We start from the raw sequence: 122,918 nt of genomic DNA, 5'->3' as shown, positions 1-122,918 counted from the left end.
AGCTCCCACCAAAATGAAAAAAAAAATACAGTGCAGCTTCTTACACGCTAAAAACGTTCGTCGAAACTTAAGCCTTGTAGAGCTCACCAGACCAACTATACGCGAAATGCGCTGCTATTTCGCGAGGAATAGGTGGGGGTAGGGGAGGGGGACGCTGTGTACAAATTATGAGCGGAACCAAGCAATGAACGTTTTAGTAATCACACACACAAATCTCGCGTTCACTGTCGTTTTGTTTTTCGACTTCAATGAACAGTTCACAAGCGATGAAAGGTGTCGTTGGAAGAGTGTGGTATGTTATAGGGCCACTGATTTCAGTTTCTCCTTTATTCTGCAGGCTCCCTGTGCCATATGACGATGTTGTTTACTCGCGGACTCGAATTATATTCTAAGCACGTCTCCGCGGTGCTCGCGGAGGATATATGTAGCAGTTGAATGTTTACGGGCGCTCACCTCACGACAAGACGACCGTTTGTCGTGTGCTGATCCCCAAATATATTTCTGCATTATCCATCGTATTTTTGTTGAATATTCCCGAAGTTAACACAGAGTGGCTTGTAAATGGTGGTGATCAATGTCTGAGGTATATTATTGACAACTGGCGTCCTCTCAGGTATGAGTGTTCCGCTATATATCTAAGCGCACAAAACTGATTTACATCGTAGTGTATACCCGTAGCATGAACATCTGAGGAACCGGTGGTCACGGAGACACTGTTAGTAAATTGAGGGCAGTGTAACTACAATTAGGTCCATGCAACGCCGGTTCCGCGACGCTGGCCTGTGACACACAGCTGGCGCTTATACAGACCGAATATACCCCACTAAGATCGCGTCAGAAACATTTACACTCTCGTAAACACACCCCATTTGCGAACAGAGGGACTGCTACACTTATGCATGGATTTCCAACGCCCGCAAACGCTAAATCTCAGTCGTGAACATGCCGCAAAAGCAACGGCGGCAGTGGGGAGCGGGACGGAAACTCCCGCACCTGCTTTCGAAAAGGGCCGCTAGGGGGATTTCAGTGGCGCCCCTACAGGCCGCGCTCGAGGCGTATAAACCATAGAGTTTCATACAAATAACTAGAGGGGAAACTGGCGCTGCGATCGTACGCCTCAATGGGCGTGATGGGTAGTTGTGGATTCGGATTGGCGCTCAATGGCTTGCGGAAGTTACTATGGATTGCAGGCAGTTTCGTTTTCGTTTTGGATTTACATGAACGCATTTGCCTATGCGGTGTGTTGGAAGAAGCTATCAAAAATACGTTTCTCCTTGAACTGCATGCCGCGCGCGCACTGACGCCACCCTGAGTAGAAAGTTTTATAACTAGAGTTGCGAATTGGGTGGGTTATCAATTCGTTGCCGGCACAGCGAGCACGAAAACACAAATGACGGCGGTCTGTGCGGCGAAGTTGACTGCGAATAAGGAGTTGCGGCGCTGCTTATTTGGCAGAGCAATGTATTGTCAAAGCTAACGACGGTTGTGAATCGCTTTGAACAGCCTCACCTTCCGTGCGAACACCGGCTCCTACGGCGTAGACCAGCAGTATCGGCGGTTAATTGGCGGTGAGCGCGAACACAGGCGGCGCTGCGAAGCGCGCCTCCGTGACGTCAGCTTAGGGATTCTCGCATTTGTCGTCTGCTTCACTCAGGATCGCTCTCCCTGCTGTTTCTTTGCGTCGGTCAACGTCTGATGCTTGTCCGCACCAGAATTGGCGTGTGGGTAACTTTTTATCATAATAATAGGCTTAAAATCGCATACACTAGCTCATGGTGTCAATTAAAGTATAATTTTGGATACCGCTACGGGAGAAACATTGCCGGCGCCACCCCATTCCTTGCGAAGCCGGTCCTGTGCGGAGCGCGAAGAGTCGGAGCTAGGCGTCAGCTTCTAATGTAAGCATTCGAACGAAAGGAACAGTCAGCTGCTAATAACCGACAACAGCGAAAATGGAAGACCGACCAAAACAAATTCCAGGCCTTCAGGGCTGTCGGCTTTGGCAGAAGGCATCACGATTCCCGGTAATCATATGTAAGGTAAAACAGTTTTTGCAACCTTGCCGAACGCTCGAACGCGTTTTGTCACATCACTTTACGTTGTCAAGGCATGAAAGTTTGCCGACATGCACTATAGACTGCAAAAACTGTAGGTTGAGTTCCAAATAACCCAGTGTGTATATATACGCGCGTGCTGATTTTATACCAGGCATCTAACCAGTATGGAGGTTTATTGAGCAAAACGAGTCACGTCTTCGTTAAATTTATAGTAACACATATATGTTTGTTAAGACCTGGAGGGATATTTCGGAACATTTTGCACAGCCATATCTTCCCGATATTCGGATATGCGTTATAGGAAAACAGCACTCAAGAGAAGGAGGAGGAGTACGGGGAGGAGGGGAAAACTTTGTTTAACAATTAAATCGATCTGGTTAGTGGGCCGGTTCCTCAGTCCAGGACAAGAGAGTAAAAGTAATTTTCTTCAAATCATAGAAAGCCATCCCGAGTAGAATAGGATTTGTTCTTCGCGCCTGGAAGGGTTGAAAAGCCTCGCTACTTGGAATTCTTCTTCGGTTTCGAGTCTTGTAATATATGCAGGTATACTATTTATTACGTTAGTTAGCGAGTATATCATGCCTTCAACACCGTAATCATGTCATCATTGTTCGAGTTGAGAGTGAGTTCGTTATGATAACGATATAATTACGATAGAAATTCGGAGCACAAAAGCCGCCTTCGAGTACTGTGGACCACGTTGTTTAGGGCGCGATCGCGGTGGCGTAGCACAAACCTTCTCATTGTATTTGCATGTGAATAAACAAAGCACGCTGCGGATATGCGCCTTCTTGCACGCAGCCGTAATGAAAGCCAATTTGTGAAGAAGGAAATGTATGCCGTACAAAATGAAGGAAATATCCACACGACCTTTGTGAGGCTCCCAAACGTCCCGAAACCTCCTAATAAGAAGTTGGTGACGGCGCAGAAAAATTAATGCGTTGGGCACAAAAAAAAAGCAAGAAACATTAATCCGATACAAGACAACAACGAAAGAAACAGAAGAAAGCCGCTTTATTTCCTGCTGTGCGATGAGCGTGTAGAGGCCGCTGCTTGGTACGTAGTATTAGACGTTGAGTCTTCATAGGAGCATCTCAAAAATACTGCAGGGAAGCCTACGCATTTTGAATTCTTATCGAGAAGCTCTGATCGCTGATCCTCGCGAATAAGGAAGAAAGGACGAGTTACACACGATCTTCTGACCGATACTCTCAAGAAAGTTGTTCTCTATCTCTTCGTGTGTTGCAAACTTGTGGGGGATACAGCTTCAAATTATTCAGATGCGTCAGAACCTGGCAAAATAACTGAGTCGCTAGAAATACGCTTTTTAACGCACTACAGCAACGAAGCGGGCGATTTCTAGCCCAGGCACTGTTGCCCCTCACAAGCGGAGTGTAGCAGACGACAGCGGCGCGAATCCCTAAGCCGACGTCAGAGCCAGGGGGCGCCACTCAAAGATCTCACCGCCAATAGGAACGCAGCTTGATGAATGTCACTAATTCTGGCAAGAATAACTTCTCCAAAGGTAATCGGTTTCTTTTTTTTTTTTATGAGCACAAAACTTTTCGCTTCCTATTACAAACCACCAGCGCCGAACTTTTTACAAGTAGTTTTTAAAGAAGTCCGCGTCCTGCTGTAGTTGGCGGCAAATGGCAAACCTGCTCCGCAAACCTCCTCGACTCCGCGTCTGCTTTTTATTTAACGCTGCGTTTTATTTCGTACAAAACCAATTTTTTGTCACTAATTTTTTGTTTGCCATGTAATTTGTAAACGGAGAACCGGACAATAAGAGATTTTTTGTCAAAAAACACAATTTGCTCAGCCAGAAGCTTGTTTCGATCCTACGCAATCCGGTTCCCCAACTACCCATCATTCCCATTGAAGCGTAAGCGTCGCTGCCCTGTTCGCGTTGACACTAGCGCCAGTTTCCCCTCTAGTTATTATTGTATGAAACTCTATGGTATAAACCATTTCCCTTCCTAGTGGTGGGCGCCGCCATTTGCTTTTCTGACCGGGCGCTAGCGCCGTCTATGAAGCGAACGCCGAAACAGCCGCCCTGGGCGGTTAAGTGCTCGGTTCTATCGGTGCGTGTATTCCGTGTCCGTGCATTACCGAGTGAACCGTAGTGGTTTGGCGTTACGTTAGCGGTTGCGGTGCTAGTGCGTGCGTGCGTGTGCGTGTGCGTGTGCGTGTGCGTGTGCGTGTGCGTGTGCGTGTGCGCGTGTGCATGTGCATGTGCGTGTGCGCGTGCGTGCGCGTGTGTGTGAGTGTGCGTACACGCGCGCGCGTGTGCGTTTGCGTGTGTGTGTGTGCGTTTGCGTGTGTGTGCGTGTGTGCGTATGTGCGCGCGCGCGCGCGTGTGTGTGTGTGTGTGTGTGTGTGTGTGTGTGTGTGTGTGTGTGTGTGTGTGTGTGCGTGTGTTGTTTTGTTTTGTTTTCTCCACCTGTGGACGGACTTTAGGTCCTAATTCGCTACCAGAGCGCCAGATGCCGACCCCGGCTGTTGCGAGCAGCAGTACCACTGGTGGTAGTGGTGCCGGTGGTGCTCCGCAGTTCCGCGATGCAAACGCTACCCGTGTGGCACCGACTGACAAAAAAAATTAAAGCCCTCCCACTCAATGTGACCGCTGTCGGAAGTGCAGAGCAGTGATTCGCCATAATGGGCTGTACCGCGTTGTCCGGTTACTCCTACCACCCCATGCAATTCAAATTTGGCGCCATCGCAGTGCTCGCGCGCCCCCTGCCTGAAACTGCGCCAGCGGGAGTTCTGTACTCTTTGTGCCTTTCTGCCACACGTGCCGGCGTTGTACTGCCACATTTTGCGTTTACTATCGTTAAAACCAAATCACCGGGCGTCCTAAGCTTAACTAACGGAACGCGGGCGCTGCGGGTTAATTACGTATATTTTCCCTCAAATGTACCCATAGTTTTCTTTGCGCTAAACAAAGGGAAGATGTATGACAAGCACCATCTTTTCACGAGTTTCGAACGCTTATGACTATATAAACCGCTTGGCTTTAGAAGCCTCTGGGGTACGCCAGGAACAACAGCGTTGGCCCGGGACGCCGCTTTGGTGCGGTATACTTGGGTCGAGCGAGCGAGCTAGGACGACAAGGCGAGCGCCTAAAGTGCTCTGCACTTAAAATCGACATCGTCAGTAAATACGTGTTTTCAATGCCACCATGCTTGTCATGTTCACGGATCAGTCATGTCTGCAGAAGCGCGGGCGTCGAATGCGCGGGTCATGCTGGCCCGCGCCTGCGATGGACTTTCGACGAGCCGATTGCCACGCGGTTGACATTGCAGTACAATGTATCTCTCTGAACTATAGACTTGCGACGGTTACTGACGAAACTAAATTACCCGGATGGAAAAATAACACGACCGCAAAACCAGTCAAATTACTATTCGAAGGCTGTAAAGAAGGGTCGACGTTTGGGCGAGTTGGTATTGGTTGATCGTGATGGTGATCATGGTTGGCCTCACTCTGTTCAGCGCATGTGCCCTGTAGCTAGGAGCCCATTTTTGTGGACCCTCTGCTTTCACCACAAATGCTTGACGCGATCAACAGTATCTTTTTTTGTAATTGTAGTGTAGTTTAGATTCCGTGACAACGCAAAAGGATAAGAAACTTTTCCTTTGACCGCGTTGTGAACATGGTTGAGCTATTTTCCAAATGAAGCGTTCGCGTACCTCGAGCAGAGTTTCCACATTGTGCTGCCTGCTTATCCTTCTATCGACCAGCAGTGTAAGATGGAGAAAGTTATCCTTTCATATCGCTTGGTAGTGTAATGCGCTCGCTTAAAAATAACTAAACAAAACACCGTGAATTTAAAGGTTAGATTTGATTGAAAGAATATTATTTAATGTCAGCCGGCTATAATGACCGAACAATATACGTTATTTTAATTTGATTGCAAGGAACCAGAAGTTATTGTAATGTTGTATTGGCGGACGTCAAACATCCCCAACTGGTCAAAATTAATCCGGAGCCCTCCACTACGGCGCGCCCCACCGCCTGTGGAGCACCGGAGAGTTAAACCCCATAATCAATCAATTAAGCAATCAATCAATTAGTGTTTTATTATAAGGATAAAGTTACTTCTAACATTTCAGCGAGTTCTCTTTTGTCGCTCCTGTGGCAGCTTTGCGTGTAATAAATGGATTTTAATCCGCCTGCTTGCCGTCCAAGAAGTGCACCGAACAAACCCTAGAGTTGGTCGTTGGTACAAAGTCTTCACGGTTTATCAACGGCATCCACCGATGTTTCAGCTCGGTGTCCGTTAGGAAGCGATGCAGCAAATATATGTCGCAACCGCACTGAATTTTCTCCATGGCAGTGTCGTGCAATGTGTGCTGTCGGCGGCCTATTCTCGCTTTCTCTGGTTGTTCCCTAACCAACCTTCGCACAGTGCTGACCAAGCGACGTTTGTGCCTTGAACGGCATCGCAGCATTGGCTAAAATACTTTAAAGTTCCGCAAAAACTAAGCATGCTGAGAAACACTACGCAGCGTAGCACACCGCACCGGGCGAAGTTAACAGCTCAGCGCCCCCAGGCAACGCTAGTCTGCCGAAAGCGGAAGGCCCGCGAGCCGCCGAGAGAACTGGTTTGCGAGTACTTCTAGCTTCTTTCCTGACTGCTTATGGAAAATGGTGTATAGAAACGCACGCCCATCGTGTAACGTGCATCGATACCAGCACCACCGCCTCCACTTTCAGGTTGGAGACACCCTGGACCCTGTTCGGGCCACTTCTCTGCGCCAAGGCGTTGACATGAAACGGATGATCAGAAACTATAGACTACACGATGACACCATAATGGCGAATCGTTTTCCAGAAATAGGCGTGAATTTATAGCAGATGAGGGCCCGAAATATGGGTAGAACGTGTTGAATCTTCCGTAGCTGGTCCGGAGAGCGGGCATCTTCGATGGTCGTTATAAGCTGCACAGAAGTGGAATCGGGGAAGCCGTAACTTTGGGGCATGCCCAACCACACGTTCCTTATACGCTGCGCTCGTGATAGTGGCCCAGCCTAGAGTATTTTTCTTTACTCGCAGTATTGGGGCGATCGCCGCAACAGGCGGGTTTTGCGTCGTCATAAGTATTTCGTGCGATTGTTGTTGTGTATGCACATGTTACCTTTCGTGGACGTGTCCTACAGGTAGGTGAGTGTATGAAATATAGCGTGCTTAAACCTGGGCACGTAAGATGTATTAGCAACGCCTAGAGCTCAGGCCCGTCACGGATTAGAGGAAGGAGTATCGTTAGTGCTGAATTTCCGACCGAAAACCACGCTAGGTTTCGGTGAAAGGTGCTACATCCAGTTTCTTCCCGACAATCCCCTTCGGAGGTATGTCCCACAAAACTATTCTGTTTTCAAAAGGGATTCCCTCAATTCCACGGAAAGTACATCCCACAGATGGCTCTAAGGTAGGAAGAAAATAGCGTGCGCTGATACTGAGCGCTGCCTGAGTTTTGCAAAAACTGCCTTTCTGGCTTCTCGGCTTTTGTACTTGATGATCGCAACGGGGACAATGACGAATTCCGCGTATAACGACGTTTTCACAGAAAAACGTACATTCAGCTACTTCTGCAATGAATCATCATCATCATCACCACCATCATCACCATTTTCATCACCGTCATCATCAACCTGTCTACGCCCACAGAAGGGCAAAGGCCTCTCTCAGAGATCTCCAATTATCCCGATCGTGTGCTAGCAGCGCCCAATTTATCACCGCAATCTTCTTGATCTCATCTGTCCACCTAACTTTCTGCCGCCCCCTGCCACGCTTGCCTTCTCTAGGGATCCACTCTGTTACACTTAATGACCACCCGCCGCGGTAGCTCAGTGGCTAAGGCGTTGCGCTGCTGAGCACGAGGCCGCGGCTTCGTTTCCCAGCCGCGGCGGCCGCTTTTCTGATGGAGGCGAAAAGCAAAAACGCTCGTGTGTACTAGACTTCCGCGCACGTTAAAGATCCACAGGTGGTCGAAATTAATCCGGAGCTATCCACTACGGCGCGCCTTATCGCCTGCGTTGCGTCGGCGTGTTAAACCCTACAATCAATCAATCAATCAATCAATCAATCAATCAATCAATCAATCAATCAATCAATCAATCAATCATCATCATCATCACCACCATCATCACCACCACCACCACCAGCCTATCTACGCCCACTACAGGGCAAAGGCACCTCCCATTATTCTCCAATTACCCCGGTCTTGTGCCAAGTGTGACCAATTTATCCCCGCAAACTTCCTGATCTCATCTGCCCAATTAACTTCCCGCCGTCCCCTGCCATGCTTGCCTTCTCCAGGGATCCACTCTCTTACCCTTAATGACCAACGGCTATCTAGCCTTCGCCTTACATGCCCTGCCCACGTCCATTTCTTCTTCTTAATCTCTACTAATATGTCCGTAATACGCGTTTGTTTCCTGAACCACTCCGCTCTTTTCTTGTCCCTTAATGTTACACCTATCATTTTCCGCTCCATTGCCCGCTGAGTCGTTCTCAATTTAAGTTGAACCCGCTTACTGAGCCTCCAAGTTTCTGCCCCGTAGGTGAGTACCGGTAAGATGCAGCTGTCATACACTTTCTTCTTCAGCGACAATGGTAGGCTGCTGTTCATTATCTGAGAATGTCTTCCGTATGCACTCCACCCCATTCTGATACTTCTAATTATCTCTGCCTCATTGTTGGGATCCGGGGTCACAACTTGGCCTAAATAGACATATTCGCTTACCACTTCCACTACCTCGCCCCCTATCCCAAACTGCTGTGCTTTCCCCAGGTTATTGATCGTTACTTTGGTTTTCTGCATATGAATTTTCAGGCCCACGGTTCTACTCTGTTCGTTTAGTGTGGAAAGCATGCTTTACAATTCGTTCCCCGAGTTACTTAGCAAGGCAACGTCATCAGCAAATCTGAGGTTACTGAGGTATTCTCCATTGACCCTTACTCCCACCTGTTTCCAATCCAACGTTCTGAATATTTCTTGTAAACATGCTGTGAATAACATTGGATACATTGTGTTCCTTGTCTGACGCCCTTCCTTATAGGTATTTTACTGCTCTCCTTATGGAGGATGATGGTAGCTGTGGACGCATTGTAGATATCCTCTAGTATTCTTACATACTGCTCATCTACCCCTGGTTCCGTAATGCCTGAATGACTGCTAGGGTTTCGACCGAGTCGAATGCTTTCTCATAACCTATAAAGGCTATATATATAAAGGCTATATATAGATTATAGATTAAAGTCTATATAGATTATAAAGGCTGAACCCTTATATAGTCTTGCAGCGGTGGCGTAGAGGTAGAGCATCCGCCTCGCGTGCAGAAGGACCGTGGTTCGAATCCCGGTGCCGGACAATTCCCACCGGATTTTTAAGAAAATCCGCGTATTGATGGAATTGCAGAATGGGGCTTGGGGTACGGCCTGACCCCGGCGACCATTGATAGTAATGCACTCCCTCACGAGAGCAGGATTGGCCACCCTGGTGTAGCAACCTCCCATGAATACACCAATTATAATCAATCAATCAACCCCTATTGACCAATGGTTATCTTGCCTTCGGATTACGTGCCCTGCCCACACCTATTTCTTCATATGTCCTTAACATACGTTTGTTCCCTGACCCACAGCGCTCTCTTCTTGTCTCTTAACCTTACACCTATCATGTTCTGTTGCATTGCTCGCTGAATTGTTGACGATTTCCATAATGAACATTTCATTGTAAACTTTGTATAGGCCGGTCTCCCCCTTTAACTTTGCGCTAGGCAGTCACAAAATGCTTCGGTCAGTTTTGGTGTAATGCCAGAATTCGCCATTCCCAATCGCTTTTCCTTTTTGGTTGTCTTATTTGTCGTTGCTTTGTTTGATTTGTTCTCAATTTAATGTTTCTTTTCTTCTGATGGACCACGTATGCTCCTGCTCCCTAAAAGCGGTAATTTTTGCCGTGGGTGTGCTGGAACTGCGGTATTCATAATGATAATGAACCCTAATGAACTCCACAAAACTTGTATACAAGTTTTGGGGCATTGTAGCTCATTTAATAACAAATATGCGTTGTAGATTGTTCTTTTTAGTGGACTAGACGATACACTAGACGATACACGTGCACTAGACGATACACTTCTACAACACAAACCGTTTATGACTAGAGCTCTTCTTCCACCTGCCATGACAGCTTCTTCTGAGATTTGCGTTGTATACTGGCTCACTCCAGGAGATTCAACAACTGAAACGCGTGACTGGGTCTTCCCACTGTAGTCCACGCACATGCTTCACACGAGTATGAGGCGAACGTTTCAGTGAGGGGGCCCGGGCCACTCCTCAAATCAACTTAAGGACAAGCAACAATTGTTTCCCCAACCCGCAACCCGCACCAACAGGACCCCTATCGCGGAATACCCTGAACTGCTGAGCGACTATTACATATCATGTGGCAGACTGCCATGAAGAAACAGCAACGGAACACGCGCCAATGTAGCTTGTGTCAGAGCCCCTCGCCAGCATATTCGTCGACACGCCTAAGTCGTCGTTAAGCTGATGTGCAGATACCAGCCCCAAAAGGACACACAGAAGCGTAACGACAAGCTTGTCTATAGCGGTAGAGAAGAGTGCTATGAATGCAGATATACCACCAGCATCGGCAGTTCATTAGCTCATAAATGTTAAAAAAGCGAGTACGGACGCAGGCACCCCATGCATTTTTTACGGTGAAAGCTTCCTTAGTGGGGCCGATAACGCCCCATCAAAAACTGATGAATTCCCTCATAGACCGGTTTTTCGACCGGAAAGCTCTGATGCTTCGGACACACGGCGCGTGCGCCAAAACGGTTTCTTGAAAATCGCGAAAAAGGAGTGGTTCCAGATAAGACAATACACGCATCGATCATGAAGAAGGGGTGCAATAGTATAACCTTTGCCGCATAAACATCGTATCGATATTGACGCGTACAGCAAATGCGCGTTTGAGGGTGATCGTAAGGTTTACTAAGAAGACGATAATAGAAGAAGCGGCGGACAAGAACGCTCTTGACCGAGAAGCGCTCGGTCTGCAAGAGCAAACCACTAATGCTTATGCGTTCCGGATAGCACTCGTTCATCGTCGTCGTCTCGGCTGCGATGCGTCAAATTAAAAGTTCATTCACATGAAGGTGGATACGTGCCAATATGCATTTAGATCGTTCGTAGATGCGTTTTCTCAGTGCGCGAAAAATCGTCGCATTGTTTCGTTCTTCCTTTGAGATTGAGTTCTCGGAAGGTATGACGATCGATTGGACGCACTTTCCTTGGATCAGATGAAGCTTTTGCGCTTCTCTGAGCTTTCGTTAAGAAGGGGTAGTTGTTTTTGTTTTCCCGCAGTCATAAGAGAAACGGGATTGAGGCAATTTGCGTAAGGATTTTTCGAGATAGAAAACAGTAAGGCAAGGGCATGTAAGCGTAAAATGAATTAATCCGAATATTTGTTGCACACATCTTTAAGAAGATGAAAAAAAAATTTACACCATCTTACCGGAGGGGAACCCTGTGTAGTATGCGAAACAGCCATGGGGTCGACTGAAGTTCCCGTTAGTTTTCAGTTCGTCGTTTCCGTTGACGTTCAGCTTCGCGTGCCTTCGTTGTATCAGTAGCTTCTTGACGAAGTTTGAATGAGTGAAGGACATAAGGCGCGTTCGTAGCACATGCTCCTGTCTCGGTTTGTAGCGCAGTGGGAAGCGCGCCACGTTCCTCCCGTTGCGGCCAGAGAGTCGTGTGATCGAAACCGGGCGCCGCCTAACTATTTGTTTTTATAGTGGACTGCGCTGACGTCAGCCCAAACGCTGACGGGGCTGAAGAGACGCGCATGCGCAGTAGAGTGCGGACGGTGGGCAAGGGCGGGAGGGACACAGCCCCGAGCATGAGATGCTCCGCATCTAAAACTCCGAAATTTTAACATCACATTTTCTTTAATGCATCGGTATTCTATCTTCAATGCATCCGCATTCTCTTCGCTTCAGACCCACGGTGCGGTACAGCCCGAGACTGAGCAGCCTCTTCATCTCCCCCGGGGCATTGTTCGAGCCGTTCTTGTTCGCCACCGTCTTAGAGGGAAGCGCGGCCCAGAGCGGTGGCAACGACAGCGCACCGCCGGCGTCAGGCCCAGAGGCTGCACTCGCCCTGGCAAGCCTGGGACATCTGGTGGCGCATGAGCTGTGGCACGCTGCTCTGGGAGACCGCCCGCTGGGCTCTTCGCCCCAGCAGGACCTAACCCTCAACGGGACACCTGTCCGCAGGTACTTTCTCCTTTCGGCTTTTGTTGACGGGCGACTCGGTATGGCGTTTTCCGGAAGTGTGACTGTGGCATAGAATATGTAAGAGTTAGGATTGGGCCTGTCGTCATGGTTTAACACGTCATGCCCTGTATTTCTGCGTTCATATATACGGAGTACGCTACCTTGTCCTGCTTTAGCAGCGAAGCTGTTTAGCAAATTGTAATTTTTCGTGTCCGCAGTTAAAAATACCAAGAAAGATGCCTAGCTCGGCATATCAGCGCGGGCCTCTCGTTGGCCACCTGACGGTTAAAAAAAATGAATGCCGACCGCTGGTGGGTGGATGCCTCGCGACGACCTCCCAATGTCCTCGGTGTACGTTTGTCAAGCCAAGCAAATCAGGTTACGGAGATTCGCCAAGATTGGCGAAAAAACTCCAGCGTTCGCCGTAATCGTGGCAACACTTGCTGCGAAGGAGCCGACGCTGCTGCGTTCAGGGCTCCTTCCCCGCGAATCCCAGGTATACTGGCACTAGCAGAGTCTCCGGTTTCATTCTTTGGAGAGCCGCGTGTGTGAATTCAAGTGACACCGCAGGGGCAATCGTTGTGGGGGTCGTTTGGTGCTTCACATTCCAACCACCTTCACAGCGTCAATTGGAGCCGATTTTTTGTTTATCTTTTGAATAATCAGATAAGTACCGTCGTTGTTCCCGGTATTAAGCAACATACACCATAGAATGCGACCTTGTATGAGTTTGAGCGCGACCGGAGCAGCGGTTCGCACGGCAAAAAAAAAAAAAAAACATGTTCCTTTTATCGATGTAACACCTTACATTCACAGTGCCTACTCTAACGTCAACATGCAGGCACGCTTGTCTCACCAAGGTGTACAGAGCTGCTGCCGGCACCGCAAGTGATGCCACAGCGGCCGGCGGCTCGCCCTTCGCCAAGGCAGCGTCCGAAAACCTGGCGGACGTGGCCGGACTGCAAGTGGCGTACGCCCTGTACAAGGCGGCCTCCTCGGGCTTGCGTCCTTCGACAGGCAACGACTCCGACGCAGCAGCCCAATCGTCGTGGGTGTCCCGCGTCACGGGATTCGCGGAGCGGGAGTTGTTCTTCATCGGCTCCTGCTTCAAGTGGTGCGCGGCCGTGGCCGATGACGTGGTGCCCGGCTCGCTAGGATTCACGCCGGCCCGCCTTCGCTGCAACGTGCCGGTGGCGCTCACGGACGGCTTCGGCGAGACGTTCGGCTGCAAGAAGGAACACCGCATGTCCCAGATCGCGGCCAACTATTCGTGCAACGCTCCGGGGGACGTCATAGTGCCAGTGACGCTGGATGATAGCACGAACTCCACAACCACCGAAACAACTGGGCACACATAGCCTTGAGGAAATAATGGGAACATTAGGGCACATTGAGCTCCGTGCGCAAGGGTGTCTGACCCTTGAAAGTAATTTTTCGATTAATGTGATATGAGACTGTATGTTTCGTGTATGATCCTGTATGTTTCCTGTATGATAAACATATTTAACAGCAACGAAACAGCTCTTGGTGCATGGAAAAGCGTGGCGAAGCAGCGTGCAGAAAAGTATGCGTTCGGCTTACCAAGACGTGCAGCAGCAAGTTCACTAAAAGTACCCAATCTAGATAACTACGAGCAATGCTCCCAACAAGAAAAAAGCTCCGCGAGGCAGCCGCTGTGCAAGGCGATAAGGACGTAATGATGTTGCAGTTGTGGTTGGAACCGTGGCCCAACCCAATGCCATCGCAGCTGTCTTCGGACCTACTTTGTACAAAAAAAACTCCCACCTCCCCTCGCGGGAATCCCTGTGTAGATGCGACGCATAGGCGGTTCACGTTGCAGCGTTGGACAGCGGAGGAACGGCGCTGGAACGATGGAGCGGAGCGGCGCAGGCAACGCGTTTTATAGCGCGCATAACGGTAAGGGGACGCGCCGGCGCCAGTGCGCCTGCCGCGGCTATAACACAACACAATCGAACACAATCCACTTTAATCCAATCCAATCCAATCCAATCCAAATCCAAATCCAATCCAATCCAAGCTAAGCTAAGCCAAGCCAAGCCTATCCAATCCAAGCCAATCCAATCGAATCCAATCCAATGCCCCTCGCGAGAGAGTCCTCTGTTTTGGCATGCATGGACCGTGCCACTAGTTTATTGTAATCTGGAAGTTCATCTTGCCTGCTACACAGCTAGCGCCATTTAGTGAAATCTGGATGATGCAAAACGCGTTTTGTGCTTATTTTTTATTTCAGTAAAGAAAATGTATATTTGTAAAAGTTGTTAACTATGCCGTTGGGAACATTTCAATATACTTCTAAAACAAATTTCGTAACTCTGCACGATACTCTTTAAGCCCGTGGGTCATGACGTAGTGAGTCCCATAGGAATGTCATCAGGTGAGTCTCCATTAAACCGCCGTGATGCTCTTGAAGGTTGCGTACAGCTTCGCTGCCCTCAATTCTTAGGTGTTAGTGCGAGCTTCCTTCATTTTTTTTTTCAATGGGGATTTTTTATACGGATTTTTTTAATGCGGATAATTTTATTTATTTTTATATCAAGCGCACGTCAAAAGAACACTGCCTAGTACCACTTATGTATTGATCTTTTGTCTCAAATATGTTGGCAATCTTGGCAAGTGCAAGTGTGTTAGCAGTTCTCGTGGTGTGGAAAAGTTTTGCTTGTATAAATTTCTCATTTCCGAATTTCTTTAGCTTTTGGCCGGGTGGCTGAATCGAGGGGCATACATACAGGCAGACAGACCCAAAGCACGTGTGCGATCTGGTGGGATTAGCACTGGGGCTCCGCAGCAGCAGCCAGATGCTGTACCGACTGTGCTGTCACATCTCATTTTCGTTTCGAAGAATAACTTTATTTACATGGATATATATGAGTACAGGGGACATTGAAATATGAAGGTACAAGAGCACAGCCGAGGGTGGCTGCATGTTCACACATAGATATATACGAAAACAGATCTCGCTTACAGGCGTGAAGAAGTTGATACAAAGCTTGTAGCATGAAAAAGACCTCGCTGTAGCTTTTAAAAAAAACGCTGCGAGCGGCAGAACAAAATTTCTTCTCGCCCTTGTTGGAAGTTCGCTGGGTGAAGTCCAAGCCCCCCGCTTCATAACCCCTCAGCTACGTGTCTCAGCTACGAAGCCCCCCGCTTCATAACTACGTGGTTATGAAGCGGGGAGCTTGGACTTCACCCAGCGAACTTCCAAATTCCCAAAGAATTTTACTGATCTGGGTTTGGTAGAGCATGCACTATGATGCAGGTGGCGCATACCCTGCGATCGACGATGGACGTACAGCCAAGCACACACAGTGACAGGCACATGCCGAGAAAACTTACCCCTATAAATGCACCCCAGATAATAACCTATTGACAGCTACAGCTGTAAATGAGGCTGTTTGTGGCCCAACGTTGATTCGGCGATTTGAGGAAGGAGAACAAGGCGGAAGGCACATGAATCAAACAGCGGCAGCGGGGAAACGCTGAAACGTGGAGTAGGTTTATCGCCACAGTTTCGTGCCGAATTCGGTTTACAACATTACGTACCGAATGAATGCCTGTAAGTGAAGGCCCTGCGTGGAGAATATTCTGTGCGAAAAGCGGTATCGTGTAGAAGAAGACCGAAGAAATACTTTTATTGGGAGGAAAGGCTCTCGGTCTATTTGTAGGGAGGGGTGCTGGGGTGCGAGTGGGTCTCCGTAGTGGTTAAATAAAAGCTGGTTATGTGTCTCCGAAGATGTAGGCATACGCATTCGTCTTTAAATCTAAGCTAGACGCTGTTCGAATGGAGTGGTTCTCGTCGTAGAAAATTTTCCTGCGTTGGGAGACGACTCACAGCTCCAGACTACCGGGTGTTGCGACGATAATTGGAACACTTTCAAAAAAAAAAATTCCCGAGTGAAACGCCGCTCTGTTCGCGCTCAAACCTCGCAAGAAGGTCTCATTTTGTGGTACATTTTGTTTGGCACCCACAACAACGACGGTATTTACCTGTTTATTCTACCCGCCGCGGTGGCTCAGTGGCTAAGGCGTTGCGCTGCTGAGCACGAGGTCGCGGGTTCGATTTCTGGCCACGGCGGCTGCTTTTCTGATGGAGGCGAAAAGCAAGAACGCCCGTGTGTACGAGATTTCGGCGCACGTTAAAGATCCCCAGGTGGTCAAAATTAATCCGGAGCCCTCCACTACGGCGCGCCTCATCGCCTGCGTTGCGTCGGCGCGTTAAACCCTACAATCAATCAATCAAATCAATTACCTGTGTATTCTGAAAAAAAAAAATAAAAACAATTTTCGCCTATGGGAAAATGGCGGCCGATTCGGACATGCGAGCCAGCGCAAGTTGATCTTGGAACGCGGCGCCACCAGGGGTATGCAGAGCGAAACGCGCGTTTGGGATTCATGGTATACGAACGAGCCAAATGGTGTAGCAGATGATCAGAAAATCTCTTCCGTCCCTAGTTTACGATAACCACATATACCTGCATAACAGCTGATACCAATCATAATAACATGTTCCCACGGTTCATCAACATCACTCTTCATTCTCAACGTGTATAGCCCACCTACCCACCAACTCAACGATGTCAACGCCCTTATGCAAAAAGCTCTTACAATAGCGAGAGACGCCCCCTTCGTAGTACTTGGAGACTTCAACGCACCACAGATGGCATGGGGATACCATCAGAACTCCAAGAAAGGCACGCGCCTACTGAGAGCCATCCACGGTCATAGACTTTGTCTCCAAAAGGACCTCACTCAGCCCACCCGCATCGGAAATAGCGTAACGCGTGACACTATTCCAGACCTCACCCTTACGAAGAACCGCCTGCTAATACAGTCGATGTGCCAAGCCAATTGCTTAGGCAGTGATCATTCTATTATCTCCATCAAACTAAGTTCCCAAAGTAAACCAATACGAATCGGGCAAGCTCGAATCACCGAGTGGCAAAAATTCCGCGAAGATAACGCACCTCTCCCTTCCCCGCAAGACAATCTCGCCGCATGGATCGATGCACTCGAACAACGACTGCGGAAGCACACGACAACGATATCATTGACGACGGAACACCCGGTAGCAGACCCGCATCTCTTCCACATTTGGGAAGCCAGACAGTCTTACTAGGAGGTGGCGTAAACAAAAGAACAATAAACGATTTAAGCAACGTATTGATTTCCTAAACCAACAAGCGCAAGACTACTCCAATAACTTGCAGAAACAGAACTGGCAATTTTTCTGCAACCAGCTTCAATGTACGCTAAGCACAAAGAAAACATGGCACATACTGCGCTCTCTTATCGACAAAGAACAGACGCGCACCGTTCCTTCCAACCAAATTCACGGACTGATACAAACCTAAGACTTATCACCTGAGTTCGACAATCAGTTCGACGAAAGATCTTTGGCCACGAATCCCAATACCCACCATCAAATGATTCTAAGCAGTATACTGGGAATGACAATACAGAGCTAGACTCCCCGTTCACCATCAAGGAACTCCATCAGGTACTACGAATGTTAAAATGCAACAGCGCCTCTGGACACGATCGAATAAATAACCGACTACTCCGCAATCTCGACGATTAAACCATACAAGCCCTTCTTGACCTCTTCAATCAACACTGGGAAGCCGGAACTCTGCCTGAACAATGGAAAAGATCGAATATCATCCTCACACCAAAACCCCACAAACCCCTAGGACAGCATTATCCGACCTATCTCTCTTACGTCTTGTGTAGGCAAAAATTTTGAGCAGTTGGTTCATAGACGTCTCACCACGCACCTCGAAACAACCGGACAGTATCCCAACACCATGTTTGGCTTTCGTTCCGGACTATGCACTCAAGACGTGCTTCTACAACTCAAAGAGCAAGTAATTCAGACCCTTAGCCGCAGCCATCCAAAAATGATCATGACTCTCGACATGCAGGGAGCATTTGATGACGTTTACCATTCGGCAATTCTGTACAATCTTGCAACTACACACTGCGGCCATCGAACGTTCAACTATGCCAAGGCTTTCCTCCACAACCGAACAGCTACACTTCGACTCGACCGGCACTCGACCCCCCTTTTTGACATGCCTGCGCGCGGCACACCTCAAGGCGCCGTAATTTCACCCTTCCTCTTTAATATTACTTTACTTCATGTACCCGTAGAGCTCGACCATATCCCAGACCTTCACCGCGCCTTCTATGCCGACGACATCACGCTGTGGACAACTCAAGGGTCCGTCGGAGCCCAGCAAGACATCCTACAGCAAGCCATAAACACTGTCATCAAGTATCTCATACCACGAGGGCTTCGCTGTCAAGCCGAGAAGTCTGCAGTACTGATTCTTCGCTCGCACACACGAGGTACACCTCCTGAATCCCCAATGAATCCTAATCTGAAAATCCAAAACACTTCTATCCACCAAGTACCTACTTTACGCATTCTCGGCGTTCCTTTCAATCACGATGGCTCTGATGCCACCCTTATCCCTCAACTCAACAAAACATGCGCCCAGCTTACTCATCTAATACAACGAGTAAGCCACCAACATGCAGGGCTAAAAGAGAATGAAACTTGCAAGCTCATACAAGCTCTGCTACTAAGTCGCATTACTATGGAACGCCGTATGTTGCACTCAAACCCGCTGAACTGAGAAAACTTAACATATTAGTACGGAAAGCCTACAAAACGGCCCTTCATGTGCCTACGCCAACACAAAAACTCGAATTGGGTACTCACAATACCGTTGCGGAGCTTCTTAAAGCACAACGCACGACTCAAATTCATCGCCTTCAACTTACTCCAACAGGGCGACACGTGCTCGGTCTTCTGGGACATGACACCCAAAAAGCTCAGGACACACCCCACCCAATCCCCATTTCTGTGCGTCAATGAATTCACATCGCCCCAATCCCGAGGCATATGCACCCAAGTCACAACAGGGGCAGAAGACTAGCTCGGGTCCGAACGCTACAAAGAAGACTTCACAGGGATCCACACGTCCGATATACAGATATTGCGTGTACTCACTATGACCGGCCTACTACAACTGTGGTTCTCGACTCTACGGGTACCACGATGACTGCTGCCACGTATCGCGGAATCTCCTCGACTACCGCTAAATCCATCGCCATAGCTCATGCCGCTACCACGCACCGCAGTGAACAACCCCTCACGATTGTTATGGACTCTCTCCAGGCATGCCTACACTACCGTCGTGTTCAATCTCCTCTCGAAGCTATTCTCCTTCTGCAAAAGCTTCAACCTCAATTATTCATAACAATAATATGGACCCCTGCTCACACAGGCCTGCTGGGGAATGAAGCAGCCCATGCTGCAGCCCGCGAGATGCACAACCGGCTATCCTCAGCATCCGAATGGTAAGCCATGGAAGACATCACCACCGACCCCCTGACCACCACCAGAGGTCGGCGCAATCACTCATAAATCCACTCACTCGGACTCATTAGGACTCACGTGAGTTTGAGTGTGCACGAGGCTAGTGCGGCATGGTGAGTTTGAGCCCGACTGAGTTTGAGTACGCCTACGACCGAGTGAGTTCTAAGTCCATATTGAGTTTTGAGTACATTTTCAATTTGAGTACAATTTGAATTTTCAGTACATTTTGAGTTTGAGTACATTTTGAGTTTTGAGTACATTTGGAGTTTGAGTACATTTTCAGTTTGAGTGCATTTTGAGTTTGCGTACATTTTGAGTTTTAAACACATTTTGAGTTTGAGTACATTTTGAGTACTGAATACATTTTGAGTTTGAGTACATTTTGAGTTTTGAGTAGATTTTGCGTTTGAGTACATTTTGGAGTACTGAGTAAATTTTGAGTTTGAGTACATTTTGAGTTTGAGTGCATTTTGAGAACTGAGTACATTTTGAGTCTGGCTACATTTTGAGTACTGAGTACATTTTGAGTTTGAGTACATTTTGAGTGTTGAGTACACTTTGAGTTTGAGTACATTTCGAGTTCTGAATACATATGAGCAGCCTAGGAGCCAGCTATGGTTGGCGGTAAAGTTTTATGTGTCGCTTTGGGCTCGCATTTAGCTGCGGGTACGGCAGCATTCGCGATGGGCATGATCGGTTGGTGGGGAGGTGGGGGTAGGGGGTGTCTGATTTAGCGGCTGGGCGTGTGAATAATCGACTGGAAATTCATAAAAAGCGTTATCGCACCTTTTCCTCTTGATTATCCTCTAAAAAGGTTAGAGAGGGTGGTGGGAAAGCACACTGCGGGGCTTTCTTGCTGGTTCTTCACCTGATTCTGTTAACGGTTTGATTCGCTAGGGTCAAAAAAGAAGAGGCGAGCGCCGGGGGGTAGTGGTGGCGGCTGTCCCCTCCGCTGTTCACTCATTTGTCCCACGTGGATCACGTGGGACAAATGAGTTGTCAACTCAACTGACTTGGCGACGCCCATTTAGATAAGATAATTACCGCATTATGAGCTACATTGTGTAAAAATTTAAGAGATGTCGCTTAGTCGTGTAAGGTATTATGTTAAAGGTCCCGATTAAGGAATCTCGCGAGGTAAATTTAAAAAAATGCTTCCTGTGTATAGTCATCAGACGGTCATAATAAGACATAGATTGGGCTAATATTCAAAATGATGCCACGGGAACGTGTGGAGAATGATATTCAAGGTATAAATGAGAGGAATCACGTGGGAGGAGAAAGGAGGAGGAGGAAGTGGTTGTTGGGGGGGGGGGGAGGGGGAAAGAGGCCGGTAACTGTCTGGCGTTTCGCCGACACCTCAACCGGCCAAAAATGCGTTATGGTTATATTATGACCTAGTCATGGCTAGTCATAGATTGGGTTAAAATTCAAATTCATAGCGCTAGGGCGTGTGGCGTAAGAAATTAAAGGAATGAGGGGAATCACGTGGTACAAATGCAGAAATGCTTTCTCAATATTATCATATGATATAATCATGATGGGTAATAAATTCCGTTAAAATTCAAAATGATGCCACTAGGGTGCGCGGGGCATCATATTGAAGGTTGCGATGGGGGAAATCACATGGGACAAATATGCGGTATGGCTATATCATGAGATAGTCATGGTTAGTCGTTGTTTGGGTTAACATTCAAATTGATGCCACTCCGATGTGCTGGGTATCAAATGAATGATCTCAATGAGGGGAATCGCGTAGGACAAATACAAAAATGCTTCCTGGTTATAGTCATGAGATAGTCATGGCGAGTCTTATATTGGGTTAAAATTCGAAGTGACCCCGCTTGGGCGTGTAGCGTATCAAATTTGGGATCTTGATGAGGGGGATCACGTGGGACAAATAAAAAAAGGCTTCGTGGTTCTAATCATGAGATAGTCATGGTGAGTCATAGATTTGGTTTAAATTCAAGGTTAGGCCGCTAAAGCAAATGGGGTGTCAAATTCAAAGTCTGAATTAAGGGAACCACGTGTGCATATAAACAATGCGTCCTGCTTACAGTCGTGAGAGTCATTGTTAGCCAGATTTGATTAAAATTCTAAATGATCCTGCTAGGGATGTAGCTGAGGAGAAGTTCTTGCTGGGCTAATTGGTGAATAGATCCCATGATTTGAAGCGCAACAAAAACACACGGGCGAAGAACAGAGTAGACGAGACAGGCGCTATCTCGTCACGTGGGACAAATATAAGAAATGCTTTCTGGTTATTGTTATGAGGTAGTCATGGTGAGTCATAGATTGAGTGAAAATTTAAAGTGGCGCCAATAGGGCTGGTTGGGTATCATGAGGGAAATTCGTTGGAATAAATAAAGAAATGCGTCCTCCTTATCATAATGATTGAGTCATGGCTAGTCCCTGATTGGGTTAAAATTCGAAGTGATGCCCATAGGGCGTGTACGGTGCCAAAATAATATTTGTCTCGGTGAATGAAGGTGGATCGGATGCAGCCATCAGAAATTATGGCTCTGAATAATGACCAGTTAAGTAAAAAAGTCTTACTCAGTGCCCCATAGATATTTTTGTGCTCATTAATTGTTGGCACGCCATCTTGAAAGCGTGGTTGGTTCGACACATTGCAGCACTCAACATCCGTCAACAAGCCTGTGTTCCCATGATACAGCTCAGGAACTATTGGGCTGATATGCCTCCTACGTATACGCTAAGAAGTAAGTGGGTTAGCGCAATAAGCGAATGCCTCCGATCGCGCGCGCGATGGTGCAAATTTCCAAGCATGGCTTGCTGCTGTCGGTGCGCGAACGTGTTAACATTTAAAGGAGCCATGAAGAGAAAACACAAGTTTGGTTCATTCGAAAGATTGCCTCTTTAGAACCATACTGACACCACTTTTAACGCAAACTTCGCTCAAATAAGCTACATAATTTGGAAAAAAGGGAATGACCATGCGTCCCACCAGCTCATTTCCAGCAACAGAACCTATGATGTCACACGAGAATGCTCTGCGATTGGCGGAGGCCGGCAAAAGCAAACGCAAGTTAGGCAGGGCTTACCAGTTTGCATAATGAGCTATATGCCCGTTAAACATACTGCAAATTCCTTTTATGACCCTAAGAACGGTGGAGTAAACGGTTCAAGTTCCGAGCAAACACGCAAATGTGTACGCCAATGCGTACGAAACTACCGCCGGCCGAGCTCGACATCTCGCCGTCGCGCAGACGAATTTTCTGGTTCGAGGCTCTTCGGGGCCAACGAACCGTTCCAGCACGTACAGCCGCGACCTTGCTCGTTATCTTAATCCCTTGACAGGAGGTTGGCCGTCATATCGCCAACCAGCAAAGGTAAAAATAGAAACGAGGGGAGTAAGGAACAGGAAGCAGCGACGAGATAGTGCCAGTCGTCGGAGAAGTTTCGGAATGGTGTTCGCTTGCTGCTGTCGTTACGAGCTCGTTTCCAGTTTACAACCACTGAAAACTTCCGTTTGTTCGAGTACTTTACAATGAAATTTAGTTGCTGCGTTTTGAAATGCCCATGTAGTACGAGAAAATCGTCGAGGGAGCGCGACATCCCCGCCGGTGAGATCTCCTTTCATCTGCTGCCCAAGGACGAACCTCGGCGAAGCAAGTGGCTACGTTTTGTGAACTTTGCAAACGGAGGAGAAAGGAAGCTTAAGGAAGTACGAGTGTGCTCGCTTCATTTCCGAAGTGATTACGGCAGGGACCCTTACGTTAGCTCACTCCTGGGACATGCTGGCGCTCGTCGCCGACTTTGTCAAATCGCCGTCAAAGCGCTCTGAGCTTGGAAAAAAAAATTCCCCCGCATTTCCCCGAAGGGGAGTATGAGGAAGTGCGAAGCACGGGGTGATGCTATGAGGGGGAGTTTGTTGAAGTTTGGTGGCATTTTGCCCGTTACTTACATTAACACCCCCTCGTGATCACGTTCGGCTTAACACGCCTCGTTTGTCCCTCTGCGGAAATCTTGGTGAATTAACGTGTATGTTCGAGAGGAGGAGCGCACCGCACTGCAGCGCACCGCAGCTGCGAAGCGCCGACCGGAGTGAAGGGAGAGGAGGCGCAGTCACGTGAGAGAATGCAGAACTAGCGGGTTTGTAGTATCACGTGTACACCACGCAGTTATCAAGCCGCTATAACGCCGCTGAGTCGCCAACGCACGCCGCTGACGACGTAGTTTGAATGCGTTAAAGATATAAGGCGCGTTACTAACACTGCTTTCAACGTCGCGTCCGTGGCTTAGTCGGTAGAGCGTCGCGCTGCGGCCGCAAAGTCCGCAGATCGAAACCTGGCGCCGGATGCTGTTTGTTTTTTTATATAGTGTAGTGGCCTGGCTGGCGCGCCGAGAGAGGGTGTTGCGAGCTGGAGAGTAGTAAAGGAGCTTTAGGAGAGTAGGCGAGGGGGGAGCGGAGGCGCTATGCCAGCGCGACGATTCAGGCTCGCTTAAGAAGTGCATTCGCACTTATTCCTGGCCAATCTCCCACGTGGGTATGTGCCATGTCAGCGGCCAGGCAGCGCGCGCCCATCTCCCCCCGTTCCTAAGGAAGACGAAAAGCGCGCGCACCCGCAGCTGTTGCTATGCGGACCTAGACCAAATTCTTTCTTCTGCTCCATTATTTTGCCTTGATTGATTGTAATGAAAACATAACTCTTCTTGGCCAATCCCCCTAAGTGGGTATGCGCCATTTTTCGGGCCACCACCACCACCACCTGTTGCTATGCGGACGGCGGAAGGTTCGGGGTCGCTTATATTCGCACTTAAAAAATACCGTACACACCGCGCACTGACGCTCGTATCTTTCAGGTCGGAGCACAGAGCTCGCGCGAACGGCTTTCCATACACGACACCAGCCAACTGGCATAAGCGATACTGCTACTGAAATTGAACTATTATTAACCGTAATAAAAATACGGCACATGCGTACCAGTCTGTATTCGTCCGTCGCGACGTAACTGACGAGGCAGCGGTGCCGACGGCTGGGCGTTCGTCTGTTGTGGCTATGGCGGAATTGTCGCTTTTCGGTCCATCCGCGTATCCCACAACTCCTGCCGCTCGTGCACTTGAAGCATTGAACGTTTAAGTGGTGTGAGGTTGTTAAATGCAAGCCCGAGCTCCTCGGCGAGAGTTTTGTTCTCCGGATCAGGCGATTCCATGACTAGGGCTGCGGTAGGTTTTACTAGTATTTTTTAAATGGCCGCCGTCTCGGTTTCGGCACGAGTTCCGGTTCCTGTCTGACTCCCGCGTGTGGGTTCTATATGGAGTCGACATACTAAGTATCTGTTTCATGGACCGGCTCGTATGACGCCATTGTTCACGTCACGAAATGTGCAATTTAGCGGGAGATTTGAACTTTTGGCTTAAGTTGCCGTATTTCTCAGTGAATAAAACATAATTTGCTTCCGGGAAAGCGCTTGGGGTACTATGAAACACCTATTCTTCCGAATAAAACAAACTTTTGTTTTCTCTTCATGGTTCATGGTTCCTTTAATACGTGCTCCCATACCTCATACTGAGTGCGTTGTTAAACAAGGCCCTGAAATATTCCTTTACCTGTGCACGTCGTAGATGTATACATGCTCATAAAAGCAAAATATTTGCCGCCTCATGACAGTATTTCCTGCTGCTAAACAGGGGCAACTCATTTGATACACCAAGATTTCATGGCCGTTTGCTTGCCCAAAAGAACTTTAGCGTTTCAGCAGTGGGTGGGAACCGTGAACAGCTATTTCCTGACACGACCTGGCGTTCTCCGCCACCGCGACACTTTTAAATGCAGAGCATTTCAGTAACTCACGATGTCACCCGCGTTGGCGTCCGTAGTCCGCACGCTCACTGCGCATGCGCGTCGAGTCGAGGCGATAGCGAACACTTTCTCGCGAGGGGCATTGGATTGGATTCGAACACTCTCTCACGAGGGGCATTGGATTGGATTCGATTGGATTGGCTTGGATTGGCTTGGCTTGGCTTGGCTTGGCTTGGCTTGGATTTGGATTGGATTGGATTGGATTGAAGTGGATTGTGTTGGATTGTGTTGCGTCATAGCCGCGGCACGTTGCGTCATAAGCGCAGGAGACGCGCTGGGGCCGGCGCATGTGCAGTACTCTCTCTTCCGCGGTTTCCTCTCCTTCGGGAGCGCTGCGCATATAACCGGTGTGCCGTTTTCCGGCGAAGCAACATCCGCGCTTGGCTCAAACACCTAGAGTCCATGGCGCTTTACAAGTACGCCAACGTCGTCAACTGGGACCGGCTTACGCAGTCCCCTCAACGTATATAAGCGGCGGAGCGCGCGTTCGGAATTCAGTCAAGGGCGTCTTTGCTTGGCTTTCGCTTGGCGTGACGCTTTGCTTGACTCGAGTAGATGCAACGCATTTACTCGAGTTCCCCCCGTGGGAAGATGCGGGCGGCTTTTTATTTCGCTTTAAGCTCCGCTTTTTCACTCACCCAAGCTCCATAGGTGTCTGGATGATTTTTGTCGGCTCCCTGTCGATGAAATGAACAGAATATACCTCTAGACAACAAAAACGTGCGATGGGGATTGAACACGAGGGTGAATAAACAGTGCTTCCAGAAGCAGCGTACGACCGTAAGTATTCTGGCAAATTTTGCTTGGTTCGAAGTCTTTCCGATTCATCACTAAGACCAATTCGCAGCGGCACTCAAGGGGCGAAAGACATTTGTGCAGCGAATAGACTCCGCACATGCAGACACTCCTTTTGACTAGGTGCACTTCACACGTTTCTCGCATGAGCACTTATAGCGCTAACGCTGATGGCGCAGCCAGCAACGGCGTATAGTCACGCCCAGATGAGTAGCTTCTGTACATCGCCAAGTAAAGGCAATGACGGCAACCTGCCCACAATTAAGAAAATAAACATCAATTGGGGATGAAAAGTCGGGCGTTCTGCTTGCACGGTTAAACGTAGCTTCACAGGCAACCCCCGTCAGGACAAAGCGTTTGTGAGGTGACCCGCGACCTTAGCGGGTTGGGGACGGAATTTATGGGCAGATCTGACAGCTCTCAGACGCTTTGGACGTTCTCTTTAAAGCCCTGTTGAACTATTCGCTGCTGACGTACCGAGTAAATGACACTGATTTTCGATGCCGCTGGACGTCTGATATCCACTCGCGGCACGGAGCAACAGCGTGGGACTGCGACGTCGTCTGCTCGCCCCGCGGTCCCCAAAAAATACCCGCCAGGTGGTGCTTCGATCGTTAGAAAATGGCCGACCCGGCAAAATTCTGGTCTATACAAGTTATAGAAGCGCGGTTCAGTGAGAAGTGGGTGGCTGCAGATGTTGACCCTTCTTGACATTAAAAAACGTTTCCCCGATTTACATTTCTACCTTGCCCCTGTGGCTGTTCACCGGCGTTGTTTTGGTGGCTACGCGGGCTTCTTTCCAGACATTGCGATCCGTAGGGTGTCGACCAAGCCACGTTTTAAAGATGGACTGGTCAAATGCCGCAAGCACGGTTGATCCCTCTGAAGCACCAGATGAGGGTTTTTGAATATTGCCGCGAACCATACATTGGGTTTGTTTATTTGTGTTTTGCTTTTACCGCCCGGCTGCGCCGGTCTGCGTTATCTCTGCGCCAAGGGAAGCGCGTGTTCCATTCTTTCTTTCTGTGCCGCATGTGTTATCTGTTGTGATAGGGAGAGCATTCCGATCTAACGTGAACAGCCCAGAATAATCTTCTTGGATCTACTATGTTCTCGATGCGAATCGACGTTTCGAGAACCACGCGCGCCGAAAGATAAAAAGCCTGCAGTGCGGACGCCGGGGCATTCGATTCTGCGACGCTCGCCGACGCACGTAACGTCACTTTGTTGACCACTGCTTCGCCGCCTCTGTATTCTTTTCAGTTGTTAGGGGAGCACAAGTTCGCTCCAATAAACTTGTTTCTTTTCCAAACAACTGCTTCGTCCTTGGCTACGTGACATCTGGTGGAGGTGCGGGGTACGCACCCTTCATGCCCACTACAACCTCTGGAAGCCGCCAAGCCAGTCCAACAAGAGCCAGCCTTCGCGTGCAAGATTTACCACCCGAGTTCGGTCTACTACCGGAGAAGACGAAGAAGAAAAACGTCGCAACCAGCACCATGCTCAACCAAGCCAATCCTCCTGTCGTTCTTCAGCAGCCACGGGAACCGCCATCATTCCGAGGAGCCCCCGCAGAAGACCCAGAAGAATGGTTGGAGAAACTGGAGCGCGTCCGGAAATTCAACAGGTGGGACGACGCAGAAACGTTCCGGCACGTTTTCTTTTACTTGGAAGATTCGGCTCGCACTTGGTTCGAGAACCACGAGAGCTCCTTGACAAACTGGGCTCAGTTCAAAAGCGAGTTCACTAAGACCTTCACTACCGTCGTGCGGAAAGAAAGAGCCGCCCTTTTGTTGGAAACGCGCACACAACACCCCAATGAAGGCGTCTTGATCTTCGTTGAGGAGATGAAGCAGCTATTTCGCCGCGCGAATCCCGAAATGACGGAAGAAAAGAAGTTGCGCTTCTTAATGCGCGGAGTGAAGGAGGAACTGTTTGCTGGACTTGTCCGAAATCCGCCCAAAACCGTCGCCGAATTCGTGACCGAAGCCAGCACCATTGAGAAAGCCCTCGAAATGCGTGCTAAGCAGTATGACCGCAACTTTGTTGGCGCGGCCAATGCGAACGACTTTGGCAGCACGCGGATCCCGGCCGACAGCCTACGCGAGACTATCCGCGAAATAGTGAGAGAGGAGCTGCGGAAACTTCTCCCAACGCCGCCGCAGGCCCAAGTCGCTTCTCTCACCGACGTCATTAGAGAAGAAGTGCAACAAGCGTTGGGAACTTCTACGCCATCCGAGGTACCCCGAGAGCTACAAGCTATGACATACTCCGCGGCTGTTCGTCGACCCCGCCCTGCTCCAACACGCCGTCAAGAGGCCCCGCCGTACCGCCGCCCACTGTCACCCGCCCGACCCCCGGTAGCCCGAAACCAGACGCCGAGGAAGACGGACGTATGGCGAACTCCCGATAACCGTCCTCTGTGCTACCACTGCGGAGAGGCTGACCACATTTACCGTCGCTGCCCATACAAGAGACTCGGACTGCGTGGTTTCTCCGTCGACGCACCTCGCCCTCTCCCTGGCCAACGACCACGTGAGATCGACGAGTATCTATCTGAAACCAGCCGTGGCCCAGCGCGTTTCAACCGTTCGCCGTCGCCCTACCCACACCAATCGCCGAACCGCCGTAGCAACGCTGACTTCGCCCGTGGAAGGTCCCCCAGCCCACGCGGGGGAAACTAAAAGCAGCAACTTCTGGAGGTGAAGTTGCTCTATGGCGAAAAACCGGAAACCCTCCAACGACGCAAGGACTCGCCGAAGACAGTGATTCACGACATGCCCTCATCCCGACGACCCGACCTAACCCTGACGAGACTCCCGAACACGACGACAGCTACACGGCGCGACGCGTACCCGACCTGACCGAGACGTCCGTTGAGAAGACGACGACAACGACGATGCACAGTGCCCGACCGTCAACACGTACAAGCAGAGATACGACTCCCCGACGAACCCGGAACTCGAGGAAGACTGCATCTGACGTCAAGGTGTCCATCGACGGCTTTGACGTAGTCGCCCTCGTAGACACGGGAGCTGACTATTCGGTAATGAGCGGACCATTTGCGTCTAAACTGAAGAAAGTTATGACCAGATGGGACGGTCCGCATATACGCACAGCAGGAGGCCACCTCGTGACGCCAAGTGGAACGTGCACATCGCGCGTCACCATAGACGGCACGACGTACCCTGCCGCGTTCGTCATCTTGCCTAACTGCTCCCGCGACGTAATTCTCGGAATGGACTTTTTGACGGACAACGGCGCAATAATTGATCTGCAGACCAAGTCGATAACTTTTTCCTCCGATCACTCCGTGACGCCGGAACCGAACCCCGAACACCGTGCAGCTGTAAGGATAGCCGATGATCATGTCACCCTGCCACCCCGCGCAAGTTTGATGATCACCGTCTACTGTGAAGGTGCTGCTCCTGACGTTGACGCTATCGTGGAGAGTGACCAAAGGTTGCTTCTCGACCGCGGTGTGTCTGTCGCAAGAGGCATTGCGCGCTTCAAGGAACACCAATCCCACATTTTGGTTACTAATTTCACCGAGGAGTACCAGCATTTAAACAAGGGCGCGGCAATTGCATTCCTCGAAGAAACGCAAGAAGCAAGTGACGTGATCGCGGTCGCCGACTTTGAACGCACCCCCGTAGAAACCTTCAAGCTCCCGCAGCCCTTCGACGTGAATCCGGCGATACCGCAAGAACAACGGAACAAATTATTGGCTTTGCTGCGTCGCTATAGCGAATGTTTTTCGTCGAGCGCAAAACTACGTCAGACCCCTCTAGCGAAGCACCGAATAATAACCGAAGATGGAGCCCGACCTACCCGACAGTCACCGTACCGCGTCTCTTCACACGAACGGGTAGCCATCCGGACTCAAGTCGACGACATGCTCAGCGACGACATTATACAGCCATCGAAAAGCCCCTGGGCTGCGCCCGTCGTACTCGTAAAGAAAAAAGACGGCACATTAAGGTTTTGTGTTGACTACCGACGACTGAACAAAATCACGAAAAAGGACGTGTACCCCCTCCCCCGAATCGACGACGCCCTCGACCACCTCTGCCACGCCAAGTACTTCTCATCGATGGACCTGAAGACCGGCTACTGGCAAATTGAAGTGGACGAGAGAGACCGAGAGAAGACTGCATTTATAACCCCAGACGGCCTATACGAGTTCAAGGTGATGCCGTTTGGGCTGTGCACAGCACCAGCGACGTTTCAAAGAGTCATGGACACTGTGCTAGCTGGCCTTAAGTGGCACACCTGCCTCGTATACCTCGACGACGTAGTGGTATTCGCTCGGACTTTCGACGAACACCTTGCAAGGTTGGAGTCTGTACTCGAGGCCATTCGAACGTCGGGGTTGACGCTGAAGCCTGAAAAGTGCCGTTTCGCATACGAGGAACTCAAGTTCTTGGGCCACGTCGTCAACGCCGCGGGAGTCCTACCTGACCCGGCAAAAACTTCAGCTATCGCGAACTTCCCTAGGCCGAAAGACAAGAAGGGCGTGCGCAGATTTCTCGGGCTGTGCGCATACTACCGGCGCTTCGTCGCAAACTTCGCACGAATTGCAGAGCCACTCACGCGCTTGACGAAAGACAGCACCCCTTTCAGCTGGGAAAACGACCAAGAAAAAGCATTCTGCGAGCTGCAAAAACGCCTGCAAAGCCCGCCCGTGCTCGCTCATTTCGACGAAAACGCCGAAACGGAAATGCACACGGACGCCAGTGATATAGGCTTGGGTGCCGTCCTTGTCCAAAAGCAAAGCGGCTGCGAAAGGGTAATCGCCTATGCCAGCCGTGGTCTGTCGAAGGAGGAGAAAAACTATTCTGCCTCTGAGAAAGAGTGCCTGGCTATTATATGGGCGATTTCAAAATTTCGCCCATACGTGTATGGAAGGCCATTCAAGGTTGTAACAGACCACCATGCGCTGTGTTGGCTCGCCAATTTGAAGGACCCCTCTGGCCGTCTTGGGCGGTGGAGCTTGCGCCTGCAGGAGTTCGACGTTACAGTCGTTTATAAATCCGGCAGGAAACACTCCGACGCCGACTGCCTGTCCCGCGCCCCCGTCGACCCACCACCACAAGACTCTGATGAAGACAGCGCGTTCTTCGGGATCGTGACGGAGAGCGACCTAGCCGCTCAGCAGCGTGCCGACCCCGACTTACGCGTCATAATCGAGTACCTCGAGGGATGCAACGTTGCCGTTCCTAGGACCTTCAAACGCAGCTTACCAGCATTCAGCCTGAGAAACTCCGTCCTCGTGAAGAAGAATTTCAGCCCCGGAACAAGAGCGAATTACCTTCTCGTCATCCCCGCGGACCTTCGTGACGAAATTTTGGAAGCGTGCCACGACGACCCGTCTTCCGGACATCTCGGCACAGCCCGCACTATTGGAAAAATCAAGGCGAGGTACTACTGGCCCGGCCTTACCTCTGACGTCACCCACTACGTCCGGAGCTGCCGTGACTGCCAGCGACGAAAAACGCCGCCGACAAGACCCGCCGGACTTCTACAACCGATCGCCGTCCCATCGAGACCATTTCAACAGATTGGAATGGACCTTTTAGGCCCGTTCCCTACGTCACGATCACAGAACAAGTGGATTGTCGTAGCGACAGACTACATGACGCGCTACGCAGAGACCGCCGCTCTTCCGAGGGGGACTGCACAAGAAGTGGCAAAGTTCTTTATAAGCCAAGTTGTGCTGCGACATGGAGCCCCGGAAGTCCTAATCACAGACCGCGGAACGGCATTTACTGCGGAGCTGATGCAAGGAGTATTACGCTACAGCAACACGGATCACCGAAGAACGACGGCGTACCACCCCCAAACGAACGGACTAACAGAACGTCTGAACAAGACAATCGCAGATATGCTGTCAATGTACGTTGACGTTGAACATAAGACTTGGGACGAAGTGCTCCCGTATGTCACGTTTGCGTACAACACGGCTATCCAGGAGACGACGCAGCTGACGCCGTTCGAGCTTGTCTACGGTAGAAGGCCGACTACGATGCTCGACGCCATGCTTCCGCACGTAGAAGACGACGACCTCAACGCCGACGTCCACGGATATCTTCAACGTGCGGAGGAGGCCCGCCAGCTCGCTCGAGTTCGTATAACGGACCAGCAGCTGGTGGATGCGGGCCGCTACAACCTCCGACGCCGAGACGCCGAGTACCAACCAGGGGATCGTGTGTGGGTTTGGACTCCCATCCGACGACGCGGACTCAGTGAGAAGCTCCTGCGACGCTATTTCGGACCCTACCAGATTCTACGACGTGTTGGCGAACTTACCTACGAAGTGATCCCTGATGGTGACTCCGGCACATCACGACAACGCAGGCGGCCTGATGTCGTCCACGTGGTTCGCCTAAAACCTTTCTACGGACGATGACGAACTTTTATTTTCATTTGTTCGGACTGTCGCTTATGTTAGCATCGGGTCGATGCACTCTTAGAGGGGGGGTAATGCCGCGAACCATACATTGGGTTTGTTTATTTGTGTTTTGCTTTTACCGCCCGGCTGCGCCGGTCTGCGTTATCTCTGCGCCAAGGGAAGCGCGTGTTCCATTCTTTCTTTCTGTGCCGCATGTGTTATCTGTTGTGATAGGGAGAGCATTCCGATCTAACGTGAACAGCCCAGAATAATCTTCTTGGATCTACTATGTTCTCGATGCGAATCGACGTTTCGAGAACCACGCGCGCCGAAAGATAAAAAGCCTGCAGTGCGGACGCCGGGGCATTCGATTCTGCGACGCTCGCCGACGCACGTAACGTCACTTTGTTGACCACTGCTTCGCCGCCTCTGTATTCTTTTCAGTTGTTAGGGGAGCACAAGTTCGCTCCAATAAACTTGTTTCTTTTCCAAACAACTGCTTCGTCCTTGGCTACGTGACAATATTGTAAGGGCCTTGGGTACTTGCTGAAGTAGGACGGTTATTCTACGACACAGCCGTCTCCGAACACCGGTCTTTATTTCTTTTTTTCTAGTTTGTTCTTTAATTTCGTTTGATCTATCATGTACATTTACGCTTTTATAATTATTACAGGTTCAACTTCCGTGATATCTGCATTTTTGTGGAAATGCAGGCCGTTACACGATCCCGGCCGAGGAGGCGGAGGGGGGTACTCGGCAAAGAATGCTACGCATTAAAATAGCAGAGGCATATCCATGAACGTCTCGCACTTCAGAGATTCGCGGGGACAGTTGGCTTTGACACAAGGCGTTTTTTCAGGATGCAGAGCAAGAATGCACGGAACCGTAACCCTAAACAGCTTCGACATAAATGAACGGAGCAGCGAGTGCACGTCACCTCGCCCAATATTGTTTGTTTCGCACCAGGGCCCCAGCACACCATCGAGTCTGGACCGCCTCTGTCATGAACACAAACATGGAGCCTAGATCAAGAGTTCGGTATCCAATATATACGTGCAATTGCTAGCAAGCAGCGCTAATCATCATTACCAGCAGGTATAGCTGTATTTGACACGAAAATTGTTTCCGACCTCACAGGATTTACGGTATCATGTCGTACCGAATGCAAGAGATTGAGCTCATGAATTTTCACCCGTAATATTTTTACCCCGCGTGAATTTTACAACTCTGAATGTTAATGAAATCAGAGTCCATCTGAGCCCGAGTAAATTCCTAGCACGAGAGAGTTGTGAGTCCATTTGAGTTCTGAATTCATTTTGAGTTTTCAGTCCACTTTGAGCTGTGAGTTCATTTTGATGTTTGAGTACATTTTGAGTTTGAGTACATTTTGAGTACTGTGTACATTTTGAGTTTGAGTACATTTTGAGTTTTGAGTACATTTTGAGTTTTAGTACATTTTGAATACTGAGCACATTTTGAGTTTGAGTACATTTTGAATACTTAGTACATTTTGAGTTCGAGTACCTTTTGAGTACTGAGTACATTTTTAGTTTGAGTACCGTAATTACCCGATTCTAACGCGCACCTGATTTTCCAAGCAAAAAACCGAAAAAACTTGCACCTCCGACTGTAAAGCGCAAGGAACTTTGTGAGCAAGAAGAACGAATGCGAGAGAAACGGGCGATTTATTTCCCGAATAATCTCACTCATCTCACTCCTCGTCGCTCTCCGAGAGCTTCTTGTCGCCTTCCAATGACCGCAACATCTCGTCATCGGTGCCGTCAAGCGCGTTCGCGATGCCACACTTCTGAATGATCGTTCAACCATGTTCAATGGGATCGTGGCCCACGCCTCGCACGCCCGTCCCGCGAGCTTCTCCAGAGGCATACGCTTCAGCCAACCGCTCGTTGTGAACGCGTAGGAGCCGCTCGTAAGCCGCGGAAGCGGTGCACCTTCGTTGCCGCTGCTGCCATTGCTGTTATCAAGCACGCAAGTGGAATAATTTGACGATTTGTGTGAACGCTAAAGAAAAGCCTAGGCGCCTAGATCCGCAAAATTGTTGCTGAAAGCTTTGCCGCCATCTTGAGATGGCGATGGCGATGGGTGGAACGAAATTTCAGCTGTTTCAGCAGTTTCGGTTTTGTATCCGATTCTAACGCGCATGCGATTTTTCGGCCTTTTTTTGCGGAAAAAAGGTGCGCGTTATAATCTGGTAAGTACGGTACATTTTGAGTTCTGAGTACATTTTGAGTTTGAGTACATTTTGAGTTGTGAGTACATTTTGAGTTTTAGTACATTTTGAGTTTGAGTACATTTTGAGTACTGAGTACATTTTGAGTACTGAGTACATTTTGAGTTTTGAGTCCGGGTGAGTTCTGAGTTTTGCGCTCACTGTGAGTTTAGTTTGAGTGAGCGTAGATGTGCTGCTAAGCATTGAGTCTGAGTTTAAGTGAGTGGTGATTCGAAAAAAAAATTGAGTTTGAATGAGCCCTGCCAACTTTGCCGAGGTATGACCACCAGTGAAGCGATTCTCATCCACTACAGGCACCTCCGCTACAAATATCCTCCGCCACATTCCTACCTCACGCACACCCAAGCATGCACCTGGCGACACCTACAAACAGATGCTTACTACAACTGTACACGACTTCACCACATTGCTCGAACGCTCTACCCGGAAACCTGTCAACCATGTAATACCCCACTAGACACTTTCCATCTTGTCAGTGAATGCCCGCACTCTCCACCCCTACCTCCCCGACTGACCCCCACCCCTTCCCGTGAGCAGTGGGAGAGGTTGCTGACGAGCTCCGACGCTGAAGATCAAGCTATGCTGGTCGAACGGGCGGTGACAGCGGCGTCCTCTCGCGGCCTCCTGGGCATAGGAAGCTGATGACACCCTCTTCTCTTACCTCTTCGCTCTATAAATAAACGTTTGTTCATCCTCATCATCCAACTGGTCATCATTGTCAATAAACGCTAAATTTGTTTTCTCACCTGCTCTCACGTTTTCTGATCGTCTGGTACGTCGTTTGGCTCCTTCCGTGGAAGAAGCCAAATGACATAGCAGACGATCAGAAAACCTGCTCTAACATTTTCTGATCCCTGCTACCCCATTTGGCTCCTTCCTGTCGTGGAAGCAGAGTGAATCCGCATCGTCCGTTTCGCTCTGCATACCCCAGGTGGTGTCGTCACTCCAATATCAGCTTGCGCTTGCTCGCACGCCAAAATCGGCCGCCATTTTCCCATAGGCGAAAATCATTTTTATTTATTTTCAGAATTAACAGGTAAGTATTGTTCCTGGTGTCAAACAAAAAAGACCACAAAATGCGACCTTCCTGTGAAGTCTGAGCGCGAACACAGCGGCGGTTCGCCGAGAAAAATACTTTAGTGTTCCACTTATCGTACCACCACCCTGTATTTGTGCAAGACAGCTGTTCATCTAGAGTTGTGCTACGAGTATGAGTGTAGGGGTATTACAGTGTGGGGGCTTATGTAATTGAGGGGTCATTATCAAGGGGTGCGAATGTGCGCTTGTGAAATTGGGACAGAGCCAGATGAGGTGGTGGAGACTGGCTTTGGTGGCATGGAAACAGGGCATTTAGGCGTCGGTAGAAGGGCATACCATCGCCTGAGCTTGACGGGTATAGCTGGCGTTGGCGATGTATTTATAGACAAAGACCGTCGCATATCGGAGAGTTCAGGAAGAGACATAGGAAAGCCGGGTAGGATAAAATTTTTGAGGTGACTTTTTTGTCTTTTTTGTATCTAATAATCTGAATCACTGGCATTGAAGAGGCCGCAGGGTGCGTGGCCGACGAGGGGTGAACTTTTTCGTAACATTTAACTCTACTGCGCAGCCGTGTGAGCTGCCTGATTTCCCGGTGAGGACTCCTCTTGGACGGGCGACCAGTTGATTCGAATGCCAGTATTGTTGCGACTTAGCGCGGCTATGTGATCAAATGCTTTCTGTGCGTGCGGTTCTGTGGAAGCTGGGTTTTTGACAGTTGGGAGAGCTTCTGAACAATCGGGATCATTGCGAATTCTAAGAAATACGATGGAGAGATGGCGACGCAGTCACGTTATTGCGTCTTCTCTCTTTCCTCTTCTTTCTCATTCAGTGGAATTTTGAAAATTCGAATAACGTGGGTGCTCGGACCCTTGCAACAGTATGAATGACCGTTGATGATGTTATTTTAGAAGTGTACAAAGCAATTTAAAAAAACAACTAAAAATGCCGCATATAGGTTGATTCTCGCACAATATACAGTGCAATCCACTTATGACGGTATTAGAACAATCCAAAAATCCGATAAAAAGAACATGCGTAAAAAAGAACATGCACATATCCTTGTGCGTGTTCTTATTTACGCGTCCGCAATGCCTCGAACAACTGACAATATGGTCGAACACCGCGAGCCGTGGTAAAGAACACTTTATTAGGGGGTACATAAATAGCCAGAACATTATTTAGGTATGCTTACGACGGTCTGAAATTTGCGCTTGTTTGAGCGGTTGCTTGACAATCGCTATGTGCATCGCTTCTAATTGTTGCGCGTAGGCGTGCGGCAGTCCTTTCGCGTGCACGAAACCTATCGGCGAATGTATGGACTGAGAGGCACTTTGAGATCATCGCCATTATCTTCATCACTATTTTTACGCCCAAACGGGCGGAAAGTCGCTCGTATAAACGTTGCCAGGCGTTGCGCCGCGGCGGCGACCAATTGCAAGCTCTTCCCCTCCTTCTTCCTGCGAATGGGACCTTTACCTATTGTAACGTCTAAAAAAAATAGCCGGAGGCTCATGACCGTAACTTCTAACGCAGATATTTCGCGCGAACAGAAATTTATACTCGCGTTTCACCTGCCCCCCTTCCCCCTGCCTACCCTTGGCATAGGTTCGTATTTATGGCCTGTGGCCCATGTGAAGAATATAAGATGCGATGGGAAAATGTTATCAGTGAGAATGGGTATGAAGACTGGAGAGTAACATTCTCTGGAGCCTATGGGCGGATGCGTTCGTCCTGCAGAGACATCAACAAGCCGATGATGATTAGGGCGTACGAAAAACCCGCAGAAAATTTGTGCTGACAACCATTCGATAGCCTCTGATGACGTTCAATATTTTCGAGTCGTTTTTCGCTCAAGTTATTGTTGCTTAAAACTTCCCCCCACCGCCGCAATAAAACACGTTTTGAAGTTCGCTGAACTCTGCCTTGAACAGGCGGACGCACACACGGGGGTAGTCGCAATGTGGACGTGATGAAACGAGAATGCAGTTTTTCAACATTGAGGTCGCCTGCATCTTGAGCTGACATATATTATGAATTATTGATCATAACCTATTTTAAACTACTGATCTGCTTGAGCTTGTTGATGACCGATGGCACGCGTTGAGGTAGCCCTGGAGCATCAAAGGGGCAAAGGGTCGTTCCAATTCGTATGGTTCGTGCTGCCAGTTGCCTCCTGCAGCCACTTGGGAGCCACCTTCCAATCGAAAATGAAGTACCCCACTGTGTTCACCAGAAGCAGCACAATGCTGACGGACGCCAGCTTCGTCATCAGGCCAGCCGCCATCTGCAACATGGGATTGGCAGCAGAATTTTAAGCACCCTTCGTGCCCAATAATCGACAAGCAGTCACGTTTAGTGAAGAAACATACATTACACAGGCAGTAAGAAATACAAGAACAGGATGGTTTTCTGCCTAGCAACACTAGGTACCTTCCTGCACGCTGCCACTGTCTGAATGGAAGGCTGATGGACTGTAGTTTTTTTTTTTTTAATCACGTATTCCGTGATGCGTGACCTAACGATTTTCGCTGAGACCATGGGTGAAATTGGAATTCTGGCAATTTTGGCTGGACACAGCAGTTTGAAAGCATGAACTATTTGGGCACTCATCAAAGCCTGACAGAAATGATGCGCGAAGTGGCCACGGTGGTGGTAGAACATGATGGGAGAGAGGGCAGAGAACATGTGCATGCAAGTGTTGACTGGTTGGTACTTTGACATTGTTCAGGCCCAGCTCACCGGAACATGACGCAAAAAATGACGCGGACACAACGGCATTGTGATACTTATGCTGTTCTAGGGTTGTCCTTAATGTTCCCTACCGCTTTTAATTGGTATCTTCCGTACCCAACTGTTCACTTGTACACAATTCGGACCTTACCTAGAGAGGACTACCCTAATAATGTTGTGAGCTGAGGTGGGTAAACTACCCCACAATATTTTCTCCTCACCCGAAAATACCAGTTTTTCGACCTCACCCTAGCCTCATCCCCACCGTTCAGGTTCGGGTTTCTTCGGAAATCTTGCAGTTTTAGGCCAACGAAAATTCAGAATAGAAGCCCAGTTGGAAGGGGAGGCGGTTCCTGTCTTCCATACGATGGTCCGTCCTGATTTTGTGTTCCCAGCCCCTGATTTAATGCCAGAAGAATGGTTTCTCTGATTTCTTTGAAGGCGTTATATAGAACCAATTTGAGTGCTTATTCATCGTCATCATCAACAACAGCAGCCTATTTAGGTCCACTGCAGGATGAAGGGCTGTCGCATTGACCTTCTCCCGTTCCTGACGCGCGCTTCCCGAGTCCATTCTTTGCCTACAAATATTCTTATTTCGTCTCTCCGTTTAGGTAATGGCCTTCGCCTTCTCCTAGACGCGTCTCCGGTAATATATTTTGTTACACCTGGGGTCCATGGGTTGTCAGGTCGGGCCACTGTAAAAATTGCGAGGTTGAGGGCCACTTTAGATGCTCTCCAAATGATGGTGTTTAATGGTTTTATTCGGTGCGGGTAAATTTGTAGTACAGTATTGGCACTGAGATTTCCGGCTCATAATCAGGGGCTGCATGAATCGTCGTTTCTTTCTCATTCCTGCTCTTCTCTTGATCGACTTTGATTTTTGGATTCAACGCGCTGAAGCAGCACGTAGCTATGAGGCGTGCCGTACTGAAGTATCCGTATTAATTTTGACCACCTGGGAATCTTTAACGTGCGACGAAATCTCGTACACACGGGCGTTTTTTGCTTTTCGCCTCCATCAGAAAAGCGGCCGCCGCGGCCGGGAATCGAACCCGCGGCATCGTGTTCAGCAGCGCAAGCGCCGTAGTGGAGGGCTCCGGATTAATGTTGATCACCTGGGGATTTTTACGTGCACCGAAATCTCGATCACACGGACGTTTTTGCTTTTCGGCTCCATTAGAAAAGCGGCCGCCTGGGCCGGCAACATATTCCAGATTCATGTGAGCCCCCGCATCTGGCTGCCTTAGTCGTCGCTTCCGGGTGTCATTGATGACGTATTTCAGCGGACGCTTGAAGAGCGCGACTGATAGCGGATGGCTGAAGAACGACCACGTAGAAAACTACGATGATGATGATGGTGATTAGCAGTGCTATCCTTTTTGTAGAGGGGTAATGGCGTGTTATCTTACCAAAAAAACTACTGGATGTATGTTTTATACTCTTCGTTTATTACTAGCGCTACTCTTGGGGCAAGCACAAAATGCTTATTTTTTCTGTTACAAGTGGTAACTGTTCTAGGAAATATTCCGCTCTCTGCTGTTCGTCAACGAGCATATTAATCTTCTTTTCGACGCCTTGACAGCCCCGAAGTTGACAATGCGAGATATGGGAGGCTTGCGAGCCGAGTTAAGGGTGCGCGTGTCGAGTGCACGGGACGACGTTATGGTAGTTCCGGTTTTGTGGCTCGCTCAGACACGTTTTTTTTTCACCAGATGAGTTTAACACCGTCCCGACATGGAGAGACTAATAGAAGCATGTTCAGCATCATTAGACGAATGGAATTGCTTGATCACACAGCGTGGAACATTTCTAGTTGTCATAAGTGAAAAAACGCTCTCTCAATGTAAACAAAATCACCTATCCATGGGAATATACTACGGCTCTTGTGGGTTTGTCGCTGAACAGAAAAATGCTATACAAAAGTGTACAAAATTGATTGATTGTAGGGTTTAACGCGCCGACGCAACGCAGGCGATGAGGCACGCCGTAGTGGAGGGCTTTGGATTAATTTTTACCACCTGGAGTTCTTTAACGAAGTGTACAAAATGAACGATAGAATTGGGGTGCAGTGAGAATCGTGCCCGCTTCGAAACTCGTATGCCGTCGGTTCGAATCCCACTACTGACAGCAGTTGCACTTTTTTTATGAAGTCTGCGGCAAAAACTTCAACGCGCGTTCGCGCGCAGCTGAGCTGAGTGTGGCTGAAGGCATTACGTGCTTAACACGAAAAGGTAACGCAGTAAAAGGTGGCTGATTTGAACTGCCCGGGGACGCCAGCTCATTTTGAATGAATGAAATTTCGAACTAACGAAAGTGGAGTACAAAAGACGTACTATCGTGATAAATCGAAATACGAACAACGGAGTGCGTGGCTTTCTGTAGATCCTGGCGACGGGTGGCGTATGCGCAGTAGAAACAAGTTACGAGAGTTCGTGACCAAGTTTGATATGAAAAGACCCGCGTATTTCCATCCGCCTTTGGGCACTCAGCAAGAAATAAAAAATAAAGGAATACAGTCAAACCCGGCTATAACGAACCCCGATAGAGCGAATTATGCTATATATCAAACAAAAATATTTCAGTTACGGAAATACATGGGAAACATATTCCTTATAACGAAGTTCACATTGGGTATATCGAACTCTGTGCGCCTAGAATGGACGCCGAAATGCATGGTCCCGAAGCGGCGATTGAGATGTGGATTGGCCGCGACCACGGAGCAAGAGCCGCGACTGAGACATCGCGCGTCGCACGGAGCGACGTGACGCCCGACACTTTCCGTAACTGTTTCCGACGAGTGGGACTCACGACGGAACCCGCCCAGTCAGCGAGTCCGGGCCAGGACAGCAGCATTGGTGAACTGTGGGAAGAGCTCGCCAATGTTCCCGATGATGTCGCGAGTGAGAGCCGTCCGACGCTTATAATGAAGCGCTTTCGGCAGTCGATGTGCTCCGCCAATCCTTCTTCGATTTTGGAGGACGTGGACTCGAACTGGTGCAAACAATGTTTCGTGTAGAGAATGCTATGCTAGTTGAAGCAGCCAAAACGAAAGAGTGAAAACAAAAATAACCGCTTTTTTTACAAAGTAGGAAATTGGGGCAGAAAGTAGCTTTATTAATTGCAATAGATGAACTACTTTGGGTGTGGTAATGGCTACTTTACTGTGTTCTTTTCTGAATGCGGGGATGGTGGAGTTGTGGAGGGGGGAGGGCTCCCGCGGATTGCGAACTCGTAACAATCAGCTAGTTATAGGCGGGTTCGGCTATATCGAACTATTAGATATATCGAACTAATTGAAGTGCATATTGCAGTTCGCTATAAACGGGTTTGACTGTATAGCGGAATGCGCTGTTTTCACTCCTCGCAGCAACAAAGTTAGATAACGCTTGCGTGAGCGTCCGCCGAACGCGGTGGGAAGAAAAAACAAAACACTCACTCACCGAACGATGGTCTTGTCATATGAAGGTTGGACACACACTCTCGTAACTTGCTCGTACTGCGTACACGCGGCCCGTCACGTGGCATGTACTGAAAGCCAAGCGCTCCGTTGTTCGTATTTAGATTTATCACAATAGTATACAATGCAATTGTGTAGCAGTAGTGCACATGTCAGCACTGAATGCTTGAAAAATGCACCGACTGAAGCGTGCCTTATATTCTTGAAGGCGAAAGCCAGCACTTTTTGCTGTAACGAAGGAATGTATAGCGGAAGGTCATTTTTTCGCGTGCTCCAAAACTTTAGAAGAGACTGGCGGTATTCCATCCGGTCCTTACTTCCGAGCACTTCCGCACTTGTGCTTCGTCGGCCGTCCTGGAAGCGACGGGTTCAACGCCTCTGACCTCAGAAATGATGCCATCTGTCAGCACGCCCCAAACCCTGAACTCGTGTCCACACCGGCGTAGTCCGCAAAGAAACTTCTTCCAAACTTCTGTCAAGGGGTTTTAGATTTCTTTTACCCGATTCAACTGCTCTCTCCCTTGTCCTCTCCTTTCCTGAGGCAATACAACCGTGTGTGTAGGGAGCGGGGCTATTTCTCAGCCCGTGCGCCAGGCCCCAAGCTGGTGGTGCGGTGGCGCGTAGTTCGGATTACCCGTGGCGGAACCTACCCAGGTTCTAATTAACCAGCTTGTCAATACATACGCTTCTATGGAACCCTGGCCGGACCAAATCTTAGAGTTTAAATTATCCATTCATTGGAATTTTTGAAGTTTGAATTAACGAACTTTCACTGTATAGATTTTGCGCGGACCTTGAACATAGCTGTTTGAGCGATGAAATCATGCTGTAGCACCACACATGAGCCACGCAGCGTATTTTGCGAACGGAGTCCTGTTGAAGAATTTGGTTATCAGTAATACTAGTGAATTTATTGTGTCTTTGATGCTTTCTTTGCCCATTTGAGAAGCACGTTTTCCAAATTAGTTCCCACGAAACCGAACGCAAGCAACTGTTTTCCGAGTGCAACAGGGGAAGAAATTCTTTCAACAGTTGTCGAGTTGTTACACGCACAGTGCACAAGTGGCAACATTTTCAAATGTTCATTTCTGGCTCCTGTGCAAGAACCTGTGTATATTTCTGCAAATAAAACAGTACCTCGAAGACAATTTCTAACGCTGATTTTGTTGCGGGATTAAAAAAAATGGATGACTGTCGTGCACACCTTTAGTCTTGTATCAAGAACCTATATAATCTGCGCAAAGCTTGAGCTTCCCCTTTAAAATCTGCGAAGTGGTTATCTTAATGCGGAAATCAAGCTTGTTGATTTTTGAGTGAGATCGGAGTGAAATAAATACCAAACTTTGTCTACTAGCCCCGCTCTTCTTTTGCACGAACTTCTTCCTTTGTTGTGGTTTGTAGCCTGAACCAGAGACAAGATCCTTCTTAATTCATAGAGTCGCTGTGAGGCGTACCATGTCCCTCGCTCCCACGTTGGTGACACTGTTCATCAGCGCCAGTGCCATGGAGCCCATTGGGAAGATGACCGACGTCGAGGCGCCCACCAGGACCGGAAGCGCGAAGAACAGCGGGTGACAGCCATTACTGATTGCCTGCGACAAAAGCACGAAGTTCACTGTGTGCTCGTACTTTAAGCTTCGCGACCCCAGAGCAACGTTCCGGGGGGCGCGGCAGTAGTTATGTTCGAACGACTTTGCTTCAATCAAACGGTTGTCTTGAAGGATGAACAAATATGTCAAGTTAACGTAAGCTGCACTAAAACTAGATGTTAAGAAGAAGGTAGTTAGGGATGCGACGCCAGGCTTTTCCGGCACTCGCTGTCCGAAGACACCAGGCGGCGTCCCCTACTGGCCTGTGTGAATAATATGAACCTGTTAAAAGCAAACGCGAGATTGACGAGGACAGGGCGTCATCTTTGTGGGCAACAGACAAGTGCCGCTTACTCTATATACTGTGACCGTGCGCAGTCAAAATTGAAAGACGCATCTGCAAAGTTTCGGTGCGCTCTACTGGTACGTACAATTCTAGTTAACAAAAACCTAAGCGTTATGTTGATTATCTGAAGCAAACACAGTGCCCACGGCTAGGCCGCTATACGCGCTAAGCAGAAATAAGTTCGAATGCAAGTTTTCTGCTGCTCCACTGCCGTCCTTATACTAATTCAAACGGGTGTACCTCAAACTCCCGAACGTAGTAGGAAACTTTTTTTACGTCTGAGGAGAGTTCTTCATCAATTTAATGAGCACATGTTTGATGGCATAAACTTTTCAAGGAGCTTTAAGAATTTTCGTACTTGTAATAGGCCGTTTTTATCAAAAAAATTGTGTTATGGGATGGAGTGTGGTGGGTGTTATTTCACTAAATTCAGAGAAATCTACCGAATTCTCTGATTCGGTAGGATTTATGATTAAGAGCATTTTTTCGAGAATCATCGCTTTTTTGTTGGAGGTGTATCAGGTACACCAGGAGTTGTTTTTGTACCAGAGGGCTTTTGCGGTAAGCCATTGGAATTTTCGCTGCGTGGCAGCGGTGAGTTTTCTGGTGTTTTGTTCTGCTCCAATGGAAAATAAAAACTTACTAGTGTCGTTTAAGTCTGCCTATGTGCATTGGGGGCTAAACAAATGTTTTTCCATTGACCATACTCATTAATGACCCCTTTACTGCTACATCGTTTTAACGCACCTTCGCTTTTAATTGTCTGTCTTTTGGGGTGAAATGCTTTGACGGGCAGACTAGCGGCACTTCACGACACACCTTCCACAGAGGTAGAGCTCTCCGTGGCTGGACAAGCGGGTGTTCTACTTCTCTGTCGTCACGTTCACCTGTAGCGGAGCACGCACTAGGAAAGCTCTTGTTCCACCGCTGAGAACATACTGAGGTAGCGCGGTGGTAACGGACTCTGCTCCTACTCCAGGGACTTGCGCTCAATTCCCATGTGAACTCAAGCTTGTTTTTATTACCTCCAAACAGCAGCGTTCGTTTCCCCCATAGAACAACAAATATGCCACCAACAACGCCGGTTTCTCGCACAATGGAACACTCAGGGCTTTCGCATTATAAGGTATCGCTTTCCCAGGGGCCCTACAGCGGGGTTCATAAACACTTCCTCTGCTTTCCAGTGCTTTGAAGCGCGGTGAAAGCTGCAATTATTTCAGCATTGAGGGGCAATCCGTCATTGGCGCACTGAAGAAGTTACATGTTAACAGCAGAGGTGTTTAAGCTTTTAGTAAAAAAAAAGAAAAGAAAATACCAAGAAAAAATACCGAGTGCACGTGAAACATGCGCATCGTGAGGAGCGCTCGGCGTCGGCCGGGCTTACGCGTGGGCTTGCGCCTCGGGAGGAGCGCCCGGCGTTGGCAAGCTCGAACTTCAGGAGCACTCTGCCCAGCGTTCATGGCATGATCTCCTGCGTGCTGTTCTCCTCGCCAGGTCACGTGTGTTCGCGGCTGAAATGGGGTGCACAGACTCCGAGTTCACTCTACAGACACTCTATAGTTCGCCGCGAAGCGTGTTGCCGCGGGTTCTAGTGCGTGCTAGCGCGGTCTACTTTGGGGGAGACTTGAAAACCTACGGGCCTGACGATCCGCGCCTGCAAGACCTGGAGAACTTTCAGCGGCAAGTTCGGAAAGTCATGTCAGCTGCAACACCCGTGTCGCCAAAGCAGGAAGAGAAGCCTCCAGCTCTGCTGTTTCTTCGCGCTTGCACCACTAGTGCAAGCTGAGCTTTTTTTGGTCTCTGCTTTGTTTTTTGCTGTGATTTCGTGTAAAGTGGCTGTCGCATGCTTGCAGAGCGTATCATATTTAGCTCGTTGAAGCATTTATTGGCGCCTGGCGGGCTGGCTACCACATTAGCCTTTCCCGTCAGGCCATCTATAATAGACATTCTGATAAAGGGTGCAACATGACACATGAGGTGTTATGGTGGTGAAGCAAAAGTTAGCATATCCTGCTATTAGACGTCCTCTCCCTCAAGGCCATCTGTCCCCGCCTTCCATGTAAAGGATGCACACTGGCACATAGGTGTCTTGGTGGTGAAGAAACGTTAGAATGTCTGGCTGTGAGACTAGCAATTGCCGCCATGCCATCATCACTGACATGGCTGCAAAGGGTGCACCACGGCACATAGGGTGTTATGATGGTGAAGCCAACATTAGCATGTATGGCAATGAGACCACCCTCTCCCTATATGCCATCACCGACTTGCCTGTAAAGGGTGCACCATGGCACATAGGGTGTTATGGTGGTGAATCCAACATTAGCATGTCTGGCTATGAGGCTAGCGCTTCCTGCCAGGCCGTCATCACTGACTTGCCTGTAAAGAGTGCACCATGGCACAAGAGGTGTTATGGTGGTGAAGCCAACGTTAGTATGTAAAGCTATGAGACCAGTCTCTCCCTACATGCCGTCACCGACTTGCCTATAAAGGGTGCACCACGTCACGTAGGGTGTTATGGTGGTGAAGCCAACGTTAGCATGTCTGGCTATGAGGCTAGCGCTTCGTGCCAGGCCATCATCACTGACTTCCCTGTAAAGGGTACACCACAGCACACGGGATGTTATGGTGGTGAGGCAAATATTAAGCCATAATGCAACGCCACCCCACTACTGGCACTGCTGAAGTTCGCAGTGCTCACTTAAGTATTTCTTTTTCGATAGCGATCCAGGGATACTCATCTGTGGGTGTCTGTGAAGTAATAGTAAGCAATTCCCTAGGGCCAAAGAATGCTCCAGGGGCGGAACCCCAGTTCCACCACTGGCAACGGGGAACTAGGGTTAGATAGCGCGGAGATGAAGCATTTGGTTCTTACTGTGTAGTTCCGGGTTCAATTCGCATGCGAATTAGGTGCGTTTTATTTAATTTTTACAGCGGCAGCCATTTTCTGTACCAGGCAGGAACAAGGACGTTTTTCGCACACTGGACAGCTTAGGCTAAATCCTAAAATAACGCACATATTTGGCGCAGCAAATAATTTATTTCTATTCGTCATGCTTACCATCTACTACAACAATACTTCAATTTGCCTAGTATTATAACACATAGAATAAATACATATTACGTCCTTTTTTAAGCTGAAGAATCACTCCCTGGCGATCTCCCCTAACGTGGAACCTGGGGAGGGGCGAAGCATGCAGTGTATATGTGTACTCTTAACGCCTCGGCGTTTTTTCCAACGGAGATGAAACCGTTGGTCGGTAGACAGCTTTGCTGTAAAAGTGTCGTCTTTGAAGCACGAAGCATCTCTTGCTCGAGGCGTAAACGACTGTCCTGGTGTTTTTAGTACGCGTTACGAAGCGTTCCAGCGCGAGGCGTAAACGAGTGTCCCGGTGTTTTAGTACCGTGACTACATGAGGCGACGATTACGACGACGACAGGATACGCCAACAGCCGCAGCCCTTAACTGCCTCCGCCCCTAAAAATTATTCATTGCGTTGCTTGTTCGTTTGTTGTTGTCGTCTGCCTATCTGCATGGACATGCTGCCCTATAGTTTTTCCCACTCACAAACCGTAAAAACAGCGGCTGCGTTTATGTGCCTCTATACCTCTCCAAAGTAGACCCGCTATCATGCCACCCAAAAGAGATTTGACATCAAGTTAAAAAAAAAGGTTCAAGCCGTAGCAGAAACGGGGCTGTGTGCTTCCGCACAGCCGTAGCAGAAACATGTCTCTACAAAAATTAGCCGCAAACGAGCAGGCAATTGTCAGGAACATTAAAAATACAATAAGAACAGAAATTGTTTCGTATTGCCACATGGTTCCTTACAGCAGCGCGCTGCAGCACGGTGCGCGTTTAATTTGCCTATTATACCAGACATTGATCATTATTGTCAGCCACTTTATTCCTCAACAAAACGAAGGCTTCTTTTATAGACTCCAAACTAACAGCTTTCCGCGGCACCTGGTTAATTTTCCCTAAACCGAACATGTGATTGCGTTTTTTTAATCCGGTATCACAGTATCGCGGTATCTATCCTGTTATTCGGGTAGTTCATCCGCTTCCGTTCTTACCATCACATGTTCCTCGCAACTTCAACTCTTTCCTTTATCGGAACTAGGATGTCTTTTACGTGTAATTTAAATCCCTCAGCAATGAAGCTCACTTTCCCTTCGTAGGCATTACACCCATAATCGTTCTTTATATTGCTGCTGAGGCTGGTCATAAATTTCTTTCAAGGTGTTGAAGAATAGGCAGCGTTTTTGCAAGCCTAGTTAGCACCATATTGGTTATATTCCCCTCTTTTTAGTGGCAGCGGTGGCCTATTAGTAACAACTCAAGAGCGATTCCCAACGCACCCCATCGCGGGTCATTCTAAATCTGATTTATTTCTGACAGTTTGGTTGATGACATGAATTTTGTCTATTTCCGAGTAAGGTTTTTCATACCTTGTCTGTTCGTTCTCCCGGTTTGTGGAAAGCCACAGTCACTTATGCGGTTAACTATTACCTTCGTAAATAGCTTGTGGAACGGGGAACAGACCGGTGAGGCTAATTAATAAGAAATTCTTTGAGGATTAAAGTTTTGTCGGCGTTGTACAGCTAAGCTGTATATAGCTACCCTCCGGCGTTTGTCGATGTTCGCTCGTCTACGCGTCGTGTCAACACACACATAAAATTTTCTCTCTAGTTTCTCGCGAACGCTTTGTAGCTCAAAATCTAATGCAGGTACCTTGAAAAAATTATACTGACATTACAACTCTATCGTTACGCATAGTTTCATTTACTTGTAATAATTATTTTGTTCACAGTGAAGTGAGAAACGTTACAGAATTCCTGTCTACGGAAGGAGTATGGTTACAAAAAACGCCTGTAGACCATTTTGAAACAAATTACACGAAAAATAGCGGCTAAGACGGCTTTAAAATTACGCCGAGTTTTATCTACTTCCGTTATTACGTATATCACAGCGAAGTCCTAAGTATTGTGAAATTCCCATCTACTGTCAATCCACGTGCTTCTTCTACATGAGTAACCCGCAGCCGTGGCTCAGTGGCTATGGCGTGGCGGTGCTGAGCCCGAGGTCGCGGGTTCAATTCACGGCCGCGGCGGCCGCTTTTCTGGTGGAGGCGAAAAGCAAAAACACCCGTGTGTACGAGATTTGGGCGCACGTTAAAGATCCCCAGGTGGTCAAAAATAATCCGGAGCCCTCCACTACGGCACGCCTCGTCGCCTGCGTTGCGTCGGCGCGTTTAACCCTACGATCAAACAGCTTATACATGAGGAAAACGGGTAGCCCCATGTTTGTCCGTAAGAATAAATTTCCTTCCTAGTCCTTCCAAGTTTTATTCATGTAAGTAACGGGGAAGTATTCTTAATCACAAATTACTTAAAAACGTGTTTTCCAAGTTTCATTCATCTAATTAACTAAGAAGTATGCTCAATTGCAAATCACTAACAAACGTGTTTTCTTTCGTGCAGTTCGTGGACTGCGATCCGGCCAACGCATATCGGCGCTCGAGCTTCGCTGCTGGTCCTCCTTTACAGAAGGGAAAGGCTGATGAGTTTTTTTTTTCTTGGCGAGAGACAGCATGAATTAATTGCGGCATTGTAGACTAACTTTGCAAGCTTTTCTGGAATATATCTGAGTTTTGCAGCACCGCAATAATTACGTCGTCTCCTGACACTTCTCTTTATTTGCTATTGGGTTCTTGCGCACCTAGTTCGTCCTGTGAGTAATGCCGTAATGTTGCTGGTGTACAGGCGCGCGCATATTTCCTCGGGGATAATGACTTGGGATACGTTAACCAGTTCTGATCGCTTTGCTAATTCTCTTTGCCACCTAGGCGAGGGCATTTCCGTTTTATTGTTTTTTAATGCGTCCTTGGTTTTATGAGAGAGGTTGCCAGTGTCTTCTACACATTCTATTCCTCCGTCATGCAGTACTGATTCTTGTAGTTATGTCGTCATTCGGTAGTCTATCGTATCCATGGTGTAAGCCCATAGGTTACTACTTTTGGCCTTGGTGCTTACATTCTGTCTTTGCCAATCGATTTCTTCTTCTTTATTGCTGTGAATTTTGTCTCACTTTAATTTTTCCGCCATCGTTGTCATGTTGTTGAAGGTACGAAGATCACGAATTTGTGTTAGTTTTGGCATTTGTGTCACTCTTTTTTGTTTCCTGCTGCTTGACGCTTTCATGATTCTGCATTTCATAATGATGGCCCTCACCAGTTTTCTTTCCAGGTTCCCTTCCTCATACAGGTTCTACTGGCTCCGAGACAGCTACAGCTATATTTCGTCATGAAGTTTACCGGAGAAATGCTTACCTGCTTTTCTTTAAGCACAAATTGATTATCGAGCCCTAGTTAAAACTCCTGCACATTGCCTACTACTGAGCGAAAGTTTTGGGTTTCTTTCTGGTCATTAGCATCGCCATTTAGTTTCTTAAGTACAGCCTAATCGTGCTCCCAACATAATAAGACCACTGCCTTTAATCTTGCTTATAGCCTTAAAGGTGCCCTAAATAGGCTTCCGTAGGCTTCTATTTCAATCGCGGAATCGCTACGGTACCCCTCCACGACAACGTATACGAAATATTACACCTCTGCGTAAAGCAGGGGCCGCACAAACACGCAAAAAAATTGGGCCCATCTCTCCGCGAGGGGGACTCGAGTAAATGCGTCGCATAGGGGGTGGGTGTATTGCGTTAACGTTTAGTGTTTGGGGAGTTGGTGGTAGTGAATGCGTTGTATCAGCAGCTTCTTGGCGTAGTTTGAATGAGTCAAGGATATAAGGTGCGTTCGTAGCCTCCCATTCTGTGTCGGCTTTGTGGCGCAGTGGGTAGAGCACCATGTACATTGCGTTCCGCTCGCAGGGTCGAGGGATCGAAACCAGGCGCCGGATAGTATTTTTTTTATATAGTGTAGGGGGAGGGGTGCGGACAACGACGGTGCGGACTACGACAGACGTCAACGCGGGTGACATCGTGAGTTACTGAAATGCTCTGCATTTAAAAAAGATCGCTTCTTTCTTTCATTGTTTACCTACCGCTTCCTCGCCGCCATACTGCCTCGCTCTGGCGTGCGGCAGAATGCTCTCACGCAGCCTCTATGACGCACGAACCACTGAACAGTACGGCGCCGCTATTGATGGGCCCCTTTAAATACTGTAGCCGATCGGCGGTGTATGCCCGATACGGCATACACCGCAGCAGCTAAAACTTGTCACCGCCCTCCAGAGCGGGACTATCGCTGAAAATCAGTTTATAAATGCATGAGAGGGGTGATGGTGCAGTGAAAGATTGCGCTGATGATCGTCGTCGGCGTGGCTTTGTCTATATAACTCTATAACCCCGGCGATGCTTGTTCGCCGCGACAGCGCTGCATGAGGAAATGCTAGCTTGTGGATAGTCGTCGGTATCCTTGTTCTATTACTGCCATGAGCGAGCATGTTGTGTTTGGGATCCTTCTACCTGGCCTTCAAACACTCGTTTCCCCTATTCTAAAACTGACGTGCCCACGCGACCACAGCCGACGCGAGAAGCACGGCCGCCAGGCAGTTCGAGCGGACCGACCGGCCCCGCTCGGCAGTTGTGGGAGGAGCCTGTGCGTCAGTTGCTAAAAGAAAAGTGTGACGTACCGCCGAGCGGAGCCAATGGCTGCGCGCATCTCAAACCTTGCCCTGTTTCTCTAGGTGTTCTTGCGCCTGGTCGGTGACGTCACAGCTTCCACAGTGGTTTGGAGGCGTGATGGGAGGGAAAGAGCTCCAGGCCTTATTACTGGCCCTTTTTAACGAACGATAACTCGGCTAATACTCAACGTTTTTAAACGATTTTGTGCGGCAGGACGTTCCTTGCATAGTACTCCAGTGATTGCGCACGTAAATTCGCAACCTTTAGAACCCTTTTTAGGCCTTTAACATGCTGAAAATTTGCGTGGGCTGGCAGTTGACGAAATCGGTTTTGTTTTTAGGTCTCCTGGTTAGGGCTTTACTCTGTCCTTTTCTGACTGTTCTGCTTGCAAAAGATACGACTTATTATGAGGTTATTTCTCTCCGAACGATTATTGTGTGTTTCACGTCGGCGATTGCACATTCCGAAGATATTCATTGCCCGCTCTCCAGCCTGCTCTATTCTACCTTTCTCTCCTCCTAAGTACCAGAATAAAATCTCCTACTGAATGTTCAGGTTATGCAGTGGCAATTTTATATCGGCGTAGAACCTCAACTCACAGAAACTTCTTTGTCAACCTCATCATCATCGCTAGAAGTTAGTGCAAAGGTATGTAGTACTTTTAACCTGCACTACCCTCTCGGAAATGCTGTAAACCTATTCTGCATTCCCTGGTACTCCCTTCCGGACCAAGTATTCTGGCCCAAGCTCCCTCGTTTCAGGAAGTCAAAATTCTGCATTACTGAAGCCTTCCTTTGCAGGGAGGCGTAAATGAGTGTGACCAAGTTTCAGCACTATAAAAGCACTACCAGTCTTTAACCCAACTACCCACGTTTACACAAATGAGGCAGTAGTGCAGCTCCTTGGTTTTCCGGCGAGTAGCATCCATGTAAAGGGCACTAAAGTGCTAGGAATATGCATGAAACTAATGTGCCAGACGCGGTAGATAAGGATGGCCGGCCCATCCCAAAGGAAGCAGCTTGCAAAAACTGGTCTTGCCCGGAGCGGGAACCTATGATACTCTTATAGACAGAGAGAGGGCTTGCGCACTGCATGTAAATTATAGCAATCTGAAAAAGCTTGGTGCGTTCGGAAATAATACACGCTATTATAACATTCATGTAAGCTGATCGACTGGGTGCTGTGATATCCCGTTTATTGCGGGATAGCTCATAGAAATGGACAGCTGTCTTCTCTCGAAATGTTTTTGTTACACGGTGACCGGTTGGTAACCTGCCCTGTCGAGACAGCCCATAGTGCATTGCTAACTGATTGCCGCCTCGGTGCGCAGCTGCTGAGGGCACAGAGGCGTGAATATCGCCGTTCGTTTATGGGGAGGTAGTGTTTAAACAAGAGTATACCCAAGCCGCATGCTTGCGCGCCACGGTTAATTAATGTGGCAGTTGGAGTCTTCCGTATTGTGATTGCGTCTGTATAATTCAGCCTCATCTGGACATCTTATTTTTTAACCAGACCAGGTCACAATTCAAACATGGCCATCTGCCCTCGGGGTTCGCAGGAGATCTCCCTCCCATATCTCACTCACTGCTCATATCTCATATCTCTCATATCTCATATCTCACAGATCACTGCAGGAGGTCTCACTCACCACGCTCACTGCTATTTATCCTGTAAAAGCAAACGGAGCCATACTGTAAATGCCAATGGTACGTTGTTGTTCACCTTTACAGAATAACCGTTTCTATTCGTTTTCTTTAACTGCTTCCACGAAGCATTTGACGCACCATATTTTAAGTGGACGACGTAGCCATAGTTATTCATTTGGGGCGTTTTCGGCGAGCTAACCCTGAATAACCGCACGTGGTGCGCGTTCAACACCAACCCCTCCTCCCTGCCTTGCACTGTTTGCCCGGAAAATGCCCGATTGTGGGTTACACGGCTCCATTTAATGCGGCCACCATGGCAGAATGGTAGCCTAAAGGAGAGGAAATACGGTGCGGAAGGAGGAATGGCCACAACAAGGTCGCTTACGAATTGCACAGTTACTGGCATGAGCAAGGAAGTAGTGGGGCCGTCGCTGATCATTTCGGTGAGGAGCGCCGAGGAACCAGTCAGCACCAGTTGGGCTACGTGCATGTTGGGAGAAGAAATGGAGCCCACGCGACTCGAAAGCCACGATGCCAGTCCGAATTCCTGCGTGCGCGCGGGCCCGTACGAGCTAAGTCGAAAAAATTGCCCCGATTGAAGTGAGCAAATTAAAATTCAAAATGCCAAAAGTTGCTTGTGCCTGTAGAGTGAGCCCAGTATGCCACTTTTATTGTAATGAGGTTGGTTTTGCTGGATATTTCGCGATAATATCTCAGAAAGCGTTCTTTTACTGTGAAGCGGTAAAAGAACGCTTTCAGTGTGCATGCCCACCTCTCTACCGGGCACATTGACCAGGAAAGCCTTGTGTGTGTTGCGCCACTCGCTTACTGAGTTTCGTATGTTTACTGCGTACTATACTCGGTGACAACTTAAGAACGGCACCGGAAGTTGCCGCTGTCCCTTATCACCGTAGCCGGATATTTCACCGCGCGGCGCAAGTAGGGCGTTACTGGGAATATTTTGAACATGGCGTGAGCCGTTCCCGTGATTTTTCGGACTTAATGTGCTTATAAACGACTCCAGTGACGACAAACAAACTGCGTGAGACAAGGCAGACGATATCACGCATTCATAGCAAACCCCTTTCAAAACGCGCGCGCGCTGACGTCATGGGTCCGGCGCTTTGGCGGAGTGATACACTACATGAGGTGGTGCCGTTCTTGAGTTGTAACCGAGTATAGACTGCTGCGTGACTAGTTTTTTAACTTTATTTTCCAACATTTTGTGCTGCCCTCATCCTACCGAAACCGTAAAAATATGGTCACGTGAGAGTATATCGCTAGGAAAAAGTACTTTTACGACACGCAGGTAGCTGTTGCTTGTTGCCTGAAAGGTCTTGATTCTTAATATGCACTGAACGTGTTGTAATGCGTTAATAGACATTTAAAAAAAATCATGTGCCATTCCACCCTTTGGAGGTGGACGACGAGCGAAGCCTTAGTCCTTGCTATGCGCGGCCTCCCCGTTACGACTACCAGTAGCGAACAAGTGAAATTCAAAATGGAGAATGGTAACTTGTCTGGGCGACCAGACCACCGCCCCGAAAAGCGGGAAGAAACTAGACACGTAAGCGCTTGAAACGCGGACAAAGAGGGGATTGTGTGAACGTAAACATGGCCGATGCGGGTCTTGCAGCAGCAAACCTATGAGAAATCTTATAATTAAGGAGAGAGCTTTAAAGGGACATTGAAGTGAATTTTCAAGCTCCTGTTTTCGCTCGCACTGCGTAGACTGGCTCAAATAAACACACTAAGAAAAACAGCGCAAACGACGGGATGAAGAAAGGTAAGACTAAACCACAGGCGCTTAGTCTTACCTTTCTTCGTCCCGTTGTTTGCGCTGTTTTTCTTAGTCTAACAATGTTCCAACTGGCCTGTCAGCATACCCTTCTGGAATAAACACACTTTTCATCTTTTATCCGGTCGATAAGGCGGTATTTATTTTATAAAGCCCGAAATAAAAAAAAACTAACATGCGTTGTCTGCGGCGGCGGCACCAACCAAAGCAGTGACGTCCATGCAAGGTGCTACGTGATTGGACGATGTTCAAGATTTGAATTAATTCACACCAGTTTCGGTTTTAGTTCTGTGAAACAACATGCTCAGCGTCCGACGTTAAGCATCCGAGGCCAAGGGTCGGTTTATTCGGGACTATGCCCGCAAGCAGTCGGTGCTTATGACAACACCATGCCAACGAGAACTCGCCAGTGCGTAGTGTAAGTCTGCACGTGTTCTTCTAACTCGCTCGTGGAGCAATGAAGGTTACAGCGCAAAAATCGGGAATTCAGTATAGAAAGCGTTGCCCACTTGAAAGAAAAAAAGCATGCGCTACTGGGATTCGAACTTGCGAATTGCAAAACCGTCCTTAGTGCTCCATACCACTCGGCCATAAGTCAGCGATGGCAGGGGTGGAAATATAAAGTGTATAATATGTAGCCAGTTTATATATTTATTTATTTATTGCATTACAAGCATCGTATTTGAATATTTCTTGAATTGCGCTCGTGCAATAAGCCCCAGATTTCCACAAATACCTCACTTGTAACGACTGCATTCCTTAGGCAGAAAAGCGATCGCTGCTGTGTGGTCGTGCTGCTGACCGCTGTGGTTGTTCACCCAGCGCGAAAAAGTGCTTCCTGCACCCTGGTTTCACGCTGCAGAATAAAAGTTCTGGTGGATTTTCATTCCTTAGTTCTATATTAACTTCGCTGACTCTTCTCCCGCCTTCAGTTGGCCTTACATTTTTCTACTCGCGTACCAGTCAGCGAAGCGTAGCATGTGCTCGTGAGTGGAGCGACTTGGACCTACAGCTTGCTACAGTTTACCAACTAACAAACTAAAGGCGCATTCTTCCAGGCACAAACGTGTCGTGGCTTAGTTTCAACTGAGCGAAACAGTTGTGACGACCCGCCGAAGGCCGGCCGGCTAAACGCTGGGCCGACTGATTCTGTCGGAGTGTTGGCGAGCTGTGCAGTCGCGCAGTCAAACCAAGCCATCTCGCTTTGACGTCATACGAACGTCATAGGAAATCGGCAAGGAGGATGCAGAGAGGAGGAAAGCATTTTCGGATTTATTTTTCTACTGAATAAAGTGGCGTAGACGCAGCGAGAGTGGTCGAAACGTGGCCGAGATACTCCAGACTACAATTTGCGCTAGTAATCCCGCAATGTTTACAAATCACTTCAGTGTCCCTTTAAGTAGACCACGGGGCGAAAAAGTGTCGTTGTCCAGCCAAGAAAAGGGCCGCCGCTGTACGGAGTAAATAAAAAAAGACAACATAGTTTTCGTGGTATTCGAACACGCGACTGGGCAGTTTGTGCCCAGTGCTTTTACTGCGCACTGGGCTCAACCCGAATGCGGCCGGGGTATATCTCCGCACGCCACCAGGAGTGGAACAAAAGTTGTTGTCCTTGTTCATTTTTTCGTGGCATATGCCCATTTCGAAATTGACCAGGGATTGGAAATCACGAGCTTTAAGGAGCTAATATGCTTGCTTCACAAAACTGAATTGGAAACTTAAAAGTTATAGAATAGTGCGTGCCGCGTTACAATTGAACGTGATGGCGTCGGAATAAAACAGGGGCACACCATCCCCGCAGAAGTCTGTTTTCTAAGGAAGCTGCGGCGTGGGCCAGTCTGCTTGCTAGAGTAATACGTGCCATAAGACTAAGACACGGTTGCTATGTGCTTCCGTACCTTCTTTCGCCGTGAGAAGCGCTGCCTGAGCTGCCGGGCCGGGAAACAATTGTGGAGATGTGCGATTGTTAGTGCAGCCGTGGCTGCGTTTAATTACGTGCAACGCTGAATTTTCGCGGAGCCATGCGCAATTTAAACAGGGTTTTTTTTTTTTTTTTTGCATGCGAGAAAACGAACAACAATAGCGGAAAACGCATCTCTGCCGGTGTTCTAGAGTGACTAGATATCGGTCCGTGATCGCTTGCACAGTGCATTAGGTATTGTGGCGTTAGCCCATCAGCAGTGAGGTGCCTAGCGCAGAAACCGGATAGTGGTGCACGCGCTACTCATGCAGCGTATTGGCAGAACGATGACACAATGAACAGCTGGGCGTCAAAGCCAATGCAGACGAAAAACTGGCACAGCGCGCGCCAAGGCGGGTAATCTCCGCCATTGTTTCCCGGCCCGGCAGCGCAGGCATGCAGCGCTTCTCACTGCGAAAGAAGGCGTGAAAGCCAAGGCGACGGGCACAGTGAGAAGGGACACACCCATCGCGCTGATACGGGCCGCGCATGCTCACATTGTACCCGTCTCAAACCAGGCGTTATCACTAGGTGGCTCCCGCGCAGTCCGGAGCACGTCGCTCGCGCGTTATAGACAAGCCTTTTGCCGACTGTACTCAAAGTGCATATCCAAGTGATACGTATAAGTTTTAGGCTGAAATAATTTTTATGTTGAAAATGGTGCGTATTATTAACTAATCCTCTCAAAATTTCTATCCGAGAGATGATATAAATAAGCTTGAGGTTGAAATCCTTTTCTGTCTTGAAAAAGCTGTAATAACCAATCCCCACAAAAGGCCTGTCTAAATGCTGAGTCGTGTATACTTAAGGTAGAAGTCAATGTTTCATCGGCGTCGAATTCAATGGGGACGGCGTGCTAATAGCACACACGGGGACGTTCGTATTCCGACACCTCGCGATATAACACGCGTCACCCTTGTAAGGCACGTTACTTTTTGTTCGCAGACATGAAAATACGTGGAACACTATAGCCACATAAGCTTCGGTGAATATTCATTAATTCTGAGCCCTTTACTCGATCGAGTACAAATCTGGCCTGAAGCTCACATTTTATGGCCTATTTTGTTATGGTTCGGTGACCTCTACTTTCAAATCAAACGTATGCACATTTCACCTAATGGCGATGGCCCACACAGACCATCATGTTTGACACGTAGCGGAACATCGGTGCCATCAATCGGGGCCAAAAAAAAAAATTCGGGTGCCAGTTCACGAAATATACCGTATGATGCTTGCAAATTTTGAGCTGCAAATAGTGAGTGATTTGGACATAATCGATTTTTAAAGGGCACCTAAAAGCGCTATAGCACATACATCTAACTAGGTCCGCGGAAGGTGTAACACGTATATGGGTGCACAGAAAAAAGTGTGCTATACGTGCCTTGATGATGAATCCCAGGTGCAAGCTGCCGAAATATATAAGGAAGGCACCCCAGGGCAGGCGCCTGACCATATGGCGGAAATCGAGCACCTGGTCATTGTACCAGCGCCGCCAAGGAATGATGAACGTGAGAATCACCACCAGGTAGTCGAAGTCCACGAGTTCGCGGTAGCTGCGCATGCGCAGTGCATGACGGCGATAAGTAATCATACGAGGATGAAATAAACAAAGGCATGCCTGAAATAGGCAGGAGTGGAATACGCAAAAGCTGCAGGCGCCACTGCAGGCGCCGCTGCTTGCTGGAGTGCTTGAAAAAAAAAAAAAACATTCGCGTATTATGCCGGGCACGCATAAACCCGAAAGAAAAACCCTCGAAATTGTCGTATTTGACGTGTTGGTGGTTTTTACCGAATACAAGTGGCATATGAAGGTACCGGGACATCTGCTGCGAGCACGCGCTGCACTGGCGGCCGTGCAGGGACGCGCATGCGCGTGCACCTGCGTCACAATATTTACCCTGCCCACTGGAACTCACCGCCCTTAAAGGAGCACTGATACGAAAATTTTATGTTACACTTTTATGGCCTTTATCGATGCTTAATGGTCTGGCGAACCTGAAACAGCACTTCAAATACTTCAGTTCGCGATAGTTAATTACATTGAACGGCTTGAAAATCGTTTGTTTCAAATTCCCGCGCTTTCCTCCCGAACGGCGCATATGACAGCCTCCCGGTTTGACGTCACCGCTTTGTGCGGACGTCACCGGTGCCCGCTTGAGAGGGTGTTGCGCCCGCTCGCCGCTCGTGGGGTCGCGCGCGTGAAGTGATGTCACGAGTTTTTGGCGAGCCCTGCGCGTCACTTCTTTTTGCTCTCCTGAAGTGATGTCACGCTGATGTCCATTTGCTGAGTGCCGCTCCGCGCGCTGCTCCGTCGGCGCGATAAATGCGATCCAATTGAACTATGTTCTTCGCGTCGCAGGCCGCTCATATTTCAGCCAGGGTGTTCTGTTGAGTGAAGGAAGCGAACTGTGCAATAATATTAACGCCAAAAATTGGCGTCAGTGCTCCTTTAAGAGACGCCAACGCGGCGCGGACGGGAAGCAGCAGCGCAGTGGTCCGCAAGGCGACGAAGTCCATTTTGTTTTAACAGCAAAGTTGTTTAGTAGATCGTTAGAGCATGGTGTTTGCAGTTAAAAATACCAAGAAAAAAACTCCCACCTCCCATCGCGGGAACCCCTGTGTAGATGCGACGCATAGGAGGTTCCCGTTGCAGCGTTGGACAGCGGAGGAACGGCGCTGGAACGATGGAGCGGAGCGGCGCAGGCACCGCGTTTTATAGCGCGCATAACGGTGAGGGGACGCGCCGGCGCCAGTGCGTCTGCCGCGGCTATGACGCAACACAATCCAACACAATCCACTTTAATCCAATCCAAACCAAATCCACTTTAATCCAATCCAAACCAAATCCAATCCAATCCAATCCAATCCAAGCCAAGCCAAGCCAAGCCAATCCAGCCAAGCCAAGCCAATCCAATCCAATCGAATCCAATCCAATGCCCCTCGCGAGAGAGTGTTCGCTATCGGAGAGGAGAGGGGGTGAGCGGCGGAGAGCGAAGCTGGCGCGGCGAGGAGAATGGGGGAGGGGTGGACGCCGACGACAACGATGCCGACGCCGGATGCAGAGACAAGACGGATGAATGAGATGCGTGGCATCTAAAATGCCGAGCTCACGTGATCGCGTTCTTCGCGGCGACCACCCCGCAGTTAAAAAAACCATGACAATAGATAGTTTTAGCCTAGGGGCTAGCGTCAGCTAACGCTACGGCGGCGGGTTACCGGAAAACGACTACGCAGGGCGGGGAGGGCGAGAAGGTCGCCCCTCACTCGAACGAATGCGCGGGCTCCGCGAGGCGGGCGACCGTCCCTGCGGAACGAATCCGTACCTGCCCAGTCGGGCCCCGCCACCCGCCGCAGTAGCGTTAGCGGACGCTGGCCGCTGTGCTAAAACTCTCTATTGCTGAGCGCTCGTGTGTGCGTGGCTAGGGCGACCGCCCAGCGTCCCTGGAGCACGCACTTAGGGAGATTGGCCAAGATTGAAAAAAAAAAAAACAACTCCAGCGTTCATCGTAATTGTGGTAACACTTGCTCAGAGCAAGAAAGTCTCCAGCGTTCGCCGCTATCGTGGCCACACTTTCTCGGAACGAGAAAGACGCGTCATAGCTTACGATTCTCCAAGGTGATGTCCAATGATTATCGCTTCCCAAATATGAAGGGAGCTCACACTTATAGCAACAATGATGGAGTATAGGTCGTTGAGGCAGCGCAGAAGAAGCAAATCAACTGCAATCATGGACTTGAACCATCGTGATGCTCATAAAGGTTGCGTACAGCTTCGCTACGTTCAAGTCTTGCGCGTTAGTGTGAGCTTCCTTCATTTTTTTCTTTCCCGCTTTTAGTGCCTTTAAAAAGTTAAAAATTATTGCAGCCTAATTTATTTACGTCTGGATTACTATCCTCCTAAGGAACCCTTTGAGGCCGTGCCAAGCATTTAACGAAAATTCGTAGGGTTGTGAATACGACAGCACTGTAGTGCTTCTTTATCCGACTGGGTGCGTTGGCGTAGCGGCTAATCGAAACTGGAGAGTCGGCCGAGGGCCTCGGATGGCACCTAGCTGTCATCGTCACTGGCCACTGCGACAAAGCAAGTACATTGTTGAACCTATATTTAGCCTTCACATGTGTGGTTACGTTAACGTTGAGAATAATGACGTGCCAAACAACGTGAGCCTCGTACGTCGACTCGACCGGCGTGTACCGACTGCAAACGCTTTCTAAGTCGAAGGCCACAACACATTAGTCAGCATTATTCCATCTTTACTCAGCCACAGCTGCTGAGCCGTGGTGGCGTCGGGGAATTCCCGAGGGACTCGCGTTCCGGAGGCCGTCCGTTTGATTTCCATCCAGTCACAAATTTTAAATGCAGAGCATTTCAGGAACTCACGATGTCACCCGCGTTGACGTCCGTAGTCGTAGTCCGCACCCCTCCCCCTACACTATATAAAAAAAAATACTATCCGGCGCGTGGTTTCGATCCCTCGACCCTGCGGGCGGAACGCAATGTACATGGTGCTCTACCCACTGCGCCACAAAGCCAACACGGAATGGGAGGCTACGAACGCGCCTTATATCCTTGACTCATTCAAACTACGTCAAGAAGCTGCTGATACAACGCATTCACTACCACCAACTCCCCAAACACTAAACGTTAACGCAATACACCCACCCCCTATGCGACGCATTTACTCGAGTCCCCCTCGCGGGGAGATGGGCCCAATTTTTCCTAATGTTCTTTTCAACTCAATCTGCAGGTCCGCGCAGAAGTAAACGGAGCGTGGGAGCGGTGGCCGAACTGCATCGCTGCGCCGCGTGTGGGCGCCGACGGGAACCAAGCAGCGCTGGTCTAAGAGCGTGTTCGCACTCGCCCCGCCGTCCTATCAGATATGTTTATTCGCCGCTCTGCTGGCGTGTCATACTGGGCGTAACGGTTTTCGATAGGCAGCGCTGGGTTATAGAGGGGCGCTGGTTGCACCACGGGGCGGCCTCTCTTGCATCCACCGTGGTCCCACGTAATTCGCGCCATCAGCGCCAAATCCTCCCCTAGTAGTACGTGGCCTCTGAGAAACGTTGCATTAATCGCCATGGCAACGAGTGGCGAGGGGGGAAAGGGCGTTTGCTGACGTCGCGGACGCTGCTGACGTCATTTATCCCGCGGCAGCCAGGCCGTGCCGCCGTGCGCCGGCCCCTGAAACCGACGCGCGTCCAACTTTCGCGTCTGCAGCCGGTCGCTGCCTCATGGGCCGCTCGGCAATGGCACCAGGCGCGAAAGTTGGACGAGCGGCGCCGATGACTCGAAATGGCCGCCGCCCGTCGTTTGTTATGTGTGCAGTAATGTGTTTAATAATTGAACGAAGAAAACATGTAAGTAATAGTACGTTTTCTGGTATCGAATTGTTGTCTTTGTGGCGATAATAATTGGAGTGTTACACAAACATTATTTTTGCTATGCATTTATTCAAAATTCATATGAGGGCGTCTTTGATTCGAAGTCATGAAAACACATGTACTACACCAATATATTGCACATACATTTTATATACACAGTATTGGACTAAGCAAAAATATGACATATGCAAATTTAGGCATACAATATTGTACAATAGGGAAAAAACGTGCTACATACACATTTACAGTAACACGGTTAGGCGGGCTAGTTGGTATTCTGAATTCATGGCTGTAACTTTTGCGCAACTTTACACGGTGACAGGTACAGGTCCTCGAGTCCCTTTTTGTATCGGTCTCCGTCTAAAGTTGCGCAAAAGTTACAGCCATGAATACACATTTAGGTACACAATACTTGATTACGAAAGAAGAACTTCGAAAGTTCTAGTCCCTACACAGATTTTTTTTCGCGCACACCTCGGCGGGAGAAGAAAAGAACTGGAAAGTTCCACTCAATGTATACTTATTTCTTGGGCTCACCTCGAGACAGGAATGTTCTATGGACATTAAAAAAATTCGTTTCGGTTCAGAGACACAATAATTGGGAATCTATATGTTAAAAGAAAGCACGCACACGTATGCTTCAAGCCCTGCCTTTCGGGCGAGTTAACGCAAACTCTGAAAGAAAGCGTTGACCCGCCCATTAACCTGCATACACTTCCGAGAAATCATGTTCACACCAACAAAATGCAGCCATAAAAAACTGTTGCAACACAATGACCGCACTGTAGACACTCTTTGCTGGATTATATCTACGTACAAAAACAATGCCCAACCATGTGCACGTCGTAGAACACAGAACACAAATCGAACGCACCCGTCTTTTCTTTTAATGGCGCGTGAATTAACAGTCTGCTTACCGGGGGCGGGGGAGAAGGCGGGGGGGGGAGAAGACACCCAGAAAAAAAAGAAGCTTTCCTGTATTTTAAGCCGCAGATATCGGCCAGCTTGTTACAAGCTACCCTCTAACTCGTGTCTGGGCAGCGCCTCTTATCTCATCCTGTCCGGCATGACCATTCTAACTTGAGAACTATGGAACACCAAACCCATTCGCGATAAGATGACAAGGCGCGGGCGCGCAGTTTAGATTGAACAGCATAGCCGGCAATGCTACTTGGTTTTATTTATTTTTTAATGAGCGAAACGCTTGCAATGGCGGCTGCAGACAACGCATGTATTTCGGTTTGGCCTTCCACTGCTTCATGTGAAAATCGACTTGCATTGAACACCGCGAAGTTACGTCAGATTTTTCGGAGCTCTGAAGCAACGCTTGGCAGTAGTTTCGCCGCAAATATACGTTTTGGAGCAAGACGGGGGAGGAAAAAATGCTTAGGGCGCAGCACCTCCACGCCATCAATCGATGTGGTAGTAGGTACGCCGTGAAAGGCAAGAAGCGCGTACAGTTGAGCTTGCCTTCTTTGTGAGCAGGTGCGTCGTGATGACATTGGATGGATTGAGGAGAGTCACCGGAGGAAACGTCCAATGAAGTCGCAAACCATCCTCGACTTGGGGCCCAAACCTAGACTCATACCTGCTGCACGAAACAACAAAAAATACCTTGATAAGTACACTGAATCGACGTTCCAGCAGTTACTAAGGCAATCATCAAAAAACGGCAATGCCACCACAAATTGATCTTGCGAGCAAGTGTGTGCGTGCCAAAGACGCGTTTACATCTACTAAAACTTTGCGTACCTGCACAGCTGGGATATATTTGCACATTAGTTTCCACTCCAAGACGAGTGACATGTCTCATTAACTTCACGTTACATGCGCGAATTATTTTGAAAACAGAAGAGTGCAATCAATCGGCTTTTAAGGAATTCACTGTAACTTGTACAAAGCTAATTTGCTTACCTGTCGTCTTTGGAGAAGGCGAGAAACTTGGTCGAACTGTACCGCCCTGTGTTGCTGCACCACAGAGCTGCGCAGGAGTGGTAACACTCCTTCCTCCGCTGCCCCATATTTAGAATGCTTTCGAATGTATTTTATAATGCAGCGAAACTTTCCGTCCGTGGAAGTGTTTGGGCAACCCGCGCAACCCTTCGCACGCCGGCTCGCTCACGCACGTACCGAACTGGCCCGCCGTGCGCGCCGAGAGAAAGAAAAAAAAAATATTAGCGCCGGTGAGCTGTTGCGCATGCGTGAGGAGGCGCGGAAGCGTTGACGGTGTGGAAAGAAAGAAACACTGAGGGAAAGGGAAGGGCCACGCCGCAGCACCGTGCCGCTAGGATCGCCACAATTTCGGAAACCGAAACTAGCCAAAGTCGCCGACCAGTGGTTGCACTGCCATTCGCAAGCATCAGCGGCGCCCGAATCGGCCGCTTGTAAGCTGGATGAAGCTGCGCGCGCTCGTAAACGTGTCTTGCGTGCTGTAAAGGGCGGTGTAAAATTGTGGGCCGCTGCGGTTTTCCATAGCGTGCCTTTGCGATACAATTTATTGTAAGCCGACAGCGAAGTTGCCTTGGACAATATAGGAAGCACATTCACGGAAATTGTTGTTATTCGGAAAAAGAGATAGCGCTTTCAAAACTTTTTTTTAATTTTGGGTTTCTCCCAAGTTGGTGCTGCCACTCAGTTCAGGTCTTTTCTGAAAAAAGGAAGATAAAAAATGCCCGTGCGATGGAAATTTTCTACGCCGTAAAGAATAGTACAATCGCTGTCTTCTATTACAGCGGGTCTCATAGGGCACATATTTTGTTGTCGCACTAAAACCGACGTCGTTATTTTTAACGAGCACCTTCTATTCGTTACGAAAATGTTGCAGCTTCCAAATTAACCCTTTGGCACTGTTCTGTTGATTGATAGATTGAGTGATTGATTGTGGGGGCGTAACAAGCTGACGCTACACAGACGATGATGCGCGTTTTAGTGGACGGCTCCGGATTAATTTTGGTCACCTGGGGATCTTTAAGGTGCGCCGACGGGCGTTTTCGCTTTTCTCCTCCATCAGAAAAGCAGCCGCCGCGACCGGGAATCGAACCTGCGTGCGCTGTTATGTCGATGGTAAGGTAAAGAAAATAGTAATTAGCTGATGCTTCGACACGCGCCGTTAAAAAAATTCAGTGCCCTTTCACTCTGTGAAGAAGGAAGACCAGCGGAGCTGCAGTGCGTAATCCTTAGCGACTGATTGTCATATAATTTATGTCCCGATAGTTCCCGTAAAACTACTGTTACCGCCACGAAAGGGACGGTGAGGAAAAACAATGATAAAGAAATTTAAAAACAAAAATACATGAAGAACTCCCAAAACTCAAAATTATAAACAGGAAAATGAAGCCCCGAAAATTAGTTACGAGGACGCAATGTTTAGCGTTATCATGTGGCCTTTAGTGAATATGTAAACTAAAGTTATCCAGATGCGTCAAGACTGGGACGTTGTCCATTTCTGTCCAGGCAGCCTCAGAAATGTGGGTTTAATCGAAATAACTTTCGCTTTGCTACTTAGCAAGGCAAGGTGTTTTTAACAGTGGATCTGTTCTTGGGCCGGGCTTTACGACTGTTGGATGTGGTATTGCGTCACGCTCCTTCCGGAGCAGATTTTTCCTCCCCGAAAAAACCGGACACCTGTGTGAAAAAAATTCATAAAACGTAAAATCAGCCCTACGGCCGTCATATATAAAAAAGACGGCTTATATTTCCCATAAAAAATGTCTTGTAACAATGCATTCTTGTTTTAAGGTGACCCGACTTTCAAAAGATCGGTGTAAGTTTGGCTCTTGTAGGCTGGCTTTCTCACATTGCCTTTTGCGCCGTGAAGCATGGCTAGAGAGAAATAACTATTTTCCGAGCAAGTTGGCTTAGGAACGCGAGATGGGCCCCGGCCGAGGGCTGGCGGCGATTCTGGCAGCACGGTCAACCATTTGTAGCAGCACCCCCGGTTAGGGCACCCTACCCCAGTTGCGAGCTGCCCAGCGCGTCCTCTCACGGCTCGATGCTGCAGATTGAGGGGCTGGGTTGAGAGGACAGGCTGCATGGTGTGTGGGAGTGTCAAGGGAGTCACAGAGGGGGCAGTTAGGGGAAGGAAACCGAGAGGGTGGATTTTGTGGAGCAGGAAACGACTGACCTGGGAGTAGGTCTGGACTGGTCCCCATAGGCGCTCCCGAGTGTTGGTGAGGGATGTGTGGTCAAGGGGCATAACGGCGGCGGGCGAGACAGTGATGCTCGTTGACTTCTTCGTATGAGAGCAGTCGACCGCGGGACGACAGAGCACGTAGGTAGGGCGCCTTGGGGGAGTATGTTCACTGAAAACGGCTCCAAATCTGACGTTATTGAGTTGATAGTGAAGTTGTAAACGATACAAAATCAATGTCTGCTGTCAATAAATGACCATTTACGCAGGGAGTTCGATTACAGAAAACGGCCGTAACTTCTTTTTTGCGGGGACTATCGGCAAACAAATTAAATTGCAATTAGGCGCTATGATGACTCTAACATTCCTTTTTCACAAAGTGGAAGAGCACTGAATTTTTCTAACGGCGCGTGTGGAAGGATCAACTAATAAATATCTTCTAATTACCGTCGAAATAACAGCGCCATAAAGGGTTTAAACGGTGTAACATTTTCTTAACTTATAGAAGGTCCTCATTAAAAATAATAACGTTGGTCTGAACCCCTTCTGTGTTGTGAAAAAGAAAAAAAAATGTGCCAAATTTACCCCAAAATGTTTTTTCTCTCAATTTGTACAGCTCTTTGTTCTAAATGAAACGGCACTATTATTTCGATGAAATAACATTCCTTTATTTCACTTACTGCAAAAAAGATTACCTAAGATGGCTTCACACGGCGCAATATGTCGATGATATAACGTTCCTTTAAAAATTTAATGGTGTAAAAAAAATTGCTTCACCCGCCGCGGTGGCTCAGTGGCTAAGGCGTTGCGCTGCTGAGCACGAGGTCGCGGGTTCGATTCCCGGCCATGGCGGCCACTTTTCTGTTGGAAGCGAACAGCAAAAACGCCCGTGTGTACGAGATTTCGGCGTACGATAAAGATCCCCAGGTGGTCAAAATTAATCCGGAGCCCTCCACTACGGCGCGCCTCATCGCCTGCGTTGCGTCGGCGCGTTAAACCCCACAATCAATCAATCAATCAATCAATCAATTGCTTCAAGATGGCTTCATCGCATGGTAATAAAGTCTTGCCAAAAAACGCCGTCAGGGCCCCAAAATGACCGATTACAACCATACTAGTCATCGGTCATTTTGGTACAAAATCTTAGGACGACTACACTCGTCAACGGGAACAAAAGGGTTAATGCGACAACAAAGTATGTGCCCTATGAGACCCGCTGTAATAGAAGCGATTGTATCTATTCCTTACGGCGTAGAAAATTTCCATCGCACGGGCATTTTTATCTTCCTTTTTTCAGAAGAGACCTGAACTGAGTGGCTGCAGCTACTTGGGAGAAACCCAAAATTAAAAAAAAAGCAATGTTGAAAGCGCGATCTCTTTTTCCGAATAACAAGAATTTCCGTCAACGTGCTTCCTATATTTTCGAAGGCAACTTTGCTGTCGGCTTACAATAAATTGTATCGCAAAGGCATGCTATGGAAAACCGCAGCGGCCCACAATTTTACACCGCCCTTTACAGCGCGCAACAAGACACGTTTCCGAGCGCGCACGGCTTCGTCCAGCTCACAAGCGGCTGATTCGGTCGCCGCTGATGCTTGCGAGCGGCAGTGCAACCAGCGCTGCCTTTCTAAAACCGTTACGCCCAGCATGACACGCCAGCAGATCGGCGATTAAACATATCGGATAGGGCGACGGGGATAGTGCGAACACACTCTTAGACCAGCGCTCCTTGGTTCCCGTCGACGCCCACACGCGGCGCAGCGATACAGTTCGGACTAAGGTCCCCCAAGTTCGGCCACCGCTCCCGTGCTCCGTTTACTTCTGCGCGGACCTGTACATTTGTTTCCTTCGCGTCGTCGGCGTGCGTGTGTGCGTGCGTGCGCGTGTGTTTTGAGCGAAAGCTCTAGTATACTACTCCGAATCGCGCAAGGTGATTTATCTATCTTCAATGATTTTGAGCCGACGAGAGGCCCAAGTATGCCAGGTGTGATGTCACGCCACCTGATCTGCTGCGGAAAGGCGTCGTAACTGCGCTAGCTGGGAGCATCACCCTGAGGGTTTTACGGCTGCTTTGCTGGGGCTTGGTCGCTCAGTCTCGGAATGATGACACGCAGGCTGGGCCATGTGTGCTTGCGCTTCCGCGCAAGCGACAGGCTGAATCAAATCATTAAGCAGACGTAGCTAGACAGCAGGCAGCCAAAAAGCATGTATGTGTGCTGCTTTTGCGCGATAGTTAGTCCTTGAAGCAGCTAGCTAACGTCTATCATTTCACCCGCCGCGGTGGCTCAGTGCCTAAGGCGTTGCGCTGCTGAGCACGAGGTCGCGGGTTCAATTCCCGGCCGCGGCGGCCGCTTTTCTGATGGAGGCGAAAAGCAAAAACGCCCGTGTGTACGAGATTTCGGCACACGTTAAAGGAGCCATGAAGAGAAAACACAAGTTTGGTTCATTCGAAAGATTGCCTCGTTAGAACCATAACGACACCACTTATAACGCAAACTTCGCTCAAATAAGCTACATAATTAGGAAAAAAGGAAATGACCATGCGACCCACCAGCTCATTTTCCGCAACAGAACCTGTGATGTCACTTGGGAATGCTCTGCGATTGGCGGAGGCCGGCAAAAGCAAACGCATGTTAGGCAGGGCTTACAGCTTGCATAGCGAGCTAAATGCCCGTGAAACATACTGCACATTCTTTTTATGACAAAGAACGGTGGAGTAAACGGTTGAAGATCCGAACGAACTCGCAAGCGTGTGCGCCAATGCGTACGAAACTAGCGCGCCGGCCGAGCTCGACATCTCGCTGTCGCGCAGACGAATTTTCGGGTTCGAGGCTCTTCGGGGCCAACGAACCGTTCCAGCACGCACAGCCGCGACCTTGCTTCGTATCGTAATCCCTTCACAGGAGGTTGGCCGTCATATCGCCAACCAGCAAAGGTAAAAATAGAAACGAGGGGAGTAAGGAACAGCAAGAAGCGACGAGATAGTGCCAGTCGTCGCGTAAGTTTCGAATGGTGTTGGCTTGCTGCTGTCGTTACGAGCTCGTTTCCACTCGTTTCCATTTTACAACCACTGAAAACTTCAGTTTGTTCAGTTACGGCAGGGACCCTTACGTTAGCTCACTCCTGGGACACGCTGGCGCTCATAGCCGACTTCGTCAAATCGCTCTGACCTTGGGGGAAAAAATGCCGTAAACACCGCGCATTGACGCTCGTTCTGGTCGAAGCAGAGAGCTCGCGCGAACGGCTTTCCATACACGACACCGGCCAACTGGCATAAGTGATACTGCTACTGAAATTGAACTATTATTAACCGTAATCAAAATACGGCACATACGTACCAGTCTATATTCGTCCGTCGCGACGGGGCTGACGAGGCAGCGGTGCCGACGGCTGGGCGTTCGTCTGTTGTGGCTATCGCGGAATGGTCGCTTTCCCGTCCACCGCGTATCCCACAACTCTTGCCGCTCGTGCCCTTAGAAGCATTGAGCGTTTTTGTGGTGTGAGGTTGTTAAATGCAAGCCCGAGCTCCTCGGCGAGAGTTTTGTTCTCCGGATCAGGCGATTCCATGACTAGGGCTGCGGGTGCACTATAGGTTTTACTAGTATTTTTAAAATGGCCGCCGTCTCGATCGACTCCCGCGTGTGGGTGCTATATGGAGTCGACATACTAAGTATCTGTTTCATGGACCGGCTCTATGACGCCATTGTACACGTCACGGAATGTTCAATTTTAGCGGGAGATTTAAAATTTTGGCTTAAATTGCCTTATTTCTCAGTGAATAAAGCATCATTTGCTTCCGGGAAAGCGCTTGGGGTACTATGAAACACCTAATCTTTCGAATAAAACAAACTTTTGTTTTCTCTTCATGGCTCCTTTAAAGATCCCGAGGTGGTCAAAATTAATCCGGAGCTCTCCACTACGGCGCGCCTCATCGCCTGCGTTGCGTCGGCGCACGAAACCCTACAATCAATCAATCAACGTCTATCATTTCAATACGTAGCATTCTTTGCCCAGTACCCTCACAGCCAGGACAGTGTACCACCCTGAATTCCCACAATAATGCCGAATTCGGTGTAGTTCCAGCTTTACTATTTTTATAATAGCGTAAATGGAGATAATTGGTCTTATAGATTTTTGAAAAACCAAGAAATAACAAATACAAAATAGCGAAAATGGCGAACCGTGTAACGCCCGGCATATCCACAATAATGCTAATTTTTTGGAAGTTTTATTTTCAGTCGTTCTTATAGTGTAAATGGAGATAATTGGTCCAACAGCATTTTGAACAACGAAGAAATAAGAAAAATATAAACAAAAAAGGTGAAAATAGCGAACAGTGTAACGGCCTTTTCTGACACAAAAAAATGCAGATTTGGTGGAAATAACAGCTGTAATCGTTATAATAGCGTAAAGGGAGATAATGGCTCGGACAGAAATTATAAAAACCAAAAGATTTGGCTGTAAAGAACTCACACTCTTGATAAGCGACATAGAAATGCTGCACAATAGTAGACAATTCTCTGATTTTCTGCAGATTTTTTCTCTCGACATTTTTCCACTTACTCAATGAAGTCGAACGGTCCCCTTGAGTTAACCACGTTGAAGTAGTTGGCCAAAATCCACGTGAGGAGCAGCGTTGTAGGAACCAGTTCGGTGTACCTGCAGTATGGGAAGTACTATTATCAGCAATATGAAAGGCAACACAGGTACGCATAGAAAACCCCCTCAGACCCAGCTATCAGTGATACGCAGCGGGCGTCGTCAGAAACAAAGTGTAAAGGGGGACGCTGTTGTAACAACTCTTCCCATTCCCGCCGTGCGTCTTATCGGCTGTCGTACGATACCATATTATCGGCGAAATGACGTAAGCTGCTGCTTTGTAGAAATGCCAGCGTGGTGGGAGTGCCAACAGTTAGTGGAAGAGCTCCTTCCTTTCCCCCTTTGTTTTTCACAGCGCCATCCGCGTATCGCTCCGAGTCTCTTTCGAGGCTGTTTGCCACGCGTTCCTGTGTTCCCTTTCATATTGCTCATAATAGTACTGGCATGCGACCAGTGATACCTCTACCTAACTGCGGTATAGCCATATAACCATTGTAATTACTGGTGCTTAGGGTGTCAGTACGGGCAATAGAACATGAAATTTAAGTAGAGCCGCTGTTGTTTCAGCCCTGTATAAGGAACGCGTGGTAACAGTGAGCTGTGCAATGCGGAGGTGTTGTGCAAGGAAAACTCTCACCCAGCGCACAGGGGAAGGTAAAAAAAGCCAACAATGACGCTGGATTTGGTGGCAATTTTACTGTAACCGAGTGGTACTGCGTGGAAACTCGCACCTGCAGGTTGGCATGACCACGTGCTTGGCTACTTCGCTCAGAAAACGGAGCATAAAGGAAGACCGCCTTTTTAGAGAAATTTCTGCTGTCAGACTTCTCCTGGTAATTCCCGGGAAGAATGTACAATTGGGTTGTAAAAATAGCTATTCGCATTCATTTTTCCCTTTTGTATCAACCTTCACGGGCTCGTTGAATTAGTAATCAGGTGGTTTGTGGCTTCATCTGGTTATTGCTGGCGATGTGGTCTCGGTTCTGTCGCATTGCTCGTCCGTTAAACAACTGTATCCTTCAATGATATACTTCTAACTCCTCGGCCTACTTTGGATAATTTTCGCTTATTCAAGTAATTAACCCCTGCAGAACCTACATATTAAAGTTCGCTGCGATTACCCATGTATGCAGCCCAAATTTTTTCGCCATTTAGTACGAAGGCGTTATTTTATATAACCGTTACTGGTGATTGCAAATGAAGAGAAAGAAGAGAGTAACCATCAGCGTCGCTACTAGGCGGACACAAAAAACGCTGCAGTTCATCGGGAGTGGGATCTAAGAATATATATTTATGGCAATGAGTATAGGGAGCTGATGAGGCGTTGTAAGGGGATGAGGCTGCGCACCTCCATAAATTTTGTGCAATCCCATTGTCACCCCGCGGTAACCGCCGTTTAATTTAAGGCTTTTTTCTCAACTAACTATGCTTGGCTTGTACTGATTTAGGATCAATCGAGCCTGGCAAGTTTCAGATAACTGACCCTGAAGTTGGAATGGTATAACGCAGTCACATCTACCTGAACAGGCCGACGTCGTTGTAGATCTTTTGAAGCATGAACTGGATGGAGATCTGTGCCTCTTGGTGTTCAGGCGCATCGCTGGAACATTCAAAAGAGAAGGCGACTTCACTGATGGTTTTCACGCGCGAATATACGGCGATTATTTGCGGCCAGTTATACATTGGATACAAATCGTGGTTAGAACAGCGCTGTGGCCCTTGTGCAATGAGCAGTGAGGATGGTAGCCCTGTGTTAACACACTATTTATAACCGAAAATAAATTCAACTGCAGAGCTTTATCCGAATATCAGAGCACAGCGGTGAAAAGTTATTTTAAATAAAACTGGGGAATGTATAAATTGGACATTCGTATGGAACAACATCACCGCGCAGGTTAACAAAAAAGCGAACTATTTCGTACGATGAGATCCGTCACTTGCCTAATGTTATCTTTTAGTTGCACTGACTAACATTTAAGTGTGTTGGGCTGTGTGTAAGCCAGTAACCGTTTTGGTTAGAAGTGCAGGCCTCACAAAGGAAAGCGGAATAAGCACATGTTGATAGCCACAAAAGCGGCTGTGTAAGTGAGTTGGCGAGGGGCGTTCATTATGCAAGACTATGACGCAATATACTGATACGACAGTGATTTATTTATTTATTTATTTATTTATTTATTTGAATACCCTAAAGGCCCCGAGAGGCATTACATAGGGGGGGATACTATCCATACAATGCATACGTCAACACGCATAAAAAAGACCGCACTGAGAGAACAGACAACTGGGCGAAAGAAACATTCGTAAAAAAAAAGGAAGGAAAAAAAAAGAAGAAGAACAAGAAGCGACACGGAGTTACCACACAGCGCATCTCATACCCGCAGTACATTCCAATGCCAAGAAGTACACATGGCAGCCGAACATCAACGCTGCACTGGCACACAAGATACAACAGGGCACACAAGAAGTATCACTCGGAACTTTCCACATTCAGAAATTTGCGCAGAGCAGATTGGAAGTTAGACGGGTCATCCACCGCTACAATCTCGCGGGGTAGCTCGTTCCACTCGCTTACGGATAGCACAAAAGGGGAATTTTGGTACTTTTTGGTTCTTGCAAATATGGGCGAGACTTTACGATCGTGGTCAGTGCGATTGGACACATAATGGGCTGGAAAAATATGAGCACACGAAAAAGATGTAACACCATGATAAAGAGAGTGAAAAAAGGTCAAACGGAAGAATTTACGACGAGTGCTAAGGTCTGGAAGATTAAGAATCTGTTTTAATGCCGATACACTTTGGTATGGCGAGTACGAGCGCAGAATGAACCGGGCAGCCTTATTTTGAATGGACTCGATACAGTCGGACAGAATAGCTGTGTGAGGGTTCCAAATAATAGAAGCATAGTCGAGGGTTGTACGGATGAGGGAAATGTATGCTCGAAGTCTGGTGACATGGTTTGCAAGATATAAACGGCGCTTTAGAAAGCCAAGTTTTTTTAGTGCCTTGTTTGTTATGTGCTCAATATGCATGGTCCAGTTTAAATCAGGAGTAAATATCACACCTAGATACTTGAAAGAATGGGTTCGTTCAATTGTTGAACTGCATAACGTGTATTGATGAAATGGAGTATTTAGCTTCGAAGAAAATGGCATTACCTTAGTTTTCTCGGTATTAATTTCCATTTTCCACACGTGGCACCATTCTGCGAGGGTATTTAAATCACTTTGTAAAATAGCTACGTCATCGGTGGTAGTGATCTGCCTATAAATTATACAATCATCGGCAAATAGCCGTATTGTTGATGTTATATTGTTCGCAATGTCATTAATATATATCAGGAATAATAAAGGCCCTAAAACTGATCCTTGAGGTACTCCTGACCTAACACAACAAGAACTGGAGAGATTATTATTTATATTTACTTTTTGAGAGCGACCAGATAGAAATTCATTAATCCAGCGGGTAGTTTTTACGTCTAACTCTAGGCAATTTATTTTTTGGATAAGCCGTTTGTGGGGAACGCGGTCGAAGGCTTTGGAGAAATCGATAAATACTGCATCTGTATAAACCAATTTGTGCAAAGAGTCGTGTAAGTCCGTGGTTAATTCAAACAACTGTGTTTGGCAAGAACGCTTGTACCTGAACTCATGCTGATTATCGAATAACAATTTATTAGTATTGAGATGTCGCATAATGTGGGAGTAAATTATGTGTTCAAGGAGTTTACAACAAACCGATGTGAGGGAAATCGGGCGGTAGTTTTTTGGACATGAGGGTTCACCAGATTTATAAATGGGTTTGACATGACCAGATTTCCAATCGTCAGGGACGCACCCAGAATCAAGCGATTGTTGAAAAATAAGGCACAATAAAAACGAGGATACGTGACTTGTTAACTTTAGCAGCTTTGAGCTGATGCCGTCAGGTCCAGGGCTGGAGCGAAGCGGAAGTCTAGCAATTGCACGGGATACACCAACTTCAGTAACGATGATAGGCTCGCTTGGGTAAGTTATTGTGGTAGGAGCGACGGTACAGGACTCGTCAAGGGGGGGTTCGTCAGTAAAAACTTCACTAAAGACACTGTTTAATACGTGGGCATATTCTGAGGTGGGTACAATGCAACCATTTGCGTCCTTTAGTGTTATTACACTGTCCGTATCTTTGGGGTTAATTACGCGCCAAAACTTTTTTGGATCAGATTTTAACAAATGAGGCAGCGTATCATTAAAATAATAATTCTTAGCTTCTTTAATGGTTTTTCCGACTCCCGAGCTAATTCTTTATAATTGTTCCAAGTACTGACACTGTTGCTTTGCGAAGCCTTCTTGTAGGCTCTTTTCTTTTTATTTAGGCACTGTTTAACCTTTTTCGTAAACCAAGGAGCACTTGTTTGTGATGTGAAGGAAACCACTGGAATACACGTATTTTCAATTTTCTTAAGGAAGTCACGAAAAACTATCCAGTTTTCATTAGTTGTACGATTATTAAATTCACTCGAAAAGGAGCTCGAAAACTCAGTTAGCAAACAGTTAATTTTTTCCCAATCAGCTTTTTTGTAATTACGTATGCGTTTAGGCTTTGTTTCCTTGTTAGGAAGTGGGAGAGGGTGGGAACAGTGTATTACTCTGTGGTCACTAATTTCATCAAGGACATGGACTACAACGTTTGTCGGATTGTTTGTAAAAATTAAGTCGAGAATGCGTTCGCCCCTCGTAGGTGCAGTTACCAACTGAGTTAGGTGAAACAGTTTTAACGTACGAAGGAAGCGGGATATCTCAAGACCGACAGATAATGATGGCGATGATGGTGTGACCCAGTTAATGGAGGGGTAATTGAAATCACCCCCAAGCACCAAAACACACTGAGGAAATTTGTTATAAATTAATTCGAGTACATGGGTAAGGTGATCAACAAAATCTGGTTTGCTGTCGGGGGGTCGATAACAGACCCCGATTATACACGTGCAACCTTCAAATTCGGTTTTTACACAGAGCAGCTCGAGAGGGGTATCAATGGCAACAAGGGAAGGTTGATAAGAGCTCCTTATTGCTATCAGCACGCCACCGCCACGAGATGAAGTTCTATCTTTACGGAAGACAGTGAAATAATGTGGAAGCAATAATTCACTATTGCATATGTCTTCGCGGAGCCACGTTTCAGTGCCTAGAATGATATCAGCGGAGCATGCGTGACCTACGGAAAGCAACGAGTCAACTTTATTTATAATGCTACGGAAATTAGCGAGAAGAACGGATAAATTATGTACTTTTGTTTTTATAGGCTTGATTCGGACTGTTTGTCAATCCGTGCTGCGCATTTGCGGTGGGTCTGCCTGAACTACTCTTGCAGAAACCGCATCATAGTAGTATATGTGTCCTTTAAGCTTCAGTTTGTTATACCGTATGCTGTAGCGGTCATCCTTCTCTTTGTTCGCTTTAGCGAAATCACGAAGCATTTTTCTTGCGAACTGTATTTTAGGGGAGAAGTCTTCCTCAAGCCAGATTTTAGGTTCAATGTCTTTGAGTTTATGCCCATTTCGAAGGAGAGAATCCTTTGTCTTGAAATTTAGGAACTTTATTATCAACGGGCGCGTAAAGTCGGGACGAGGTTGCCCGATTCGATGCGCCCTTTCAATGTCACCGGGTTGCAAGTTTATTTTTAGATGTGTAGAACAGAAATCCTTGACTAATTTCTCGCTAGCCTCATAGTCCTCTTTGTCGACTTCCGCTAAACCTTTGATTAACAAGTTATTTCTGCGTGAACGATTATTTAGGTCATCGACAACATCTTCTAGGCCACCATTAGTCCGCGACAAAGTCATTTTAACTTCCTCAAGTGTGTCATTGACTGCTTTGACGCCAGTGCCTATTTCGGGTACTATAGGTAGATTTTTTTCAACTGCGCAAACTCGGGACCTAATATCAGCAATATCTCGTTGTATTTCTTTCAAGGTATTTGCAGTGGCGTCAAAGTTTACTTTGTTGGCTTCAATGCATTCTTTCAGCAAGGCATACACATCATCTACTTTGGTGCCTGGATTGGCCTCTATATCCCCAGCACAGAGCAAAAGCAGCGCTAGACAGAATGATAGTGCAAGAGAGGGCTTGGGGCACAAGACACAGAGTAGGCGGGCCTCTGCATGATGCATGCATACTGAAAAATATCTTTAGGCAACAGGTACGTGTAACATGGCTTCCTTATTATATTTCATCTCGCTTGGTGTCGTGCACAAAGCCGCTAAGTGGGGTTGGCTGAATTGACGGACCACATCAAACAATTCGCGGTAATCCGAACTTGTGCCAAAAAAGAAGCAGCGCCTGAAGGATGCATGCGGGGGCAGTGCCTACCGTCATGTGCTACAGTGGATGGAAAACAACATTGGTTTAAGCACGAGTCGGTTGGAATACGGCTTTAAGCAGGAGTCGGTAGGAATACGGCGTTAAGCACGAGTAGGTAAGAATACGGCGTTCGATAGCCGGCCGATCGGTTGAAGTCACGACCCGAAGAAGGCAACCTCTTGAGCTCGATTTCAATGGCCCGTATGAGATGGGGTTGGGGTGAGACCAGAAACGGCGACTTGTTAAACGAGTGACGTCGGAAATTTCAAGCTCAATTTCACCCAGTGCATTTGAGACTGAGGGATGCCACGGTTGCAGCGAGGTCTGAGATAACGCACTTATTTTCTGTCTTGGACAGCGTTGGTGTACTATTTTTATTATCCAACACGACATGACCATCTTCCAGACAAGCTAAATTTCTTCTACAAGTTTCGTACTATTTAACGACGATATGTTGATCCGCACTTCGCCACAAAGTTATGCATGTTGGATTCCTGATCCCCACAATTTTTATATGTTATGTCTTTCACCTGCAACGGATCACTATAGGATCACTTGACAGTGACGTTTACTGGAGAACGATTCTGCTGGTGGCTGTTTCCGAATACGCCCGCATGGCGTAAATTACGGAATAATAAAAGAGCAAAAAGAAAAAAAAATCGCGAAAATCCACCCAGTGAATGTGTTTGGAAAGCAAAGCCGTAAACAGCACCTACAACGATTACCCATGCGACGTCACTTGAATTCACTCTCGTCGCTCTACAAACAGTGAAACCAGGGAGAAGTTAAATGCACTTATCCGCACCCTTTATTACTTTAAAGAGATATTTTTGGTAAGGTTAAATCAATTTATGATGCATGAACGGCGGTTGGTTGAGTTGTATTGGTGTAGCACATGAGTGGAAACTGTTTTTTTTTTATAAAATTAAAGGACCCTCAAACCCGGTGTTAGACGATATCACTTCTCCGTCTCTGCCGCCACGGACGGAGGTAACGAGATCGGCGGCAGAAACGAAAGAGGAAGAGGAGGAAATACTTCCATTCACATTTGTGAACGGCACATAGGAGTGTTTCCTTCTTCACTGGAGAGAGAGAGAGAGAGAGAGAGAGAAACAACTTTCGCTGAGCCCATTTCAGGTGACGCTCGCAGGCGTCAGACGGGGTGGAACCCTATTCACGAGTCCCTTATGAGTCCAATAGCTCCTGGCCCCTGGACGCGAGCTCTTGCTGCGTCGACAGGTCGGGGCTGGACATCAAGATCTCCCATCGCTCGGGTAGGGGGGGAAGGGGAAGGGGGAGGGAAGGTAGGGGATTCTTGAGCTCAGTACACTCCGCCAGTATGTGCGGCAGGGTGCCTTCCGTCTTTTTGCAGAACGGGCAGATGGGGTCGTGTTCTGCCGGGAACATCTTGTTCAATAAAGCTGGGTGCGCCAGCGACCCCGCTTGTGCGCGGCGCACTATTGTTTGTTGCTTGCGGTCGAGTTGCTGGTGCGGCACGGGAAGCCTGCACCTGGCGCTCCTGGTGCAGGCTTCCCGTGCCGCACCAGGAGCAGGCTTCCTGGTGCAGGCTTCCCGCTCATTTAAGTAATTTTCATCTCACACTTGCGCATGCTCATGAATTCGAGAATGACAAAATGCTTAAAATTTACATACCCAACTCAGTTCTCTGTTCGTGTCCCAAGCTTGTACGAGTAGACTATCACTTCAAGATCCGGATAGGTTTAAGCGAGACAGATACTTGCTTTACAGTTTGCTTGCAACATGACATTATAATTATAGGGAGTTTTTTTATTTCATGGTATGTGCACTGATGTCTGATAAATCAGGCGGCAAAACACTGAGATTGTAAAGGTAAAACTTCATTGCATGAAGACTGAGGTCATGAAGACGTTCCAGAAGTGCACAAATTACAAATGTGTTAGTGCAGTTGCAGCCATTGCAACCCATTTATGTGTGGCATTGTTTTATCTGGTCTAAACTTCCGATGCGCAAGCGTTAGTTCATGCCCAAGTGCTATGGTTTTGGTGAACTGCCTGGAAAATGTTGAAAATGCTGAACCGCGACCTTGCGCTTCGGCGTACAATAATATAACTCGTTAATAACGTAAGCGCGAATGGAAGGACGCTACTTAAAGAAATTCAATAAATTTCAGAGAATTGTCTACTAATGCGGAGCATTCTTATGCCGCTTCTCTTGAGTGGGAGTCTTTTAGAGCCAATTTTCTTGGTTTTTCTAAATCCTGTCCGTGCAATTATCTCCATTTATCCTATTATAACAATCACAGGTGTTACTTGCGCCAAATCTGCATTTTTTGTAAATGAAGGGCGTTACAAGGCTCAGCATTTTTCGTACTTCTTTATATTTTTCTTGTCCTTTAGTTTTTCAAAATTCTGTTCGGCCAATTATTTCCATCTACGCTATGATAACCATTAAAAGTGCATTTTTTCTAAATCTGCATTATTGTGGAAATGCAGGGTGCTCGCCATTTTTTGTCACTTTTTTACACATTTTTTAATTGTTAGTTTCTCAAAATTTCGTTTGACCAATGAACTTCATCTATGATATTATAACGATGAAAGGTGGGACTTCCGCGAAACCTGCATTTTTCAGGAAATTCAGGGCGTTGCGTTACAAGTTACACGGCCGAGCGCTTATCCGGTCTGCGCGAAAACCCCTTGATATTCTTGGTATTCTCGCGATCCTTAAAAAAAAAACAAAAAAAAAAGACGCAGTATCTAGAGGGCCGTCCGGCGGCTGTTTACCCGGGCGTCAACGCAGCAATTCTGCAGGCGTCGCGATACAATGTTATGTAGAGTCAGTGATTTTATCTTGGTTAATTATATTACCAGATGCGTAATTTACTACCCCCCCTATTACAAAAAAAGAAAAATTGTTGCCAGCTTTTATTGAGACTGGTTGTGTAAGGGTAGTACATTGAGCGTCTGAGAGCTCGGTTGGGAGTGTCATAATGACGCTGGTGCGCCAGTCCGCACCTGATTTACAGGCTGTCGTCGTGCTGCCGGGCTCTGGAATTCCTGCGTTCGTGTGGCCGTCCTAAAGGTGTACTGAAAGAATCCCTGGACGCTCGCCGCCGAGTCTGTACACAAAGCAGCCGCTTCGGCGGATTGCCTCGAAAGCGCGTCATCCCTATTTCATATTTGCCGCGCTTTCGAGGCGCTTTTTCAAAGAAAGTGCTACGAGTTGTGCCGCGCCTCCGCCAGATGGCGCCACGGGTCCCGCGACCGAGAGAAGACGCAGTGAAACATCCCCCTCGCGAGGGACACGATCAAAGGCAGAGCATTTCCGGGGGCGCACGACGTTAAGTAGTTTGCGTTACGTTAATGTTGTTGCACTTGTGGCAACTGCTGACGAGAGAGCGCTCGTCAGCAGTAATTTGAATGAGTCAACGATATAAGGCGCGTTCGTAGTGTCCCATTCTGTGTCGGCTTTGTGGTGCAGTGGGTAGAGCACCATATACATTGCCTTCCGCCCGCAGGGTCGAGGGTTCGAAACCGGGCGCTGGATAGAATTTTTTTATATATATGGAGGGGTGCGGTGCGGACTACGGACGTCAACGCGGGTGACATCGTGAGTTACTGAAATGCTCTGCATTTAAAACAAAGGTCAAGGCATGTAACCGCACCATGCGGAGAGCTACGATGAGCAGAAAAAAAATCAGTACACCATTTTATGCTTGGTATACTTTTATAACCACGAATAATAACCGCGAAAGTTATTTGGCGAAAGCAATGAAGCCTGTGGAAACAACCCCGCAGAGTTACCATGCTTCGTGGCTACATTACTCACAATGTCTTGAGGAAAGAGAAGTGGACGTGCCACCAGAAGGCCGCGATGCCAAAGGCTTCTGCGGGCAGCAGCATGATCCACCAGATAGCAGGCGTCATTATGGACTGGCGGAATCTGCTACAAAGAGGGGTAAAGTGACAAGCTTAGTACATAACGAATTCCTTACTGCTGATTACGAATGCAATGCCATGCCACAAACGGCTCGCCATTCGCAGCTTGGTTGTTGCAATTTACATTTCAATGATTACGAGCTGCCAAAATTGGGCCCATCTCCCCGCGAGGGGGACTCGAGTAAATGCGTCGCATAGGGGGTGGGTGTATTGCGTTAACGTTTAGTGTTTGGGGAGTTGGTGGTAGTGAATGCGTTGTATCAGCAGCTTCTTGACGTAGTTTGAATGAGTCAAGGATATAAGGCGCGTTCGTAGCCTCCCATTCTGTGTCGGCTTTGTGGCGCAGTGGGTAGAGCACCATGTGCATTGCGTTCCGCCCGCAGGGTCGAGGGATCGAAACCAGGCGCCGGATAGCATTTTTTTTATATAGTGTATGGGGAGGGGTGCGGACTACGACTACGGACGTCAACGCGGGTGACATCGTGAGTTACTGAAATGCTCTGCATTTTAAAGGAGGGGGTGGCAAGAGTGTAGTACCAACCACGCCTATGTAATATTGCCGGTCGTGTCGCCAACTTTCCAACGGGAACTGTAGGGATAGCTTTAGTTCGGCCGCTAATCCGTGGTGGGGCGCACGGAAACGGGCATCCCGCCTTACGTTCCCACTCGAGATTGGCCCGCAGCTTGCAAGCAGACAACGAGAAAACATGGACCCGCAGGAGCGCCATTTTGCAAAGGTGAAATTGTTCCTTACAGTTTACGCGAAGCGGCGATTCTGAACGGGAGGCTGCCCCAGGCGGGAGCATACATGGAGGCTAAAGCCCGTTCTAGATGGTGCGATTTTTTCTGCGAATTCGCAGCTGCGGCACAGCTGCGAATTCGCAGGAAGATTCGCAGGAACAGCTTCGAATTCGCATGAAAAATCTCACCATGTAGAACGGGCTTTACGGGAGGGAAAATCAGGACAGAGCAACAAGAAAGTGGCTGTTTGGCCGTTTTCTACACAGGTGACACGCCACGTTATCCAGGCGGCGTTGGTATTACCAGATTCGTTTAATGCCTTTTTAGTATTGAAAAACGGTGGTAATACGGACTCTTATAGCGAGAAACGGATATTGTTCTCTCTTGAATTTTTAATTTTAAAATTTTGATCGGAAAGCTAGCTAAAAAGGTCTTTTAAAGGGACACTGAAGTGATTTGGAAACATTGCGGGATTACTAGCGCGAATTTTACTCGGAAGTCTCTACGCCATGTTTCTACCCCTCTCGGTGCGTTTACGCGAGTTTACTCGGTAGAAAAATCTATTCGGAAATACTGTCCACCTCTTTGCATCCGCCTTGCCCATTTCCTACGAAGATTCGTACGACGTAAAAACGAGATGGCTTGGCTTGACTGCGCTACTGCAAGGCTCACCGTCCCTCCGACGTAATCAGTCAGCCAAGCGTTTAGTCAGCCGGCCGCCGGCGGGTCCTCGCTCGGTTGAAACTAAACCCCAACACGTTTGCGCCTGGAAAAATGTGCCTTTAGTTTGTTGGTTTGTACACTGTATCAACTCTAAGTCCAAGTCGCTCCCCACAAGCACACATGCGACGCTTCGCTGACAAAGAAAAATCTAAGGCCAATTGAAGGCGGGAGAAGAATCAGCGAAGTTAATATAGGTACTAAGGAATGAAAATCAATCGAAACTTTTATCTTATAGGTGAAAATCAAGGTGCGGAAAACACTTTTTTCGCTGGGTCTCGGCTGTGACTCGGTGAACTAGCCTAGCGGTCAGCAGCACGACTACACATCTACGAACGCTTTTCGATTAAGGATGCAGTCGCTAGAAATGATATCTGTGGAAATTTAGGGAACGACTGCAAGAGCGCTTTTGAAGTAGTAGTCATCTCAGCTGCTTGGAATGCTAAAACTAAATAAAGATGTAAACTGGCTATACATTATATGCTCTTTGTTTCCTCCCCTGGAAGCGCTGGCGTATGACCGAGTGGTTTGGCAAGCTAGGTATCTGGGTTTGGAATTAGTTGGAATTCAGCATAACGCGTTTTTCAAGTTGATTTATTTGTTTTTGGGGAATGTTTTCTATGCTGAATTCACCATTTTGGCGCTGTAACGTTCGTTGTTCCACGAGCGAGTTCGCTGAACGCGTGCAGACTGACACTGACGCGCTGGCGAGTTCTCGTTTGCGTGGTGTTACCATTAGCTCCAAATGCTTGGAGGCGCAGTCCCGAATCAGCCGACCCTTGACCTGGTGCGAACACTCCTCTTACAATACAGGCACGAGCCTGGAAACCTCCAAATGTGGGGAAAAGCGCATCGTATTTGATCGTCTCCGGTCACGTGGAGGGCGTTCATCCACTACATACGCCGCGGCTAGTGATTTTTCTGATTCCAAGCCGGGATGGTCAGCTTATCTGGCGCATTTTACAGCCGAAAACAACACGGAAAAAGCGCGGTATGCCGATTACTGAGATATCGAGAATGTCCAGCCAACGATAATGTCGGATGCCACGCATGTTGTTTCACAAAACCGCAACCGAAACTGGTTTGAATTGTAACCTTGGACATCATGCAGTCACGTAGCACCTGGTAAGCACGTCAGTGCTCTAGTTGTTGCGGCCACCGCACACCGCGCATGGTAGCTTTTCTTCGTTCGGGCATTACAAAATAAATACCGCCTCATCGACCGAAGAAACGACGAAAAGTGTGTTTATTTGAGGCAGTCTACGCAGTTCAAGCGAAAACGGGAGCTTGACAAATTCACTTCAATGTCACTTTAATGTCCGCTGATACCCGCATTCACTTATGCGACTTATACAGACATGCTGCAGATAACGGAAACAAAGCATGGTATGGGTATCCTGAGAAAGCGATTGTGATGAAAGGTTAGTCAGTTTAGGTTGTATTTTCAGAGAGTAAGAGATGAGTCAGGTTGTGTTCTAGGGGCTGTACGAGCACTATTTGCGTACCTCTCAAGATATCCGATGACGTTCCTTTGGACGCTATTGTACGCCTTGGACAGCATACTCGACAGTGACGACGCCACGACTACGGCCATCACCAGGTGGCAGTGTATCGTCTGGTACCGTCTGTATGCAAATTCACGCGGCAAGTTTAATACATAGCTCTTTATAAATGTCCTTAGCACCGTTTATTAGCTCTATTCGTGTCGTTATGGCATGCTTTAGTCTGAGAGCACAAGTAATCGTGCCTTCTGAAACGAAAGAAGAAACACATTAAACGTTAAAAGAGAGAAAAAATCTTCTGCTTTGATCTTGAAAACCTGCCACAGCGGAAGCCCCAAATGGCTGCATTGGTTCACTTCAAACTAAAGTGTGCAACAGGAGGCCGCATCAAACTTTCCTGTGGGAAAGGCATTACGGGAGGCGGCTCTCACACAACCAAGTGATTCCAGCGTGACTGGAAATGCAGAAGATATCTTTAACGCCGGGTTGTGCGTTTCTTTAAAAAGGACGCTGCAACACTTTCCTTAACTTTTCACTTAATCCTAAAGTCTTTCATACTGTGGTCTACAAACACATCCAGTACTCCGAATGGGGGGTCACAAAATACTTCAGCCAAAATTTATTAACCAATGCCAATCAGATAACTTAGAAACTTGTTCGGCGTACTTTGAGCGCTTAAATTACGTCATTAAAGCGATGTAGTAGCTATTGGTCGGCTCCCTTTCAGCTGCAAAAATAAACGAGTTTGGTAGTAATTAAAAAAAATCGCCACAAACGCAAAGCAGATGCGGTAGGCGGACCTGATGCGACGATAAAATCACGCAGTGCCGCTTTGTGCTGGCGATAACTAAAGCTTTCGCAGTGCTTCCAGACCCGAAGGAAAAAGGGAAGGCGTTTATCTGAAGTACTCGCCACGGTAGCTCAGTGGCTAAGGCGTTGTGCTGCTGAGCACGAGGTTGGGGGTTGGATTCCCGACCGCGGCGACCGCTTTTCTGATGGAGGCGAAAAGCAAAAACGCCCGTGTGTACGGGATTTCAGCGCACGTTAAAGATCCCGACGTTGTCAAAATTAATCCGGAGCTCTCCACTACGGCGTGCCTCATCGCCTGCGTTTCGTCGGCGCGTTAAACCGTATACAATCAATCAAATCTATTGATCTGAAGTGCTGCAGTGTCCCTTTAAATAACGGCCATGACCTATATGCTTGTGAACCACCCCATCCCTTCTACCGTATCGGCGCCGCGTGGGTGAAAACATTTGGCTGAAATAGACGAAATTAAGGCGTACTTCATTGACCAAAACGTGAGAGCGTGGAGGACCTTTGTTCTTTAAACCTCCAAGGCATACGGTGTTCTAGGTAAGATAGTAGGACACAACGAAAAGCGCCGCCTAAGTTGATTACCGTGTGTGCACGGGAAGCGTACATTCTGGGCCGCTAGACTCCTCATTTTGGGACGGGCATTCCCACAGCGGTTTAGATCGAACTAAAAACGCTGGCCCTGGTCGTGCGCAAACTGTTCTTCGGTACGTTTTCGTGTCTTTACACATTAAAACACAATACCAGGGCGCTTTATTACAGCTGAGACCCATGGAAGGGTGTCGCTGGATGGTTAGGTATTGTTCAAATATTGCCTTCGTGTTGGGCTGCGCCATGGTCTACTGACTGCTCCCAAATAGCTTGTTCGCAATGAGCGCTCTCGTGTTAACACGGCATGTTTCTCTGCAGGAGTTTCCCGCCTGCGGTGGTGCACCCTTTACAGGAGAGTGACACACCCTCTACTCGACTGCATGCAGCCACGCCTGTTCCCACACTGGCATAAAAAAGACCAATGTTTCGAAGCAAGCCTACAAGTAATATATGGTTCCACACTCGAAAGGTGATGTCGGGCGTTGATAACTTGGCGTCCGGCCTTTTTGGTGTATATGGACGGCGTTTAGACCACACAGGGAGGTCACTTGTTTGTTGTTCTAGATGTAATCGTTATAACAGCGTAAATGCAGATAATTGGTCAAACGAAATTAAAAAAAAAACTAAAAATTAAGAAATATATTAAGCAATTCGGAAAATGGGAAACCGCATAATGTCGTGCCTTTCCAGAAAAATGCAGATTTCGCCAATGTGCCACTTCTAGTCATTATAACAGCGTAACTGCCGATAATTGGTCGGACAGGATTTAGTCGAATAAAAGAAATTTGCTGTAAAAACTCACACACAAGACAAGCGGATAAGAATGGTACGCATCAGTAGATAATTTCTGAATTTCTGCAGAATTTTTTTGTGCCTGAAATGCCTTTATCGAAAACTCACCAAATCTTTACTTGTAACGGTCCCGGGAAGCAGCACAAGCGCCAGGTGCAGCGCGTTTTCTCGACCGGCGAATTGAAGGCCGTAGCAGCGCGCAACGCACTCGCAACGTAAGCTGGCCGAGCGTCGGAGGGAGCGGATTGATCACTTTGTCACCCCAGCGCCCAAGACGGGCTGGGTTTGCACGTTCCTCCAAAATCGCGTCGCTTTATGGCCATGGCAACGCGTTTTCGAATACATGCTCGCATATTGGCGGGCTACGCGACTGCTCGGTGGCTTGCTTTCTCGCTGTCTCGTCGGAGGCAGATGCGCCTTCGACCATGCCACTTGCTGCTTATAGCATACTTGCTGGATTGCTTGCTCCGCGGGTTTACTCTTGCATTTCATGCAGTAGATTACGTTTTCCTGAAAATTTGAATTGCTAACTTTTTACCCGTCTTTTTTGTGCTAGTTTCGTCATAGGCCAAGATAATTTTGAACTCATTTATTTGCCACCTGCTAGAAGCACCCTTCGTCCCCGCCACATGGTTTCCTAAATTCAGTTTGAGGTTTAGCGGATACCAAGGTTACATGCGGATGTGGCACCGGGCTACTTTACGCGCAAGTAGACTGACAAATGAGAATTCGTTTCTTTATTACACTGAAAGCTCTGCTAGGCTAAATATTTCAAGCTCATTCATTGCGCGGCAAGTAAACTTCAGCCGCCGGCGTGGAAGCTGCACCTTCCTTGGCGCTTCGCTCGCTTGGAGTCTCGCTGCTGCGGTAACGCGTGACTGGACGAGGGTGAAACGGCTGCTTCGCCGGCGCCTGAACCCTCAGCTCCGGCTGAGTCGTCTGTACGCGCGCCTAAGCACAATCTAGCCACGTGACTCGGCGAGGGTGAAACGGCTGCATCGCCGGCGCTTGGTCCCTCAGCCTCGCCATTGGTGTCGCGCCGGCTTGGATGTCTGTGCGTTGCCTTCCGAGAAAGCGAAAGGCTGAATCCAATCGTCTGTAAATATAGCTATAGACGGCAGCCTACGAAATCTCAAGAAAAAGCAAGCTTTCACGAAACACTGTGTGCATTGTCTTTGCTTTCGCTCGTGACAGCTAAGTTTAGAAGTGTTAAACCTGAGGGGTATTGCTGTTGATACTAGTTTAACAGAACCCTGCTAGCTTCGCCAAATTTCGGGGCTGTCATCTCAGCCACAGTATAGTGTGTACTGTACTCATTTTGTCAAATCCTTGCGAGCGGTCACGGTGGCGCACTTCTGCCGGTTTGTGGGCGGCGTTTGTAAAAAAAAAAAGGCCTTCCAGGCCTTTAGGCGTCGAGCACTTACTCTTTTTTCCAAGCGACGATCTGTTGAAGTTGGCGTCGCTGATGACTGTACTGCGCCTTAGTTCTCCGGTACGCTGCAGAAAAAGATGCAGGTACATTTTTCCGAGGAAAAATTGCCATAGGATTTGCGGGAAGCAAGCGCCTGCGGCGCTGGTGAATTCAGAGCAACAGAGGAGGAGGAGGGTACAGCCCTTTTTCTTGTGCGGATGTCATATCTGCTTCATAAAATGGAGAGGGGATGGTTGTCTGGTGCATACATGGAGGAAACAAAAGCGTAGGAGAGGCCCTGACGTCACGTTATGGCGAAGCCCCACCGCCATTTTCGAAAGTCGCCCTTTTTTGCCTGTATTTTGAGCGCACGCGCCATCTTCTCCGCCTTCGCCCGCTCCACTGTCGTATCCTTCGTCTCCACCTGCCGATCATTGGCTACGGGCTGGGCCGCGCGGTGACGTCGGGCCTTGTTGGGGCGGTCTTCGATGCCGTTGCTAGGATTCGGTTGCCACTGGCCTCCGATGAGCGTGGAAAAACCACGTGACTTTATCCACACTTCTCCCAATGCGCCGGTGGCCACAATGGCGCATTGAACCAGAACAGGGGCAGTGAAACGAGCGGTGCCGCCCGTGCCTTGAGAGAGATGTCACATCCGGGCATGGAGGAAAGAAAGCTTAGGAGAGGCCCCGCTGGCCACCGGGGCATTGCGAGAACTGTTGAAGAAGTGCCGTAATTATTCAAGTTCATTGGAGTCCGCTGGCAACAACGTCCTATCAACGGCGCCGAAAGCCGGACCACCCAGGCACGACGTCACTGCACGGGCCAGCCCGTAGCCAACGGTCGGCAGGCAGAGGCGAAGCAGATGACAGTGCAAGTGGCCACATTGGGTCAGTGGTATTTTGAATGATAATTTGTGGGTCTGTTGTTGCGTTGGCGGAATTAAAACGCGTTCCTAGATAAATTTTAAACCAGGCTTTCGATCACAGAAAGGGAACTCGGTTTTGCTATCGCTTACGAGTTTCGCCGCTTACAGGTTGACGAACAGCCGTCACGCCTGCGGGCACCTGCATTTTCAACACGGTCTCCTTCCGCGCCCGCACGTGCGTGCACGAGTTTTCTGTTTGTTTAAGTCACGTACAGCGAAACCCGAAATGAAAATTACAGTTACGTCCGAGGAAACCTTAACTCAACGTTTTCAGTTGCGCCCGACGTAACGTAAAGTGAAATTAGAGGTGCGTCTGGTGGAACCCCCCAAAAATTGAAGTTACGTCCGACGGAACTTTAACTCACAGTTTTAAGTTACGTCCGCCATAACCTGAAACAAAAATTGAAGTTGCTTTCTACCAAAATTCAATCCAATGTTTTTAGTTACTTTCGACGTAACCTGACGATGAAATGGAAGTTACGTCCAGCGTATTCCATAGTAAAAAAAATTATAGTCACGGCCGGCGGAACCCGCAATGGCAGTTGAAGTGACGTTCGACGTAGGGCCAAAAAATTGCGGCGGATGAAGCACAACTACAGTCACAGTCACGCAACCTTATTGAAAGAGCCTGTTTCGCGATAAAGTCAACACGAATGTTGTTGCGTCAGATTCGATTCAGCATAAATAAGTTAGGCTATGTTCAGACTACCGACGCAAAAGCCATATCCTGATCTATGGACGTAAAAAAACGGCGTGTCACGCAGTTCGATTGGGACGTGCAATGACGTCCTTCTTTAAAGGGGTCCTGAAATGCCTTCCGCCGATGCATGGATGTACATGTAACCAAATAAAGCAATGTATTAGCAATCTCCTCCTGCAAGAATTTTGTTAAAGCGATGAGTATTAGCTGAGAAATCGTAAATCAAAAACCGCGAATTATCGTCGCGCCGTATTTCCTCCTCCTTTCAACTGTTTCTTCGCTGTTGGCCTCCCCTCCCATGATGCTCCGCTCCTCAGCGGTGACGTACTTCCGCTATTGCGCTCCCACAGACTGCCGTCTGCTACGGGCCACCTCTTTCGGCTTTTTCATCTCTGTAGACACCATGGAGACAGGCTGGAAAAGCGAACGAATGACCTGGCCGCATGTGTGCGGCCTGGCCTTGCCCTTTCGCGGTGTACGTAGCTGCAGGGCTGCAGTTGGTATCGGCGGCGAACTCGCAGCCGCGTGGGGAGAATCGTGCGCTCGTTCCCTTTGGTGCACCGCGCACTGTTTATCCAAAAAGCGCGGTCTCAGATGTGGCCCCGCTGGTGCCGGGTGTTATTTTGCGGTGGTTGTAATTCCTACTACCGGCGGCATGTGAAAAGACATTTTCAACCGACACAGAACCCGTGCACAAAACGCGCCGGATCGGATCGCTTTATCAGCGGCGATGAACGTGAAGGCGAAGAGCAAACCAACGCTGCACTCGATCAGCGAGAACCCGTGTTCTGACAAGCTGCACCCATGTGTTGCATTCAACACTGACGGGAAAGCGTTTGTTTGCACTTGTTTGGATAGTCGTAAAATGTCCAAACACTCCGGCACTCCGCTACCAGATCAGCCGGCGAGACATTTCGGAAAACATTTGACAGATGGCGCCGTATGCATTAGTGTGTCGCTACGCAAAACTGATGAGACGCTCTACTAAAACTCCCATCGCGGTGTCACGTAGCGGGACGCAAAAATTTAGCGTTTAGCGTATGCAAAGGCCACAAACGCTGTACTAAAACTCTATTAGCAGCAAAATAGCGTGCGTATGTGAAACCGCTTGCGTTTACAAAGCTGCACGCCGAGCGCGTACGTTTCAAACCTAGTGACATCGTTTAAATATACTGGCAAGCACAGTGTAACGTAGTCAGATATCAACCGTATGCTCAGGCGACAAGCAAGAGCTTGTTTTTATGTGGGGCGGAGATTGCGCATAAATGCCCGTTCGCACTTGCGACGAAAGCGAGTGAGAGCGGCAGAAATTCCGTCGCTTTGTCGCGCGACGATCGTTTTTGTCGAATGGTCGGGACAAAGTTTGGTTGCGCGACAGAATTCCCGTCGCTTTCGCTCGCTTTCGTCGCAAGCGGGAATGGAAAGTTCTGCCGCTGCCGTCTGCTACGCAGCTCGGAGGTAACCGCGCGATCTGCTCGGGCCGGATGAACGCGCACACTCCCGCACGGCAGCGCCCCAAGCGGCAGACGGCCGCGTACATCGCTCCCGGCGCCCGCCTGGAGCCCGCCCTCGGCACACTAGCCAGTATATTTCAGGCACTATAATGGAGGAAAGATTTTTTGCTTCCGATGAACCTAGTTCTTTGCCCCTGTGTTTTTAAATACGTGAAGTGGTTAGCACGTCGTCCTCACGCAGCTCTGTATCGTCGTAGCATCGCTGATTGTCCGAACGAAGCTTGCAGCTAAGCCAATGCAGCGACCGAAGCTGTGTGTGTGTGTGTGCATCGCCTCCTGTGTGTTGTGGCCGCGTTCGTTTCGCGATGAAATGCGACATTGTACTTCTGCGGGTGGATAGTGCTTCCCATGGTCTGGATTATCTTTCTCGAACGACGTACCACACAACCTCGCATGGGGTATGTGCAGTGTGCCTGGCTAAAAGCCTTCTCGGCTTGTGCGCCGGAGTTAAGTGACTTGCTGTTCGTCCCCGCAAACCGGGTGTGAGGTGAGTGCCGTATTTACGACGGGCAGGAGGAGGCAACTCATCGTCTGTCAATCGCGGTTCAGACTTGCAACGCATGTTGTGACGTTGCGTTCGTTCGAAACGCATCTCTGGATTGTTTTGAAGTTGAATAAAATGTACGCGTCAAACCCGGGCATTCGGCTCAGGGCGTTCTCTGCGATTGCACCAAAGAAGTGCCACGGGACTTTCTTTATGGTACGTACTCACGTAAGATAAAATCCACGTCGTGTTATGGCCGTGTTGCATTCAATACAAACGGTTAAGCGTTTGTTTAAGCTTGTTTCGTTTGTCGTAAAATGTCAAAGCACTCCGGCACTCCGCTGGCAGATCAGCCGGCGAGCCGACGCTGAGCAGACGACTCATCTCTTTGCCGGAAGTGCGTGCAGGATGTCTAGCTCATGACGAACATCTGGGAATCGATGATGTAGACATGTGAAGATGGCGGCGTCCAAAAACACGAAGGAAAGGGTGAGAAAAAAGCGACAAACTTTGCAACAAAAGTGTGAGCTTTCCGCTGCGCGTAAAAGAGTAATACTTGGCACAGGTGACGTTGGCGACCCAATCTAGCGATTGCGCTAGTTCATTTAGTGTGCTCAAAATGCCTTTCAGGGCCCCTTTAATGTTATTACGACAGTTGCAGCAACAGACTGAACCCGGCATTACTGTTGAACCTCTTGTTACGTTACCTCTTCTCAGCTTCCGCGTTGGAAACGAGGACCACGGTTCTTGTTTCAAATCGAAAAACAGTGCATTAGAACTCCAACTGCAACCGTCGAAAACAGAATTGAACCTTTTCGAAGTGCAGTTGGTTCCAATTGGTTCAATTGTGATTTTGACGGTCCATTTGGACTTCCAATGGGTTTCAGGCTGGGGTAGTGGCCGCAGCACATTCCTTTTACTACTCCGAATCAATTATTAATCATAGTTGCTAAAGTACTCTTAGCCCATGCCGACTTCGTTCTCGGCAAGAGCTACCGATGGTACAAAGTGTCACTGCGCCCACGGAAAGAAATTCTATGTGAATTCCCGTCTTTTCCTTTGCTTTTGAGTGTTGCTAAAAGAAACGCATGTACATTCGCATAAAACGTTTTCATAATTTGATTAAAAAACAAGAAAAGAATCCCACGCCCTCGACGGAATTCGAACTCTGATTGCTGGAACAGTCCGCGTGCGGGAACATGCTCCAGACCTTTCTACCAATGCGAAGACACATGAACAGGCGAGGTTTCAACTACAATGTACCGATGCTGCACTGGATCGGAGCAAAGCGGCAACACGTCATTTATTAATTGGCTCCACATATTGCAAAGAGAGAATGCGCAGATCACATGTGACGTAACTGCACTTTGTAACCGTCAGCCGTAACTTATTTTTGCGTGGGTATACTTCGAAGTTAACATTAGTTTCCATTGAGGGTTGTGCTTGACGTTACTCTAATTTTGCCGTACGCCACTTAAATTTCATTTTTAGCTTACGTCGGACGTAAATCGGTCCAATTGGGTAAAGTTTTGTCGGACGGAAGTTTAATTTTCGAATCTGGGATACCTCAAACGCAACTCAAAACAGTGGGTTGAAATTCCGTAAAGGGGGAAACATAATTTTTTGTGTTCTTGCGAACGTAACTCTAATTTCTATTTTAGGTTCCGTCGGGTGTAACTTTCATTTTAACTTGGGTTCCATCGGACATTCACTCTATACACTGCGTTTATGTTTAGCGCTTGTTACCCTGTGCCGCTTCTGTTTCCCTGATTTTGTGAATAAACTGTTTTGAAGCAAATGCCGTTAAGAAACACTGGCATTTAGAACGCGTGCCCGTACGCAGCTATCTTGGATTAGTCAGTTTCATCTCACAGCTAATGCTGTGCGTCCATGTTTTCGAAGCAACGTATAAATACCACTGCTACGCTCTAGACAGCAAGAAATAAAGCCCTCGAACATTGTCGGAACACGATGATTATACTGCCCGTCCTAGTCAATTGAAACATCCATACAAGATCGTGCGTTGAATCCCAAAGCGCCGGCGTAAGGCCTCCGCGGCGGCCGCGTAGTGCCCTGCCTGGTGCGCGCACGCACTGCGTTGCGACTGCGCCCACGCCGCAGTTGGAAGAGCGGTCGACTGCAGCGCCGCCGCTACTAGCTGCAGGCGTGCGTCAGCCCGAGAGGCCCGGTCATTTCACTGTAACAAGGGCCTCTCTTAAGCTTTCTTTCTTCCATGGCTGTATTTAAAAAAATATTCGGAAAATCGCCGCGGGCATTATTTTATTCCTGTTGCTGCGAACGTAAACTGCGCTGTGCTGTCCACTATGCCGTCTTAATTTTGAAGCCCGTCAGCGCACACTGCATGTACCGTAAAAACCCGCGTATAATACGGACCCACGTATAATACGAGGTGTAATTCGGGGACAGCAAAATCAGAAAAAAAGTTTTCATCCGCATATAATGCGAGGTGAAGAGCACAGAAAACATTTATTTGCACTACAGTTACCGTTCAGTCATTGACAGTTTTCGCTGGCACTGTCTCCCGAGGTCCGTCCAGTCATCGTCAGGTTCGCTGCCGCTGTCTCCTGAAGTCGCCTTGTCGGAAATGTCTTCCCACAGAAAGTGGTCCTCAGTGCCATCAAGGGCGTTCGAGATGCCGCATTTCTTAAAAGAGCGACTGACGAGCTCTTCTTGGATGCTCGCCCACGCATCCGCGATCCAGCCGCGTCAGCCATTCGGTAGCTGTCACTTACGGGTCTCCTGACCTCATCCACTCTTGGTAGCAGGACCTGATGCTGTCTTTGAAAGGCTTGTTGATGCAAACGTCTAGCGGTTGCAGCTGGGATGTCATTCCTCCTGGCATGACAATGAGTTCGGTGCCAGGTTCGCGCAACAACTTCTTCACGGAATCGGCCAGGTGGCAGCGAAAGGCGTCCAACACGAGCATTGACGGGAACCCCCAACAGTGCTCCAGGCCGGCGACACCACACAGACTTTATCCAGTCAAGCACCAGTTGCTTTCTCCACCCGCGAATGCTGCCTTCGGTGACGCCGAACTGCCGTCCTGCGGTGGAATTCCTGATGGTCTCGGCACAACTTTTCTTTAGTTGCAGCCGAACACTGTTTTCGTGCACCTAACATCGTGATAGACTTGCGGTGAACGTGCCGAGATCCTTCGCGTGGTCAAAACAATCAAAATGGCGCCGGCTGAGAGAAGCAGCAGCCAGCTAACGCCACCGCAAGATGGCGCACCCTCCGCTGAAACCTAAAGTGCAAATTTTCGGCTGAAAACTTTGGGATCCACATATAATACGAGGCACAAATTTTACATAGTAAAATTTGGATAAAAACCTCGTATTATACGCGGGTTTTTACGGTAAGTTGATCCCGGAGAGCCAAAGAGTTGTGGTCTGGTATGTCGCGGAGCTAGGCATGTCCACCTGATTGTGACTGATTGGCTTTATATAATTAATATATAAGTGTATTCAGAATAAAGCTTTATCCGTCTAAACCCTATGAAGATACACGAAATCTATTTAAACGCTACAATGATTACTGCAATGCAGTGTTTATTAAGTGCAATGCACTTCTTAAGCGACCCTGAACCTGCGTCCACCGGCGATGTCCGCGCACGTGGAGATGGGCGCGCGCAGCCTGGCCACTGACATGGCACATACCCACGTGGGGGATTGGCCAGGAATCTCCTCGTCTTCCTTGGCAACGGGGGGAGATGGGCGCGCGCTGCCTGGCCGCTGACATGGCACATACCCACGTGGGGGATTGGCCAAGAATCGGGCGTGAGAAGGGCTAATGCACCTGCTTAAAGGAGTACTGACACGAAATTTCAAAGCTGGACAACACAAATAGGTGTCTGTGAATAAATGCATATTTCTTTCTTTGTAGTTGTGTGTGTGTGTGTGTGTGATATCTCTTTCGCGAACATTACCGAACCGCGCAAATTCAACTCGTGCATTCGCACTTCCACATTCTTCCCCTCTGGGAAATGCGGGGAATTTTTTGCATTGCAGGTTTTACACCGACCGTGTTTCCAGACAGTTAATGGCTGCCAGCCGTGTTCTGAGACCTCCATATCTGCACATGTAGATGATTCCAGCTAATTATGCACTAAAATGAAAAGGTCAGTGCAAATAGTCCACAAGAGGGCATTTCGTTTGGTCAAGTTGAGGATATAGTAACAGCGTTTTCGTGCTGTCAGTTAGGGGACAACGGGACGGAGTTTTATACATGTTTTTGCCTGGCGTTATTTTGGCGGACGTTTGTGCTGGGAAGGCTTTTGCCGATAATCGCTGCCTGGGCCTTGGCTTAGATGCTTTGCCTAGTCTTTGTGACCTTTGTCAAATACAACGGTAAATACGGCGCTATTCGCCTTGCGGCACGCGGCTCTCGAGTTTTGGGCACAAAGCGTCTTAGTTGAAGGTAAGATGCTGACCCTGTGAGGAAGTCCCTTGGTAAGCGTGTCATGTACAACAGGCTCATTTTCGGTTTAGGAAAGCAGAAACTGAAGCGCAGAGGTTTACACCATCATCATCATAATCTGCTGCAGCATCCCACCGTTCACGTCCACTGAATAACGAAGACATCCCCCAGAGACCTCCAACCGCTACTGTTCTGCATTATATGAGTGCATTCTCCGCCCCCGCACATCCTTCTATCGTCCCTCCGTGGATTAAACGGTCTCCGCCTTCTCTTAGACCCGTCTCTCGGTCGCCAATCTTTTACCCTGGCGGTTCACAAGTTTTGTGTTGTCCGCACTGCATACCGAGCCCAAATTTTGATTTTGAATTCTGTTTTTTTTTTTCAGTTGTAGACGGAACAATCTACAAATGTAAGTTGTATATGCATATATTTTATTACTTCTTGTCATCTTTTCTTTTTTTTTCGCTGTTAACTGTACATGTATTTGATGATCCCCACTTCACGGGGCGGCCAGTGAAGCCCTTACTTGGCTTTGGCTGGCCCGTATTATTCACCCGCTGTTGAATGAGTAAAAACTTATTAGTATTATCATCTCTCGGCCTAAGGCTGCAGGCGTACAACTTCGTAGAGATCCGTTTGAATAATATTATTTTATGCATGATATTCATTGTTACCTTTTTTCGTGCCCGAGTCCATAAATTGCATATTTTTCCATCGCTCCCTTCTTTCAGCTGGGTAACTTCTAGCTTTTCTTAATGATTCTTCAACCGTTGGCATGTTGGAGGTTTAAATGTCACCACCCTTTCTTTTGTTGCGAGAGCTCTGCCAACGAGTCTTGCTCCTCCATTCTTGACACTTTCATAATCCTGCGTTTTGCAATAAGTCTGCGTTTTCCGAGGTAGCTTACCAGCTTACCAGTTTCTACATGTAGCTACTGCTTACTGGGTGGTTACGATCGTTAGGTTGTCATTTTGGTACGTCTAAGCGCTCTTCATTCTGTCCAGTTAAAACTTTTTAAATTCTTTCTCAAGGACGTTCCTCTAAACCAGGGGTCGGCAACCTTTCGAGGCGGAGGGCGAGTTGCATGCAGCCGACACAGCGGGGGCCGTACGGTAGATCATGGGGGGTATATCTATATTATGTATATCTTCTATTACTTTTTTCATAGATGTATGTATCCATCATCCTTAGGTTATTATTCTCCGCAAATTCAACGGGTGTAACACCTCGGCTGACTTCTCATTGCAAAGCGCCCCACTGCCTGCGCGCCTATTTTCTACTCCCATCGTTTTGCGCTTTATTTACCGTGCTATTCACTGCTAGTGCAAGGGCGCAGAACACTTGAGAGCGTTTTAAGCGTGTGCTGGTGCACTGCCGCTCGGCTCTGCCTGGCACGCAGGGCGAGGAAACTCTCAGCCGAGCAACTGCAATCGAAAACGCCAGCCTGTTCTTGAATGCTTTCCAAGAACGCGTTCTCATAACGTTATGCCGCCGGCATGTTTAGCTACTGTGTGACACAACAGTCTAAAGAAGATGCATTACGCGCTTTTTGAGCACTAAAGAAGGCTGCGAAACAGCTCGTTCCACCGCAGAGGCCTGTATCCTGCGCTTTATGCACAGCTTACCCTATACTATCATCGGCTTTGGCACGGTAAGGCATGTAAGGTGCCTGACTGCGTATTCCAAGCCATTTGTCTGCAGGAGAGAACATCATCATTTTCGCGCAACAGAGTTAGAATGCGTTTTACGTCCGCACTATATGCGACGCCCAATATGGCCAATGCTGCGCGAGGTTTGTTGCAGGCGCACGTGTTTTAAGTAACGATGGGGGTAAGACGCTCACGGTCATTGCTTCTCGATGGCTTGGGCTCAGGCGACGATTGCCCCGGCATGAGCACTTGGCCGTCTTCGAGAATCGAAGTCTTCCTCAGGGGCCTCGACATGCGGTGCAACGACAGCGACGACTTGCTGGGCATCGTCGGGTTCCTTGGCGGGGAGTGGCGCGGTTGAGTTCCGTCCGGAGTGTCGGTCGAGCATGGAGCGCTGGCACGGGATACCTGTGTACAGCACCCGCGTGGCAACGTACTATCAGCGCGAAAGAATCAAACAGCAAAACTACAGTTGATATAGGCCTATCTGTCGCAGGAGAGGCTAAGTTCCGCCTTTTAGTTCTGTGCACAAGCTTGCGTGTATACGCATGCAAGCGATTTACGGCAATTTTGTGAGCTTAGCGATCCGTGAAATGTCTGTGCCGGTAAAAAGTTAGTTTTAGCTCGCGGCTAGCAGGAGGAAGAGAGCAAACATTTTATTGAGCGTTTGCTTTGGTCGGAGGATACTCGCCAGACATCAGCCTGGCGGCGACGTCGGTAACGGCACCGGAAGTTGCCGCTGTGCCTTATCACCATAGCCGGATGTTTCTCCGCGCGGCTCAATTAGGGCGTTACTGGGAAGATTTTGAACATGGCGTGAGCCGTTCTCGTGATTTTTTCGACTTAATATGCTTATAAACGACTCCAGTGACGACAAGCAAACTGCGTGAGACAAGGCAGAAGATATCACGCATTCATAGCAAACCCCTTTCAAAACGCGCGCGCACTGACTTCACGGGTCCGGCGTTTTGGCGGAGTGATACGCTACATGAGGTGGTGCCGTTCTTGAGTTGTGACGAGTATAGGCTTGTACTCTGGGTCCGGGCTACGCAGTGCCTCCTCCCACTTCTCCTCGTAGGTAATTAGGGGAAGTTATTTTTGGGAAAGTCCCATATAATGTGACGTAGGTTGGCGGGACCGCCGCATAGGGGGCAGTCAGGGTTGGCGCATACTGACGGGTGAATGTGAGTTAGCACTGCGTTGTTTGGGAAAAGGGTTTGTTTGCAGGAGGCGAAGGACGTGTGCTTGCTTGTTGGTTAGTTTGTTGTCCGCCAGAGGGCAGACCTGGTGGGAGAGGCGGTAATGTTGTGTGATATCATTGTAAGACACTAGTCTGTCCCTTGCTGGTCTGGCTCCACTGTTTGGATATAGACTAGCTTACGCCCGTGCGGTGATACCTCGGGCCATTTCGTGAGCTGCCTAGTTTCCGTTGAATATGTGCCGGTGTCCAGACCGTGCAGTTCTACCGGGGACATGGGGGATTTCGGTTCAAAATTTTGAGTGCTGCTTTGAAAATTAAGCCGGCAGCAAAATTTTAAATAGCGGTTTTCTAATATGAGAATATGAGATTAGAATACGCACTCCTCACTCAGCCATATATGACCACAGCCCAGCGCTATAGCACTGGGCATTCATTTATATGAAGAAACAAATAGGTCGCTTACTGCCAAAGGTACGTGAAGCCCAGATATGTACGCAAAGCGTTACGAGTTTCTTTTATCTTTTATCTTTTTTTAGAAGGGACGAGTTTCTTTTACCTAGTTGCTATTTTCGGTAACGAGTAACGTATTTTGTTACGAAAAAATTGGCTCCAATCTACGCTCTGAAGGTGATTGGAAAGCAAAGCTTTAAATGACACCCACAACAATTGCCGATGCTACGTCACTTGAACTTACACATGTGGCTCTACAAAGAGTGAAACCAGCCAGCCGTTACCTGGAATTCGCGGGGGCGGTGTCCCGAACGCACCTGCGTCGGCCACGGCCTGGTTAGAGCGGTGGACGCCGCCGCTGTAGCCCGGCCGTGCGTCGGCAGAAAGAAAATGGAGAGGAGCATCTTTCGAAGGGTGAGACAGCGGAATCCTGATGTGCTAGCTCGGGGCTACACCACCGCGCGACACAAGCGCAGACACCGAAACAATTTGGCATGTGAGCTTAGTGATTCCCATTTATGCCGATTGAAACTGGTTAGTTTAGAAAGTTTGAGAATTGCGAGAAAGCTGCGGGAACTTTTATAATCGCTATTTATCAGAACCAGTTGCTCATTTTGGCTTTTCTAATGCCTCTTAAAAAAGCAACCGGATTGCCATTCACCAATTGAGAAAACGGAGAACAATTCGTTGCAAGCAGTGCGCAAAATGTAACGTTTCTCTAGCGGCCAGATGTGTGTATGTGGTCTCTACATTTCGCTTTCCCGCAGTGCAAACCAATCCTTAGCGTATCTTGCCGAACGACCATCTGATTCCGTCGGGTGCGGGTTACCCAGGAGGTACTGTCGAAAAAGTTAATCAAGCCGTGCGAAGGAAGCACGCAATGTACGCGAAGCTGCACCAAAACAGGCCCAAAACAACCGCCGCTAAAGCTCACGACAAAGCCGTACCGACGACGGGCTCGCCGGCGAGCGGGGACCTTCGCGCGTCGAACGCTGGGTAAATTCGCCGCGCCATCTACAGGGTTCTCCGTGAGTGAAACCCTCCCCCCCCCTCCTTCCCCCCCGCCGCCTCCACCGCCTTGGGAGTTTATTGTCCCGTACGCCGCAAAAGTACCGATGGCTGGTAGAGGGAGAAAGCTTTGCTTTAAAGGGACACTGAAGTGAATTTGTCAAGCTCCCGTTTTTGCTTGCACTGTGTAGACTGGCTCAAATTAACACACTATTCATCGTTTATCCGGTTGACAAATCGGTAATTATTTTACAAAGCGCGAAAGAAGAAAAACTACTATGCGCGGTTTGCGGCGGCCGCACCAACTAAAGGCTGTGACGTCAGGAGGTGGGGGAACCGTGATTGAACGATGCCCAAGGTTAGAAATCAAAAGTTTCGGTTTCGGTTTCGGTTCTGTAAAACAACATGCTTGATATCTGATGGCGTTGTTGGATGGGCATTCTCGATTTCTCAATTATCGCCGTACCGCGCTTCTGCCATGTTGTCGGCTGTCAAATGTCTAAGATAAACCTCCCAGGGCGGCTTGGAATCGTAGAAATCACTAGACGAGGCCTACGCAGTGGATGAACGCCCTCCGCGTCACCGCAGACTCTCAAATGCCATGCGCTTTTCCCGCATATTCGGAGCTTGCCTCACTCATGTCTGTTCGTAAAACGTTAGTTCGCACCAGGCTAAGGGTGTGCTGATTCAGGCCTGGGCCCACTGCCCGCAAGCAGTCGGTGCTTGTGGCAACAGCACGCCAACGAGAACTCGCTAGCGCGTCACTGTCAGTATGCGCGCGTTCTGCGATCTCGCTCGTGGAGCAGTGAACGTTACGGCCCAAAAATGGTGAACTCAGTTCAGAAAACATCGGCCGCATACGAAAAAATCAACTTACAAAAAAAAAATACATGTACCCTCGGGGATTCGAACTTGCGTCTTTCAAAACAAATTCCAGCGCCTAAGTTCGCTAGACCACGAGCCGGCGCTGACCGGTTTGGATATACAGTCGAACACGGATATATCGAACTCCAATGGGATCGCAAAATAGTTCGATATATGAAAAATTCGATATACAAAATATGGGCTCTGAGACCTCACCTATGGCGGAGGATCACTTACCGATCGGCGCATTCAAGAATGACAACTAATTCCGCACTCACGACGCAACAGGACGCTTTATTTCCATGAAAAAAAAAAATCGCTGATCTTGGCCTGCTTCTTCGTCCTGGAAATGAAATTAAAGACGCTGGTCTCGATCTTATCGAGGCTGCACAACTAGAAAGTTCTAGCAGTACGCTGCGCCTTCGCACACCATGCAAAACACGCACGCAACAGAAGAACAGCGTGCACGTACCACAAGACCTTTGAAAGTAACCATTCCAAGGCTCTCTGAACGGACTCCAACAAAGCGCTCGCGATGGTCACCTCCGAGAGAAACAGTGATCTCCGAAAGGAGCGAGACAACTCGCCAAACAGCAGCAACAGCAGCAAAATGCAAAATAAGGAGGAGGCCGCCAGCACCTTCGTTCTCTCTTCCCTTTCTCGAGACGACATTGGTGGAAGACAGACCCAGAGAGAGAGGGGAAAAGAGAGGAAAAGAGGAAAAAGAGAGGACTCTTTTTCGGCAAGCCGGGGAACGTACGCCGCCACAAAGAAAAAAAAAAAAAAGGGACGTGCGCAGTCGGGGCATCCTTACCTCGCACTGTCACATTTTCCCAGCGTTCGGGCTCGTGTGCCTAGAGAGATTTAGCATACCGGGCTCCGTCCGCTAACCATGCGGCGGCCTGTAGCGGGGCCCGACTGGGCAAGCGCAACTTCGTTCCGGTAGGGGTGATTAGTTCCGCGAGCCAGTCTTCGCAATGCCCCCCCATTTCTCCACATCCTCCTCAACCTCAATCGGGGGTGCAGCGACCGTCGAAGAGCGCCTTCCAACTCGCGCGGCGTTCGATATACCCAATGTCGGGAAAAATACGGTTCGATATAAACGTACGAATTCTTATACTTTTACACAGAATTTTCAAGGGGATAATTTATAAGTTCGATATAGACAATAATTCGATATACCCGTGTTCGATATATCCGTGTTCGACTGTATAGGGTTTATAATGTATGACCAATTTACACTTTTATTTATTTTAAGCATTTTAAGTACTTTATGTGACTATTTGTTGTATATCACTCCTGCAGTAAGTGTCCCCCAAACTTCCACAATATCTCACGTCTAGCAAATAGCATTTCTTTGACGGAAAAGCGTTCGCAGATGTGCGGTCGTGCAGCTGACCGCTGTGCTTGTTTACTCAGCGCAAAAAGTGCTTCCTGCTCCCTAGTTTTGCGCTGTACGGTAAACGTTTCAGGTGATTTTATTTTCTTAGTACCTATATATACTTCGCTGACTCTTCTGCCGCCTTCAATTGGCCTTAGATTTTCCTACTAGCGTAAAGTCAGCGAAGCGTCGCATGTGCACTTGTGCAGCGCTTGTGTGGAGCGACCCGGACTCTGAGTTTGACACAGTGTACAAACTAACAAAGTAAGGAAAGGCACATTCTTTCATTCACAAAGGTGTTGTGGCTTAGTTTCAATTGAGCGAGCGAATAGCGACGACCCGTCGGCGGCCGGCGGACGAAACGCTGGGCCGACTGACTCGATCGGTAGGTCGGCTGGTCGGCGAACCGTGCAGTAGCGCAGCCATTTTCCAGCTCATCTCCTGCTGACGTCACACGGAAACGCCACAGAAAATGGGCGAGCGTAAAGAGAGGAGGACAGCATTTTCGAATTGATTTTTCTACTAAATAAATTCGCGTAAACGCGGCCAGAGTGGTCGAAACAATGCCTACGGACTTGGAACTACAATTTGCGCTAGTAATCCCGCAATGTTTACAAATCACTTCAGTGTCCCTTTAAAATGGAACGGATAACGTGTGTAGTTGCTTTATAGGCCAAGTAACGCGTAACCGTATCTCGCTACTTCTGAGGAGGAACGTGTACAAAACCGGTTAATTAAACGGGATTGCTTTTATTCTCACGTGTGCATGCGTTTATGGGAACATTGCGCTGATGTTTGCCTTGAAAGCAGCAGCGTCGTTTTCTGCATTCTGTTGATTCGGGCTGTAAATTCTATTGGGAATGATGCCGTGCTCACCACGGCCTCTTGTCGTAGCATTTAATTTACCCAAGTGCTGGCGCACTGCCCGAGTTTCTAAACAGCCGGGATTATCACAAGTCGAGCACGGGCGCCCACACAAAGGAGGCATGTGGCTAACGTAATGACCAGAGACCGGAACTTTAGGCAAAATGCCTATTTGTTTCTTGAGTCCGTATCAAGCCTATTTAACATATAAGCATGAACTGAGAGAAGGGGAGCATTTTAAGCAATACTTTATTGTGCCTATAATGCCTATTTTGTCTATATAGGCTTTTTAGCGCCTATTTTGACTATATGAGCCTATATGGGCTTTTTAGCCCCTAAAAATGCCTTTTTTGTGTTATATATGCCTTTTTTGGTTTTTCGAGTCGGAGGTCTGCACGGACTGTTTTCGCTTCAGGGGCCCGCAACGAAGTGTTTGTCGCACCCCGTTTGAAACAAACAAACAAACAAACAAACAAACAAACAAACAAACAAACAGACAAACAAACAAACAAACAAACAAACAAACAAACAAACAAACAAACAAACAAACAAACAAACAAACAAACAAACAAACAAACAAACAAACAAACAAACAAACAAACAAACAAACAAACAAACAAACAAACAAACAAACAAACAAACAAACAAACAAACAAACAAACAAACAAACAAACAAACAAACAAACAAACAAACAAACAAACAAACAAACAAACAAACAAACAAACAAACAAACAAACAAACAAACAAACAAACAAACAAACAAACAAACAAACAAACAAACAAACAAACAAACAAACAAACAAACAAACAAACAAACAAACAAACAAACAAACAAACAAACAAACAAACAAACAAACAAACAAACAAACAAACAAACAAACAAACAAACAAACAAACAAACAAACAAACAAACAAATAAATAAATAAATAAATAAATAAATAAATAAATAAATAAATAAATAAATAAATAAATAAATAAATCCGCGAGCCGCGCCAAACAAGCCCAGAAACGCAAACCGTGCACAAGCTACCGCCCCCTAGACGCAGCCAACCTCACCGACGTCACCGTTGTCCACACGAGCTGTTTTGTTCTATGTCCTTCTGACGCGCTGTGTCCGTGGACCAACGGCGACAACCTTTGCCCATATGCCCCATTCATTGCTAACGCAATAACAACCACAGCACCGATGAATCTATGGGATTCAACGGTGCTGTGAAGGGCTGAGCAGGTCATTCTACTCTGTCAACGAATGAATACCTGCAGTTAAGATCTTTCTTCGGTTTGCCGTTTTGTCTTCAAGCAGCAGTTACCGACTGTCCCTCTTCCACCACAGCCCATTGCTACGACTTAAAAACTCTGCTAAGGGCGGAAAACTACTACAAATACACTCGCAGGTGCTACTAACAGCATAGCGAACGACAAAAGCATTACAGCCGAAATTGTTTACACTACGGTACACGTGAGCGTTACTTGGCACATTTGTGTGCTTATTTCACACTCTTAGCAAAAAGCATTTCCGCAGCTCAGAGCTTGGGCACCATTCTGACCAAGAATGCTGAGCTGATTTCGGAGGTCCAGGACTTACCCGCCACAATCCTCAAATGACCGGTTCCTGATAGAGCCATTGCTGTCTGACATAACATTCCTGGATTCCCTGTGCTAAAAGAGCTGCCGAAGGACCTGAGCACCAAACATAATATTATTTCAGATGGAATCAGGTCATGAAGCGTCCCTAAGAACAAGCACGCTCCTCCAACTTCAGTGATCGTTGAGTGTTGTTTTTTTTCGCACACAATTATCGACCGAAATGAGGTACAACTTTAAGCCGCAAATAATTGCGATGGGTGTGGCTTGCCATTGCTTTCAAGTTTCACCTTTGTTGTCGAAATACCCTGCTTTTTACGTAAATCTGTTAAAATAACAACTCTTGTGTGACTTATTTTCACGAATCAAATAAAATTACTTTCCCACTCTAAAATACTTGTCCGCAGTTTTTACTGCAAGTCAGAAATTTCTAGCACAATATGCTGCCCCAAGTAAATACAAATCGGGCCTATATGTGCCTAAACGACAATATTTGGTGCCTATAAATGCCTAAATGACACTTTTCAGTGCCCATTATAGGCGCTAAAACCGCAATTTTTCGTGCCTAAAGTTCTGGTCTCTAGACTAATTACAAAATTGCCCCCCCTCTCCCCGCGAGGGAACCCTGGTGTAATGCGGCGCATGCATACGCGAAATGAGAGAGTACACGTGTTTTAGCGACCACCACCCAGCTCTTTATTACATTTACGAATGATGACTCTAAGGTCAGTAAAGTGCACAGTGAGCTGTTGCCGCAGCAGTGGTCGAATCTTGGTTTCATCGTCGATGTTCGAGAAGAACGAGAGCGAGCGCTGACGGAACCGCCGGGGAGCGATACCCGCTTTATATTCACAGCGCTTGAAGGAGAGGAGACCGCGGGGGAGAGTCGCGCATGCACGCACATACGCACCGGAGCAGCTGTTAACGCAGCGTTAACGCAGCGAAGCGAGCGCTAACCAAGCGCGCCAGCTGTCGTTATGCTTTTCGGGTAACTAGTGCGTTCTTTTTGAGAAGCAGTAACGAGTAAATACTTCGTCACTTTTTGAGCGAGTAATGAGTAACGGTATTTAGCTATTTTTTGGGGGTTACGTGTACATGTCTAGTGAAGTGGCTGAAGCGCTACAGACATTTACCGCCTTCATCAAATCGTAGCATAATGTGGGTTTCGTTGACAATATGTTAACTCTGGTATGAACGTTCTGCACTTTGTGCTCAAGGCCGTGCTGCCTTGTGATTGCGCTGAATGTTGCAAAACGCAGGGCGCTCTACGAAATAGCGGAAGCACTTTGGTAAAGAAAATTGAAATTGAAATTGTGGTTTTAAGCGCGGAAGCTGCATTTAGGCTACAAGACAGGCCGTAGGCGAGGGCTGCATGTTTCGTATACCACCTGATGGGGTCTTTATTAATGTGCGCTGGGAAATTCCTTTAACAGTTGATGTTGCCGCAAAACAAACCCGCGACCATCCGCTGCGTACACCGAAACGCTCTCAGCCACTAAACCGCCGCGCAGGATTTCACTCTGCACGGCAAAAACACTAGAGCGGTGTGTAGGCCGCATAATATTGTTACAAGCTGCTGCGTATTGAATTCTGACTAGTGTCTGACTTTCCTCCCGTTTGAAGGGGTTGCACCATATACTGCTGGTGTAACCTTTTCTTGTCTTGTCGGGCTCTTCGAAATGAACTCGTGCCAACTTCTGTCTGCTTAGGCTACTGTTTATGTCCACTTATGAACTTCATTGCATTCGCTACGGTCGAATGGGGGGCCCATTGTGTGGACGTTATACCAAGCTCTCATGCCCGCTTACCTCGCGGTGGATCAGCTGGTCGTCGGTGACGTTGGTGTCGGTGAGGAAATCCAGCACCCAGGAGTTGGCGTACTTGGGGTTGGCCAGCTTGGGCAGCGACTCGAATTCAGGGATCATCGGTCGGCACTCAGTTGACGACGACTTGCGGATCTGGCGCAGGGTGGGCAATTCGCCACCTGCGCGGAAGGTGTACGTATACATAGCTTGCACTCACGTCACTGTAGTGGCCATGTTGGAGGACCGCTTGCACAGTGGAAGGCCGTGAACTTATTTGCCGCTCTTATCTCGAGTAGCACTGGGAAAGCTGAGAGCAGTACTCCAGAAAGGGCTGTGGTGACCTCACATGCAAGCTATGAATTGCGCGTTATTTGGGCCTGATAAGGTGTCGATCGGCACCCCACGCCAGACAGTTTCGGGCCCTTTTCCCTCCCTCTTCCCCGAACCCCCAAAACCTATTAGCTTAGCTTGCGCAATATTGCGCGTTCTTATTGCAGTTCGCGTTATTAGATGCGACGCATCTCTTGCTCTGAGGCATGTCCCTCCTGCGTCGGCGTCGGCGTCGGCGGCGTCCGCACGCCACCTGCGCATGCGCGACTCCCCTCCGCTCTTCTCTCCGACAGCTGTGCACAACACTCTCCGTCTCATTATCATAAACAGCTGCGTGCGCGCGCTACGCTCGCTTCGCTCCGCTCCCGACGCGCAAGTGCGCGCATGCGCGACTCTCCTACGCTGTCTCCTCTCCTTCAGGCGCTGTGAATATAAAGCAAGTAGCGCGCTGCGGCGGTTCAGTAGCGCTCGCTCTCGTTCGACTTCGCGCCACAACACGTTTCACTCGATTTAGAGAATCAACCCAACGGAAACACCAAATGAACCCCCCGATGCGTCGCATCACACCAGGGTTCCCTCGCGACAAGACAGGCGTAATTTTTTTGTCTTACCGCGCTTTAATGATCATGTAATTGGTTTAAGGGTGCGCTTGCTTGCGACAAACATTTGCTGGACACCTGTACAGCGACGTTCCGTCCCCGTTCAGGTAGTGGTCCGGTACTTCCTGTATATATATGTAGCTGCATCTTTGGCTTCGCTTTGAGCTTTCCCGATATTCTCTTGAGCAATTGATACGAGGAGCCCGCTGTTTGGCCTCTGTGACCTACGGGAGCAGTCGCGTGTTCTAGGTGCTTACGGCCAGGGCTGGGGCCCTAGCAATGCAGAAAGTTTCTACAAGTCCAGTGAAATTGCAATTGTAAAATAATCTCCTATTTCTAGGCATTGTTTTCGTGAATAAGTGTGATTTCCTATTTTTAAGGGCGGCTAAGGCGCACAGCCTATCACCACGCTAAATTAACGTTTTGCAGTGCAATGGATTTGTCGGGCTCATACCTACATGGCGACGGAATGTCACACATGTGCGTATATGCTACAAAACAGAGCCGTCGACAATTTGGGTGAGTACATTTGGGTGAGTATGGGCCGGAAACAAGTGCTTGAATGTCACAGAAGGTTTCTTTCATTCATCAGCGAGTGCCAGAGCTGCGACGTGTGTGTGTAAACAAAAATGAAAACAGGCCACTCCGTAGTTGAATATCGCGTGGGGCTGCAAAACACGAGCCTTTTATCGCGTCATTGAACACTGATTTATTCACACGTTGTAATGCGGGCAAGTTATGACATATGAAAACCATATGCTTCAGGAGTAAGCAAATCAGGAGGATCGCTAACCGAATCGAAACATAGATAAAAAGAGATCTAGCTTGACAGGACTCAAGAACCCATACCGCTCTTTTAACAGCCGAGATGTTCTAAGTCGAGCCTTGTATATCTGGAAGTATTGCGTAGTTGATCTAATAATCAAGGTACGAACTGGATACGCAGTTGGCCGTTGCAAGTTCAGTGAAATCTCGATATAACGAACTTCAGGGGACCGCGGAAAATTGCTGGTTCTTCTGAAGGGTCGTTGTAGCGAAAATCGCAAAACAAATAACATTTCAATACCTAAAATGACCTACGTGTAGAGCTGTGCATCCTTGAAGTCATTTTTCAGAAAAAATGCACAACTGATCATGAAACAATGTACGTTTATTTAAACTAGTTCGCAATTTTCTCCTGGTGCGTGCAGCACAAGCTTCCCAGCACGAAGAACTCCAACTCTTTCATATTCCTGTGGACTGACTCTGTGGCCGCGCGGTTTTCCCCGGAAATGCGCGATTTTAGTACGCTGTCCAGCACATCCGCAGTGGGCACGTGCTGGTCGCAGTCTTCGAGTGCTGCCGCGGCACCCTCAGAGGCATCGTCGTTCATGCCGTCCTTGCTGCCTTCTTCATCCTGAATGCTCATTCTCTGAAGATTGCCGTCTGTGGTCAGCTCCGCTGATGTCCGTGAAGATCCAGCAAGCAACCCGAGCAGCGGCGCAACGTAGAAAAACTCGAGGTGGGGTGCGAATAGCGCGGCCGCGGCTTTCTGGACTGAGGAGGCTACCCATGCTCCATTTTTTCCCCTTCTCCTCACCTTATTTTTTCTCTCTCTCGCATCGGCTCGCGCATTCCGCGGAGCAAGTTGTAAGACGTCCTCTTCTGCGCTGCGCTTTGCGGTATCGTCTGCTAGCATACGGCTCCGGTTGCCGCGATTGTTTAACGGAAATCTAAGAATCTCCGACCTTGAAAACATGAGTTCGTAGTACTGAGGCGTTGTTAACATGGCGCGGAACTAAATAAAACGATCGTTATTTTGAAACGTTCGCTATTCTGAAGTACGTAGTAGTGAAATAATTTTACAATAAAACTATAAGCAGTCGGCGTGAGATTTCTTAAATGCTCGTTAATCTGAAAAGTTCGTTAATGTGGTGTTCGTTGTACCGAGATTTGACTGTAGCCCCCCTGGCTTAACTATATGCTAGTGAAAGAACTTCAAGCAACTTGCAAGGATCACAGCATAGTCGTCACTGTAGTAAAGGGGAATAATTTACGTAACGTGCACACTGTTTGGTGCACATTACGTAGAAACGCACCAAAGAACTTGCCAACGAGCGGCTGCGGAAACATTTTAAATTCAATTACGAGATTATTCACGTCGGACATTATGCTTTAAAGCGTATATGGACGACGATTCAGATTGCAAAAAAAAGGAGTTACAGATGTAGTAGAAACACAAGCACTTTGGAAACCCAATGTCATGACAACTGCACAACGTCGCTTGCGAACAGTCCCGTTGTTCTTCCCTTGAATTGCCCGGCCTCCGTGCCGAGTCCTGACGGTTCGTTTATCTCGCTTTGCACCGCGCGTCGCGGGAATTGCCGAGACGGAACGTTCAGAGTCGCAACCCCAATCTTTCACTTCTGCAATTTGCAAAAGCACGCTACGTGCAATGAGACAAAAGCGCATGGCCAGTGCGCAGTGTGAACCCACGCTGTGCGCGCTAAAGTGCGGCATAATGCAATAATAAAATTCTCTATTCAGAGGTTAGCATAAGACCGTAACGCATTCTTTTTACGTGCACGTCAGGAGTGCCGTGTCCAGTTTCTTTTTCTCGATAACACCTATAACACTGTCAGTAAACATGAAACCGTGACACACGTATACATACCGAAAAAAAGTGACTTGGGGCTGGTAGAGGTCGGTGGCACGAGCGGCTCACGGTCTCCGAAGCGCCTCGGCCATAAAATGTCTTCGAGTAGGCGACGCCGCAGACTTGAAAGCCCCACGGTTGCTTTGTCGAATAGTGCACGCTGCTGGAACACCTGCATCAACCGATTGGCTTTACAGCGAACTCTGTGGATGCAAGTGAACGCAGTAAGCGGGTGCTGTTGTTGCCATTCATGGTGAAAGCCACATTGAAGGCGTTTCGCGGCAACGGTAGTAGTCACACAATGATTAATACAATGATGACAGTGTTGATGGTGAGTTTCCTTTTTCGATTGGGGGGATTAGAAGTGTCATCTAGCCTGCGTATGTTTTTAGGAGTGAAGCCCCTGAGGGACTGGGGCTGTTGGCGTCTCCTGTCGCCGTCGCCGTAATCGTCGTCGTAATCGTCGTCTTATGTAATCAAGGCACTAAAACACCGGGAACGTCGTTTACGCCTCGCGCTAGAACGTAACATCTACTAAAAAAACACCGGGACACTCATTTACGCCTCGGAAAGAGAGTTTTGTGCTTCAAAGACAAGATACTTTTACAGCAAAGCTGCATACCTCTACCTCCAATGGTTTTATCTCCGTTGGCAAAAATGCCAAGGTGCCAAGAATACACTTATACGCTGAATGCTTCGTCCTTCCCCAGGTTTCACGTTAGTAGAGATTGCCTGGTACCCGGGACTTTTTAGCTGTTGCTATTTATCCTTTGGTAAACGAAACGAAGGTCTATGTTTCCTTTCGATTACGTTAAATATGGTTGCGACGTACGACTAAATCAACCTCCCGTCTCTTTTTTCTACCAAAGCTCACACATTACCATCATCACCATCGTTATAATAACCATTTGTTTCAGCAGCCGCAGCCTATTCATGACCTATTCGGTTTCTGACGCATGTCTCGTCCTGCTGCGGCTGTTTAATTATGCAGGCCTTCGCTCTCAGTGAGTCTGTTGGGCCCTCAAAGAACAACAAATTCCTTTTTGAATTATCACGATAAGTTTATTTCCCTAAACCTTGTTTGCGGACTTTGTCGGCCTTCGTTGATATCTTCGTTCCCATCTCTTTCCACCCACCTAACTGTCTGCTTTTTTCCACCTTTCTCTCCTGACCCGTGTTATTCAATTTGCACCTTCAGTTTTGTACTTGGTCGTCAGCTTTCGACCCCTATTCCTCCATGAGTGCCCACTATCCATTATACGGTACAGGTACCCGTGCCCTCTCCACGTGCATTACTTGTCGTCGGTGTTTCTAAGCCTCTTAAGACATACTTTACTCATATATCAAGAGACGCACAGCCCGTATCACCCTGTGTGGTCAGGCATGCTCCAACTTCTATTGTTGTACTAGTGGTGGAAGGAACGACGACGCGAGGGAGCGGCAAGTGCTCATCACCGTATTCGGCAGCCTGGATAACCGCTGAACGCGTATGCGGGGCTCCCGAATAATCCGCTGTCACGACGCTGGGCCATGTAACCGCGGGAGTATCGGGCTCTCATGGCAAATATGTACACATAGAGGGGATTTGGCCACTGCATTGCGCGTGGACCCGGAGAAAGTTCAACAGGCAGTGAAAGTATACGTGGCTCTGGATGCACCTATGAATGGTATTGAGCTCAGGGCTGGAGCAGAGGCTTTCACAGGGTTTTATTTCAGTGGGCCGGATCCAGAAAAAAAAAGAAGAAATAGGAAACAAAAGGAGAAATAACTAGAAAAAATGGAAAGCTCAACAGAAAATGAATTTAAAATATGGCATAGAAAATCGTCGAAATGCCGCCCGCGTATTCTGCGTTGCCTTCCGATTGTTTTGTCAATTTTTCTTTTCGTTCAGGAACGTTGCAAAATGGCTGATTGTTGTAATGTGAGCATACATCCAAGCCGTGTAAGGTTGGTGCATAGCATGCGGCAAAAAACCATTAGCGGTACCCGTTACAGGAAAAGTTATTGGCCTCGCCCATTCCCTTCTAACCCCAAGCTGGAAAAGTTCAGTAAAAGAGCGCTCCCTCACTTGATGCGTACGTCCGTGATGGGTCATCGACTTCTGTATTTTTCAATGCCAAACGCATTAGCCCGACCAGCGGCAAAACCAGCCCTATCCTGCTACTCCTGCCACTCTCCCCCAACTATTAGCCTTACTAGTGCTTTAATCACGGGAATGGTTAATCTGGGAGCGGCATGTAGTGGAAAGTGGCAACGTAGGCATAACGTGCTCCAAGGTAGCGCTTAATTTTCTATCGCTGGCCAGAGCACCGCCACTTCAGCTGTCGCGAGCATCTGTTGCCTTGGTAACCACGCACAAGCCGCTCTAAAAATCCGAATGGTTGGTAATAGCGCGGTTACTCTTGCGGCCCCACCTTGCGGCGTGAGGCCGAAACAGGCGTCCCCATCACTTTCATTGCAAAGCGGGCGATGGGTCTAGCATTGAAAAAATACAGAAGCGATGGATGTGTGGTATCCAAAAACCGAAGGATAGTATCGTTGCGGCATGCGTTCGTCTTCTGAACAGGGGGTATTTGGCGGCAAAATTGGACGCTGACACCCCAGAACGGGAGACTCCTGCTATGTGCAATTATCGCAAGTCCAAAGACACGCGAAGTAACACGGTGTGAGTCCACAGCAACATGAAGTGACCCCAAGTGGCGCCCGAACGAAACGTCGCGATGCTTACGTGAAAAAAAAAACAACTCCCCCTACCTCCCCGAAGGGGATCGTGCGGAAATGCGGATGCATTGGGTGCAGCGATGAGTGCGCTGCGGCAAGCAGTAAGGGAGAGAGGCGTGCGCTCCACTGCATTTATATACATTTTCCGAGCGCAGCGAGCGGAGAGAGGGTACGCGGAGAGAGAGAGACCCGCGCAACACGCCCGCCCCGCGCGCGAGCTCTCTCTCCCGCCGAGCTCCGCGATGCGAGCGCCCTCACACGCCCGAGCGCGCTCCTCCTCTCCACTCACTCTCCGCTACTCCGCCCGAGCTCCGCGATGCGAGCGCCCTCACACGCCCGAGCGCGCTCCTCCTCTCCCCTTGCCCTCCGCTACTCCCGCCCGAGCTACCACCTGCTCCGGTTGCTAGGCGCGCCACAGCTGTTGCTAGGGGCGAGGAGGAGCGCGGAGAGATAACACCTGCGGGCGCACGCCGACGGAGCACGACAACCCCCGACAAAGAAATGCATTCGCATTTACGACGACGACGAAGGCAGAACTACGAGGCGCGCGGTCACGTGTGCTCACGCTGGAGGAATGCAGGCGCACGCCGACGGAGCACGACAACCCCCGACTAAGAAATGCATTCGCATTTAAAAAATCCCTCGTTAGCTGTAGGGTAATGTCCTATAACTGCCAGTGTCTTCAATCACAGATTTGTGTTCGGTTAGCATATTTAATAAGTGGATACTCGTTAATTGCGTTAAAAGAAGACGCACACAGGAAAGTTCGGATGCTTTGCCCACGCACGACTAAGGGGAGTAACATCGGTCACGAACACCGACAGCACAGCATGTTTATGTTTTGCGTTGCACTGCAGTTGTTTCACCCGTGTTGTTGGGAGAACGCGGTATAGTCCATTCTCTCGGTCGGCGGTAGCCACAAAACCATTACGCGCGAACGACACATAAAACTGCTCGCATGCAGTTTTCTGCGTTATGAGAAGTGAACCAGTGATGTGGGCCCCTTTATGAGAGGCGTCGTGGTATTAGGCTCAGAGATGCAACCAATAATGATATAGGGGCACCCTTTAACCTGGATCGGACACGAAACTTGCACAAGTGAACCGAAATTCCAGTTGACATGGTGTAGTGTCGTTTCTGAATATCATACAAGACAGCGTGAAGTGAAAGGCTGACTTATCCGCTTTGCAGGAAATGTTTTGCCGTATCAAGCGTCATCGGACCACCTGCTAGGAGCGAGGTAGAACCGTAGTCTTGCCGCCTATACTTAGGCTAAGTACCAATAAGTGATACAGCAAAAAAAAGGAGAGAAAAAGGCAGAAGAAGACAGCTGCGCGCTGTTCAAGGTTGGGCTAAGACTGCCCGGAAAATCTCTTCCGACTCACAGCCCACGTAATCATGGCAGCATTTTTCATGCGCTAATAGCGCTTGGAAACCGGCACACTTATGTTCACCGCCTAATTTAGCGTATTTTTGAGTGATGACCCAATCTCTTCGACGTACCGTGAAGCGTAAGCAAGACTGCTTCGAATCTAATAGTGAAGTCATTGATGTAAATTAGCTGACCTGCACGATGTCGTTCTGCAGCAGCTGCACGATGTTTTGGGCAATGGCCGCCATGATGAGGACGGCCGCTGTGCCGCTCATGACGAGCGTGCAGAGGGCGGCGCCAGCTGCGCATCCGCAGATCAGCGTACGCAGGCGGGTCCCGAACAGGGTCATCGCGTACAGCGCCACGCGGCACAGCACCGACGTGGCGTCCACGCTGGCCACCATGAGCACGATCGCCATTTCGTGCAACAGCTCCGCCTGTGTCGCGAGCCGTGCGCAGCAGGAACACGGGGCAAAATCGAGTGGTCAATTCACCTTTACGAAAGACCCCCACGCATTCCCACTGACACGAGCCGTATGGGTTATCTCCCATCCACTCACGGATATCTTGAAGTAGAGCGGGTGCTGTTCAACGTTCAGGTCCATGAAGAGTACAAAGGGCAGCATGGCAGCCACTTGCGGTGACAGCGCGTTCGACAACAGCAGCGCTGCCAACAGGGACAAACAGTACGCGCAGCGAGCCTCCTGCAAAATGTTGTTACCGAAACCACCGCTTTGGAGTATGCACTGCCTCGTAGGTTTTCGTAAATAGGTCACTCTACCTACGCAACGCCATACGGGTAGTACTTTCTCTATGGGTGCAATTGAATAGTATAGAGAGCGTTACTCGAACCCCCTTTAGGGGCGAAGCACCTTAGGAGATCGGGCTGTATGCGCCTCCTGTCGTCGTCTGATGTCGCCACGATAAATCAAGTTATCAAACGACGGTTGACAAAATAAGTTTACAATAGATAAAACTTGTTCAAAATAAACTAACACGATTTAAACTAATTTAAGATACAGGAATAATCGGGATTTAATTGCATTATTAACAAAATTTGTTCCGTGTGCAAATTGGTTTCAAACACTAGGCGTTCTTCTGCAAGGCATACTCCTTAGCATGCTGTGGCGTGTCACATGAGGAGAACTTACGGCCAGTCTGTCTCTCATTTAATTGCTTAAATCCGGCTCAACGCAAGAGAGGGCGCCACCGCCTCAGCAAGCACGCTATTGCTCCTCCCACCGGCGCTTCTCCGGCGCCCAATAGCGCGCTGTGTGGCAAGGGAGAGACTTACAATCTTTGAATCCACTTATACACTGCATGCTTCGCCAGTCCTCGGGAATCACGTTATTGGAGATGGCCGGGGAATTCTTATTTGGCGTTGCGCTGCTGAGCACGAGGTCGCGGGTTCGATTCCCGGCCGCGGCGGATGCTTTTCTGATGGAGGCGAAAAGCAAAAACGCCCGTGTGTACGAGATTTCGGCGCACGTTAAAGATCCCCAGGTGGTCAAAATTCATCCGGAGCCCTCCACTACGGCGCGCCTCACCACCTGCGTTGCGTCGGCGCGTTAAACCCTACAATCAACCAATCAATTCTTATTTGGCCCTGGAACTGCCACTGCTCCCTTCCCCTCCACACATTTGACTCCAGCTGCTGTCCAGCGGTCTTACTATTCCATACACTCTAACCGTAGTTATTCTGCCACATAGACGCCCAAGACCATTTGGTCTTGTTCTTAGTAATACATACAATCTTTCTGGGAAGATTTGGCCGTGCGTCCTGGAGGTACTTAGGAAGCACGATAAGAGAACGCTCATGCCTGGAATGACATATTCAAGCCCACTGCTTCGGTAGGTGGCAAACAATGAGGATTGCAAAAGGTCAGCCGTCACCGCCGAAACAAAAGCGTCTGAGCATGTGATTCGTTAGTTGCGAACCGTAGTTCGTCGAAACATAAATTTGTCCAAATTCACAATCAGGAGTTTTGACTTTAAAAAAGCAGCCAAAAGCGTGGAGTTGTACATAACAAAAACGAATCGCAGCTGATGACACGACGTGGTGTGACTTACAGCAACAGGTGTTTAATCCTTGAACTGGATTAGTCGAGGATGGTTCCGTACGAACAATATTCTATCTGGTAAGTATATCCATTCCACTAATGCATCCGCATTCACTGTATAATGACAAGTTCTTAGGTGTCCCAGAATTTAAAAAAAAAATGATTGGCGCAGCTTGCACAAGTGGTGTAAGGCAGGAGAAATGGAGAAACAGCAAAGCTGGCAACCCATACTCCTTCATCGGAGACGCGGCTGTTGCAACTCACAGGGATTTACGAACTTGCCGCTGAAAGTTCCTCCGTGACTGCAAGCCGGATTGTTTTGTCCGGAGCCTTTCGCATCTATCCAACAGTGGACTGCGTTAGCACACGATAGAACACGAGGCAACCGGCTTCAAGAACTCGGCGTCTGTAGCGCGAGCTGTCCTGTGCTCCCCATTTGAGGCGCGGACACGCATCAATTGTTTTCTTGGCCCATGCGCAAGCCTAGACTACGCCGCACCGCCAGGCCAAGCTCAAGTTAAACATCTCTGCTGCTGTCAAGAGCGCCTCCAAGCGGCTCAGTTGCAGCGTGAAGCCTATGCGAGCGTGCGAGCGAGTGACCGAGCCGCGAACGAACGAACAAGCGAACACACGAGCGAACGAGTGAGCGAAAGAACAACGGAACAACCGAGCGAACGCACGCTCACGTGAAGTCCAAAGGCGACGCTACGAGTAACCCAAAGGAAAAACAATGCTGTGCGCACGGAATGGGATGGTAGCTCGTATTGGGACCGCCAAACGAACACCGACCACTACCGATGTAGCCTCAATAGCAAGCCGGCATCACCCGCCGCGGTGTGTCAGTGGCTAAGGCATTGCGCTTCTGAGCACGAGGTCGCGGGTTCGATTCCCGGACGCGGCGTCCGCTTTTCTGATGGAGGGGAAAAGCAAAAACGCCCGTGTGTACGAGATTGCGGCGCACGTGAAAGATCCCCAGGTGGTCAAATTTAATCCGGAACCCTCCACTGCGACGCGCCTCATCGCCTGCGTTGCGTCGGCGCGATAAACACTACAATCAATCAACTAAACCGGCATCAATGGACGAAATGCGTGCAGCGTACAGGATGACGGTTACAGCCACCATGTTGCATACACATGGTGGCTGTACATGTATAGTTCCGGTTTATCCATGGGTAAAGCTTTAATTCTGCTATGGTCATGGTTACGCGCACGTCCTAGTGCAGAAGTAGCTTTAACGGTTTCGGCTTCTATCCGTATGCGGCCTGTTTTAGAGGCGAGTGTGGCTTCAGCTATTGAGCGCCGCCTAATCACTGTGTGCAATTACCTCCGCGCTGTTTTAGAAGAAACACGTATGCTAAAGCTTCAGGAGGTGGTCATGCTATGCGTGAAGTGGCGCGCCCTATACAACGGGTGCAAACGGGCGAACAATCCCCACCGGGTGGTGAAGCACCGTCACGCACAGGGTGGAGTGAACACCTGCTGGTGGTCTCGTCGAGTTTGGCTTTGTTGTTATTTTCCCGAAGAGAGTACTGTATCCGCAGCTTAAAGGCTGCTAGCTAAAAACAAACCCCTTATTTCACTATATTGGAGAATTTCGGTATTGCGTTTTCGACGGGCCGCTCCACTCCCAGTGGCCCACTCAGTGCGAGCGGGGCGCCAGTAGTAGAAGTGCTTTGAGAAGGGTCATCGAGTTTCTCTCGACGGCGAAACAAGTACGTGGCAATATCCCGCGGTCATGGAGATATCACGATAATGGAGTTGTTGAACCCCGTCAGCAGCTACTGCACGCATGATGATGACCAAACCCAAGCTTTGATGTTACTTATGAAATCATGCGTGTACGCAAGCAGGACTTACGTTGGTGCCAATGAGCATAATTGGGAAAAGGATGACTGGTGACCAAATGCCGAAGAAAGTGACACTGTACCCATGGCCCTTGGGTGAATAAGGAATGCCTACAGGCAGAGGCCGTCGGGCGGCACCGGTGAGTGGATGAACGTCAACTGCAATTTTTCCGTAGCGCACCGGCCACGGCGCCCCTGAGCTCATTGCGAGTCCACAAGTAGGGAGCGGCGAAGCCAGGAACGGTTATCACTGGAAAAGGCAGGCTGACGCATTCAAACGGGAATATCAGAAAACGGCTTGTACGTCGCGACGGCGCTGTCTCAAAGAGATGATCATGATGATGATGGTGATGATGCCCTCAATTGTTTTAGCACGTACCCACGACGGGGGATGTGCCAGGTCTAAATCACTCGTTGAAATTCGGGAGTACCTCAAAGTAGAAATTCATTTCCGGAAAAACAGAGGCCGTAAAATGAAACTTCGTTATCATTAAAACCCAAATTACCCATTAATTAATACCCTTCAGCAATTCAAGCGGCCTGAAGCAGAAAGAAAAGCTAGAATACAATGGTATATATCCCTTTTTGCATACCCCGAATTTGTTGCCCCAATAGATAATATAAGTGGAACAGAGGGAGTCAACCCCAAACGCTCAATAGGGTCGTTCAAAAGCAGTTCTCTAGCTGCCGAGAAGCGGCGACAGGTGATACAAAATGTTCGACTGTTTTCGGTACATCGCACTGCACGCATAGTCCGTAGGGGAAAGCCCTGTTCTAAACAGGTAGAAATTTAGCCTTGGAATCCCGCAGCGCAGCTCGTGAAGCCCACTTCGCATTACCGAGAACCACAAAAAAAAAGCATTCCACCCGAACCTTAAATGTTGATACTCTTCAAGGGTAGGAGTGCACCTGAAGGAGTAGCGTCAAAATGGCAATATCGTCTCAATCTTGACGATGCAAAAAAAGCCAGATTAGTTCAGCCGAATTGAACGGGAGCTGGGACAGCGAGATCAGATAAATAGTCCACTACCTCGTTGCCTCTGATATCCGTATGGCCAGGGACCCAAGCCACACTTACCTCCTTCACGTTCCTTGGAACAAAAAGCAATAATGTGCGGTACAATGGAGAGTCGGAAGAGGAGGGTAATGCCGATATAACTGACATCGAATGGGATAATATGATCATTTCTCATACATGCTGCGGTACTTTACATAGAGCGACAGCTATGGCTAAAAAGTCTGCCATAACAATGTGTGTGTAGTCCGTGATCCGTAGCAAATAAGATTGTGAAAAATATCAATTCCGGCTTTCTCACTATTTTGAGATGCATCAGTATAAATAACAGCAGAAGCAGGATACATTGATAAATACTCACTTAAAATCGACAAAAGCGCCAGGTGCGGCGAGAGGCGGCTTCTTCTTTCTCAACGTCTCAAGGCGCGAGGAGCATCCGTGGCATTCTCCTTCTCCACGTAGATCACACCTACCGTCAAAATCTTATCGCCCGAGGACTAGCACAAAATGCTCCCAGAGCAGTCGAAGGGAAATGCATTAACCTAAAACTTCAGCCACGCAAAAATGCTGGGGCTCAACAACACATCCTCTACACCGCCATGGTGTCCATAAAGTTCCCACGCTTCAGAGGCCCATATTTCCAACCTTCAGAAACGCTACGAGTAGCTGATCGTCATTTGCACGTCCAAAATTATGGGTAAGTTATCTAACGGTGAGTTCCAACATTCGCATTGTCTTGGATGCGTTAAGAATCGCCATTATTGCGTTATCGCCTTTGTTGACGCAGGAGACCGGACGGCAAGCAAACACCATCCAATCAGTTTGCCCAAGGGAACGAAGGCACATAGGCCGAAGCCCTGCGCTTCTACCTGGGCACACCAACACACGGGCGAGCACAGCTAGCTGCCAACAAACAATCAATGAATTTTCTAACGTCGAAGGGTTTATATCTTTAAATGTTACACTGTGCGCATAGTTAAAAGTTTTACGAACTACATTTTCATCTGTCATTAAGAATAAAGGCGGATGATCACTAATATCAGCTGCGATGACGCCTGAAACTGTTTCTGAAATTTCTATGTTCGTGATAAATACATCGATTAGTGTTGCAGACTTTTTTTGAATGTAAGTGGGTGTATTGATGGCGTTAACTAGCGCATTTGAATTTAGTAGTCTCAATAGGTCGCCTTGGGCAGTTGATTCGTTTAGCAGGTTGATGTTTACATCACCGCCCAAAACCAGATGAAAATTGTGTTCATTAATCCAACCAAAAAACGTATCCAGGTAAACGAAGAAGTTAGAAACGTTCCCCGCTAGGTGGTCGATAAATTACAGACAAGATATTTTGATGGCATTTGACGGTTAGGGCTTCAAAATCATGAGTTATCTGAGTAAATTCATGTATTATTTCACAGTTTAAGTTGTTCTTAGTCATCAATAGTAAGTCTCCCCCTTTTTTGTGACAGTGGTTTATACGACGAGTTGTGTATCCAGCCATTTTAAATACTTCCTCCTCTCCCCGATACTATGTCTCACAGAGCATAACGACATCAAAACAAAACTCAAAGCAGATAACAAGGCATGCAGCTCATCATCTTTTCTCCGAGCTGTCTGAGTGTTCAAATGAAATAAAGTTGTGCATTTCTTCTTGTTTTTGTGAAGCTGAGATACATCAGATGGTCTTAGAACATTGATGGCCGTCATTGACCAATAGACATGGCTGGTGGCCTACAAACTTCGCGAAAGGTTCACTGTATTTTTTTCATGTCTTTCGGAGAGGTTACACGGAGAGTACGCGACTCGTCGGTCTTTCTTGCGTATATCTTGCCTCCCTTGATCCTCGAGAATTTCCACTTTTTTTTTTCTTTTTTTCTACGATGACTTCGCCGAGCAGTTTCTTCAGTACTGGACACAAATGGTCATTTACGAAAACATGCGAGTTTCCTTCGAGCTTGAAAGTCGAAGCAGACAGTCGCTTCTTACGTGCCGTGTCTATAACTGCATCTCGCTTCACTCTCTAAAAGCACTTTGCAAATGAAAGCTGATGTGTAGGCCTACCAAAGGCGCCCGGCGAACCTCTCCGTTATGGTAGCTGAAAGAGCTAGAATGCCGCAAGAAAAAAGTTGCATAACACATCTACGTTCGGGTCTTAAATATACGACACGATAGCGTCACTTGGACTCCAAGGGAGCGTTTTTGCCGTTTTGGACGGATTTGCGGCATTAACGATCTCTTGTTCAAGAGCACTGACGGTCAGAAAAGAGATAAAGACTAGCTGTACGGGTTTTTAATCACCGTGGCTCAGGAGAGACACAGGCCCTCGACGTTCCTCCGGTTTAAGATTTGGTCTGAAAGGTTGCGGCTGCGGGCTGTTGGTCAGATTCAGCGAGGAGGCTACAGCGTCGGTCTTTCAAACTGTTTATTCTCTATGTCTTGTCTGTGCTGAACGTTTTTTAAGTGCGATGCACTTCTTAAGCGACCCTGAACCTGCGTCCACCGGCGATGTCCGCATAGCATACCCACGTGGGGGATTGGCCAGGTCTCCTCGTCTTCCTTGGCAACGGGGGGAGATGGGCGCGCGCTGCCTGGCCGCTGACATGACACATACCCACGTGGGGGATTGGCCAGGAATCGGGCGTGAGAAGGGCTAATGCACCCGCTTAAAGGAGTACTGACACGAAATTTCAAAGCTGAGATCCGCTCTAGCAATCAAGTACAACGACAACACAAATAGGTGTCTGTGAATAAATGCATCTTTCTTTCTTTGTAGTTGTGTGTGTGTGTGTGTGATCTCTCTTTCGCGAACATTACCGAACCGCGCAAATTCAACTCGTGCATTCGCACTTTCACATTCTTCCCCTCGGGGAAATGCGGGGAATTTTTTTCTTTTTTGCTAGAGAAATACGAAGATGGCGAATGAAATAGTTGGGGTCGAGGAAAGGACCGCCTTGTGGCACGGAGGAGGATCGTGTTCCTCGGCGTACGATGAGGTGACGTTCTTAACGTTTTCCGCAGGATCACGAGGTCGCAAGGATCACGATATGTGAGTTCGTTGTATCTTGGTTGGTGCCTCGTTCTCTTCCAGACACCTGGGTCTAGGTGTGCTGGTGGCGTCGTTCCCTTCCTTCACTGTGAGTGGTAGTATCTTACCGAAGGGTTCAGGTATTCTGCCTGCAACCAACGGTCTAGTTCGCTTTGAGAGTCTGTAATGCTGGTTACGCTTCCATTTAACACCTCCGCTAGCCGGATTGCCAAGAGGAGGGCTCCAACTTTCGGTTCCTCATTCCTGTATGTGGGAGGGTCATGCAGTCTCCAAGATTAC

At 48.4% G+C, this 122,918-nt stretch overlaps 1 protein-coding gene across 1 annotated transcript; it reads right to left on the bottom strand.

The window, feature by feature from the left end:
* Positions 1 to 12,203: 12,203 nt before the first annotated feature.
* LOC144153416 (uncharacterized) lies at positions 12,204 to 120,263 on the bottom strand. The gene is made up of 15 exons (XM_077685063.1): positions 119,958 to 120,263; positions 115,238 to 115,381; positions 114,872 to 115,114; positions 110,603 to 110,756; positions 107,024 to 107,199; positions 98,056 to 98,269; positions 88,163 to 88,235; positions 84,543 to 84,662; positions 81,467 to 81,583; positions 72,839 to 72,919; positions 71,284 to 71,379; positions 58,591 to 58,762; positions 43,695 to 43,832; positions 13,200 to 13,568; positions 12,204 to 12,275 (listed from the first exon to the last, which is right to left on the bottom strand). The coding sequence occupies exons 2-15, from the start codon at positions 115,301 to 115,303 to the stop codon at positions 12,204 to 12,206; spliced, it is 2,091 nt and encodes a 696-aa protein (XP_077541189.1). The 5' UTR covers positions 115,304 to 115,381; positions 119,958 to 120,263.
* Positions 120,264 to 122,918: the final 2,655 nt, after the last annotated feature.

The sequence above is a fragment of the Haemaphysalis longicornis genome, unplaced genomic scaffold, assembly GCF_048455015.1.
Source record: "Haemaphysalis longicornis isolate Haplotype H1 unplaced genomic scaffold, Haemaphysalis longicornis Haplotype H1 scaffold_9, whole genome shotgun sequence".
Classification (NCBI taxonomy): Eukaryota; Metazoa; Arthropoda; class Arachnida; order Ixodida; family Ixodidae; genus Haemaphysalis; species Haemaphysalis longicornis.
The sequence above is the reverse complement of the archived record's forward strand: the minus strand, read 5'-3'. Positions and strand labels throughout refer to the sequence as shown.

Excerpts from the sequence above, each read along its gene's own strand:
- LOC144153416 (XM_077685063.1), bottom strand. The coding sequence starts at position 115,303 with ATGCTGCCCTTTGTACTCTTCATGGACCTGAACGTTGAACAGCACCCG. Across the intron at positions 115,115-115,237 it reads CGCTCTACTTCAAGATATCC|GCGGAGCTGTTGCACGAAAT; the intron begins GTGAGTGGATGG and ends CTCGCGACACAG. Across the intron at positions 72,920-81,466 it reads TTCTCTTTCCTCAAGACATT|CGATGCGCCTGAACACCAAG; the intron begins GTGAGTAATGTA and ends TGAATGTTCCAG.